Raw genomic sequence first — 144,179 nt, 5'->3', positions numbered from 1 at the left:
AGTTTACTGTGTATCTTTATGTACAACTAAATACCGATATATGCTAACTACAAAATCGATGACTTTAACTTGTTTACTATATTGACTATCAAAAGTTCTTTTCTATATCTAGTCTAAAGTTAGTTCAGTGTTTTATTTCATTATTTTTATTAGTTATAAAAACTTTTTACTAAAAAAATTTAAATGGCCTTTTTAAAAACATGAGTTTAATTGTGAAACTATAACTAAATCTAAAAACAAATATACAAACTTAAAGTTTAAGTAAATATTTTTATTTAAGAAATACATATGTTTATCAGACAATGGTATAAAGTTTGAAATTTAACTTTTGTGATAACTGTTCTTAAACTAAAATTTAGAAAATAAGTTTTTTTAGCTTAGAATTATTTTTTTACTAAGTCACTTGGAATCTGCGGTATACTTTACACTTTCTACAGCTAAACAGCCCTACCCAAGAGGTTATTGATTTAAATTTACTGTCACATAGCAATTATTAAAATATTATTATAAAACAAAAAAGTATTCAAGGATTATAATCAAAAACTATAGGTTGAGCAACAGCAATTTTCAAACCTAAAAGTCAAAAAATTAGTCAAAAAAAAAACTAAACTTTAAAAACAAAAAAAATTATTTAATTTTTTCAAGCAGCTTGTTTCTGACACAAAGTTTTATTAAGCGCTAAAAATCTTAAACCTAAAACTATTTAACTAAAAAAAAACTAATAAGCAAAACACTATAGCTTATCATATCATGTCAATAATCATGTTTAAAGCTATGGATTGTACCAATTCTATAAAGATATAATTTTATAAAAAGTTTTGCTTGCTTCTTAAATTGCGTTATCAGGTTTATTTATAAAATATAAAAATTTATTTTTGAAATACAATGGCTTAATAAAACTTGGCTTTTGATAACTCTATTAGATTTCAGTTTTACAAGGTTTAGTGGTAATTGATACTCATGTTTTAGATTGCTATAATTTTATCATTGTTAGCAAATGTTTAAAACCTAGAACCTTTTTAGATTTTGTAGATTAAGCAACAATACATGTCGTCTTTGAAAAAAGTTTATTAACTGCTAAGATTTAAAACTATTTTAATAACCTACAATTACTTAATTAATCAAAATTATTTAAAAGCTGTGTAGACTAAACCAATAGCTTAAAACAAGTGCTTATAGAAAATAACTTAAAGCTAATACTCATTAAAAGCTTATAAATACACAAACTGGTATTTTTACAAATTTATAAACTCAACTCAGTTTTTTTATTAGACTACAGACTTTTGAAAAAAAAAATTGAAAAAAAAAAATTATGATTTGTGTTAAGTCTAAGGTTTCTATGAACATTTACTTACTTTTTTGTTTAGATACTTACTACAATTTTACTCTGTTTTTTGTTTTCAGAAGATATTGGAAATATTTTTGAACCGTAGTTTTTAAAACTTTCTTCATAAACTTTTGATGAAACTTATGATGTGTTTTTAGTTTTCACTTGATAACATATATACAGTTTTAAACAGTATTTATGATAAATGATTATAGGTTTTACTACTTAAATAAATATTTCAAAATTTAATCTTAATTTTTAAAAGTGAATATGGTAAATTAAAAGTCTATTTATTTTACGTACGGTTTTTCATAAAACAATTATTTTGTTGAATGTCAATCACTTAGATAGTTTGTTTAAGATCTCCATAGCATTTTTCAAGTTATTTTGTAGTTACTGCAACTAGTACTTTATTGTCATAAAATTCATAGTTTTAAAATTAGTTACTAGAAAGTATACAATTAGTTTAAATTAATATGTGTTATCTAGTTTAGAAACATATTAAAACTTTTATAAAAGTAGTTGGATATGTTTTTTAGACCTTGTTTTTTACTATTATATAAATAACAAAGTTAACATTATTATGTGTTAACACTAAATGTATTAATCTTTGTTTTGTGTTACTTTAATTGGATTAAAAACAACAAAATTCCACACTTAAAGAAATAAAACAAAATGATTATAGTGCTCTAAGTGTTTAATAAAATTAAGGATAATAGTAAGCGTCTAAAAAGTACTAATACAAGTTTCATAAAAAATTTCATATTATATCTAAAATTTTGAGCCAAAAAGTAATCAACTAGCAAATAAACTTGCCAAATTACAGTACAATGTTATGGTGCTTATAAAAAATTACCTTTGAGTTTTTGGCTTGAAACTACTTTAAGGTTAGGAAATTTCACAAAAATATTCTGTAGAAAGTTTAAGATTATTTAAATTGATATGTCATTGAGCCAAACTTAATTTTTTCTAAATCAACTTGAAATTAGGGAATTTGATACTTTTACTCTAAACTTCAACACAAGATAACTTAGAATAAAAAAACAGTTATATTTTTTTTTTAGACAAGTATATGTTTGAAAGCTTTATAGAAAACTTGAAAGTTAGTTTATTTTTTTATATGGTTTCACTATTTTTTTATAAAACTGTAAACTATCATAGTTGTTAGATTACTCTTGTTTTCAACGATTATTAGTTACCGTTGTGTTTGTTGTTGATATCAAATGTGCATTAGTAAATTCACAATAGCCAAAACAAATGTAGATTAGATTTAAAAATTAGACAATGAAAATTTTCATATGTTGTAAATTACCGTAAGTTCTTAACAATTTAATCCAAAGCTATTATAAACAAGATGATTGAGATATGATATAATTCAATTAGTTTAAAAATCGTTTATAAAGCTAATAAAATATTTAAAATATAAAACAAAGACAAACCACTCAACCGCAATGATAGAAACGTGGTCTACAAAAACATATGTTTTTGTAATTAGAAATACGTTGGTAGAACGGGTAACAATTTCAATAAAAACATACTAAATATTTTATTCAGTATTGATGATGTCCAATAATTAAAATGCGGTACAAAACTATTTAAAGTAGTTAGTAAACATTTTGATGATAGCTTTGATTGCTTTCAAAATTACAACTTGATTTAAATAAAATTAATATCAAAATGACAGAATGATTTGTTTTTAAGGACTTCGAAGCAATTCAATTTTTTAGATTGAAATATGCAGTATAAAAAAATTTGTTCGAACAATTTGCTTTTTACGTAGTGTTTTTAAATTGATTAACTTTTATTATTACATTTGTGTTACATAATAATACATAAATTAGCCTTGTAGTTTTTTCCGCTAAATTTATTTAGATATTTTGTTGTAAATCTAAATACAATTAAGTTATATTACTGCAATTATTGTTCACAATTTAAACATTTATGAGCTTGAACGGAAAGTACTTATATTTTTTGTAAAGTTTATAAATCTTTAGATAGTTATCAAATTTGTAGTATTAAACACCGTAATAAGAATAATTAGATAAGTTTATCTTTATTTACGTTTTATGTTTATATAAATTAAGTTATGCATTATTGAATATTTTACTCCAATAATAAATACTTTTTAAAGCATAAGTATAGATATAAGTTTATTTAACAATAATTGAGAAAAAAAATTTATGGATCTTTTAAATAGCAATTAAGACCAGCTTAAATAAAATCACAAAAGTATAATACGTCTACTTAATTTTACAACCACATAGAAATTTCATAACTATTTTTTCAAAGCTTTGACACATTAAATATTAGTTTTAGAATTTTACCTAGAACAAAACTCTTTTACGTGCATTACCTATGTAATATTTAATTATCGTTTTTGTTTTAAATAATTTATACAAATGCTTTTTTTGCAAGATATATGCATCTTTAAATCTAACATTTTTAAATTTTTCAACAAATTCTTTTATATCCTTTTGTTTTCATACAGTATAGAATTTAGCTTTCATGATTGAATTAAAAATGTATAGATTTTTTATTTGATGACTTAAACTACGCCTCTAGTGTGTTTAACGTAAATACAACATATGCTTAAATACTATGAAGGTTTTATATTTTAAAAGAAACTAATATTATCTTAGGTCAATTAACTCTTTCGGTTTTTCTATTTTACTTCGGTCCCTAAACCATAAAATACTTTAGTCTAGATTTCGAGTAGATATTTAAATATAATTTTTTTTATATAGCCTTAATGTCCATTTTGTAAAAATATTGACCAGTTTACACATATTGGACCAGCAACTTTGAAAAAGAAAAAAATATTTTTTTTTTATCGGTAATTGAAAATTCAAGGATTTAGCACATTTGCTTTAGACAGAATTTAAAATTTTTTTTAATAAAGTTATGCCAGTTGGCGCAAGGCGATTTAAGGATGTTTGGCATATACCAAGTTTTGATTTTTTTAAGAAAAGAAAATCATCCATAAAAGACTTTTTTAAATAAATGTACTTTTTCATAGATTAAAAGCAGCTTTTCAAAGGTTTACTTAATGCTTTTAAATAATAGTTTAATCAAACGTTTGAGATTGTTTTCTACAAAAATATCCGTATATACATTGTTTGTTGAACAATAAAAGTGCGCTCAAAAAGTTTGGTTTTAGGACCTGGTGCACTAAAAAACGACAGAATGATTAAGTAATTTTCCGGAAAATTTATGCTTATATATTATACAAAATGACAGATTATTTAGACTTAAAAAAGTTTAGATTATTTAATCTTGAAAATCAGTTTAGCCGGCATATTATTCAAAAGTGTTCTAAAGAAGAGTTGATATAATTCCTTAAACGAATATTTCCAAAAACTGAGTTTTCTGGAAACGTTTTTTGTAGTACAAAATTTCATGCTCAAATAACTTTGCGACAATTTTAACATCCAAACCTGACAACTACGCTCTACTTAAATTTCATTTAGTTTCTAATGATTAAGTTCAATAAAAAATCATAGTTTTATTAATAAACTTAATATATTTAACCGTTAATGCATAACTATTTACTAAAAGTTATAAAAGTATTTATTTATTTAAATAGACTAATCTAATCAGATTAAGCTTTGAATTTATTTATGTTTATTTAACCAAAGTGTTTTTTTTAATTAACTTAGCAGTTATTCAATATATAAACATTTTGTGCTTAATTTTTTTATTAATTTTAGTTTTTTTTTTATTGATGATTCAGTCTGTTTTGATTAATCAAAACACCTACAGTTTTTAATTTCACTCAAGATTTATTTTTAGTTGTACCAAAACTTTTTTTTTATTTATCAATTTACTAAAAATTAACTGAATGTATATAAATTTAAGAGTGTAATGACATCTTAACTATTTTAAGCAATTAAAACGAAAAAGGTTGCAATATGATTAAGTTAACTGTTTAGCTAAAAACGCTTCTAGCGCTTGAATTTGAAATTAGCGGAACCAGATTGATACAAAACATTTTATATTATAAAATTGTAAAATACTTAAATAAGCCACTGCCTCAGAGCAATTTCGCTAACGCCTAATATTTTAATTCGGTCGCAAACACCGAAAACATTGCATACAAATTATAATTAAAGTTGTATAGTTTTAAAAAACAGTAGGAAAAGTAAATTATTAGTTGTAGCTATAAACGATACATTAAACCAAGTTTTTAATCTCAAGTAAATAGTTTTTTTAGTTAGTAATTTACTTTAAAAACAAACCTTATATGTTATCCAATAAAAAAATTCTATAAGATATTATTTAGTTTTTATATACTATAACCATTATAAATGTAGCCAATATTTTCATTATTAGTTGTTGTGACTTTTTTAGTAACTAAGCTAAACTAGTTAGTTGATTTTATTGTATTATGGTGATTAATTTTTTTTGCCTTCTAACAAAACATTTCTGAAAAATTATTTTGATAAGCAAAAGTTTATCGTCTCTATAAGTAGGTAATATTTTTATTATAAGAAGTTAATAATTGTAAAATCATATGGACCTTCTATTTTGCTAAAATCTTAAATGAAATTCTTCTTTCTTATTTTTTTTATTCGCCTACAACTAAATGAGCATTTTTATTTTTATGAATTTAGCAAACGTATTTTTTCTTTTATTTTATCAATGTCAGATTGTGTTTTCTTAATTTTCAAACTAATGTTATAATTTTTTTTTTCTTTTGGATAATTGATAATTCCAAATATAAAAATGGTAAAACTAAATGGTTTTTTACAAGAAAAAAGTTATAAATATAAAAATAAAGCAATGAAACATTGAAAAATTAATAAAATTTATTTTAAGTTAAGTATTCAGGTGTATCTGTTAAGAATTAGAAAAATATCAAACTAATCAACCTTCAATTATTTTTGTAAGAAAACAAAAGAAATAACATAATTACTATATAAAACAAAAGCTGGTTGTATTATTTTATATTTACAACTAATAGTTGTATGTTTTCTGTTGGTGCTTAAAACAGTAAAAGTTTAATTATAAGCTAATTTTGATAAAACTTATTTGGTGTTTACCAGCAAGTTTAACCTAACGTTAATATCACCAAAGCTTTAATATTATGAGTTTTTTATATTTAAAAAAACTATCATTAAGTCAGATAAATAAACCTCACGGCTTTTTTGGTTTGCTTCGGTCCCCAATACCAAAATTTTTTTATTTTAACAAAACTCTTGAGTAGAGTATTGTAGTAATAAAAGTTATGTCACTTTAATTTCTATTTTTAAAAATTCAACCAGTTAAAACCCAGTGGTTGAGAAACTTTACAAAATTTTAAAAAAATGAACTTTTATTTGATAGTTGATGACCATAAAGCCAATTTTTTTAGCATTTTTATGGCTTGAAATTTTATAAGATAGTTTAAAAGTTTGTATCCAAAAAAATTTTATGCAATTTAGCGTAAGGCGATTTGAAGGAATTTCACATCGATCATATTTTAATTATTTTATAAATAAAAAGTTAATCGTAAAGGAAAAAACCTTAAAAGACTACTTTTAAGTAAAAGCGTTTTCTTCATAACCTAAAAGAACATTTGAAAGTTTTCTTAATACTTGTAATTTTAACTTCGTTAAACTTTTCTGGGTGTTCTCCTCAGTTCTTTTAAAAAGAATTTCAATGTAAACATAGTATACGTTACAAGTTTAAGGTATTATTTTGCAGATATTTTGTGCATATATAAAAGTATATCTGAAAAAATAATCAACTTAATTAAAGTTAACCAGGTTTTTTAATCAATATTTAAAATATTTTAATAAATTTTTCAGGCAGTTCTAGCCGACATACTCGTTGTTAAAGTTTTTTTAAAAGGGTTGTCAGAATTTTGGAAATAAGTAGTTCTGAGTACTGAATAAAAAAATTTTTAACATAAAACGTCACGCTAGAGTAATTTTGTGACAACATCTAACAACTAATGTGATATCTAACAACTATGCTTTATATAAGGCTTATTTCAATGTTTTGTTGACTAAAGTCAGTACAAAAAGGTTAGATTTATTATAAAAACTCTATTTTCAACATACTATTAATCTTTGAAACTGTAACAATACAAAAGTTACTTTATTGATTAAGTTGCCTCATTTGTAAGTTTAAAGTAAACAATTTCACAGTAAGAAAGTATCATAAAGCAAAAAAATTTAAAAACATCTCTTATAAGCCTGATCTGTTTAAAAACAACATCTGTTTTAAAAGGAATCATTACAGTTAGACTTAATTGATATATTCTTTTCCTAAACTATTTTTTTTTAAATTATCGGTCAAGAATAGCCAATTTAAAATGTCGTCTTAATTTGTTATAAAATGCCTCTGATGTCAAAGTTGCATTTGCAAAAAAATACTATAAAACAAAATATTCTCTAGAATGTAAATTTTAACGCTGGTAAAAAAACGCCTTTGTACAGAAAAACGGTGGTCTCAAATTTGTATTCGGTTGCAACCTCCAAAAATGTTTCATACAAATTAAAACTAAGTTAATATTATTTTTAAACTGTGTTATAGAAGGTTTGACAGTTGTTAAAGTTCTTCTTAAAAAAAATCAATTTTTTTGCCTATAACTTAAATATTTACACAGTTTTAAACAAATTGTGTGCTCTAATATCCTTATATTGTTAAAAACTCTATTAATTTAATGCAAAAAATTAATTACTTTTGCTATAAAATATAAAACAATCATCTTCACTACAAATATTTGAAAGTTTGTTTTTTTTTGAAGTTGCCTATTATTAATTTTAGTACTAAAAATACGTATGCAAGACTCGTGCCTAACGATTTACCTTACAAAAAGCAACAATAATTGACAAAAAGCAACAATCTTTCTGACAAAGGCAAAGATGGACATGAACTACTTTCTACACTCTACAATTTTTTTATTTATACATAATATAACAAATATATACTTAAAAATTGTACTAAAGTAAGATTTTTATAGAAATAAGAAACTTGTAGAAAACTTTAGTGTAAACAGTGTGTAAAAGTGTATGTCCAAGTGCTAACTGGTTTAATACTCTTTTTAATTAATGCTACTGTTTTCTAAAAATAAAACAATTTCATTTTTTAGTCTAAACAGTAGAAAAATATTTTTGGAGTTTGCAATCGAGTAAAAATAAGAAATTTTTTATATTATTACCAGTTTTTTAAGAACTTGAAATTTATAAACTTTTAAGTTCTTACACTTTAAAGACTTTGTAAAGAATTTGAATTTTTGCGCACCGTTTTCAATTGGTCTTAGTAAAATTAAAAACTAAAATTAGTGCGTATAATTTCGAATTTTTAATAATTTTCCCAAAACGTTTGTAGTAAGTTTTAACTTTTTTTTATAAAGTACTGTTAATAATTTTTAAAACTAAATTTGAAAACGTAACATGCTTGTTAGTTTAAAACTAATATAAATTAAGTTAAAAAAGATCCTTTAGATAGTTTTCATACTTCAAACTATAAGATGTTGTGTTTACTGACTGTTAACTGGTTAAATTAAAAAAAAAAATTCTTAAGTATATTTTTTTAGTACCAAATGTAAGTTCAAAAATATCATGTAGTTAGTTGTTTCGGTGTTTGCAACCGAATTCAAAATGGCAAACGGAATGTACAATATGGTCATTGAACTTTCACCACTTGCTCTTAAATAGATTTATTGCGTTGCATCAAATTATTTTCGTATGACAACAATTTGTTCGCTAGAGGCGTTAAATCTTTTAGCTCTTATTAAACTAACTATAAAGGTGTTATGGGATTTAATAACTAATTAAGTAGCATCTAAAAGTAAAAGTAACTTTTGCTAGTATTCTTATTATGCTATAATTTTAGTAATATGTTGATACCAAAGTAGATTTTTTCTTTATTATTTTATAAATTTTGTAAATTTTTTGACCAGTTTACACATATCGGACCAGCAACTTTGAAAATAAAGTAAAAATGTGTTTTTAATCGGTAATCGGAAATTCAAGGTTTAAGCACATTTGCTTTAGACAGAACTTTAAATTTACTTAACAAAAGTTATGCCAGTTGGTGCGAGGTGATTTGAAGATGTTTTTTAAAGATCTAGGTTTGATTTGTCTAATAAAAGAAAATCGTCCATAAAGGACTTTATAAGTAAAAGTACTTTTTCATAAATTAAGAACAGTTTTTCAAAGTTTTGCTTAATGCTTTTAAATAATAATTTAATCAAACGTTTGAGATTGTTTTCTACAAAAATTTCTTTATACACATTGTTGGTTGAACGATAAAAAATGCGCTAAAAGAGTTTAATATTAGGACCTGGTGCACCAAAAACCTACGGACTGGTTAAGTAATTTTTTTGTTAACTTATTCATATATATTATAATATATATTATGCAAAATGACAGAGTAGTTAGACTTAAAAAGGTTATAAAAAGTTTTATTAATAATCTTGAATATCAGTTTTAGCCGACATATTATTCAAAAGTGTTCTAAAGAAGAGTTGCAATTATTCCTTATGCGAATATTTCTAAAAACTGAGTAAACTTTTGTTGCAGCAAAAATTTTATGCTTGAATAACTTTGCGACAATTTTTTGATACAAACCTGACAACTACGCTCAACTTAGATTTCATTTAATTTCCAGTGATCAACTTTAATTTTAAAAGTATAGTTTTATTAAAAAACTTAAATTGTTTAACCGATAATGCATAACTGGGAACGGGTCACTTTTGCACGAGCATCACTTTTGCACGAAGACACTTTTGCACGAGGGGACACTTTTGCACGAAGGGTCACTTTTGCACGAGGGGAAACTTTTGCACGGCGACTCTTTTGCACGAGCGTCACTTTAGCACGAGGGGACACTTTTGCACGGCGTCACTTTTGCACGCAGGGTCAGTTTTGCACCAGGAGACACTTTTGCACGGTGACTCTTTTGCACGAGCGTCACTTTTGCACGAGGCGACACTTTTACACGGCTACACTTTTGCACAGAGGGTCACTTTTGCACGAGGGGACACTTTTGCACGGCGACTCTTTTGCACGGAGGGTCACTTTTGCACGAGGTGACACTTTTGCACAAGGAGACACTTTTGCACGGCGACATTTTTTTTAAATGAAAGTTTTTAGTTTTTAACGTAAATAATATTTGCTTTTAAACGCAAGTTTTTTTGAATAAATGAAATGTGGTAGTTTCTTACTGAAATTTTAATGTAAAGTTTTTTTTTAAAGTTTGACGTAGAACAATATAATAACGTACCACAATTCATTAACTTATATTAATTAGCTTAATTTAAATAAACTAGTTGAATACATATTTTTAATTCTAAATAAAAACTATTTTGAATCCATAAATGAAAATAATCTGAACTTTGTCACTTTTTAAACAGAAAGATAAACTTAATTTAGTAAGGCTTTAAAACAAGAATTTTGAGTATTATTTTTACTTATTTTCTCTTGATGTTATAATTAGCATTATATAGCTGTTGAAAAACTATTTTAAATTTGTTTTTATTTCAAACAATTATTAAATTTAAAAAAAGATTTAGTTAGTTTATGAAGTTTAAAGGTATTTCAGATTTTACCTGATTTTTATTATTATTTTTTAATTTAGCGTAAGAATAAAAAAAGCAATAAAATATCGCATTTTTCATGATTTAAACTTAGATTTTTTCATTACAATAATGTTGCATGATCATGATACTCCAATGAGAGAGTAATATTTGGATGTTTGAACTTATGTTTATTAAAAGTATCAAGAGATGCTTACACAAGCATTCCATGATCAAGAAATAAGCCGATGAGAGTTTAACGTAAATATCCTTGGAGCGTTAGGTTATTATTTTTGTTGTTAGTCAATGCATTTAAATACATGATGTTAATCGTTCCACATCAAAGCGTAAATAAATATAAGTTTGTGGTTAAAATTTTGCTTTTTATGTTAACCTATAATTTTAATATAAAATAATGTTTTTATATTTGTTATAATAAATAAACTATATGTGCTGATTTATTTTTTCTTTATGTGTCTTCCAGTTTAAGTGGTCTAGGTTTTAATGCGTAGTTTCATCATATGAACAATAAACTTGTAACCCTATAGTAAAATATATAGAAAGGCATAGTTGTTGATTAATATATTAAAGTTCAAAATAAACTACAACAACTTACTTACACTTAAAATATTTTTATCCTAGTTTATAAATAAATTAACTTTATTGTCCCTGGTATGAATCTTTTAAAAATAATTTTATTTCATCTTTTGGTTAGTTTGTTTCTAACATTAACTTTTACTGTTTAAGATTTTAGACCTTTCATTTTTTGCCTTTAATATAGGTATGTTAAAAAACTTTAGTTTTCAGTTTTTTTTTTTATGTTACAGACTTGGTATTAGCTAAAAAATTTAAATCGGCCTGCAAGCAAAATTTATTTTCCGTGCGAAAAAGTCATCGTGCAAAAATGTCGCTGTGCAAAAGATATCATCGTAAAAATGTGACTTTGTGCAACAATGCTGCCGTAAAATATTGTCATCCTGAAAAAATATCGCCGTGCAAAACTGTCCCCTCGTGCAAAAGTGTCGCCGTGCAAAAATGTCCCCTCGTGCAAAAGTGTCCCCTCATGCAAAAGTGACGCTCGTGCAAAAGTGACACCCACCCTGCTTAACTAGTTAATAAAAATTATAAAAGTATATACTTATTTAAATAGACTAATCTAATCAGATTAAGTTTAGATTTTATTTTTATTTAGATAATGTCAGTGACTATTTTTTTAACTCAAAAATTTATTTAGCAATTATTAAATATATAAAAACTTTTTGCTTAAATTTTTTACTAATTTTAATTTTTTTTATTTGGGTGATGATTTAGTCTATTTTGATTAATCAAAACAACTACAGATCTTAATTTCACTCAAGATTTGTTTATAGTTGTACGAAAACTTTTCTTTTATTTATAAATTTACTAAAAATTAACTGAATGTATATAAAGTTAAGAATCTAATGTTATTTTAACTCTTAACTCTTTAAAAGATTAAAACTAAAAATGTTGCAATATAGTTAAGTTAACTGTTTAGCTAAAAACGCCTCTAGCGCTTGAATTTAAAATTAACTGAATCATTTTTATACAAAACATTTTATATTATAAAACTGTAAAATATTCTAATAACCAACTTCGTTTTTGGAACTTCGTTGACAAAAAATATTTTAATTCGGTCGCAAACACCGAAAACATTTCATAAATATTTTAATTAAAATTGAATAGTTTTGATAAACTAATATAAAACATGAATTATCAGTTGTAGCTACAAAACGATGCATTAAATTAAGTTTTTTATTTAAAAACAAAGTTAAACTATAACGAAAAGAAAGTCTTCACATTTTAGTTTTGCTTAATAGTATTTTTTAGTTGTAGCTTTCATGGCTCAAAAAATTTTGTTATAAATTTAAAATGTTTGTTTTATATATTTTTTCAAAGATAATACAGTAGACTACCGCTTAAGTACGCAAATTGAACCCAACTAAAAAGTGCGTACTTAGCACGGGTAGTGCGTACTTTTTGACGACATAGTATAATATAAATTTAGTTGTTTGTTTTCTTTCTTACAGCTAGCCACCAAGTAATTGAGCCAAATAAACAAGTCTTTATATTTAAAATATTATTTAATACAAAGTTCTAATTTGTAAAATTTTTAAAAGGTTTTAAAATGATAAATTTTTTATATAAAAAGTTTCTACATAATTACGTAATACATACATTTAATATAGAAAGTCAATGTCAGTCAATGATATAAAAAAGAATATTAAGCCATAGTTTTCTAATTTTGTTTTGTTAGAGGGAAAGTACCAAACTACATTGTGTTTACCAAACGTTTTCAAAACATCAATGTTTGTACATTTATATTAAATTATGACTTAACTATGTTGTATTTGTAGGTTTTTTTAACTTTGTCAATCATCTAGATTTATTTATTTTATAGTATTAAAGCTCAAATATCATTATACTTTTCACTTTTCTGCAACCACTACATAAGTATTTAGTTTAGTAACATTTAATAACAGGACTGACACAATCTCAGGCCACTAACTCAGCAGGTTGGCGATTCTACCGGGAAACATAAAATAATCTGGAAAAACTTGATGATTGAAAATTTAGGCAAAAAAACTGGAATTTCTTAGAAGTTTTAATATAACATCCTTTATTTTGATAAATAAATTGTACATATAACGGCACAATTAAAAATGTAGATTGAATTGTATTTTTAAAACTTTTATTTTTCTAGTTTCGTTAACATAGTTAATATAATTTGCTCTAAATGTTTACTAGTTCAATATCAAGCAACTCACAATTACACTAAATCTTTTAAATGATATATGTATTTGTCCAGAAGATAGATTTTTCAAAACTAGTTCTTTAATTTGATTTTTAAATTAAAAAACTTTTAAATTAAAAATCTAAAATGATATTAAATACTTTTTAGATATTTTTAAGAGCATTGAGCAAGTGCGTACTAAGGCGGGGTGCGTACCAAAAAAAAAGTGCGTACTTAAGCGGTAGTCTACTGTAATAGTTAACAGCTTCAATTGAATTATTTTTAAGGTCTTTTTAATTATTTAAGCAATTAATAAAAAATTTAATACATTAAAACTATTATCAAAAAATATAATAGGAGTTCAATTAGAATTTAACTTTTATTATGACAAAATACTTTCAGTTGTTGATTTAAATGAATTACTATGTTAATTTAAAAGCTAAAAACAAAATAATAAAAAAATTTAGCCTTTTTTTTAGAGCTCTCAATTTTTTCAAAAATTTAAGCAAACAAATAAATTAATTGGACTCGGTTTATAGTAAAATACTTGAAAATTATTTAAAAACTAAAATGTATAAATCACTGTATGAAAATTATAAATTTATAGTTGATTTTGCTCAAAAAAATATAATACATAAGTTAAGTATTGAGATTTAAAATTTTTAACTTTTAGTATATTTTGTTATTATGAACTGAATCAAAAGAGGAAGTTTTGAGTTTTTTATTTTAACTTTTCTAGTAAGATTTTTTTTACAAGTTCAAATTTTAAAAGAGAAAATGTTTATGAAACATTCACCTCATTTTAAATTTTCTAAGAGTTCTTATATTCATTGAAAAACAGTGTTCTATTAAGTTTAATAAATTAAAAATGTGTTTTTAAATAAATTGTTCTCGTATAACTTTAAAAAAATTTAAAGTAAAACTAACTTAAAAAAACTCATTTTGTTAAAGGTATATTGAAAAAGTTAGTATAACTACAGTACTTTTTAACCAAAAAAGTTTACTAACTACCACAATTTTCCATACAATGATTGCTTATTATTAAACACAATTGCACTAAAAAAGTCTGAACACGGTTTTTTTAGTTTAAAAGTAAAAAGTTTCATAAAAAAACTGTTTTATATCTTTTTCAAATTTACTCTTAAAAAAACCTCCTTAACCTCAAAATTTAATCCTTTTTTAACCTCAAAGCATTTTAATTTTAAACAAATGCAAATATTTTGAGCGCTTTAATTTTTGTAGTTTAATGAACAGTATGTTAAGGTTGTTATAAAATGGCTAAATTTGAGATTTCGGCTGGAAAAGTTTTATGGCTAAAAATTTTACAAAAGTATTACATTGAAAATCTAATATTATTTCCACTAAATACCATTTTGCCAAACTTGATTTTCTGTAAAATAACTCGAAATGACATAATTTGTAAGTTTTATTTAAATTTTAAACACAACATAACACAAAATAATTAATTACGGGTATCATATAGACAAGTCTATATCTAAAGTCTTTTTAGAAAACTTAAAAGTCTATTTTTAGTTCATACCTTTATTGATTTTTATAAAAGTGTAAATCATTATGATTTTTAGATTATTAGTTGTTTGCCAACATATGTTGATTATTTTTGTGTTTATTATTTATATCAAATATATAATAGTAAATCTACAATAGCCAAAATAAAATATTGATCCAATTAGAATAAAAAAATTTCTATATATTTTAAGTTACCGTAAAGTCTTAATAATTTAATCGAAAACTATCATAAAAAAGGAAATCAGGATATGATATAGTTAAGTTAGTTTAAAAATAGTTCATAAAGCCAACAAAATATTCAAAATATAAAACAAAGACAAACCACTCATCCACAATAACAGAAGTGTAATTAGAAATACGTTGGTAGAACAAGTAAAAATCTTACAACTAGATCAATTATTACAAATCTAGTAATTTATTCAGCAAAATGATAGTGTCCAATAATTAAAACACGGTTAGGAGAGAGTGCAAAATGATAACTAAAGTAATTCAATAGTTGGTAGATATTTTGATTGGTTTTTAATTTTAAATTTGATTTAATTAAAATTAATTCCAAAAGGACAAAATGATTTGTATTTAAAAAAATTAAACTTTATTTATTGTAGATTGAAACCTGCAGGATAAATAAAATTATTTATTTAAACAATTTGCTGTTTTAATTTAGTCTTGTAGTTTGTTCTTTTAGATATTTTTTTAATCCAAACACAACTGAATTCTATTTCTGCAAGTTTTATTCACATTTCAAACACTGATGAGCTTGAACGAAAAATACTTATGTTTATTTTGTTTAGTGAATAAACATTCATATAATTATCAAAGTTATAATACAAAATACCATTATTAGACTAATTAAATAAGTTTATCTCAGTTTACCTTTAATTTTTCTAAATATTAAGTTATACTTTATTGAATTTTTTGTCTAATGACAAGTATTTATTAAAATACAAGTTTAAATTTGAGTTTGTTTAAATTGTAAAAAAAATAGACCTCTGTCATATCTAACGCAAATGAACACAATGCATTAATACTACGAAATACCTTTTATTTCCAAACAAACTAATACTAATTCTGATCAATTAATTTTTTATGCTTTTCTACTTTACTTCGGTCTCAAACACCGAAAAATATTAACGAGCGTTACTTTGGCTCAGAGTTTTCATTATAATGGAAATAGAAATATTATTCTTACCAAATTACAATTAAAATTATAAAAGTATAACCTTTTCATATAACCTTGATGTCCATTTTGTAAAAACTTCAACTAGTTTACACACATTGGACCATTAACATTGAAAAAAAATATTTATTAATCGTTAACTGGGTATTCAAGATTTTAGCAAATTTGCTTCAGAAAAAGCATTTCAAATTTACTTTACAACAAAATTTATGCCAGTTGGCCCGAGGGGTTTTTGAAAGAGTTTTGCATAGTCCAATTTTTGGTTTTGTAATAAAATAAAAACAACTAATAAGGACTTTTTATAAGTAAAACCATGTTTTCATAGATTAAAAATTCCATTTTAAAGTTTTGCCTAATACTTTTAATTAATAACTTATACAAACGTTTTAGACTGTTTTCTACAAAAATAATCTTTGTAAACATTGTTTATTGGACGATAAAAAGGTGCCCAAAAAGTTTGGTCTAAGGACCTGGTTTATGAAAAATACCTTTTGGTTATCGAAAAGTACACCACTAGTTTCAAACTTTTTTCGTCGTTAATCTAGACTACATCGAATATTTAGAAATTTTTCGGAAAAATTATGCATATAAAAGATTATGTACTTTTTAAAACCACAGATTTATTAGACTTAAATAAAGTTTAAAATATTTTTTAATGATAATCTTGAAAATATTTCGTTTTTAATCAGCTTTAGCTGACGTATTATTCAAAAATACTCTAAAAAAGAGTTGCAATGATTATTTAAACAAATATTTCCGAATAGTGAATTAAAGTCTTTTGCAGAATAAAATTTCATGCTCAAATAGTTTTGTGACTATTTCTCATAGAAACCTGACAACTAAGACCGATGTAGACTTAACTTTAATAGTTTTATTCACTTAGATTTAATATAAAAAGTAAGACTTATAAAAAACTTAAACTTAAGTGTATTTTAAACATTCAATTTGTAACAACACAAAACTATACACTTTTGCACTAAGACACTTTTGCCTGAGGAGATATTTTGCATGGAGACATTATTACATGGGTTGATTTACTTTTTTTGTATAGTTTTTTCATTAGTTTTTTTTTGTTTTTATTTTCTTAAATTATCAATTTTTTTTTATTATCACTGTTACCCCTAACCCTTACCCTTGGTCGGTAACTTATTTTTTTATTCGTTATTAATCATTATTATTATTTTATTTATTTTATTTTATTTATTGATTTGTTTTTATTACTTATTTTTGATAATTATTTTATTAGCTATTTTTTAATTTTTATTATTATTGTTACCCCTAACCCTTACCAACGGTTAGTAATTTTTTTTTTATTAATTTATATTTTGGTCTTTTGTTTTTATGTTTTCTTTATATTTCTTTTTGCTTTTTTTTTCTTAATTCTCGTGCAAAAATGTAACTCGTGCAATTTTGTCTTCGTGCAAGTTTCGGCTGTTCCCAATTTTAGCATATAGGAGAACTAAATGTTATACAAAAGTTAGATTAACTCACTTTCATCAAACACGACTTTTATTCAGCTCAAGAGAAAGTGAACTACTGAACATTGTTCCTAATTACAAAAAAATAAATACGATCCCACAGCGTAAACACAAATTGTACAAGGAAGCGCCGATTCGCTTGAATAAGTTGCGGCTGCCAACTTACCACACCTGAGTTAGCAAAAGTTAATAAAGGAAAGGAACCACAGCTAAAAAAAAAACCTTAGCACTCTTTACTTTGTACAACTTGCAGAAACTCACAACCATACTCGGCCTCTAAACACAACCATTTTTAGAGTTTTAAACTCTGCGTAGGTGCGACAGCGTTCGCAATCGGCACACTATTCATAATTTTATCAGACCTCACTGAAAGAGGTGTTGTAGTTTTCGGCGATTCTAATGATTGCACTAGCCTCATTATTTTTGTTACCTATAATAACAGTTGATTTGAAAAGTATCTAAAATTCATAAGTTTTAAGTAAGTTAATTAAATAAAAAAATCTGTGTTTTTTTACATATTAGTACTTATTTAACACTATTTAGTGTATTTTTTTCAGTTTCTTAACTAATTTAACTATTATAAAGCACATAATTGTTTTTGACTTGTAAAAAACTTCTTTGAGTTTGTGTTTAAAAGAGTAGAAGTGTTTTAAAGTTTTGTTTGATGTAACTACATTAATTAATATTTTATCTTGAATGAATTTACTTTATTTGCAGTAATGTATTTTATTTAAACACACAAAAAATTACAAATAAAACTAAAATCGCGCCGAACTACAATCTTTATTAAAAAACCTAAATAAAAACATTTTGAAAAAATCTTCAACTTAATTTGTTTGATGTTTTTCGATGTGCTAATTGGTTAGAAATTCTGTAAAATACAAAAATAATTTGTGAAGGTCTTTCAAACTTTAATGTTTTGTTTTGAACAATTAAATACTATTTTCGGCGTTTGCAACCGAGTAAAATTAAGATATATGTAATTTCTAATTATCTATTTTAATAGCTTTACTTTTTTTAAAAATACAATGTCACGCATCAAAAATGAATTTGTAAAATTAAAACTTAAACACTAGAGGCGTTATACAAATTGCTCAAAGGTGGCGTTTTGAGCGAGTCTATTCAAAAGTATATTTGGTTTTACTTTTTGTCGGTTGATTTGATTTTGGAATTATATTATACATTCAAGCTTACAGAGATTAAAATAACTATTAGTAAACAAAACAAATATGGGTTAATTTAAAATAAAAATTAAATTAATTCCTCACTATAGTTAAGTTGTTGATATCTTAGACCTTGGTCCTTAGACCGAAATTTTTGAGCGCTTTTTTATAGTTCAAAACACATTCTTAAATATTTAACTAATATAGAATATAGAGATAATGTGCCTGTGTTTTTATTTTTTAAATGCGTTTAATTTAAGCATCGTATCAATCTAAAAAATTTAATAAAATTAGTAATTGCTTGAATACCAGTAACTTCAGTAGACTTATAATAAACGCTCTTTGTGTTTAAGTAACTAGAACTAAAACAAGGCAAAAACCTGGTTTAATTAATTTTTTTGAATATATTTTGCATAACTTTTAAGAACTAATTATCTGTTATCACTTAAATATAATTAACTTATACTTTTAAATAATACTTTAAAACTACTTGTTTATAAATTTAATATTAAACTATGGAGTGTTTAGTAGAGTAGTTTGTTATTAGCAGTAAATTAAATTAGCTTATATTACATACATTTTAAATAACAGCAAATATAGAACAAGACATTTAGAAAAATAACTATCCAGAATCTTGTACTTTATTTGGTAGCAGATTAAAAAAAAGTGATGTAAACCGTTGTTTGATTACAGCCAAAAAATTAGAAAAGCTTACTGTAATTTTATTTTTGTAATGTTGAGTGCGGAAAAACTTTACTTATTGTTTTCACCTGCAACTAACTAATAGTAAGTAGAAATTGCAGTATCATTTTTAACTAAATTTTTAATGGTTATTAACAATTTAAGATTTTAAAAAATGCTTAAAAGGCCACAAATTACAAAATTAACAAAACTTCAAAAAAAGCGGTAGTGGGCGTAATTAATTAGACAATAATAGTAAAACAAAAATTGATGCTTTTTTAACAGCAATTTAAAACACTACCACAAGTTACTATATTTTAAAACATATTCCAACCGTATTTAAAACGACATTTATAATTTCGTAAAAAAAAAGTGTTTTCAAGTATTAGTTAGTCCTGCAACTGTACTAATTAAAGGATATGTGGTCCTATAAACACTTTAAGAAAATTTGAATTGTACTATCAATGTGTAATGTGTTACTATCAAAATTTTTTTTAATATGTTATACTTTGTTTAGTAGAATAATATTTAAAACATATCTCGTTTAGTTAGTTATTAACTTTGAATTTTTAACTAAAACTGAGTTTATACTTTAACAGTTTCTAAATTTAATTATCTTAATTTTAAAACTCAATTAAATAATTTATTTAAAAACTAAAAATTTAATCGATAGTAAGTAAATAGTTTATCATGCAAAGCATATATTTATTACAAAATAATTCTAACAAGACTACGTTCTGGTTTAATTTTACTCTGTTAATTATAGTGACTAGTTAACTTAACTCTATTAAGTTTACTTATATTAAAGCATTTTTCACTTATTTTAATACGTCGTGCTCAAGTTTAAAGCTATGCTTAACTGTTAATTTTTTTAAATAAAATTTAAGCACAGTAATGCTTAAATCTATGATAATTAATGACAATAACAAAACTTTTTAAATTTACTTAGGAGCTACTGGTTAAGATAAGCTACTTCAATACATCATTTTAATTTGTTATAAAACGCCCCTGGTTCCAAAGTCGCGATTACAATAGCATACTTAGTCGCAAAATATTTTCTATTATGTAAGTTTTGACGCTGATAAATGAACGCCTTTGTACAGGAAAACGTTGTTCTCCCAGTTTGTATCAACCAACGGTTGAAGTGATTTTGGATTTTATTATACATTCAAGCTTACTGAGAATCAAATCACTATTAGTGAATAAAACAAATATATTTTAAAGAAATTTTTAAAAATAATGAGTATTTCTGCACAATAGTTAAGTTGTTGACATGTAAATTGTATAACTAATATATAGGACTAATTTAGACTATAGCTATAATGTATTTGTTTTTAAATCTTAAAAATGTGTTTCATTTAAACACAGTATTAAAATATGAGCCGAAAATGTACTAAAATTTGCTTTAATACCAATAACTCACGTAGAGTTTTAGTAAATAATCTCTGCTTTTCAGTTACGAGAACTAAAATCTGATAGAAGTTTTTTTTTTTTGAACATATTTTGAACTACTTTCAATAACTAATTACTTGTTATCAGTTAGATATAAACAACTGACACTTATAAGTAGTAATTTATAACTGCTTATTTATATATATAATATTAAGCTATAGCGTGTTTATTAGAGTCGGTTGTTTTTACCAGTTCATTAAATTAGCCTATATTACATAGAGTTTATAAAAAAACTAAACCTATCAAAAGACTTTAAAAGATATTTTATCCAAAAGGTTATACATCATTTAGTTTTAGATTTTAAAAATAAGTGATATCAACCGTTATTTGATTACAGCCAAACATTTTAAATGTTTTTCTCTTGTGTAGTTTTATTCATGTAACGTAGTTTAGTGCAAAAACATTACGTATTGTTTTCACTTGCAACTAACTAGTAAGTAGAAAATTGATTTTTTTTGATCTAATTTTTAATGGCTATTAACAATTTAGATTCTTTAAAAATGCTTAAAAGGCCACACTTTAAAAAAAGTGGTAGTGGGTCTAATTAATTAGACAATTATATTAAAACAAAATAAATATTTTATAAATGCAGTTTGAAAAACTATCACATGTTACTATATTTAAAACATTTTCCAGCCGTATCTAAAACGACATTTATAATTTTGTAAAAAAAAAGTGTTTTTAGTTATTAATTTGTCCTACCACTGTACTAACTTTTGACATATGGTCCTATAAACACTTTAAGAAAAATTTAAATTGTACAAATTTTAACAATCACGCACCCTTTCTAATTGGTCTTAGTAAAGTTAAGAGCTAAAATGAGTTTTTATAACCTCAACGTATTTATTTTTAGTCTTTAACTTTCAGAGTAAGCTTTAACTTAAAAACTTTACTTTAGTTTCCAAACTAGTGTCAATAGTTGTTTGGCACGATTTAGAAAACATAACATGTTTGTTTGTTTGGTAATGCTAAAATTAAGAAAAAAAAAAACTAAAGAAAGCTTCTGTGAATAGTATTCATTCTTCAAAATACTAGGGGTTTTGTTTTCTTATTCAATAACTAATTGATGTTTTTGTAAACTGAAACATATTTTAAATATTAATAGTTCTTGATAAGTAAAATATATTCGGGAAAAAAATTATTGTTTTCGGTGTTTCCAACCGAATTCAAAAATGCAATTTTTCTAACTAAAATTTTATCTAACTAAAAATTTCTTAAGAGCTATTAAAAATGTTCAAAGCGTTGCATCAAACTATTTTTGTTTGTGTTATTTTTTACCGCTAGTGGTATTCAAGTTTGTAGCTCAATTTTCAAATAACGTACAAACTTTTAATGGTATTCAATAATGTGGCGATAAAAAGCAAAGTTGATTTAAAGGTTTTTTTTCCTACTTTTAATACTTTTGTAGATATTGTTTCTGTTTTCGTTATCATTATTGATTTTATGGTAAAATTTCTTTTATTTTTTAATTTACTAAAAGCTTATTGAATATGAGTAAATTTAAGAATGTAGCGATACTGACACTCTACTTTAAGTGATGGTAATTAATACCAACTTTTTTAACGATTGAATTGACATTTTTACCAAAAACGCCTTTAGTGTGAAAACTAGATATTCACTAAAACACTTTTATACAAAACATTCTATATAGTAAAAATTGTCAAAATTCAAACGATTTATAAACTAAGATTTAGTATTACAACTTTTTTTTTAATTCGGTTGCTAACACCGAAAATACTTCACACTCATCAAAATAAGTTATAACTAAAGTTAAACTAATTTAAACCGAAATTGAAATATTAAAAATATTAGTGTTAATTATATAGTTATACAATAAACTGACATAAAATCAAACACAGCTATCAATTTCATTTCTACTTTTGAAAAACTTTCAAAAGATATTTTATGTTTAAGATGTTAAACAAAATTTTAAATAATCTAAAAATAATCTACGTATTTTTAAAATTACAATAACATTCCTCTTAATTTCGCACTTTATAAGTTAGCAATTAAGTCATGAAAACACTTGTTTAATTTTTTTTTTCGATAAGTCAATTACTTTTATTAACTTTAGGAGTTATATAGGTTACAATTTGTGATAAATCTAAAATATTTGTTTTTAAATGTATTTTAAAAAGTAAAAATACTTATTAGCTTCAATAGATCTTTGTTTTTATCAAATAAATAAATAAAATAATACATTGAAACTATTTTCAATAAATATAATTTGTGGTTTAAAATATTATTTTGTAAAATAAACTCAAAATAAACTTATAAGTTTTGTTTGCGTAATATTAAACTCTTTGTTTGATTTAATCCTTATTTAGTTACAACTAGTAGTCATACATTTTCTTTTGTTGATTAAAACAGTAGAAATTAGATAATAAGTTATTTTAGACCATTATAAAATACTTTCTGTTTTAAAACCGAATTCAAACATTGCTTCTGCAGTTATAAGTTTTTTTGCTAAATATTTTCAGTTTACATAATTTAAAACATTTATTAGTTAAGTGTTTTCATTAACTTACAGAATTAACGTTAGAGGCGCTCAATAGTTTAAAGTGTTTAGACAACTTATTTAAATTTACTTTAAAATAAAACATATATTTTATCTTTATACGTATAACCTAAGGCGTAAGCAATAAAGGTATATTTCAATTAGTCATTAGTTTTATTATTTATTTTATCGAAAAGGTTATGAATCATTTAGTTTTAGAATAAAAACTAAGTGATATAAACCGTTGTTTTATTACAGCTTAAATTTTCAAATGTCTTAAGGGTAATTTTCTTTATGTAACGTAGTTTAGTGCAAAAACATTACGTATTATTTTCACTTGCAACTAATTAGTAATTAGAAAATTGAATTATCTTTTTTTGATAAAACTTTCAATGGTTATTAACAACTTAAATTCTTAAAAAAATGCTTAAAAGGCCACAACTTAAAAAATTAACCAAGCTTTAAAAAAAAGGGGTAGTGTAGTGGGCCTAAGTAATTAGACAATTGTAGTAAAAAATAAATAAATGTTTTTTAAAAAGCAATTTAAAAAACTACAACAAGTTACTATATTTTAAAACATATTTCAACTGTATCTAAAACGATATTTAAAATTAAAAAAAAGTGTTTTTAATTCTAAAACTGTACTAATTTTTGACATGTGGTCCTATAAAAACATTAAGAAAATTTGAATTGTACAAATTTAAACAGTCACGCACCCTTTCTAATTGGTCTTAGTAAAGTTAAGAGCTAAAATGAGTACTTACCTTTAGTCTTTAACTTTCAGAGTAAGCTTTAACTTAATAATTTTTCTTTAGCTTCTAAACTATTGTTAATAGTTGTTTGCTACGGTTTAGAAAACATAAGATGTTTGTTTGTTTGGTAATGCTAAAATTTAGAAAAAAATTAGAGAAAGCTCCTGTGGATAGTATTCATTCTTCAAAGTACTAGGGGTTTTGTTTTCTTATTTAATAACTAATTGACGTTTTTGTAAACTAAAACATATTTTTGACCTTAACAATTCTTGATAAGTAAAATATATTCGGAAAAAAAAAAATTTATTGTTTTCGGTGTTTGCAACCGAATTCAAAAATGCAATCATTGCATGAGTTTCTAACTAAAAGTTTCATAAGAGCTGTTACAATTATTTAAAGCGTTGCATCAAACTATTTTTGTTTGTTGTTATTTTTTACCGCTAGAGGCATTCAAGTTTGTAGCTCTATTTTCAAATAACGTACAAACTTTTAATGGTATTCAATAACGTGGCGATAAAAAGCACAGTTAATTTAAAGGTGTTTTTTTTTCCCTACTTTTAATACTTTTGTTGTTATTGTTTCTGTTTTCGTTATCATTTTTAACTTTATGGTAAAATTTCCTTTATTTTTAATTTACTAAAAGCTTATTGAAAATAAGTAAACTTAAGAACGTAGTGATACTAACACTCAACTTTAAGTGACTGTAACTATTACCAACTTTTTTTTAAAATTAAATTAACTTTTTTACTAAAAACGCCTCTAGTGTGAAAACTAGTTCACTAAAACACTTTTATACAAAACATTCTATATAGTAAAAATTGTCAAAATTCAAACGATTTATAAACTAAGATTTAGTATTACATCTTTTATTTTTTTGGTTGCTAACACCGAGAATACTTCATAATTTTGAATAAAAATAATTTAGGCGATAGATTATCCTTTAAGGATAACACCTAAAATTATTTTTTGATTTTTGAGAATATTAATATAAAAAACTAAGTGATTTTTTTTAATTGCCCCGCGGGCCGCAATTTTTCGACCCCTGGCCTAAAACTAAGTAAAATTTTTCATACTTTTAAAGTTGTTCAAAGTATTTTACTATTAAACTGTTGTTCAATTGGTTTTACATAACCTTTTTAATATTTTTAATTTAAACTAATTAATAATTATCAAAAACAGTAAAGATTATGCTTATGGTAACAATTATTATTTATAATACATTCTTAATTTAGGATATTTATCAAAAACAAGTTAATGCAAAAACAAATAAATAAAACACTCTCTCAAGTTTTCTGTGATATTTTATACGTATTACACTACTTTTCGTCAGAACTTAACAGTAGAACAATTCTAAAACTATAAATAAGTTTTTAAACAAAAACACAAAAAGTTAAAACTAACAAAGTAATAAGCACAATAAATAATCAGTGTAAAGTAATAAATAATTAAACTCAAATACTACTAACGGATAAAAAAAATAGATAATTTAACTAAATAAAGACACTTTATAATCAAATTCCTTCTATTTACACAGTTCTGGTTTCTCCAAAAATATAGAGATAGCTTCCAACTTCACGAGATCAAACACACTATTGCAATGATGGATTATTCTAAATCTGTATATGTCATATTTCCTAGCACAATCTCTATTATTTATTAGATGTTCTGCAACTGAAGATCTTTTTGCTGCGTTTTTTGTTGCTATTGTCTTTCTTTCAGGTTCTTGTTCGATGAATTTCAATACACAAGCAGGTAGATGTTCTTTTATCCTGGTTTTTAAGTGCCTAGAGGTCTGCCCGATATAGCTCTTTTCGCAAGAGCAATTAAACTTGTATACTACACAACTTTTGTCTTGGTCTGGTATCGGGTCCTTCAACTGCACTTTTAATAAAGATTTTGAAAGAAATATAACTCTTGGAAGCACTTGATTGTAAGATGTTTTTGTTAAGTCTTTTAGTTTGCTCTCGAATACTCGTGGTTTTTCTCCAATATAAGGTAGTTTTAATATTGCTGGGAACTTCTCCGGTCCAAATAGTCTAGGTTGATTTATGTTATTGTGGTGTGATTTTATCACCTTCTTAATCAAATCAGGTGGGTAACCATTTTTTATTAAAAATTCTTTTATTCTCTCAACCTCTAAATAAATTAATTCTTTCGAACAGATTCTGTATGCTCTATAACAGGTTTGTTGAACTTTTTATTGTAATTTATATGTTTAAGTATATACAATCAAATGTTTTTAAAAGTGTAAATAAGAAAATTAATAGTGTTTATTTAGTAAAATAAAAAGTAATATTCAAACATTGAAGATATACTTAAAAACGTATCATATTCTTAATCTAAATAGTTAATTGAAAAATAATATTCTCTCAAAAAGTTAGTTTATGCAATGTAGGCATAAAATACAGTTTTTGAAAGTTTTAACTTTTGTACAGTCTTATTTTTTATATACACCTAAGTGTCAACAAGTATTTTACTTGTTATAAAAGTTATAGACTTCGGACACAGTTATTGTAGAAACTGCATGTTATTTGTTATAGAACTGAACATAATTTATATGCACAATAAATACCTTTTGTTGTGAATTTAGATGTACGTCATTTAGACGGGTAAAAAAAATAATTATTTTGTCTTTTTTTAAATTATAAAGCTTGTAGTTTAACAGTTTTATTTCCTAAATAAACAAAAATCCTTTGTTATGTATTAAACAACTGAAACCTTTTTATAACTATTTTTATCCACATTTATAAATATATAAATGTATATCATACAAAAGTATAGAAGTACAATTTTAAAACCTGACTTATTATTTCATTTTGTTCAAAAGGTTTCATGATGAACTTTATATTTAAATCGATAAAAAAATATTAAGTTTTATACTAAATCGTTAATAATAAAATGTTTTTGATATGCTAAAAAAATGTACAAAAAAATTTAAAATAAAATAAATATTTTAGCATGATGAAGGTAAACAAAAGTCATTTAAAGTATGCTAATTAGTAAAAACTTGTTTACTTTTAAAACAACTTACAGCTAAAACCAAGTTTTAATAACAATACTTTGTATGTTTAGATATTAATTTACGTTGTCGATTGATAATTTTTGAAAACTTTTCAATTTATAACATAAAATGCATCAAAGTGTTAGAGATCTTTTAATTTTGAGCGCTAGAAGACTTTTATACTTTTTATTTTCATAATTTGTTTAATGTTTAAAGAAAAAAATATATGAATTTTTTACAATAACAAGTTTTTAAATTACTTGAAATTATTCAAATAAATGAGAATTCCAAGCTTGAAATAACAATAAAGATATTTTTCATTAAGCAATTATAAGACACCTCCAGTGTTTAAGTTACAAATACACACACATGGTATAATATGTCGGAAATTATATATTGTTAAGTTTTCAATAAGAATTAATCAATATTGAAGAATCTTTCACTGTTCCAAGTTTAAATTTAGTTAAAGGCGCCAAAATATTTTTCACCACTTATTAGCAACATTAAACTAGTTTTATCGACTAGTTTAAAATTTGATTAGTAAAGTTTATTAACATTTCATGAAAATTTTGGAGCAAAAAGTGTTACGATGCACAAAAACATTATTAGCTCTCAGTATGAGTATTTTATCATTAATTTATCTGTTATTTTTAACGTTAAAAATGTATTAATTTTCTTAATCGAAATAGTTAGTTTATAAGATAAATATTCTGACAAAAAATTAGCTTATGCGACGAAGACATACAGTACAATTTTTAAAAGTTTTAATTTTTGTACAGTCTTAGTTTTTGTTTAACACTTTAGTGTTAACAATTATATCTTTTGTTATAAACACTTTTACAGACTTTGGACATAGTTATTGCAAAAAGTGCATGATATTACTTATAATATTGAATATATTTTATATGCACATTAAATACACTTTGTTGTGAAGTTATTTCTTACTTCTTTTAGATGATTGAAGCAGTTATAACTTTTTACTTTTATGTTTAGAATAATAAAGCTTGTAGTTGAACAACTTTCGTTTTCTAAAAAAAAAGTCTTTGGTATATATTAAGCAACTTAAAACTCTTTACTACTATTTCTATCGACATTTATAAATATACTAACTGTATATCATACACAAACAAACAGTTTAAAAAAAGGTTTTAATTTTCTAATTTTCTAAAAACACTTTCGAAGGAGACTTTATTTTCAATATTGATATAAAGTATATAGTATATCATACTAAACTGTTAGTTAATAAAATGTTCCTTAAAAATTATGCAAATAAGTTTAAAATAAACAAAACACTTCAACATGGGAAAAATAAAAAACAAATATTTTAAAATATGCTAACTAGTAAATACTTGTTGATTTTAAAAACAGGTTAAAACTAAAACTAAGTTATAACGAAAACACGCTGTATGTTTTGAAGTAAACTTAGTAAATTTTCAATGAGATAATCAAAAATATTGTTTAAAACCAAATTCAAATTTATTATTTCTACTCGAGCAATTTAATTAATATCAATATTAAAATGAAGTAGTGTGGAAGTTTAATAGAGATACATTTAATAATAACTACTATAATTAATTTTTCCAAGGCAGGAAATATTAGATTAGAATAAAGTTTTATAATTCAAAAATAAATAATAATTTATTAGAGTTAAATATATAATTAGGCTATTTTTTTAATTAACAAGTTTTGCATTTACACACAATTATATACGTATATGAAAACTCTTAGCTTAAATTAACATTAAAAAAATAGTTTAGCTAACCAATTATAAGACACCTCTTGTCTTAAAGTCAAAAATAAACACAAATGCTTTAATACCTAGCATATTATATATTGCTGATCTTTAGATATGAATTAATCAGCATTGAAATACCTTTCACTGTACCAATTTTAAATTCGGTTAAAATCACTGAAGTATATTTTACTAATAAATAATAACATTAAACTAAATTTATCTACTTGTCTAAAATCTGATGAGTAAAGTTTATTAACATTTCATTAGAGTTTCTGAGCTAAAATCATCCCATGCACAAAAATATTGTTAGCTCTCAGTATGAATAGTTTTAACATCTATTAATTTAATTTTTAAGCATTGAACACAACAAAGCAAAAGTTTATTAAGTTTGTTTGTTGGTATTGTAATAAAGTCAAAATTTTACGTTATAATTTAAATAACTCTTATATATTTCAATGTTCTATATCAATTTAAGCGTTTATTATTGATTATTAGATACTGGAGATATACTTAAAAATGTATCATTTCGATTAATCAAAACAGTTAACTTAAAAATAAACAAAATGAAAAAAATTAGCTTATGCAATAATGGTACAATACAATTTTAATTATTTTTGAAGAGCCCTAGTTTTTTAGTTACATATAAGTTTCTTAACAAGTGATTCACTTGTTATAAAAGTAGTAAATGTTAGACACAGTTATAGCAGGACCTGCTTGTTATTAGTAATAAAATTGAAGGTTTTTTATATGCACAGTGAATACACTTTGTTGTGAAATTATCTCTTACGTCACTTAGATGATTAAAGATTTTGTGCTTTTATATTTAAAATTATAAAACTAGTAGTTTTTCGTTTCCTAAAAAATTTATCTGGTATATATTAATCAACTATGAACTTATTAATACTATTTCTATCGACATTTATAAATATATTAGTTGTGTATCATAAAAAAATATAGAAAATCACTTTAAAAAAATACTTTCTGTTTTTTTCCTATTCATACGTTTTCGAAATAGTCTCCATTTAACGATTAGTCTATAAAAAATATTTTAAAATTCATGCTAAACTGTTAGTTAATATAATGCGTTTCATGTACTATAAAGTATACAAGTAAGTTGATAATAAAAAACAAAATTAGCATGATAAAAAAATTAAACAAATTTTTTCAATGTGCTAATTAGTTAATAGTTATTTACTTTAAAATAAGTTAAAGCGAAAACCAACTTTAAATGAAAACACATAATAGGTTTTAAAGTACAGTTTATCAAATTTTAATTATTTTTATCAAAAATTATTTTTAAAACCCAATTAAAAGCTGTTATTTTTACTTAATTAATATAGTTGATGATCATTGTTCAAACGAAGTATTATGAAAGTTTAAAAGACAATATACATTTAACAATAAGTATTATAACTAGTACTTACAGGGCAGAAATTATTTATTTATAGAAAATAATAAATTTGAAAATTTGATCACTTATTTTTCCATTACATTTAAACTTTAACTTTGTTAGCGTTTGTGTGAATATTAAACATGAACTTCAAAATAATTATTCCATAACGATAAACTTAAACATCTGAGTTCTGTTGAATTTTTTTGTTTTTAATAAGTTAATGCTAATTATATCAATATGTTTTACATTTTTTGATTTTAAATTGATACCAAACAGAATAGTATTTAAGGATAAGTATTTTACTACAAGATTTTAATGTTATTAAATGTGTAGTTTATTTTTTTTTTTGTAAAATAAACTTGTTAAACTATTTAAAACAGAAAGTAGTATATTAGTTGTACAAACCTTAAAACATATTCACTTTCTGTAAAAATGTTCTTCTTCAAAAGTTATTATGATGTTTGATGTTAAACAAAGATGAACTAAAATTGAATAACATACTTATTACTTTTGTATAACTTGTTTTCTGATGATTTTTTAAAAGGTCGATTAATATATAATGTATAGTTGAAGTAAAACATGTTTTCAATAACATGCAAGGGTTAAAGTACAATTACTAACTGTATATGTAGTTATTAATTATAAGCTTGTAAACAAAATTTAAAACCATATGAACTATTGAACAAAAGTTTACATTTAACTTAATCAAAAAAATGTGGTACTCTATAAAAACCAGTTGTTATTTAGAGTGTAATAATTAAAAAAAAACTTATGAATTGTTTAAAATATTTTCGCTTAAATCATACAATGCACAAAAATATTAATAAATTTTGTTAGGAATAGTCTTGACATTTATTTAACTTTTTTTTAACAAAGCACAAGTTGTTTAAATATTTTTGTTGATGTTGTACTTAAGTTAAAGTTTTACTTTATATTTATAACAGCTTTATACATTTTATTGTTTGTATACTAAATAAAACTTTTATAATTGTTTTAGATAATACAGCAATAATTAAAAAATTATATATTTTTATGAATAAAAACAATTTATTTAAAATTAAGCATTCTGTTAAAGAAGTAGCTTATGGTATGATGACATACAATATAATTTCATATATTTTTAATTTTTACACAGCTGTAGTTTTTAGTTATATAATTTTGTTTTTAACAAGCTTTCCGCTTGTTTTTAAAGTTATAAACGCAATTAATGCTAAAAATATATCTAATTAATTCTAAACTTAATGTAAATTTATACAAACGCACTGTATATACACTTTGTTGTGAAATTATGTTTACGTCATTTAGTTTGTTTAAAACATTTATTGCTTTTGAACTTGATGTTTTAAATTATAAAATTTATAGCTTAACAGTTTTCGTTCGCATAATAATTTTCCATTTTATTTTAATATTTTTGATTATTTAATACCATTCTATTTTTCATTTAGATGTCAGTCTAGTCTAGTCTAATAGAGTATTTTTTTCATTAAAAACCTAGTTGAAGAATTTTATTTTAAAATAATCAGATTAATATTAGTTTACACCGTTTTGAACAACTAAAATAATTTAATTTAGTCTTGTGTTCTTTATTGTACATCAAAATAAGAGAAAAGTACGAAAACAGTTAAATTTAATTATATGAAGTTTCTAAAATAATTTGTTATTTATAAACAAATTAAACAAATTAATGTTGATGGTGTTTAAAAGATTGTTTCAAAAATTCAAATTAAACGCTTGCGAGATTTTATTGTTTTGTTTATTTTTATTTTAGCTCAAGATATATTTTGGTTAAAAAATTTCCTCAACAGTTTCAAACTGACATGAAAAACTAACTTAATGATTGGTAAAAAGTACTTCGGTTTTTACAACCGAATTTAAAGTAGAAAAAAATGGAGAAGTTTATTTCAAAAATGAATTTTACTTAAAGCTATACAATTAATAAATTTTGATATTTTAAATTGTTTTGTTTTTGTTAAAGATATGAACGCTAGAGAAACTTCCAGCTTATGGAAAGCCTTTAATTTTTAGCTCAATTACTTAAACTCATAAACATTGTTATTTTCTAATATTTCAATTTTCTAATATTTCAATAATAAATATAGAAACTACACAAGAATATACAAAGAAAAAAAGATGCTCTAAGTTTAAAGTAACAATAATTTTTTTTTTTGTTTGTATGAGACATTACAATTGTTTAAGTTACAAATACACACAAATGCTTTGATATATCGAACATTATATATTGTTGAGCTTTTAGTTAAGTAATAAACACTATTGAAAAATCATTCATTGTGTTAAGTTTAAATTCAGTTTTAAAGTATCGAAATATTTTTTACCAGCCAATAATACCATCAAACTAGACTTATCTTTTGGTTTAAAACCTATTGAGAAAGGTTTTAAACCTTTATTAAGTAATTCTGAGTTAAATATCATACAATGCACAAAAGTATTAATAACTTTGCATATGTATAATCTTGACATTAGTTTTACACTTGATTATGATACTGAACAAAACATGAAATTCATTAAAATTTTTGTTGGTGTTGTAGATAAATTAGAATTTTACGTTATAATTAAAACAGCTTTTAAACATTTTAGTGTTTGTATACTAAATAAATCTTCTATAAATGATTTCGTATAATAGAGCTATACTTTTAAAATGCATTATTTTTGTAAATAAAAACAATTTGTTTAAAAATTAAGCATTCTGTTTAAGTAGTTGCTTATGCAATGATGACATGCAATTTAATTTTATATACTTTTAATTTTTGTTAGTCTTAGTTTTTAATTACATAATTTATTTTTTTAGCAAGTATTCCACTTGTTTTCAAAGTTTCGATCAAAGTTACTGTTAAAATTATTATTAATTAGTTATCTATGTTATTATTAATTTATACAAATGCACTGTAAGTACACTTTGTTGTTAAATCATTTTTACGTCATTTAGTTTGTTTAAAGTAGTTATGGTTGTTGAACTTTTATGATTAAAATTATAAAGCTTGTAGTTTGAAAATTTTCATTAGCATAATAATAATTTTCATTAACCTTTTATGGATTTAGTTACGTGTTACTCTTTTATTTCTAATTTAAACTTTTAAAACTTTGATTGTGTGTAGTAAAACTTATTAAGTCATAATTAGAAAGCAAACATTTGTTTGTTTCTTATTATGTGTTACTTCTACTTTATACAAACCTTTTCGAAAGAGACTTTATGTCCTTTCAATTAGTAAAAATATATTTTAAATTCTTTTATAAGTTAATAGTTTTTAAATGTTTTTAAATTTCATAAACGAAAGAATTATATTTTATAACAAGAAAAATCTATAGTGTGGCTTAAGTAAACAAAAGTTAGTCAAAAAAAAACTAATTAGTATCATAAGCTTGTTTATTATTCAAAAATTTTGTTATTGTACAATACCTTAGTTTTTTATTACATAAAAAAGTTGCTGTTGATACAAATACTTTTGAAGTAAAATATTTTTTCTATAAAATAAATTTGAATTTAACAACAGTTTTAACTTAACTATGACTTCAGTAAAGTTTATTCGCTTATTATACATAAGACTGGTAGTTTTGCAAGGTTTTTAATTACTGAGGTTTTACTTAATACTGAAATAAAAAAAAGTATATTTGATAAAACAATATTTTTAAGCAAATACTTAATATCAAATTAAATAATCACGCTGTACAATTAGTATTTTTATAAAATACCACACATTTTCTTATGATCAACTTTTGAGTAAAGTTTAACTAAACAAGGCAACGTTAAAACATGTTTACAAAGTTAAACTAAAAATTTATTCAACTATTGTACTTTAACCCCTATATTTTTTTTAAAACATGTTTTGGCTTAGTAATATAATATATACTATTCGATCTTTGAAACCTTCGTCGGTAAATAATTTGTAATTTAATACTAAGTATAAGTTGTGCTATTAATCAATAATTTTCTTTATGCATAAAATACTTCTTAAAGTAAAATAGTTCTATGAAAAGTAGTTTTTATTGGTTTGTTAATGTAAATATCTAACTATTGTCTAAATTATTTATTGTTTTAAGTATACTTTGCAAAAAAATTATATAGTGAAAAAATTCAAAAAACAGTTTAAAATATAAAAATCAATATATTTACAATATATAAATAGACTCAAATCGTTTTTTCTGTTACAGCTGATCAATACAAAAAAGTATTTAATGATAAACATCAAGTTAAAAAAGTCAAATAATTGTATAAATAAAGCTAGTAGTTTTAATATAGTTTAAAAATCGTTGGTGATCAATAAAAGATGTTTTAATATTTGTTTTTGCATCAAGTACTATTGTAAACAGTGTTAAAACTCAACAAGTGTTTTTTAAACAGTTATAAAAACAACCATTAATTTTTAACTATATACATTTTTCTTGTTAACACCTTGTGAGAAAACTTTTAAAATGAACATAGCCAGTGATTTTAAGCCACAGTTTCATTCATAATAACTGTTTAATTTTCTACACCAGATTTTTAGCTATTTAGTTACAATTTTTTTCGCTGTTATAATGGATTAAACAGTTTTAATTATATTTGTTTGATCGTTTCTCCACTCTAGTAAATCTAATTAACATAAAAATTTAATCACAATAAAAGTGTTTTAGGTGTCTGATTCAAATTTCGAATAAAAAATAATTGAGGTTATTTAACTTGTATGACTAATATTAAGAGTTAATTGTACTACATCAGGCTTATTTTGGTTGTATTTATTTACAGATTGAACGGTGTTTTATCTGCTTTTATAATATAATCAAATAAATACAGGTTTATGCAGCTTTTAAAAACTAAAATAATCCTATTAGAGATTTTTGTTTTTAATTGTACATCAAAATAAGGAAAAGTATGACATCAGGTAACTTTAATTAAGTGAAATTCCTAAATTTATTTTCATACTAATATAAAAATTGATAAATTATGGCTTGATGGTATTCAAAATTGTTAAATTTTTTGAAGTTTAACCTTTGCGATTTTATTGTCTTTTATGATTTTTAGATAAATTCAAGACATCTTTAAGTTAACAATCACTCATCAGTTTTAGACTTGCATGAAAATCTAATTTACTAATAATGATTGGTAAAAAACACTTCGGTTTTACAACCGAATTTAAAGTTGAAATGAACGGAATTAACTATTTTCAAATTAAATTCTTTTAAAAGCTCTACAATTTATAAAGTTTGATGTATTAAAGTGCTCAATTTTTATTGAAGATATTAAAGCTAGAGGTATTTTTAAATCCTTGAGCACATTTTATTTTTAGCTTAATTAGTTAAAATCATGAATTTTATTTTTTCTTTACAATAAAAAACTTAAAAACTACACAAAAATGTATAACAAAAAAAGAGCTCTAGGTTTTAACTAACAATAAAATATTTTTAGTTTGTAATAAGACACATTTAGTCTTCAAATTACAAACACTTTTGTGCATTACACCCTTTAGTTTTGAACCTTTTAATGACTGTTAATCAATATTAAAAAATATTTGTTTGAACGAAGTTTATGTTCGGGTGCAAATACTGAAATATTATACAAAAATCAAAAACAACTTTCTAATGCTGTGCCACTTTAAAATATAATATTTCAATATGGTTTTGATGATAACTAGTGAATTGGTTAAGCGAATTTTTAAATAGTAGGACACAAAGTGTACTCATTAACAACACATTGTCAGATCCTCTGAAAATTCACAGTGGAGTACCTCTAGGTGGAGTCAATGGTCTTCTTCTTTTTTTAATTCACATCAACGATATTGCTTTTAATACTCACATTCAAAGCGAAATAAGTCTATTTGCAGATGACGCAAAAGTATTTAGCAAGTTAGAAACTTCTTTACAAATATCATTAGATAATATTCACGAATGGCTAAAAACATAAAAACTTGATTTAAATCCAAAAAAATGACAAGTTCTAACCATCAATAAAAATAAACCCTTCACCTTCTAATCAATAAAACTAAAATACAAGCTGTAATTTTTTTTTAAGACTTAAGAATGCATGTATCTGAATATCTAAAATGGAACAAACATGTAAATTATTTATATAAAATTGCTCAAAATTCATCTTAACAAATACTTTAAAGTTTTAAGATCAGTTCTGCTAGTATTCTTACTAAATTATTTAAAATCTATGTTCGTCCTAAACTCGAATACAATACCCCAATATGGTCCCCCTATTTAATAAAAAAGACATTATTAGGATTAAATCTGCGCAGAGAAATTTTACTTGTTTTGTTTGTAATAGATGCAACATTTCAAATACCTCGTTAATTTAGATTGGTAAAACTCAGATTGGAGTCTCTAGAGTATAGAAGATGGCAGTTTGACTTGATAACACTTTTAAAATTGTTAATGGTAAATATAAAAAAAATTCAACCAGTTTTTTTTCTTTCTGAGACCAATTATAATTTGAGAGGAAATGATAAAAAAATAAAATACAAATATAATTTTAATAAAAGTCAGTTGCAAAAATCTGTTTTCTGCAGAACAATAAATATGTGGAATAGGTTACCGCAGGATGTGTTATCGTGTTGGAGGGTGGAACTTTTACGATTAAAACTACAAAAAATATGTTTAAATAATATAAACACAAGTAAAATACAGTGATTAACGATTAAAAATTCATTTTAAAGTATAAGTGTCACTGAGAATAATTTTTCTCCCCTACGCCTTTCGCTTGGTTTTAAAGTTATAAGACATGCATTCTGTTCCAAATGTATATTATCATTACAAAACCTGATGATAATTTATATGAACTGTAAATACACTTTGTTGTGAATTTACTTTTTTACGTCACTGATACCCTTTAGATAACTTGTGCTTTTTTATTGTATGGTATATATTATAAAGCTTTTAAAATAATGATTATTCGTTCGCTTATATAATTTTTCTTATTTGTTAACTAAGCAATTTACTTTAAATATACATTCAAAAAATATCATTAAATATAATAAAAGTATGAAAGCACAGTTAAAAATATTTAAAAATTCTTTCCTATATTTTTATTTGTTATTACTATTTTGTACAAACTTTCTCGACATAGAATTTGTGACCCACTATTTTTTTTGAATAAATATTAAAATACATAAAAAATAAGAAGTTTATGAAGTGTATTAAAGTTATTAAGACGATTACAAATAGTATTTGTACAACAACAATGTTTTTTGCGTGGTATAATTGAACAAAAGTTAAGTAAAAACATACTAATTAGAATCATAAGCCTGTTTGTTATTTAAATATAATGTTGTTGGACAAAACCTTAGTCTTTTAAAACATATAAAAGTTTCTGTTTACATTAATACTCTAAACGTAAGTTTCATGTTTTTGTAGAAAATAACAGTGAACTTTATAAATTAAAAAACTTTCAACTCAACTATGACTTTGATGAAGTTCATTTGCTTATTATACATAAGGCTGATAGTTCTTGAAAGGTTTTAATTTCAAAGTTGTTGATACTGAAATAAAACAAAAACGTATTTAATTTCAACTACATATTTTAAGTAAATACTAACTTCAAATTAAATAATTACACTCTACAAACATTATTTTTATAAAATACTACACATTTTTATTAATTTAACATTTGACTAAATTTTAATGAAGCAAGGCAAAGTTGTATGATTTGAAAGTATGTTTGCAAAGTTAAAGTATGTATTAAGCATTTGTACTTTAACCTTGATATAATAAAACAATTGTAACTCTTAAAAACATGTTTTACTTAATAGTCCAAGATTATACACTTATAGACCTTTATTATTAATTTTTATTAAACAGTTATAAAAAACCTCCAGTTTTTAAGTTACACATACACACAAATACTTTGTTATTTTGCACTTTATATAATGAAGAACCAATATCAATAATAAAAATATATCTTACTGCCAAATTTAAATTGGGATTAAAGCACCGAAGTATTTTATATAAATCAATAATAACTTTAAACTCTATTTTTTTCTGGTTTTAAATATGATGAGTGAAGTTATTAACCTTTCAAAATGATCTACAAATTGTACAATTCACATAAACATTTATAGATCTCTGTATGACTAATTTTAAATTTAATTTGACTCTTTTTTTTAATATAGAACACCATAAGGCAACTGTTTGTTTAATTTTTTTGTTTATATTGTAGTTAAAATATTTTTTTATTTATTTTTAAACAACTTTTATACGTTTTAATGTTTGGTTATTTAATTAAACTTTTATTATTGATTTTAGACACTAGAGATATACTTAAAATGTACCATTTTTCCTTACCGAAATAATTAATATAAAAATAAACATTCTGTTAAGAGTTATATATATAAGTATAGAGCTTATGCAGTTATGGCATACGATACAACATTATAGAATTATAAATATTTAGAGCTAAAATGTTTTTAGTTAAAATTAATCATTTTACAAGTGTTTTACTTGTTTTAAAAATTGTGGAGAGCTGTGTTAGTCTTGCACAAGTTGTGTGTTATTGATAAAAAATTGAAACTTACTTATTAGCACAGTAAATACAATTAATTGTGGGATTACTTTTTACGTGACTTGGAATTTTAACAATTATGTTTAAAATTATAAAGCTTATAGTTTAATAATTTTCTTTTTCAAAAGTTAAAAAAAATTATTTGTTTTTTAATTTTCAATTGTTTAAACAACTTTTATCACTGATTTTAGATAAATTTGTGTAAAAAGGTAAAAAGCAATTATAAGGAAAGCAAAATTGTTAATACGTTTATTTTAAATGAAAAGTTTCAAAATAGAGTTTGTTTAATTTTCAAGTAAGATAGATACTAATATTTACTAAATTATTAGTTAATAAAATGCGCTAATTATACTATGAAGAATAAAAACAAATTTTAAATATTACAACATCTTAAGCATAACTTAACCAGAAATATACTTATTAGTAGAAACTTGTATACTTTGAAATTAAGTCAAAGTTAAAAATATGTTTTAATGAAACCACATTATATGTTTCCAGGTATAGTTTATCAATTTTCTACTATTTCGTCAAAAATTAAGTTAAATACCTGGTTTAAAATAATTTATTACTTAAGCAATATAGTTAAAATTGTTGTTTAAACGAAGTAAAATGAAAGTTAAACATAAATAAACTCAATTGTATCTATTATAAAAAAATTTACAGAGCAAAAAGTATCAATTTAAGATAAAAAACTAAAACTCAAAAATTTAAACATACACTTGAACTTTAAGTTAAGCAGTGTTTGGGTGAATTTTAAATACTTATTTCAAAATAATGATTATATAACGATAATCTTAAACATCCGAAAATCATTGAATTGTTTTGTCTTTAGTATTTAAATGATTATTTAATCATTACTTGTCGCAATATTTTAGATTTAAAGAATAACTTTTGATAAAAAAATCATTTACTTTAAGGTTTTAATATGCCAAATATGTAGTTAGTTTTTTAAACAAATACTTTTTTTCTAAAGTAGATTTAAAAATATATTTTTAAACAATTTTTTAGTTATACAAACCTAAAAAACATGTTTACTCTCTATAAGAAGTTACTCATTTAAAAATTATTATGATGTTTGATAGCAAACAAAGGTAGGTAAAAATTATATAATATACTTATAACTAAAGTAGAACTTGTTTACTAATGGTTTTTTAAAGGTCGAATAATATATAATGTATAATTAAAATAATTTTGTTTTCAATAGCATACAAGGGTTAAAGTACAATTGTTAAATAAATTGTTAGTTTGAAGTTTGTAACCATAATTTAAATTTGTATAAACTATTTAACAAAAGTTTACATGGAAGTTGATCAAATAATGTTGAATTTTATTTGAAAATAGTTGTTATTTGTAGCGTAACAACTTGAATTAATTTCTTAAATATTTTTGCCTCGATTTAGTATTAATTTGTACTTTTAAAGTTATAAGTTTATAATAATTACTATTAAAGTAAAAGTACTTTTTTTGAAATTACAGTAAAAATAAAAGTCAATAATTTTTTGCACTTTTATGTTTTATTTTACAATATACGATTAAAGTGTTTTGCAGTGCAAGTAAAAAGAATTAAATATTTATTTATTGTTTACAAATATCAAAACTAAATAAATAGTTATAACTCTAAGCAAACGAAACTGTTTAATCTACCATCTTCATAATTTTAAACATAGTGACGCGAAAATATAATTGCTTAAAAAAAATTGTCGATGACCTATCAAATAACTTTATATTAAACGCCATAATAAAAGCATATTAATTATCACTTAATTTATAAACACCTGTATAAAATAACTAAAAAACAAATGTTTTTAAAAACAAGTGATATACATTTTAAAAACTTTAATCAAAACTTAAAGTTTACTAAAAACTTCTCTGCAATACCTTTAAATAGACCTGATTATATTCTTATGTCATTACTGCATGTTTTACTTTTTTGGTGGTATTGTTTTTATTTATGAATAAATTGGTAAAGTGTTTTTGAAAGCTTTGGTCTAATATTTTAATTCAATTTCAAAATTTTTATTTAATGCGAAAACATTAATTTTGTAAAAAAAGACTGTTTTAAATATAAGGTATAAGCTTTTAGTTAACAACAAATTTAAGATAAAAAAAAGTATATAACTGATATCTGATAGTATTAAAATCTAAATGAAAAATATAATTACTGTTAAAATGTTCTATACGGAGACATATACGTTTTTTTGATAACTGTATGATTTATAAAATAGGAATTATTAACTAAATTTTTCTTGGCATGTTATAAACTAGTAGAGAAATATAATTTAAAGATGTCCTCGATTGACATGTAACACTTCGGTTTAAAACCGAGTTCAAAGTTGACACAAAAGCGATTTTGTACGTCTTTGACTCAATATTAGTTGAATACAATTGTCTACAATTTATAAAGTTTCATGTATTAAAGTGTTTGTGGATATTTTTAACTTGAGCGCTAGAGGTGCATTAACGTTATCTAAAAAACATTGCTTCAGTTACTAATTAAAGCTTAGAGGTCTTATTTAGTTAAATAAGTGTGTATAAATTTAAAAACTACCTTTTAAACATAAAAAAATTTAACTTGTTAAACATACCGAGTGGAGTATTCAATAAAAGGAAATATTTTGATACTAAGGGAGCGAAAGCAAAAAAAAAAACAAAGATTTTTCTAAACGTTATAAATTCATATACAACCAACTGATACTAGTAATAATTTTGTTTTATATTTCACGTTTACTGAAAAATCTGATTTTTGAATTTTTGTACAAAAAAAGATTTATTTATACAAAGATCACAAACTAGTTTGAGTACTGCTAAATGTTCACTGGCCTCGGTCGCTCTACGTGGTAATTTTAAATGTTGTTGTAATTACAGCTTAATAAGTGCGATATATTTTAGTATTTATATTTATGTTTTATATTTATATTGTATTAAAATACGTTATCGTAGCATAAATATATTTGTTTAAATTTTGTTTAACTTCAATAATTTTAAAGCTTGTTGAAAATAATTTTTACTATCTAAACAACGGGTATGTGACAAATTTGCACGAGGAGACTAAGTTGCACGAAGACACTTTTACAGGAAGATACTTTTACACAAGCAGACAATTTTGCACGGAAATATTTTTGCACGGGTTGAATTTTTTATTTAGTTTTATTTTTAAATGTTTTTTTTTTTAATTTAATTTTTTGTTTAATTTTACTTTATTAATTTTTTTTAATTTACTATTACTGTTACCCTTTACCCTTACCCTCGGTTGGTAACTAGTTTTTTTTTTTTTATTATATTAATAAATTTTTTTAAAATATTTGTTTTTTTTACTATCACCTTACCCCTAACCCTTACCTGTGATTGGTAGCTTTTTTTTTAATAGTTAAAGATAAACTTAGTTTTACGATGAACAAAAAATATTTTAAATTTCATAATAAATTGTAAGTTGATATAATGGGTTTAAAATACTATAAAGAATACAAGTAACTTTAAAACAGAATCAAAATATTTCAGCATGATAAAAGTAAACAAAAATTATCTTAAAAATATGCTATTTAGCAAATACTTGTTTACTTTGAAAATAAGTTACAGCTAAAACCAAGTTTCAATGAATTATATGGATTAAAGTATAATTTATCAATTTTCAACTAGTTAATCAAAAATATAGTTTAAAACCCAATTCAAATTAATTATTATTATATAGTTAATATAGTTATTTAAAGGAAGTAGTATGAAAGTTTAATAGAAATAAACTTAACAATAACTATCATAACAAATTTATGTTTATAATAAAATGTGATATTTTAAAGAAGTGAAACTTTAGTTTTTTATTACAACTAAAAATGTAAATTAAGCGTTAGCGTGAACTTTAAAATAATGATTTTATAACGATAATCTTAAACATCCGAATATTGTTAAATTATATAGTCTTTAGTAGTTTAATGCTTATCATATCATTATTTGTCGCGTTAATAGATGTAAACCAAATAGCTTTTAATAAAAAAATATTTACTATAACATTTCAATTTTATTTTAAATTTAATGACTTTCGAAACAAAACATTTTTTATTAAAGTAAACTTTAAAAAACATACTTTTAAACAAAAACAGTATGTTAGTAATATAAACCCAAAAAACCTGTTCACTTTCTGTAAAAATTTTCTTTTTTAAAAGTTATCATAATTTTTGATAATAAAAAAAGACGGATTGAAATTGTATAAAACAATGATTACTAAAGTATAACTTTTTGACTGATGGCTTTTTAAAAGGTCGAATAACTTTTGGTGTATGATTAAAGTAAAATATATTTTCAAAAGCATACAAGGGTTAAAGTACAACTGTTAGATATATTGTAAGCTTTAAGTTTGTAAACATAAATTAAAACCATACGACTTATTGAACAAAGTTTTACACAGGTAATCAAACATGTGGTACTTTAAAAAAAAACTTGTTATTTATAGTGTAATATTTTAATTAGTTTTTTATTAAGTATAACATTTTTTAAGTTACAATAAAAGTAAAAGTAATTAGTTTTTTGTGTGTTTATGTTTTTTTCAATATACAAGTAAACATTTTTTGCATTTGAAATAAAAATAAAAAATACATACTTATTTGTTAAAAACATAAAAAATAAAAAAAATGCCATTATTTTAAGCAAACTGAAATGTGTAAACTATAAGCTTATTAAACTTGTTTATAATTGGTGCGAAAAATAGAATTTGCTCTAAACAGTGGCGTTGACCTATCAAATGATTTCTGTATGATTAAGTAATAAGTCACCTCCAGTGTTCAAGTTACAAATACACACAAATACATTGTTACATTACATTTTATAAAATAACTAGTTTTAATTTGAATTGTAGCAAGTCGATTTGTCTTTTACGTTTTTAAGTTTAAATTCGGTTAAAAACACCGAAGTTTACTTTGCTAATCAATTACAACATTTAACTAGATCTATCGACTCGTTTAAAACCTGATGATTAAGTTTATTAACATTTTGTAAGAATTTTAGAGCTAAAAATCACACAGTTCAAAAAAATTTCATTAGCTCTCAGTATGAAAAGTTTTAACATATATTTATTTTTTTATTTTTAAACATTAAAGACCACAAAGCAATCATTCATTTAATTTAAAAGTTGGTATTAAAGCTAAGTTAATATTTCACGTTATAATTGAATAAATTTTTACACATTTTAATATTTGTATATTAAATTAACCTTATGTCATCAATTTTAGAAACTAGTGCTATACTTAAAAAACCTTTATTTTTCTTGAATAGCTTGAAAAAGTTTTATAAAATTTTTCAATAAAATAAATTACTTGATAAATAAACATTGTGGTAAAAATTACCTCACACAATGAGAGCATACCATACAAATTTATATATTTTAAATTTTGTATTGCCTTAATTTTTTAGATACAAGTGAAACATAATTTGTTTCTACATGTGTTTCACTAGTTTTATAAGTTGTGATCATTGCTACTGTATAAACTACCTGTTACTAACAAGAAAACTGATGATAATTTATATGCTTTGTAAATGCACTTTGTTTTAAAATTATTTTATTACCTCACTCAGATGGTTGAATCAATTATAGTTTTTGTGCTTTTATCCTTAGAATTATATAGTTTGTAGTTTAACAATTTAAATCAACATTTTTTTTTCTAAACTAATGAAACGGTTTTATTGCTCTTTTAATCGACATTTATTAAAATGTTTACATTTATCTTGTAAAAAGGGTAGAGAGCTACTAAATAACAAAAACTATCATTTTTTTTATTCAAATTATTTGTTTACATAGAGTTAGTTCACTTGATAAAAAGAGATAATAATCAATACTAAACCATTAGTCAGTAAAAAATGTATAATATATTTATAAGTACACAAGCAAGATAAGGTATTACGAAATACTTTAGCATGACAAAAGTAAAAAAAACGACTTAGATTTGCTAATTAGTAAACTTTGTTTGCTTTTGAAACAAGTTAAAGCTAAAACCAAGTTTTAACGCCAACAAATTGTATGTCTTGAAGTAACTTTTATCAATTTTTAACTAGTAATAGATAATGGTATAATTCTTAAGGTTGGATAATTGTTCAAACGATTTAGTTACGAAATTTTGCTAATAATATGTTTAATAATAATTACTATAACTAATTCTTTGAAGGCGATGTCTATCAAAAAAAAAATTTAAAAAAGTAAAACTTTTTTTCTTTTTTTAAATTTAAATATTTAAGTATAAAGTTTTGTTTTTAAATTACAAAAATGATTACCAAAAAATGATTAAATAAAGATAATCTTAAACATCAAAATGGTTTGAGTTGTATTGTCTTTAGTAGTGTCTTTTTTGCTTCTTTTATCTTTATTCGTCTCATGAATTGGTGTAAACTGAATTTCTTTCAATAAAAAATAGTTTACTACAAAAGTTTAATATTGTTAAATGTTATACAAACTTTTAACCAAACACTTTTTTTATAAAGTAAACTTTGAAAAGTAATTTTTTAAACAAAAACCTTTTGTATATTTGTATATTACCTATACAAACCCAAAACACTTGTTCACTTTCTGTTAAACGTTTCTTCTTTAAAAGTTATTATGATGTTTTACAAAATAAAAAAGATGGATTTAAATTGCAAAATATACTTATTACTAAAATATAACTTCTTCACTAATGGTTTTTGAAAAGGCCGTATAATTTATAACGTATGATTAAAGTAAAACATGTTTTCAATAGCATACAAGGGTTAAAGTACACTTGTTAAATAGATTGGTAGCTTTTAGTTTGTAAACATAATTTAAAGTCATAAAAATTACTGAACAAAATTTTAAAAAAAGTTAATCAAAACATTTGGTACTTATTTCGAAAAAGTTCTTATCTAAAGTGTGTTAATTTAAACTATTTTTTTAGCAGTTTAGCTCAAATCAAGTCTTTTCTTTGTCTCGATTTAGTATTAAGTTATACTTTTAAAGCTATAAGCTTTAAAAAATGCTATATTTTACAGTAAAATTAAAAGTAGTCATATTTTTTTTGAGTTTTAATGTTTTTCACAACATAAAACTAAACGTTTTTTGCAATCGAAATAAGTTATGTACTTAGTTGATACAAATATAAAACGCAAACAAAATGTTATTATTTTAAGCAAATGAAAACTATTTAACTACAAGCTTCATAGTTATAAGCATATTGACGCGAAAAAAGAGAATAGGATTCAAATGATGTCGGTTACCTATTAAAAATTTGTCATTAAAATTAATAATCAAAGCATACAAATAATCACTGAATTTACAAGAACCTTCATGAAATAACTGCAATTTGATATGCTTCGAAATTTGAAAAACAAATGATATACTTGATATTAAGTTTAATTAAAACGCAAAGTTTTAACTTTCTGCAAAAATTTAAAACTTCTTTTATATATGATTTTACTCTTTATTCTACATGTTTTGTTTTTTGTGGTTTTGTTATTTTCTAATAAATCATTTGACAATGAATTTCTAAAATTTAGTTTTAATATTAAAAACATTTAAAAGACTTAACCTAGTGCGGAAATATTAAAAATGAAAAAATAAGTTTTATTTATAACATAAAAAATTTAAGTTCACAACAAAACTAACAGAAATTTAAATGAAATACAGTTTGACGTCTGATGATGTTAAAAAATAAATTGAAAATATAATTACTTTTAAATGTTTTCGGAGACTTTATTTTGTCCACTTTATGATTTATATAGTAGAAACTTGTAACTAAACTTAACAATTTTTTTAGCGATTGTAAACTAGTGGATAAATCTCAATTGATGTTTTTCTCGATTGATATGTAATACTCTGGTTTAAAACCGAATTCAAAGTTGACACCTACGCGGTAATATTGGTATTAGATTCACTACTGATTTAAGCTCTACAATTTATAGAATTTTATGTATTAAAATGTTTGTGGTTATTTTTAACTTGAGCGCTAGAGGGGCATTTACGTTATCTAAATAAAATTGCTTCAGTTACTAATTTAAGCTGAGAGGTTTTATTTACTTAACTAAGTGTGTATAAGTTTGAAAAATACTTTTCAAACATAAACATTTTTTTAATATATTATACAAATCAAGCTAAAAACGGAGTAATAACTTAAAGAAAACATTTTGATTTTAAGGGAGCGAAAGCAAAAAAAACAAGATGACTTTTGTTTAGCATTACAAATTCAAATAGAATTATAAACAAAGATAACAGAATAGTTTGTGTAATCTTAAATTTTTATTAATCTCCGTCGCTTGTTGTGGTATTTTGAAATTTATTTTTAATATTAACTATTGTAACATACGTATACTTGTTTATTTTTAATTCACTTTAAGTATTTAAAATTTATTAAAGCTTTTTTAAAATGTTGTTAATTGTCTACATAACCAAAGCAAACGTATACATATTAAAGCTTACATTAAAACGTGTTGATGATTTAAACTAAATAAAAAAGAGGACTAGATAAAACGAAAGTCATCATACTTACAACAAGACCTTTAAATATTTCAATTAGAAATTTAGAATGTTTTAATCTTAAACAAAGTTTGATCTATCTGCATCTTAAACTTTAAGCACCTGCTAAAAACAGTTTATTTAAATAATAGTGAAAACTATTGCATGTACATTATCAAAAAATAAAACAAGTTAAGATTGTTTCCAAACTAAGAAATACCTACAAAATACAAAGTTTTTATCATACACTAAACGTTTTGTCTGTTTATTTGTAATAAGTAAAAACAGATAGCCTGAGTAAACTCTAAACAAGTTAAAAGTGTTAAAAACTTATTGAAATATTTTGATTAGCCAATGCATATTAAAATATACACTTTTGTTAGCCGTATATGTAAAATGTAGTTGCAAATGTTTTAAGAATGTAAAAAACTAGCTAAATTAGTTATTAATGTTTAAAAAAAATGAAAAGAGCATAACAGACATAATAACCATTACAGTGTGGACAAAAATCATGAAACTGTTTTTACTCGAGTAAAACTTGAACAAATTTTTCAAGGAAAATTCGTTTTTTCTAACCGAGCCAAAATTGCTCTTAAAAAAAGTTTTAAACGAAAGCTCATTATTTTTTACAAAACTAAAATCTTCTTTCTCCCACGGTCTTTCATTCCACCTGTTCCAAATGTTAAAAAATATTTTTTTCTAATAAATATTTTATTATTATTGGATATTACTTCACCTACCTTTAAACGTTCGACAACTCAAAACAAAATACTAATTTCTTTAATAATATTGGATATTAATTATTCCACTCGTTAAGGTTCACGACAATTTTTACTAATAATTGATTTATTAATTATTATTGGATATTAGTTAATCTACCTGTAAACATTCACAACAATTTCAGCTGATTCGGCTTCCGGGTTTTCCCTTTTGTACATTTCAACGAAATCAGCCAATGAAACGCCTTCGTTACCTGGACCGTAATATGGTGGCGTGATGTAAGAAAACCTGAGAGTTAATTTTCAATTATTTTAAACATAATTATTAAATGCAAGCGTTTGCGTTCACAATAAAAATCTAAATAGTTTATTTTCTACGTTATTTTACTAATATTATCTTTTTGAGCCAACTTTAAAATTGTGATCTTTTACAAGAACTCTTAACTATCTCAATAATATATACTTTTTTAATTTAGGTAACTTTTTATGATAACCGTACGGTATATAATGAAGCAGTTTAAGTATGAAACATTCAGTTCTTCATAGACTTCTTGCTGAACAAATCAAACAAAATTTCAGAAGTTATACAAACGTTCAAACGCTGAAATATCGAGCAAACAATTATCAAAATGAAGCTAAAAAGTATGGAGCTAACAATTACCAATGTAGAGCTAAAATCAATATGGAGCTGAAATAAATATGGAGCTCACCTGAAGTTTCTCTCATCTGCGTAATACTGCTGACAGGTCGCGATATTTAGTTCCGGGTAATTCCCTAAAATGTGAGGGGCATTGATAAGCATTTGGATGCCCTTGGGAACGAAACTTTTGCAGAACTCGTCAATTGACCTGTTATTTGGTTAAAAGTTTTATAAGTAAGAGTTGTAAAGGTTGTACGAAAAAAAAAATAAATAAAAAACTTATATGAACAAATTTAAGACTTTTTATTTAAACTTTCAACAAACAGTATCAATTTTTAGAAGTGCTAAACATGTAGAATTATTTAAAAAATAATAACTAATTAATTTTAACAATAAATGAGATTTAACTAACCTTTCCTCTTTCTCTGCGGCGTTTTTTTGAAAAAGGTTCGGAGTAAACGGTGGGTCAGGGTCCTGGTAAGTCCCTAAAGCGGGATTGGGGGTGTACAATCGAATGTGGCACTGAACCCAAAAGTCATCATTTTTCATTTTGGTTTATTAAAGCTTATTAAACAAACAAGTTAATATATGAATTTTATACTAAATGAGTTTTTTGCAAGTTATAAATTTAAACAGTTTTTTTGAGCATTCCTTTAAAATTTAACTAATTTCCTTTTCAAAACGAAATAAATACTCACAAAAATAAATTAATCAAATAAGATACGAGTAAACTAAAAAAACAATCACCATAAAACTAATCAAATTAATCATAAAACTAAAATAGTTATATGATATATTTGATGATATTAACTTCTAATAAATATAATTTATACTGAATGAGTTTGTTTGAAGTTATAAATGAACATTCGTTTTTGAATAATATATCACAGAACTAGCAATTAGTATTAGTATAGTAAAGCATTAGAAACAGTAAAATGCACATAAGTTAGTATTACATTCTATATTTATTCATAGTAATCAACATCAAATTAATATAAATACTTAAAATAAAATAAAAACCTTTATTTACAGTAAAATTATTTTAAAAACCAAATAATTTCTAACTTTTTTATTAATGTGTAATGAAATTTGCAGCATATTAAACTTATATCAAAACTCAACACTAAAACTAAACCATATAAATTAAACAAAAGCCTTTTAAAATATACTATACAATAAGATTCTAAACTACAGCTTTTTATTTAGTACCCTATTTTTACTTATGAGTAATTTTTTTTGAAGTTTGTTCAGAACGACAAAACTGTATAATTTAGAAAACTTTTCACATAATTAAATTTCTAAAAACCAATTGTACTTTGACCCTATTGTGTTATGAAAACATATTTTACTTAAATTATACAATTCATGTTATAAAATATTTAAAAACATTTTTAGTAAAAAGTTTTCTGGTTTATTAACATGTATAAGTTATACTAATTGTTACTGTTTGTTTTTTTTATACAATGACCACAAAAACTTATTCATTTAAATCTTTAAACGAAAACTGTTCACATAAATAAGCTAATGATTTTCAGCTATAGGTAATGACCAAAAACTGTTATAAAGTTTAACAAGTTTATTTTTCAGTTCCATTATAGTTATTTTTTCTTACTTTTTATTCAGTTAAGCACAATTAATTTAATTTGACACCTTTTTACTTATGTATTTTACTTGGATAACGATTTCTAAAACTTTTTTTATAAAGCCCCTTTGAACAAACTAAAAGTCCTTCTACAGAGTTTCTATAAATTTTAAAATTAAATACGCTTAAAAGCTTTTATTTTGCTTTTCTCCGTCGATTTGAAAATATCTATTGTAAGTTTCAAATAATGGACTTATGGCCCCCTCTTTGGCCCCCTTTGCAGCTCATGGCCCCCTAAGTTTTTGAAATGGCTCGATTTTGGAAACCCTGATTTAGATGTGTACGATGGTGCAATAAACCGCTTAGACATTGTAATATTCAAGTATGCAATTCTTTTTACCGAAAGTATGTTGATTTTGATAAAGATAAAAGCTGAATATTTAGTTCCTTCATACACAAAAACTACTTGTGTTTTAACACAGTTCTGAAGATACTACAGAACTAATTTTTAAAACATTTATACAAAATGCATTAAAATATGATCAATATTAGTTTATTTAGTAAATTATAGAAAAATACTTTGGTAAAATGTGATTAGTTCTAGCAGCAAAAAAAAGTTTTGTAAACTTGGTTTAAAAAAATTAAGCGTATAATTAATGAAAACTTAATAACGTAATTCAAATTAAAAGCAATTGTGCAAGTATACACTTTACACATGCAAATATTAACCTAAAACAAGAATGTAATCCTATGATGATAAAAATATAATGGTAATAGAAAACTTTTAACTTGTATGACGACTTGGAAATGTTTAGAAATTATCTTATTTAGTTTTTTAACAGTGCAGGGTTGCCACTGGTTTTTGGAAAAATTTTTCCAGGTTTTCAAAATTTCTTCCAGGCTTTTAAAAGTACACATTTTTGGGTCAATTTTTAGTTTAAATTTAAAGTAAAATAATATGTTAAATAGTATAATAACATTGAAATGATACTGTAAAGCCATTTTAAACGTGTTATTTAATTTTAAACAAATTGATAGTGTCAAAAAAATTTACCTTTATGATAATTTTTTTGTGTCAAATTGGAAATTTACTACTTAAAATGCAAGTTTTGTTTAAAATTCCAGGTTTTTCCAGATAAAGTGGCAACCCTGACAGTTTTTATTTAATATCAGAAAATCAGTGAAATAATATAGTAACTAAAAATAATTTAAATGAAAATTGTCAAAAATATTTTTCGAACACAGTATTTACTCTAAAATGGAGTTTTAGTTGGGTAGTATATTTACTTTATACAGTTTTTAAAAGTACTTGAGCACTTAAGCTGTAGCCAGAAACATTTGCTTATTCTTCTATTATAAAGATAATTTTCTTGTACAGTTGCTTAACAGTACGGCAAGTAAATGTTTACAATACTTAATACAATAGAGAAAATGATAAAAGTTAAAAATTTTGATAATTATGAGATATATATATAAATTAGTGTGAATTTTCAAGTTTTTGAAACTGTCAGAAGTAAAGTTAAAACTTTTGACTGTTATAATAAATTGTTTGAAACAATTTTTTTTTTTAATTTACGCAGAATTTATAAAAAGATTTATTTTTTAAAATACTGTTCAACAAAACTGGTTTATTGTTTTAACGGTATTTAGGTAAACTCGAATATATTATTTTATTAGTTAAATTATCATAGTTTAGTACCTGAATTTATCTTTTATTACTGATGCCAACCATACGTACATAAAGGCACCTACAGCAATGCTTTGTAATCTACAGCACCTTAACTTTAATGGGATGTTAATACAACAGTGGTCGGCACGGTTTTAGGGTTTTTTCTTTTAGGGTGCACGAGACTTTTGGGGTGCATGAAACTTTTTTTTGGGGTACATGAATTTATTTTTCGTGCAGAAACTATAAATTTTTTTTTTTAATCTTTCTACATAAAAGACATATTCAACCTTGATATCTCATTTTGTTGTTAATAAAACGACCATTTTTGTACTCTCTTAGTTCTATTCTGTTACATTATGTAAAAATTCTTCCACCCTTAGCCGCCCAAAGAAAAACCGAAGTGAGCAAATCCATTCAATAAATTCATTTAAGTTTACCATTCAATAAAAAGTACTAAGACTACTGATTGTTAACTGGGGTAGTGGCAATGTATTAAATAAATCTAGTTAGTATTTTAGACCTGGGTGATACAAGTAAAATATTGCTGTAAAAATTAGACCATCAATATTAAAAGTTTATTAGCCTGGGTAGGTTAAAGTGGTAAATTTAAATTTAGCATGTAAACATTAACTAGGTAACCGAATTATTAGTAAAAAAAAAAAACGATTAAAAGTGTTTACATATTCTTAAACACTAGCGGCGCTAAAGAATGCAAATTGGGATGCACAGATTTTTAATTTTGTGATTTAGGGTTCACGGATTCGAAGTAGCGTGCCGACCACTGTAATACAATATACAGTTTACTGCTGATATATAGTTTATAAAGACGCAGTAGTGTTAAAAACTCTATAGATTTAGCAGTTTTGAGTAGGTCAACTGTAAAATTATTATTTCAACTTGTGTCACATACATGAAAGCACTAAATAGTTACTTTTAATTTTAATATAAACTGAGAAACTGTTTACCTGCTGAATATCCGCTGATTTATTAAAAAAATCTAATTTTAAAATGTAAAATTTATTTAATGTGCTCAAAATTTGTAGATTGATGAAATTAGAAAAAATACTTTTTTTTAAAAGGTTATAAATAAATTAAACTTAATATTGTATACTAATATATTACAATTTTTATATTTTTTAATTTTACAACTAAAATATTTTTGTTGACATAAAAAAACATAACAAAACAATGAAAAAGCTTGTATTTATTTTAAACTGCGTTTGAAATAATTAGACAAAAACATTTTTTACAATGAACTTTGAACTTAACGAAACATTTTCAATTGGCTACATAAATTATTTTATAAAATTAAACAAAATTAAACAGTTTAGTTAAGTTTGCTATTTAGTAGTTGCATTAAAAAAAATACTTTCAAAAGATAAAAAGTAACCAAATAACCACTAGATTTATGAATAACACTTTTTAAAAAATTAAAACTAGTTTGAAAGCTTTTTGAAAAACAACTAAATGATCAGTGGTCTGTATTTTATAAATGAGTACGTTTAACAATCTAAATGCGTTCTAATACTGCTTTTTTTAACTTTTTTTGAACATATAAATTAAACTATTTTAAAAACGCGTTGTAAAAAGTTTTACTCTCAAGTTTATACTTGTGAAATTAAAACAAAAATAAAACATTACCTAAAAGTTAGGTAGAAAAAATATCAAGCGGTAAAGATCGTTTGAAAACGACAAAAGTTGTGAACAAAAATTTTATATATTCAAACAATTCACCTAAGACAACAAACATAAAAAAACTCTTAAAAGTTCAATTATAGACTTTTGAAGAGAAGCTAAAAGTGTTTAAAATAAATTTGAGAATTTGCTAGGTTCACGTAGTTCAGCAGTACTAACAATGACAGGTAGTTCAAAGTTTAAATTATATTTAGTTTGAAAATTTAATATGTATTCTAGTAGTGCTATGCAATCTAACATAAAACTTTAAACTTTTGATGGTAGCAAAAATAGTTGAAATCACACTGATAATAATATTTCTTACATGTTCAGCTGTTTACTTTTAAAGCAGCGACAGATGAAAGTATTAAAAACAAATTTAACTGTTTTCTGATGTGTAGCAACTTTTAAAATGAAAGGTAGTTCAAAGTTCAAATTTAACTCAAATAACAAACTTTACACTTATTCTAATTGAAAATGTAATCTAACATAGAAATGGTAGCAATAAAAGTTGAAATTATTTTAATATAAATTAAATTTTTTAATACTTTCTGTAATCACTTTTTTCTTCTTTTTTATTTTTTCTACTTTCGTGCTTCTTACCGCTGTGGCTGTCAGATGAACTCCTGTGATTAATAATTAAGTGTTACAATAATAAAAACAACTTTAAAAATAACGTTTTATCACATTTTTAGCATACAGTACTTTATTCATAAACACGAATGAGTTTAAAAAATAAAAAGATGTATGCCTAAATATGTTAAAAGCTTCCAAAAACTTTAAAGCTAGTTAGTACTTTTATAACACATTAAAAAAAAGTTTAAATCTGAAAATCAATTTTTAATGTAATTTCAAAACATTTTTTTTACTGCTTAAAAACAATGCATTGTTGTCTTAAAAACAAGTTTTAGCAAAATAAAAATTACTTTACCCACCTTGAAGAGTGGCTCTTGTGAGATTTTTTACTTTTGTGCGATTTGTGGTGCTTCTTGTTTTTCTTTTTAATATTTTGCTCGTCATTTGCCGAACAACTGCGCTTTCTGTTAATTTAAACAAATAAAGTTTTAAAAATATTGATTTGTTTTGTAAAAATAAAATAATAACATGAATTAAAAAATTCTTAACAATTAAAATGAGATAAGCTCTTATAGCATTTAAAGTTATAAACTAACAGTATATAGCTGCATATATATAAGCATTATAAATTTGTGATTATGCGTTTGATGTTTAAAATTATTTAAACTACAAAAATTTACAAAAGTGTTTTAGTACAGAAAAATTTATATAAACAAGAGTTCAATGAGAAATGTTCAAAAATGCCAACAGATTAACCCTAAACAAACTTCATAAATACAAATCATAAACGTTTCAATAAGTACTTAATAAACATTAAACCTTTCATTACTATCTTCAAAATCTTTGGTACTTGTAGTTGAGTCTGGTACTGTTTGTATCTGCGATTCCATTTTCCTTTCTTGCTCCTAAAAATAGTTAAGTTTTATGAAAATAAAAAAATATGTAAGAAATGTTTTATTCCAACTTTAAGTGAACTAAAAACTTAATTTATCCTTACTTGTAAGTGAACAATTTTATTTTAAAACGCACACATAACGTTTGAAAATTTTAATTGAAATTAACAAACTAGTAAACTGAATTTTAAGACTAAAAAGTTATTTAAAAAAAAATAAAAACTTTTTTTTCAATTTCTTGCAGTCTCATCTTGGCGTCGTCTAGTTCCGCTTGTAACTTGTTTATTCTCGCCTGTTTAAAAATCAAATCATAAACTAATAAATCAATAACATAAACAGCATCTATAACATAAACAGCATCTGTAACATAATTTGTAATATGATGTTTATATTTGATTTCAAATTCAGTTTTTTTTTTTTAACGAATCCAAAGTCATTAAAATTAACATCTAGAAATACTTTTTAAGTGGTTTGTACAATTAAATATTTATTTATTAAAATGACAGTTTATTCTTGCCTGTTTAAAATCAAATTTCATGTTTGTACAAGTTTAACTGAATAAATAAAATTAAAAGCTAGTATATAACAGTATGACATTAATATTAAAATAGATAGCACATTTAAAGCGAATAAAAATGTTAACTTTAGTGGCTGACAGACAGCCATGATAGTTCCGACATTATGTTTAAGATAAAGTAATAAAGTTACATATAAATTGGTTGACATTATTGTTATGAAATGAGTGTGGGAAGACTTTTTCCCTCAAAATTGAATCAGTAGATGTCCTGGTGTAATAGACTAGTTTTTTAACGTTTATATAACTGATTGTGAAGCAAGTGTTTGTGGTAAAAGTTGTTGTTGAAAAAAGTAGAAGAGTTATAAAAATTTAATAAAAAAAAAATAATAAATTAAATATTAAAAAAAAATAAAAATAATAATTTCAGGTTTTGCCACAAATCGAAGAATAATTATGAAGGTCATCGATTGCTTCACATCAAAAAACTTTGGAGTTGACAAATACTTAGCTCATAAACATCAAATAAGAAAAACATACATTTACTAACACTTGCGGACACTTTTTGTAAGATTTGCTAATCATTGAACATATAACAAATCAAATAAGTTTATTCTAATCTTAGTAATCCATTAGCTTAATTTTTCTAAAAATTAAAAACAAGTCTAAACTGATTAAAAAAAAGAAAAATAAACTTGCCTATCTAATCGTTAGTACATTCTAGCAAAGTTTGCTAGCAAAATGACTGTTTTGTTTTACTTGAGTAATTTTTAACTGCGCAGACTGAATTAAGTTTGAATTTAATTCATTACATTCAAGGCATTGTGATGATATTTTTAATCTTTAAAACTGTAGTGTATCATACAATTATATTAAAAAAAGTCATTTTGGTTTTCTGAAGGTAAATGTGAATTTTCACATAAAAAATTAATTTTGTGCACACCATCAAGGAAAACACCAGTTTTCTCTTATGGCAGGTATTTGCTTATGTATAAGTAACTAATTGTTAAGCAAGTTTTTGTGGTAAACATTTTTTTGCAAAAGTAAACGAGTTTCAAGCAATTTAGTAGACAATACAAGTTATTAAAATAAAGTTTAAAATCTTGATTTTTTTTCTTGGATTTAAACGAAAAAATTTCTGTTTTTTAAGTAAAACTTCACAAAACGACTAAACAGTTTCGAAAAACGAAATGGCAGAAGAACGAAACTAAAACTGCATGTATATTTCAATAAAGTTTAAAAGTAAAACGTTATTTTATTTGTGAAAAATGAATAAAGTGCGAATTAAATTTAAAAATATTTGAAATGTTAGTGATGACATTTATACTTACATTAAGTAAACTGAGGCAATTGTGTAAACACCCATTTTAGCTTCATCATTGGCGTAACCTTAACAGCACACCAAATGTTGATGCACTGTATTTGGTGATTTGGTATAATTTCTGACATATGCAATGTCAGAAATTGAACAATGAATACCATTTTTTAGAAGGAGATTTTTATCTCTTTAAATCACTCATTGTGTACACACTCTGTGTTGCTGTGTAAACTGCTTATCAATATATTTCTGATTGCGAAGCAAGCGTTTGTGGTAGTTTTTGTTGTTGCAAAAGTTGATAAATTTCAAGGAATACATTGAACATTCGAAGTTGAGAACAGAATAGAAGTTACTTTTAAAAATGTTCATTCAAAATAAATAAATTATTATGATTTTTAACCGTGAGAATTTCATTAAAATTAAAGCAAAATAATTATATAAAACAACTTTTTTTTTAATATGTTATATTTCTACTAAAAATAAGTATTACCAAGTCACAAGTATATATAACAAAAAAAAAATTCACAACCATATTAGAAACTATTGAAAATCGCTGTCTTAACTGTAAAAAAATATTTTGTATTGGTAAAATAAAAAGATTGTTGTAGGTTCATATTTTTATATAAGTTATTAAAAGAAAAGAAACACATTTTGGTCACAAAAAAATAAGCTGCAATATTAAAAACACAACTTTAGCAATGCAACACTTAACAAAAGCCTTTAAACACACTACAACAATACCTATTGTTTGAATAAAAAAATAGTAATAAATTTTAACTATTGTAATTGTAACTTGATTCAAATATTTATAAACAAGTAAGATGGAAACTAATTGTATAGTCAAACATATTCGATATAATAAATACTGTACTAAAAATAAAATAATAACTAATAAAAAACTTTATTACTTTTATAAATTTTTGTTCGATTTGCTTATAATTCAAAATAAAAGGAATCAACTTTATCTCATTATTAGTTTTCAGTTACTTTTGGTTAACATGAATATTTTTCAGTTAAAAACAAACGTAAAATAATATAGTAGAAGAACAAAATAAAAATCGCATGTATATTTCTATAAAGTTTGCTGGCAAGGTGATTAAATTTTTTACAAGTGTGCACACTTGATACAGTGTGCACAATTGAAAAATAATAACTATGTAATTGTATTGTCAAATATAATCTATATAATAAATATTGTACTGAAAATAAAAAAAATAACTAATAAAAATTTTTAATACTACTATGAGTTTTTTGTAAGATTTCCTTATAACAGGGTTGCCACTCGTTTTTTCAAAATAGTTTCCAGGTTTTCCATATTTCTTCCAGGTTTTACAAGTACACATTTTTAAGTCTATTTTTAGTTTTAAGTTAATTTTTATACAAGAAACTGTGTTAAATAGTATAAAAACATTGAAAAGATACTATAAAGTTACTTTAAATGTGTTTTTTTTTTTAATTTTTGATGATGACAAAAAAATCTTATTTATATGATAGATTTTTTGTGTCAAATCAAAAATAATTAAAATTCCAGGTTTTTCCAGGTTTTTTCAAAATTTCTCAAATTCCAGGCTTTTCCAGGTTAATTTTGCCTAAATTGTCGAATTCCAGTTTATACCAGGTTTCCAGGTAAAATGGCAACCCTGTTATATATCAAAATAAATAAAAATCTATTTTACTTCACTATTACTTTTTATTAACCTTTTAACCATTTTTTTAAACTAAAAACAAGCGTTAAACAATATAGTAGAAGAACTAAATAAAAATCGCATGCATATTTTAATAAAGATTGCTTGCAAGGTGATTAAACTTTTCGAATATTTTTTCAAGTGTGCACACTGTAGCAAGTTTGAATCTATTAAAAAGTATCTCAAACTTGAGTAACAATATTTTTGATTGCATGAAATAATTAATTAATATTTTAATATATCAATTTATTTTAATTTATTCAATTTGTGCCTTGTATAAATTTTATGTTTATGTTTATTTAAACACTTCAACTTGTTATTTTTCCTTTTTATGTTAGTGTCTTTCATTTTAAGTGGCTTAGATTTTAAACCCTTCGTTTGACAATAAACTTTATTTATAATAATAAAATAACTCAAGATAAAACGAAATTGTATAAGTGTGCACACAGTATCAAAAGTGAAATTCATTTAAAGTATCTTAAATGTTGGTGATAATATTTTTATTTGCATAAAATAGCTCAAGATAAAAAGAACTTATAAAGAAACATTAAAATTGTTTGTAGTTGCAGGTATTTAGCAATATTTGATCAAAATTACAGGTAGTTTTCAAAACTTCTTCAGTTTCAGAACTTTTTGGTTCTCATTTAAAATCAGTTTTATTTTATTTTTTAATTAGCTACAGTAGGTCCAACTTTTCAATTTGAAAACAAGCGTAAAATTATTGCAAAACAACATAATAAAACAATTTATAAAACATTTGTATATACCAGTCAAGTTTACTAGCGATAGGGTGTAAATCTCATTTGTTTACTTGAAAGTTTTCAATTTTCGCTCACTGCACCAAGTGTGAATCTTTTCTTTTAAATTCAAAGTGCCGGTAATAACAACTTTATTTGCTTAAAATAAACTCAAAATAACAAAATAATTACAAATTTAGAAACATTCATTTGGGTTCCATAATAAACGTAACTTTTTGTATTTTACATTGACGTGAAATCAGAAGATATTCTTCACTTAAAAAAAATTATTTTGGGGAAGGATTTTCCGTTTACTTATAAACTTGCTGATGAATTATAATACTTCATTTGTTTATGTTCATATAAACAATTACGAAAAGGCGTTTGTGGTAAAACTTTTTGTAAGAAAAGTAGAAGAATATCAAGAACTCAACATTTAAAAACAAACTTTTACAAGTTTCATATTGCAAGAAATGTTCAAAATTTAACGTTCAGCCACCAATTAAAAATAATTACGAAGGTTTAAATATATAGTATAAATTAAAAATAGTTTTCACAATAGGTTTTAATTATTTTTTGATATGCTTTATAAAGCAGTGGTAAACTCGATGACATTGCTGATTAAAAAAATCATACTTTGTATTTGTAGGTATAATTTAATTGTAGAATCATATTTTAACATTGGCATATACAAAATTTAAACACTATAAATTAATAAAGTACATAAACAAGTGGCGAGGCAGGCTAGTACACATTCTAAATAAAAGCAATCAACTCTACTTTATTTTTACAATTCAATTAGATTCGGTTGACTTGACTATTGGAAGGTCAAAATAAGCATAAAACAATGATGAGAAAACATAACTATTGTACATAAAACGTGTGTATTTCAAAAAAAACTACAAACAAAAAGCTTTTTTTTACTGTGCATACTGGGTAAGTGTGAATTACAATTTAAAACGTCATTTATGATAGTTTTGTTTGTGTAAATTAAGCTTTCGTGGGCAAAACAACTACAAAAAAGTTACTTGTCCCGAATTATTTTCCGCACCGTCAATAGACACATTAAAAACTTGTTGATACATTTTGATAAACAATGAACATTTCGATCGTTAATATCTCGATTTTAAACTTTTATGTGGGGAAAATTTTCCCTTAAAAATGAAGTGTCAAGAATTGCAGGATTAGTTCATTATTAAATTCTTGTGTTTATATAATTAATTGTGAGACGAGTGTTTGTGTGCAAAACTAAACAAGTTAAAAGCAGTTTGTTGGTCAATTCAGGTTTAGAGAAAATTTGAAATTTATCTTAATTTTTTTTTATTCATAAAAGTTTACTATGTGTTCTTAAGCGGAAGAATTTATGTAAATAGTTTCAAGAAAACTTGGAAAAAATACATAGTATAAAACTTTGACTTGTTTTTAAATTTTTCAAACGTTTATCTAATACAATATAATACATCTTTTTTTAAGTAAAACTTTACAATGGGTTCCAACAAAAAATTAAACATATTCAATAAAATTTAAAAAAAGGTTGTTTATACTTAAATAAATTGACTATTTTTAGTATTGCCTACTCCATAAATTTAAGTAAATTTCTAAAAAATGTTTTCCAAGTTATTTGTATATCTAAATATCATATTTTAACATTGACAAAAATAAAGTAATGATAATTACATAATTTAAAACTAAGAAAAGACGTACTAAACAATATTAACAACATTTATTAACAATTTTAATGAATTTTTGCAAGAGTAGCAAAGTTTTTTTTTATTGTTTTTCAAATGTGGAGTGGACGCTGGGGTATGTGTGAATTTAAAATCACAAGATATTGATGAAAATAATTGTAATTGTGTTAAACTAAAACAAATAATACAATTACCGCATTAAGGAAAATTTATTGTATTTATATCATTCACAATACTTACGATAGTTGCTTGAATCAATGAAACGGTGTGGGGAATATTTTCCCTCTAAATTAATTAATTGGGTCATACGCCGCCTTGTTAGTTTTCAAATATGCTCATGTTAAAATAAATAATTTTGAAGCAAGTGTTTGTGGTAAAGTTTGTTGCAAAAGTAGATAAGTTACGAGCATTTTATTTAAAATTTCAGGTTGGAAAAATTAAGACTCACAATGAAATTTTTCGTTGACTAGAATAATAATATTTTATTATATTTCTTTTTTATAGCAGCTTCATGAAAAGTTGAATTGAAAAAAAAATATAAAACTTCAATGACGGTCAAAAACTATTGTACAATATCAAAACTATTTTATTAAGTTCAAATCTTGACAAATACGTAGAATACTGAACATCAAAACTTTAATTTTTTTAACATTTTTTTTTTAAGTTTCATGACTTTAAAAAAAAATTGTTTTACTTATTTCTACAACTTGAAGGACATCGGTGTGAAATTTTTCAACTTAAAATAAAATTTGTAAAAAAAATCAACAACTTTAAATAATTTTAGAATGATGTACAGCTTTTATAATGGACAAATTAACAAAAGACTCAAGCTGAACAACTATGTAAGCTAGTTTTTAATATACTAAAAACAATGCGGATAACATAAATTGTCTTAATAACTAATTACAACTTAAAGTTGGGTTAAAACTTTTTTTTTTTACAAGTACTGACTCACCAGAATCTTTTCCGAAAACACTCCTGAAGTTTTGTAAGTTATTTTTGATTTTAAACTCAAAAAACAAAAACTAAAATAAAAAATAAATCAGTTAAAATATTTAAGACTTTCATATGAGTTGCAACTCATTTAAAATAAAAATAATTAACTATTTAGTTAGCCTCATTGGCTTAAACTTCTAAATTTTAAAACAAACGTGAAAAAATGTTATCAAAACAAAATTTATCATCATATGTATACTCAAATAGAGTATGCTAACAAAAGCTTGATATTTTTTAACAGTCCACAATATAACAAGCTTTATTTTATTTTAAAAATTCCCATCATATCATTAATAATAACTTTATTTACGTTAAACAAACTAAATTGTGAAAAATATTTATTTCAGTTTTATACTTCACATTAGTGTCTATACACGGCAAAGATATTTTTATCTCATTATAACGCAACAATTTTTACAAATATAGTAGTCACTTAATTAATAATTTGGCATGGAGAATATATTCCCTCTAAATTAAATGATAACTGGTTTCACCTTGACTTAATTGGACAATTGTTTATGTTTATATAAGTAATTATGAAACAAGGGTTTGTGGCAGACTTGCTGACTTATAAAACTTAATTTTATTTATTAGTTCTATAGTTTGAAGGACATTAGTTATAAATATTTCAACTTGAAAATAAAATTGTAAAAAAACTCATCAATTTTTACTAAATTTAGAAACATTGCACAGCTTTTTATAGGACAAATCAAAAAAAAAAAGCGTCAAACTGAATCATTGTGAAAGCTAATTTTTATATACTAAAAACAATGCTGATAACATTAATTATCCTAATAGTTAACGCCAATTTAAAGCAGATTTTTAACTTGTTTTTATCACAATCGCGAACTCTTTTATATTTTTTTCCTACAACACTTCTGACAACTTTTGTTAAGTTATTTGTGATTTGAAAATCATGTTTTTTGAAAGGAAATCATTAAAACTTTTAAGACAAGAAACAAATGCTTAAGTTATTAACAACAATTGAAAGTTATTTATTATTTTGAGATGTTAATATGATTTGAAGCTATATAGATTGAAAAGAAATCAAGTTTCAGTCTTTAGTTAACTTTAGTTTGCTTAATGTTTTTTCATTTTATAACAAACAAGAACAGGTGGTTAAAAAGGTGGCACGAAATCAGCATATGTATATTACAATAAAGTTTGCTAGCAGAACTTGATAATTTTTTAACAGTTCACACTTCAAAAAGCTTTATTTAGTTTTAGAAATACCGACTATATCAGTGATAATAATATTATTAATGTAAAACAAACTCAAGAGAAGACTTTTTTTTTTAGAAAAAAATTTCGTTGAAGTTTTGTAATTCACATTATTTCTGTACACTTCAAAAATATTTTTATCTCACCATAAAGCACACTTTTATAAAAACAACAGACACGTAATTACAGGGTTGCCACTCGTTTTTTCAAAAAATTTTCCAGGTTTTTTAAAGTACACATTTTTGGGTCTATTTTAAGCATAAAGTTAAGTTATGTTCAAGGTTTTTCCAGGTTTCCAGGTAAAGTGGCAACCCTGTGATTAATAATATGGTATAGGGAAGATTTTCCCTCAAAATTAAGCTTTCATGTACTGTAAGTTTACTGTCTATTTGTTTATAGTTTATATAACTAATTATGAAGCAAGGGTTTGTGGTGAACTTTGTCGTTACGAAAGTAAACAAGTTACAAGGTTTATTGAATATTTTAAGAATTAAACAAAGCTAAAAGTAATACATAGTTTTTTGTTAAACAAAAAAAAGTTTAACTCTTTTTTACAAGAAATTTCTTTGGATTTCCAGGCTTAGCCAACCTGATATTAGTCTTCCAAATTAAATTCATATCAAAATTTAAATTATCATTTTCTACAAAAACTTTAAAATAAACGTTTAAAGTTTTTAATGAGCAGTGACTACTCAAGCATTCTGCTGTTTAAAATCTTATTTTAAAGCTATTATTGACGTGAAAATAATACAAAATTCTTATATTAAATGTCGTAAACACTAAAATTATAAGCAGCAAACTAACAAAAAGATTAACTTAACATAATTAACAAAGACTTTTTGTAAGGTTAGTACGCATTTGTTATAAAATTAACCAGGAGTACTTATTCTTGATAGTTAATAAGCTTTGGTTGATATAAATTTTTCAACAGTTTTAAAATCAAACATAAACTTACAGCAAGTTAACAAAAATAAATATCACATCGCATGTATGTTCAAATTCATTTACTAACGAGTAGGTTTTAATTTTTTTTTATTTATTGTTATTCAATTGGGGTAAAATTTAATTCGAAAACATCTTTGATGTTGGTGAAAAAACTTTATCGGCATTAAAATAAACTCAAAATACTATAGAGGATTATGAAACACTTCTGTTAACATCGTGCGTTCTAATTCATGTGAATTTCTTAATCACTAAAAAGTATTTGTGCACAATCAACGAACTTAAGAACTGTGTGGGGAAATGTTTCCCTCAAAAATTCCATACTAACAGACATAGGTCCCTGCAATTACTAATTGCTTAAGGATATATAAACTCCTATGAAGCAAGTGTTTATGGGAATCTTTTTGTAACAATAGTAAACGAGTTTCAATTTATTTATTAAACAATTTAATTTAAGAACTAAAAGTGGTTGAAACATTTTTTGTCTATTATTTATACGGATTTGATTGCAAAATTTTATTGTATTTCAAATGTGGAACATCTCTTTAAAAGGTAGCAAACTAGTTTTACTAAAACCAAACATTGATTAGTCACAAGCACAAAAATGTTTAAGAATAAAAAATTATGCTTATTTGTTTTGTTCCATAATTTAAAATCAATTTTATGTATTATTTTTACATTTTGAAGGTTTTATATGTAAAACGCGAAACAATAACTTTTTTAACCAGGCAGCCTTTAAAATATGTTCTAAAAAATTACAAAACGTTTAGTTAAGTTAAAACAAGTGTTTTACAGTGAACAAACCAAAAGATCTGTTGTTATGCTAATTTTCAATACTTAAAAAAAAACTGTCTAAAATTCCAGGTTAGGCCAAACTGATATTACTTTTCAATGTGCAAATATTAACGAAGTTTGAATTTAATACTAAAATATAAATTTTTTTTTTTTTCAAGAAAATTTTATGTGCTTTAATAAGCAATGATTCCTCAATGACTATGCTGATTAAGATCATATTCCAAAGTTATCATTAATGTATATATCATTTAAAATTCATATTTCAACGCTAACAAACAACAAGTTAAAAAATATTAACTTAACTTACTTCTTAACAAAGACTTTTTGTAAAAATTGCTACTTAATTAAAAGAAAAATTACTAACAGTATCTTTTTTTTAATATTAGATTTTTTTTCAACTTAAAAACAAACATATACTGATGACAACTTTAAAAATTAAATAGTTTACAAAGACTTTTTGTAAGAGTTGGTAGTCATTTAAAATAAAACCAATCAGTAGTAACTATTTTTATTATTCAACGAGTTTTGACTGTTATTTTTTAATTCAAAAACTAACATAAACTGATGACAACTTTAAAAATAAAATTATATATCGCGTCGCTTGTATACTCAAATTCATTCTCTAACGAATAGGATTTAAAACTTATTCTATTATTGTTTTTAACTGCGCATACTGAAGAAAAATTTAGTTCAAAAATATATGTGATGTTGGTGACAATCACTTTACTACCACAAAACAAACTCGAACTAGCAATGGACTATTACAAAACACTCATTTGATAACAGTGCTTTAAATAACAAGATTTCTTTGAGCACCAAAAATAAATATTGATGCACGCTTGCTATATTTTTGCACATTCAATATAACTAGTGTGCAAACTGATGTAAATATTTGACTTGGGAAATATTTCCCTTTAAAATTAAAAACCAGACAAATATACCAGTTCAAAAAATTATCTATTTTTGTTTATGTATAATATAACCTATTGTGAATCAAGTGTTTGTGGTACACTTTTTTTGCAAAAGTAAACGAGTTTCAAGCAACATAGTGTAAAATACAAATTGTTATAATAAAGTTTAAAATCTTAATTTTTTTCTTGGATTTAAACGAAAAAAATTTCAGCTGTTCAAGTCAAACTTTACAAAACGTTTCATTAAAACCTAGAAAATTTCGAAAAACAAAACGGCGGAAGAACGAAACTAAAGCTGCATGTATATTTCAATAAAGTTTATAAGTAAAACATCTTTTTATTTCAAAAGTAAAAACTTAATCAGGTGTGTACTTAATTAAAATATATCTGAAATGTTAGTGATGATATTTATATTTGCATTCAGTAAACTCAGGCAGTTGTGTAAATGAATGGTTGTATCAATGGCTTAATCTTACCAGCACACCAAATAATGATGCACTATGTATTTGGAATAAGTAATATCAAAAATTGATCACTGAATACCAATTTTTTACGAGGAGATTTTTATCTCTTAAAATTACTTTCTAGTTCCTGATATTGTAGGAAATCTAATGGTGTGTTATCTATCAATATATAACTGATTGTGAAGCAAGTTTGTGGTAGCTTTTGTTGATGCATAAGTTTGAACATTTGAAGTTGAGAATAGAGTTAAAATTACAAAAAAAAAATCATTCAAATTAAATATATCATTATGATTTTCAAATCATAACAATTTCATTAAAATTAAAACAAAATAATTATATAAAACAACCTTTTTAAATGTTATATTTTTACTAAATATAAGTACTATTCAGTCACAAGTATATGTAAGAAAAATATAAATTTTACAACCAAATTCGAAACTTTTTACTAAATGATAAAAAAATTTGTATTTGTTGGTAAAATAAAACGATTGTTGTATGTTCATATTTTTATGTAAGTTATTAAAAGAAAAGAAACACATTTTAATCACAAAAAATAATCTGCAATTTTAAACACACAACTTTAGCAACTAAATTTTTAAGGAAAGCCTTTAAACACACTACAACAAAATACCTATTGTTTAAATAAAAAAATTAATAATTACTGTAACAACTTGTAACTGTAATGTGATTCAACTATTTATAAACAAGTGTAATGAAAACTAATTGTATATTCAATGTAGCAACTAAACACTTAAGGAAAGCCTTTAAAATAATAAATACTGTACTGAAAATAAAATAATAACTAATAAAATTTTTTATTACTTTTATGAATTTTTGTTAGATTACCTAATAATTCAAAATAAAAGGAATCAATTCTATTTCATTAGTAAGTTTTTAGTCAACATGAATATTTTTCAGTTAAAAACAAACGTAAAATAATACAGTAGAAGAACGAAATAAAAATTGCATGTGTGTTTCAATAAAGTTTGCTTGCAAGGTGATTAAACTTTCCGAATATTCTTTTCAAGTGTGCACACTGTGGCAAGTGTGAAATTCATTTAAAGTATCTGAAATGTTCGTGATAACATTTTTTATTTGCATAAATAAATTGTTTAAATAATCATTCTGGTTTTACCATTAATTTATGAGATATAAACATAAACATATATTTATGAGCACACCAAATATATATTAATCCAATCTACATTTTGAATTAGTAGCATTATTACATTTTATTATTATAAATGACTAAGTTGTGTTAAGGGGATTTTCCTTTCTTGAAATTTTACACTACAACCACAATGTTTCATTCACTGTTGGAAACTGCTGATAAATATATAATACTAATTGTGAAACAAGTGTTTGTGGGAAAACTTGTTGTTGCGAAAGTAGACAGATTTCAAGCAGTATATTGATCATTTGAAGTTGAGAATGTTAAAATTTTGAGTTTTCTTTATAACTTTTGTGATTGTAATTAATAAAAAAATACTTCTTAAGCTAAACGAATTCGTAAAAGATTCTAAGAATAAACCTCAATAAAAATATTTGTTACTAAAAATTAAAGATAACATAAAGGTTTGACCATGCCACGTTAAAAATTGTTTGAAGTTCCAGGTATTTTTCAAAATTTCTCTAGTTCCAGAATTTTTTGATTTTCATTTAAAATCAGTTTTATTTTATTTTTCAATTACCTACAGTAGTTCCAAATTTTTTTAATTTGAAACCAAGCATAAAATTATTGCAAAAGAGCATAATAAAACTATTTATAAAACATTTGTATATACCAGTCAAGTTTACTAGCGATAGGGTGTAAATCTCATTTGTTTATTTGAAAGTTTTCAATTTTCGCACACTGTACCAAGTGTGAATCTTTTTTTTTGAATTTAAAGTGCTGGTAATAATAACTTTATTTGCTTAAAATGAACTCAAAATAACAAAATAATTACAAATTTAGAAACATTCATTTGAGTTCCATAATAAACGTAACTTTTTGTATTTTAATGTGCACAATTGACGTGAATTCAGAAGATATTCTTCAGATTAAAAAAAAAGACAATTTTATGGGGAAGGATTTTCCCTCTAAATTTATATCATACTATGATTTTAATTATATTTATACACTTGTTTATGTCTATATAAATAATTGTGAAGCAAGTGTTTGTGGTAAAACTTTTTGTAACAAAAGTAGACGAAATTGAAGCCTTATATAGAGCTCAGTAATTAAAAAATATATATGCCTTACATTAAAAAAAATGTTCAAATCTAAGGCTTAGTCACCAATAAACAAGTAATTATCAAGGTTGAAATATGTATAATTTAAAATAATTTTTACCAAAGTTTTAAATTAGCTTTTGATATGCTTTATAAAGCAGAGGTAACTCGATGGCATTGCTGATTAAAAAATGATAATTTATATTTATGGGTGCTAATATCATGTAAAATCATATTTTAACATTGGGAAAAACAAAACTATACACGATAAGTTAATAAAGCACATTGTAATCAGAATATACATAAACGTTTTGTTATATTTGTTACCCATTTCGAAAAGAAGTTAAAAAAAAACAAATGATAGTTTTAAAAAACTACGAACTTTTATTGCACATTATAAAGTTTAGAAAGTTAATTGAGGACGTAAACCTGAAAACATTTTAAACCTATGTAATATGCAATAAAGATTTGTAGATTTTTAAAAACTATCATTTGATTTTTTCTAGTTATTGATGCCGTAGAAAAATCACAAACAAAAAAACTTAACTGTGTCCTGGACCGATTTAAGCAATTTTATATAAATTTTGTCAAACTAAAAGAAATTAATTTTATTCAATGTTCAGTATTGATTTGTTTAGGGTTGGTCTAAATTTTGCAAATTAAATTTTAAAACAAGTGGCAAAGCAAGCTAGTTCACATTTAAAACAAAAGTAATCGATTCTACTTAATTATCACAATTCAACCAGCTTTGGTTGACTTGACTAGTGGTTATAAAAAAATAGGCATAACATAATGATAACAACAAGATAAAATTATTTTACATATAACATTAATATTTCAAAAAAAAAAAAGATTTTTGTTATACGGGCACATTGTGGTTACTGTTAGTTCAATTCAAAACGTCATTCGCGATAGGTTTATTTGTGTGAATTAAGCTTTAGTGAACTAAACAGTTACAAAAAATTGAAAACTTTTATCCTGGTTTTGTACCAAAACACCAAAATGCAATCTTTATGTCACACAACGAACATGACAAGTGCCGAGCTGATTTTTAAATTTCCAAATGGGGAACGTTATCCCTCGAAATCAGTACTCTTTTTTCCAACAACATATTACTATGATAATACTTATTTATTATATAACTCATTGTGAAGCAAGCATTTGTGGGAAATTCGTAGTTGCAAAAGTAAACGAGTTACAAGCAATTTAGATAACAAAACTGAATTAAAAACTATATATTTAAAACTTTATTTATTTAAGGTAAAAATGTTTACTAAATGTTTTTAAGCGGGACAATTTTATAAATGATTTCAGAAATATTTTGAAAAAACAAAATAATTAAAATCAAAGCATAATTTAAAATTTTGAGTTTTTTTAAATGTTCAGTTGATTTAAAAATAACAACTCGCAATTTTTAAGTCTACTTCACAATTTTTTCTAAAATAGAAAGAACATATTAGATAAAATTCAAAAATAAAGTTGTGTAATTAAAATAATTTTACTAAGTTTAAGTATTGCCCACTACACAACATAAATTAAATTTCTGATAAACACTTTGCAAGTTATTTGTATAGCTAAGTATCAATTTTTAACAGTGACAAAAATTAGGGAAGGAAAATTTTAACTTTTTAGCTGAGAAACACGTACTAAATAAAGTTAACTATAAAATAATAAAAACATTTATAATAACATTCAAGAACTTTTATAAGAGTAGCTACTCTTTCAAATAAAAACTAATCAGTTTTATTTTACTTTTGTTATCCAACTAGCATTAGTTTGTCTGAATTTTTCGAAGATTTGCAAAAAGAGGCAACAACAAAACAAAATATTTCCTCACGTCATATGTTTGTTCCCATCAAGAGTGCTAGCAAAATAATTTAAATTAGTTTTTTTTTATACAATTTTTCAGCTGTTGAGTGGACGCTTGAAATTGTGTAAATTTAAAATCACAAGGTGTTGACGAAAATAATTGTAATTATGTTAAACTAAAACCAATTATACAATTAAGAAAATTAAAAACATTTATTCTGGTAATATCATTCCCAACATTACGATGAATGCTTGAATCAATGAAACGGTGTGGGGAATATTTTCCCTCTAAATTACAAAACTATATCTTATGCTGTCTTATTATTTTATTAAATGCTCATGGTTATATAAATAATTTTGAAGCAAGTGTTTGTGGTAAAGTTTGTTGCAAAAGTAGATAAGTTACGAGCATTTAATAAAAAACTCAAGTTGGGAAAAATTAAGACTCACAATGAATTTTTTCGTTGCCTAGAATAATAATATTTTATTATATTTCTTTTTTATAGCAGCTTCATGAAAAGTTGAATTTAAAAAAAAATTCAATGACGGTCAAAAACTATTGTGTAACATCAAAATTATTTTATTAAGTTGAAATGTTGATAAATACATAAAATACTGAACATCAAAACGTTTAATTTTTTAACAATTTTTTTTTAAGTTACATGACTTAAAAAAATTGTTTTATTTATTTCTACAACTTGAAGGACATCAGTGTGAAATTTTTCAACTTAAAATAAAATTAAAAAAAAAAAACTAAACAACTTTTAATAATTTTATAATGATGTACAGTTTTTATAACGGACAAATTAACAAAAGATTCAAGCTGAACAATTATGTAAACTAGTTTTTAATATACTAAAAACAATGCGGATAACATATATTATCTTAATAACTAATTACAACTTAAAGTTGGATTTAAACTTTTTTTCTTAACAAGTACTGACTCACCAGAAACTTTTTCGAAAACACTCCTGAAGTTTTGTAAGTTATTTGTGATTTAAAACTCAAAAAACTAAAACTAAAATAAAAAATATATCAGTTTAAATATTTAAGATTTTTAAGTTGCAACTCATTTAAAATAAAAATAATTAACTATTTAGTTAGCTTTATCAGCTTAAACTTTAAAAATTTTAAACCAAACGTGAAAAAATGTTATCAAAACAAAATTTATCATCATATGAAGTATGCTAACAAAAGCTTGATATTTTTTAACAGTCCACAATATAACAAGCTTTATTTTATTTTAAAAATTCCCATCATATCATTAATAATAACTTTATTTACGTTAAACAAACTAAATTGTGAAAAATATTTATTTCAGTTTTATACTTCACATTAGTGTCTATACACGGCAAAGATATTTTTATCTCATTATAACGCAACAATTTTTACAAATATAGTAGTTACTTAATGAATAATTTGGCATGGAGAATATATTCCCTCTAAATTAAATGATAACTGGTTTCACCTTGACTTAATTGGACAATTGTTTATGTTTATATAAGTAATTATGAAACAAGGGTTTGTGGCAGACTTGCTGACTTATAAAACTTAATTTTATTTATTAGTTCTATAGTTTGAAGGACATTAGTTATAAATATTTCAACTTGAAAATAAAATTGTAAAAAAACTCATCAATTTTTACTAAATTTAGAAACATTGCACAGCCATTTATAGGACAAATCAAAAAAAAAAAGCGTCAAACTGAATCATTGTGAAAGCTAATTTTTATATACTAAAAACAATGCTGATAACATTAATTATCCTAATAGTTAACGCCAATTTAAAGCAGATTTTTAACTTGTTTTTATCACAATCGCGAACTCTTTTATATTTTTTTCCTACAACACTTCTGACAACTTTTGTTAAGTTATTTGTGATTTGAAAATCATGTTTTTTGAAAGAAAATCATTAAAACTTTTAAGACAAGAAACAAATGCTTAAGTTATTAACAACAATTGAAAGTTATTTATTATTTTGAGATGTTAATATGATTTGAAGCTATATAGATTGAAAAGAAATCAAGTTTCAGTCTTTAGTTAACTTTAGTTTGCTTAATGTTTTTTCATTTTATAACAAACACAAACAGGTGGCTAAAAAGGTGGCACGAAATCAGCATATGTATATTACAATAAAGTTTGCTAGCAGAACTTGATATTTTTTAACAGTTCACACTTCAAAAAGCTTTATTTAGTTTTAGAAATACCGACTATATCAGTGATAATAATATTATTAATGTAAAACAAACTCAAGAGAAGACTTTTTTTTTTAGAAAAAAATTTCGTTGAAGTTTTGTAATTCACATTATTTCTGTACACTTCAAAAATATTTTTATCTCACCATAAAGCACACTTTTATAAAAACAACAGACACGTAATTACAGGGTTGCCACTCGTTTTTTCAAAAAATTTTCCAGGTTTTTTAAAGTACACATTTTTGGGTCTATTTTAAGCATAAAGTTAAGTTATGTTCAAGGTTTTTCCAGGTTTCCAGGTAAAGTGGCAACCCTGTGATTAATAATATGGTATAGGGAAGATTTTCCCTCAAAATTAAGCTTTCATGTACTGTAAGTTTACTGTCTATTTGTTTATAGTTTATATAACTAATTATGAAGCAAGGGTTTGTGGTGAACTTTGTCGTTACGAAAGTAAACAAGTTACAAGGTTTATTGAATATTTTAAGAATTAAACAAAGCTAAAAGTAATACATAGAGTTTTTTGTTAAACAAAAAAAAGTTTAACTCTTTTTTACAAGAAATTTCTTTGGATTTCCAGGCTTAGCCAACCTGATATTAGTCTTCCAAATTAAATTCATATCAAAATTTAAATTATCATTTTCTACAAAAACTTTAAAATAAACGTTTAAAGTTTTTAATGAGCAGTGACTACTCAAGCATTCTGCTGTTTAAAATCTTATTTTAAAGCTATTATTGACGTGAAAATAATACAAAATTCTTATATTAAATGTCGTAAACACTAAAATTATAAGCAGCAAACTAACAAAAAGATTAACTTAACATAATTAACAAAGACTTTTTGTAAGGTTAGTACGCATTTGTTATAAAATTAACCAGGAGTACTTATTCTTGATAGTTAATAAGCTTTGGTTGATATAAATTTTTCAACAGTTTTAAAATCAAACATAAACTTACAGGAAGTTAACAAAAATAAATATCACATCGCATGTATGTTCAAATTCATTTAACTAACGAGTAGGTTTTAAATTTTTTTTTTTATTTATTGTTAATCAATTGGGGTAAAATTTAATTCATCTTTGATGCTGGTGAAAAAACTTTATCGGTATTAAAATAAACTCAAAATACTATAGAGGATTATGAAACATTTCTGTTAACATGGTGTCTTCTGATTCATGTAAATTTCTTAAACACTAAAAATTATTTGTGCACAATCAACGAATTTAAGAACTGTATGGGGAAATGTTTCCCTCAAAAATTCTATCCTAACAAACTACATTAATTCTATCCTAATTGTTTTTGTATATATAACCTCCTATGAAGCAAGTGTTTGTGGGAATCTTTTTGTAACAATAGTAAATGAGTTTCAATTTATTTATTAAACAATTTAGTTTAAGAACAAATAGCGGTTGAAACATTTTTTGTCTATTATTTATACGGATTTGATTGTAAAACTTTATTGTATTTCAAATGTGGAACATCTCTTTAAAAGAAGCAAACTAGTTTTACTAAAACCAAACATTAATTAGTCACAAGCACAAAAATGTTTAAGAATAAAAAATTATGCTTATTTATTTTGTTCCATAGTTTAAAATCAATTTTATGTATTATATTTACATTTTGAAGGTTTTGTATGTAAAACGCGAAACAATAACTTTTTTAACCAGGCAGCCTTTAAAATATGTTCTAAAAAATTACAAAACGTTTACTTAAGTTAAAGTAGGTGTTTTATATTTATTCTTTCAAAAATTTATTTTGCAAACTAAGTTTTGGCCAAAGACCTCGTAAGTGTTTTATAGTGAACAAACCAAAAGAGCTGTTGTGGTTGCTAATTTTCAATACTTAAAAAAAAAACTGTCTAAAATTCCAGGTTAGGTCAAACTGATATCACTTTTCAATGTGCAAATATTAACGAAATTTGAATTTAATACTAAAATATGAAATTTTATTTTTTTTTAATTTTTCAAGAAAATTTTATGTGCTTTAATAAGCAATGATTACTCAATGACTATGCTGATTAAGATCATATTCCAAAGTTACCATTAATGTATATATCATTTAAAATTCATATTTCAACGCTAACAAACAACAAGTTAAAAAATATTAACTTAACTTACTTCTTAACAATGACTTTTTGTAAAAATTGCTACTTAATTAAAAGAAAAATTACTAACAGTATCTTTTTTTTTAATATTAGATTTTTTTTCAACTTAAAAACAAACATATACTGATGACAACTTTAAAAACTAAATAGTTTACAAAGACTTTTTGTAAGAGTTGGTAGTCATTTAAAATAAAACCAATCAGTAGTAACTATTTTTATTATTCAACAAGTTTTGACTGTTATTTTTTAATTCAAAAACAAACATAAACTGATGACAACTTTAAAAATAAAAATATATATCGCGTCGCTTGTATACTCAAATTCATTTACTAACGTCAACGAATAGGATTTAAAACTTATTCTATTATTGTTTTTAACTGCGCATACTGAAGAAAAATTTAATTCAAAAATATATGTGATGTTGGTTACAATCACTTTATTACCACAAAATAAACTCGAACTAGCAATAGACTATTACAAAACACTCATTTAATAACAGTGCTTTAAATAACAAGATTTCTTTGAGCACCAAAAATAAATATTGATGCACACTTGCAATATTTTTGCACATTCATTATATATATTCATTCATTATATAAGTTAAACATCTAGCAAAATTTATAACATCTTATGACAATAATCTTTTAAGTAGTTTTCTGACATGCTTTATCTTATAAATATTGACAAAATTAAGACTTTGCTGATTAAAATTATCTTTTAATGTTTTTTTTTTATCACCGTGAGAAAATGATGATAAAAATTAATTCTATCATATATTACAAAACATTTGCAAAAAAAAAAGGTCCAAACGTTATTCACATTTAGTTGAATTAAACAATTGATTTAACGCCCGGAACAACAATTTTTTTGACTGCATTTAAAAAATAATTGATATGTGTTTGAAAACATTATTTGGTTACCACTTTTTCTAAACATTAAACTACGTCATTTTACATTCATATTTGTTATTCACAACTAATTTTCGTTATTTTAGTTAGCAACAAAGTACTACTCGTGTTTTGTTATTTCGATTTGGTAACAATAATTAAAATAATAAATAAAATTAAAATTAAATAATTACCTGCGTTTCGCTACTCACGTCCTCATCTGATGATTCCAGCAATGAAAACTGAAAAAATTATCATCTTATTATAAAACAATAATTGTATTTGTTTACTTTTAAAAGTTATCTATTTTTGTATTAAAAAACGTACAATAAATCTTAATTAAAACTATAGTTAACTTGTGAAAACTGAATAAATAATTAGCATATATTATTGTTTACTTTTAAAAATTATTTATATTCGTATAAAAAACGTACAATAAATCTTAATCATAACAATGGTTTCTAATTTTTCAAATTATAAAACTTTCCAAAATTCAAAACAAAAAAATTTTAAATGTTTTTTTTAAATTTATATGAAAAAATGCAAAATATGTATACTAACTTTTCTGTTGTTTTGCATATCGTGTGAAGAAATTTCCTCTTCTGTTTATAAATATAAATTAAATTTTCTTCAGTTATTATGAAAAACTAAATTAAATTATATGTATTATAATATCAAGATTTAGGTTGTGTTAAAAAATTATAAAATTATAGCTTGTTTACATATGTTTTATTGCTAAGGTTTTTAAACATACTTTAATGACTAGAAAAAATTTAAAACATTTTAATTGTTTAATGCTAAAAGGGTTTAGCTGTAAAAAAAATTATTTTATCACTGCACTACTATTTATAATATAACTGTCAACAAAAAACGTTTATGTAAATACCTTATGTAATTAATAGGAATTTTTAATAGGAAAAGTAGTAAAATGTTTAAGAACATACATTATATTTTAAAGTTTTATTTAGTTTTTTTTTTTTTTGAAACACTATGAAATTCTATGTTGTAAAAATTTGGACAAACAAAAAGGTTTCAATTGTTTTACAAAGTAAATAATAAACTTGTTAATTTTAACTCTTTTCTAATTAAAAAAGTTAACCTTTTATAAATACCTCAAGGAGTTGTAAAGTAATCAGTATTTATTATTAACTTATAACAAATTTGTTTTACCACGAAATAGCATTGCAAAGAAATCAGCTTGAACATCACACAACCAACCATAACAAGTCTTACCAGCTTGCTAAAACAATTGATACAGGGTTGCCACTCGTTTTTTCAAAATTTTTTCCAGGTTTTCCGAATTTCTTCCAGGTTTTTAAAAGTACACATTATTGGGTCTATTTTTATTTTTAAGCTAATTTCTATATAAGAAACTGTGTTTAATAGTATAAAAACATTGAAAAGATAATAAAAAGTTACTTTAAATGTGTTTTTTAATCAAAAAATTTTTATATGATAGATTTTTTGTGTCAAATCGAAATTTTACTACTGAAAATGTTAAAATTATTTAAAATGCCAGGTTTTTCCAGGTTTTTTCATCAAAATTCCAGGTTATTCCAGGTTTTTTTCAAAACTTCTCAAATTCCAGGTTTTTCCAGGTTATTTTTGCCTAAATTGTCAAATTCCAGGTTTTTCCAGGTTTCCAGATAAAGTGGCAACCCTGTTGATAACAAGTATGAAACAAACTTAGCGTAATCAAGGATAGTATGTTTTTTGTATGGTTGCTTTTAATGTAACAACTGCAACTAATGTTTTTATTCACTTTTTCTTCTTCTGATAAACTACATAAACTTTATGTTTATAAAAACAAAGAAATTTAGCTACATCTTGTTACCAAAACATACCATTTATCAGTAAAAAATTTTTGCAAAGAGGCAAGCTTAAAAACATTAATGGTATGTTAAAGCACCTGAATCAAACCTGATTTATTTAACGAGTTGAGCAGAACATAAGACAGAATGGCGTATGTTTTTTCAACAAAAATACAAACAAGCGAAATCTAATTATTTACTAATATTATTATCCTAATTAAAAAAAAAAACTGATAATTTTAACCTGACGTATTGAAGGAGTTGAGCACTGGTTTTTTAACATTGTAAGAAAATTTATTGAAATTTTATTTAGGACATGTTATAAAACTTGTTAATAAACCGTTTTATTTTAAACTTGAATAAAAAACAAATAAATAAAAAGTTCAGCAAAATTAAGATTAGTCATTCTTACGTATGGTGGCTTTTAATATAATAGAAACAATTAATATTAATATTTATTCAACCTGACGTATTGAAGAAGTTGAGAACCGGAATCCTCCTCACAGAGTTGATCATGTCGAGCACTTTGTTGGCGGTCGAGTTGACGGTTGAGTAGTTGGACTGATCAATCGTGTACCTTGCTTCGTCAGTTTGTGGAAAGTCTTCGGTGCTGGTGAACGTGTCGTCCAGTTCAGGACTGTTAAATTTTTAAACGTTTTTAAAACTTTATTATGATAAAGTTACAGGCTCACAATCTAAAGTTCAGTTATGACAATAATTTTTAGGTAAATGACTTACCAAAAGCAAATAATTTTGATGTTTTTATGAAATTTTTGGGATTAATTACAACAGAAGATCTTAAAGACAAAAATACTACCACGTTTAAACTCTCGTCAAATAATTAATAATATTTGAAAAACAACAAAAACTGAAGATGTGAATACAAACATAGTCTCAACTTAGATAATATTTGTACAATGCTTATTCACTTATCCGGACTTCACTTACGCTCACTTATCCGGGCAGTTTCGGTCAAAAGAAAATTCAAAAAAAATTAAACACAGAAATTAATTCAAAAAGTTTCGCAACTTTTTAAATTCCACGAGTTTTCTGCTGAAAAACGTGGAAAAACTATAAAACAAACGTGTATTATTTCTAATTTTAGTAAAATTTCCATTAAAAAATAGTTTGTTAGGAGTGATATGTTTCTGTCAAATTGACTTTAAACTTAGTCAAAGTTTTTTTAATTAAAAAGTCTTTCATTTCATTTAAGAGATAGTTTACATTAATTATTTTTTGTTTTTAAAGATAAATTTAATTTATATTTTCACCTAAACTGAAACTAATATTTTTTCTTAAATTGATAGTTAGGGCAAGTGGAATTACAAATGATGAACTTTACTTGCTTGACCCATAAAAAATGTATATAGTTGCAGAGGGTTAGAAAGCCTGATGTTTTTCTACCGTAGAAAAAATAAATTAATTAACCTTAAGTATAGATTTTATTATTAATAATTTTATTATATATTACTTACAATTACTATGTATTTGTTTTTACCATAACATTTTACTATGCATTGCATTATATGCAGCAGTTATATTATTATAAGAAAAAAATGATTTTTTGTAGTTATCCGGATTTTTAGTTATCCGGACACCTTTACATAAAAATCTTGCCCAACGTGTCCGGATAAGTGAATAAGCACTGTATAAAGAAAAACCAAAATGTATAAAATTTTTCTGGATAAATGTATATTTTTTATACAATTTAATAAAGCTAACACGTTAGATCCATGCCTAATAATCGACCCAATCATCATATAGTATTATCTATTCATCGTAAAGATACATTATTAAAAAATCAAACTAACACTTCAAACTCGTGTCTTATGATCAGCCCTATCAACATTTTATATTAATTCACTATCAACAATCAAACTAACACTTCAAATTCGTGCCTTATGATCAGCCCTATCAACATGGAGTGCTGCCTCGCTTCCCCCATCCCGACGTTCACCTCCCCACCCGTCAGCTCCACCAGTTCCTCGTACACCTCCCTGCCCTGGATCAGCGGCAACACGTACATGTCCTTGATGTTGCTCCCCTCCAACCCGCTAACCACTCCGAACCTGGTGGATTGTTTTTTTATCAATGAATGTATTTATTATTGCTGCTTTCTGGTTGATAATTTTGGTGAAATTATGCACAATATATGTTGATGGATGTTTTTGATATTGATTCTTATCCAATTAAGAATTTTTTTCTGTAAAAAGGCACTGCCACATCTTGTTAAAGATAAAATCACACTAAATGTAGCTGTTCAATCAAGCGTGTGTTTTTGTTTTGTTTTACGAGATTCAAAAGCTAAAACCTCAACATTTTTTTTTAAAGTTTGAAGAAAATTCTAGAACGATTTAAGAACAAATAATTTTGGAAATATTGGTATTAATAGCAGTTGAAAAGCTTTCAGACAAAATATAAAAACTTTAGGTTGAATTAATCATAAAAATTAAAAAAATTGAAAATAAAAAGAAGCAACAAACCTCTTACTCTTAGAAAGTATTAAATAATATCGACATATGTTTCACTTTTTCAAAGTAAATAAAAAACAATTAAACAGATAGCAAACCTTTTTCTCTTCTGAAAATACTGTATCATGTCGATGTAAGCTTCACTGTCCCGATCCGATCCGCAGTGAAACCTGACAACTGAAACTTTTTTATCCGGTCTCCTTGTTTTCACTTCTTTTACGTATCTCCAAACCTGGTAGTTGGATGTTGTATACAGAAGGTATAACATATAGATAAACAGAAAAGGTAGTTGGAAGTAGTAAGTTAAATGTGTGAGTACATATTACTCCGCTTCAGGTTTAATATTTCACAACCGAACCGTCTTCAGAAACGCTTAATTAGGTATAATCGACCTTAACAATTTCTTGAGAATCTCCAACTACAAATATCTTCAAAAATTTAGTAATGCATACATTCAAAGCGAAAATAAAACTAAATATATACATACAAATATAATAAATATAAACCTGTTCCTGCTTAATTCTTCCTCCCAACCTTACATCTGTCGGAAGATGTTCCTTCAGAAGACGACAGTCTCCGCACACCTGTCATTGGAAAAAATATTAAAATTAACCTTGTTTAACAGAGTTTAATTTTTGTTACAATATTAATTTAGCTTAATCATGTTATAATGTAATGTTTGTGTCATTGAATCACGTGGATAAAACCTTGAAACTTTCAAAAACTTTCTTAATGAATAGCAACATTGGAAACCAGTTGACAACTTGCTAGTTGTGGCAATATATATTTTGTTTTAATGATTCTCACTAACAGGGTGCATGTTTGCAGTGAAGGGGTTCAAATCCACCATTCCTATTATTCCCTCCCAAAGCGGTTCCACTTCGGGGGCTTTTTCTTCTTCTTCAGGTTCTTCAATTCGTTCGACTCGAGGGGATTTCACTTCGTCTACATTTGTTTGTTCTTCTGTTATCTTGTTCAGGCTATTTTGGTTTGCTTCTTTTTCCTCAGTTTCTTCTTTCTCTTTCGTATCATTGACCTCTTCAACTTCAACCGACCTGTATATTTTACATAAAAAATCTTAAATGACATTGTTTATAGTTGATCGAATATTGACAAATCAGACTGAGTACATGAAACTGTTTAGTAAAAAAGTTACATATTGAACAACATGTTAATCTAAAAAATAAAATATAAATAAAAGGCTAAAGTTATTAATTATATAGTTATAACTATCGTGATAAGTTGAAACCTTTTTGTTTCTTAAAACTTTGAAAGGAACTCCAACAACTTAACACAAATAACTACATTGCATACTATTAACTTAAATGAATAATAATTAATTATAACAACATTAAACATACTTGTTTTCATTTTCATTATCTTGAACACTAGTCGATTGTGAGTTATAACTTTCATTTAAATTATCTTCAGCTAAATCTTCATTTGTTGACATGCTTACATCATTACTGTTTATTCAAATTATAATAAACTAATAAAATTTTTGTAATAAAACTACTTACTTGCTGATATCATTGATGTCTATGAAAATATAATTAAAAAAATTAATAACGTTTTATATTTTATAACTTGTGTTTTCATTTAAATTATGTTTTTGTATATATATATATATATAATTTATCTTAAAGTGTTGAATATAAGTTTATTTTCTTTTTCTCTTTTTGTGTGTCCTGTTTAAGTGGCTCAGGTTTTGATGCCTGAGTTCAACATTGCACAATAAACAATATAATAATAATAATATTGAATTAAACTCACTTTGTGATGGAATTATCGGTGATTCCGAGTTGCTCGTTGAAGCTGACATTTTCTTTTTGGTGGCCTTTAAAAAAACAATTAATCAAAATCGACAACAAACCTATAGGTTCGTATATTAGTTTTACCAAGAGTGCAAACCAAACAATATTTAAATACACATAATAAACGATGCGATTTGAACCGTACATGTTATTTTTATGTTATGAAGTTATATTTTTTTTAAATGGAATAATTGAAATAAAGTAATCACTTTTAACTAACCAGTACAAATTCTGCAGTTAGAATCATAATCATGAGTATTATGTTCAGATGTTGTATTTTCGCCAAATTCTTCCAAATCCTCAACTGAATCTTTACTCGGTTTACGCTGTTAAAAAAAATGTTTATTTCTTGAAGTTCGTCTAAAATATAAAGTTTTAAAACAACAAAAATTACTTGGTTATAAATCTCCTGCTAACTAAAAAACAATAGTTTAACGGTAATTCTAAAAAATACACGTCAAAAGCTTTTAATCTGTCATGTTATCAAAACCATCTCCTTGTTTAATAGAACAATTATCAATCGTTAAAGATAAAAGCAACTAAATTAAGTTGTTGATGATTGATGCTTTCCAGAAAATAAAATAAATATTTACTGTTAAATTGAAAGTTTTGCTGACTAGACTGAAGCAGGGTTTGTGCGCGATTTTTTTTCATTTAGCCTGACTGAGACCAATTTAGCCTGACATTTTTTTAAAGTAAGGAAAATCCCCTTTAAAAGTCATTTTAGGTATTAGGGGGTCTTGACTCTTGATTGGTACTATTATAGTCTCCAACTTCAATCAGCTTTATCTCAAAAATATTTTGAGCCTTAAAAATCTGGAAAAAACAACTCATAGCTTAGTTACAACTCAATAAATAAGACTAAATTGTGAAAATGTGATTTTACCCCTATGCCCTTAACATAACAAATTCAGTGATAAGTTTTAAAATAAGTGTTATATCTAACATATTACTAGTGTAAAAATTCAATATTTTTACTAAACGCAATTGTTCAATTAAACTATGAACTAAGTATAAACATTATAACCAGAAGATTTATAATAAAACAACGTGTATTGTCGTGTTTTATTAAAATTTAAAATGAAACGCTTACACGAGTATTAAAAAAAGTAAAAAATGTTAATTATAGTATTTTGACTAAAACTTAAAATTGATACATAATTATAAATACTAAACTCTAAATAAATACAGTGATTATTGATGGCATATCAGATTTAAAAAGCTTACACTCAAATAAAAAACCTTTAATATTTTGTAATTGTAAAGAAAAATGAATTGTACTTAAAATTTGTACTCTCACAAAACTTAGTACTTATATCTTAAAGCTAAGTTTTAGTGTTGTATATATCTCTAATAACTTTAAACAAACAGTAAAATATATGAATAAACTGCTAAGAGTTTTAATCTAAAAAGTATTTGGTATAAAGCCTTTAAATTAGAAATTAAAACAGTTCAACCAACTAAGCTCTGAAAAACGTAGCTGATGTAAACAAATTTAAACAAACAGCTAATTTGTTACATTAAACTGTGATGTTCACACTGTTTTTTTTTATGAATTTTCATAATTATGACGTATATAATCTACTCGAAACAAAATAACGAAGATTCTTTAATTTTTTTTAGAGTTCAACGAAAGGTTTTAAGCATTTATTTTTACAAATACTGACTGATTTCGTCTTTAATAACTAAATCTTTATTTATGAATAAATTCACATCCCAATTTGATTTTAAAAAGATTTCTCAATTGTTTTTAATCAAAAATTTTCAAGCATTTGAACTGATAAAAACTGAGATTCTCAAATTTTTAAACAAAAAAACTGATTTAGCCTGACGTTTTTCAACTTTTTTCAAACAAAAACTGATTTAGCCTGACTCAGCCTGATTTAGCCTGACACGCACGAACCCTGCTGAAGTAAGAACTTTAAATTATTTTTAACAGCAAAATTACCTGTTGGTACTTACACTTACTTCTCTTGCCTATTTCAATCAGTTTTGAAAAATTTTTAATAAATGAATCAAACTTGGTCTATATAGCTTATATCAGTGGCCATATTGGCTTTTATTACTAAATGAACAACATTTAAAGCTTAAATTAAAATATTTTTTCACCACTTACTTTATTTTTAGAACTAACAATTTAAACAAACCTGATTGTTACTGTTACTGATATTGGCCGCCATGTCTGAAAGGTCCTCGTTTATCGCAATGACTCCCTTGTGAGTTATCTTTGCCATCGGCCTCAATACCACCTTCTCCGCTTCTTGTTTCTGATAGAATTAGTCGTGATAATAATGTCTTTTCATTGGTGTTTATTTAGTCTTTATAAATAACTTGGATGTAAATGTTTGTCAAGATCTTTTTTGTTAGCTTTAAGTGTCAATAAAACTAATGGCTATTTTTTATGCAAAGCTATGAGTATCACAATAAGTAAATAAACAACATAACAAAATTTAAAAGACTCTTAATCATTGTCTATCTAAGTTTTTTTTCAAATATAATAAAAACAATCATACTTGTATCAGATCCAACCCATCACTGACACTTTTCTGCCTCCAATTGCTCAACTCCTCCGAAGCCATCTGCTCTGACGTCATACTTACGAAATTGTGACACGTCACTGTGCCGAGGATGACCTTTCTCCACAAGTTCACGTTCTTGTCATCCTAGTTTGATAATTGAAAATTTACTTAAGCTAAAAAAATAAAAAGTTTAATAATTTTAGTTTTACTTTAGCCGTACACTTAGTAAATACTTTGTATTAGCTCGGATGAACTATGTATTACCATGTAGAAATTAAAAGTAAATTAAAAATAAATAGTTTAACAATTTTAATTTTAATTTAGCTATGCAGTTAGTAAATACTTTGTATTAGCTCGGATGAAATATGTATTACCATTTCGAAATTAAAAGTAAATTAATTAATATAAATAGTTTAATAATTTTAATTAGAATTTAGCTATGCAGTTAGTAAGTACTTTGTATTAGCACGGATGATATATATATATATATATATATATATTAGCATGTAGAAATTAAAAGTTAAATAACTTATTCAATACTTTAATATTATCATACTATATAACTATGTTACAATGTTAACTACGGTATATCTTACTTTCAAATTGGACAGAATGCTTCTAAATCAATTTAAACAGATCAATTTCATCATTAGTGAGTTTATTAAACATCAATATACAACTTTATAACAACTTTAATACAAAAATCTCACTTTCAAATTGAACAAAATGCTTCTAAATCAATTTAAACAGATCAATTTCATCATTAGTGAGTTTAATAAACATCAATATACAACTGTTATAACAACTTCAATACAAAAATCTCACTTTCAAATTGAACAAAATGCTTCTGAATCAATTTAAACAGGTTAATTTCATCATTAGTGAAATTATTAAGCATCAATACACAACTGTTATAACAACTTCAATACAAAAATCTCACTTTCAAATTGAACAAAATGCTTCTGAATCTGCTCTTGTACTTGCTGTCGACATTGGAGAACTTGTTGAACAAAGCGTCTTCTATCTTGTTGGCGAGCCTCTCAATCGACTGCATCGCCATCCTCAGTCCCTCGCTGGGATCAGTGTCTTTTGATCGCTTGAACAGTATTTGCTGGAAATTATATTAGAACTTTTTTATCAGTTAAGTTAATAAAATTTATTTTTTAAGTAAATTAACATTGTGTCTATGAAAATAAAGTTGATTAGTTTTACAAACTTAAATATTTTTTATTGTGTTTTTTTTTTAACAACAATAAATAAATAACAAGTTCAACAACATACTTTTGTGCATTTTAAAACATTCCAGACTCAAAATGTAAAATTTTCAACATGAAAACTTAAAACAAAGCTATGCAAAACTTAATTTAATTATTGCGTGAAACAAATGCAAAAGTAACATAAGTTAATTTAGTATTAGTTTTAAACATAAAAAACATAAAAAAAATGTTGAAAAAAACTTCACTAATACTGTGTGTGGTTTTCAAACTAGTATTAAACATAAATCAACTTTGTATTAGCAAAAATATTAAAAAATTATTCAAACCTTGATGCTTTCTCTCACATTCGACCGGTCCTTCTCACCTTTGGTCAGCGGGACTTGCGGTTGCTGGGGTGGCGGTTGTTGGGGTTGCTGGGGCCTCGCTTCAACTTGCGCGGGTTCAGGGTTGCTGTTGGTGCTGCTGTTGCTCAGCAACCTCTCGCGCTGCTCCTTGGCAACCGGGGTGTAGCCGGTCGCCGCGATCTGAACTTTCTGAGCTTTTTCCCGCGCTTTTTGAAAAATTAATTATTTAGCAAATTTTTTTATTATTATTTATGTTTATCATTTTAAAACTTATAAATAGCATAAATGACAATATTGGTATGAGCGCACAAAGTATGAGTCGATTGGAGAGAACAAAAATACGAAGTCAATTTAATTTGCAAAAGATCATCATACAATATCTAAATTAACTTTTTTCTTTAGTTTTTCCGCGCTCTAACTGATTAACAACAATCACACATAGTTTGTCTTTAAATTCAAATCGAACGTAAAACTAAAATACAAACAATCAAAACAACCTTTTTGTTTCTTCAGTTTTTCAGCTCTCTTTTTAGCCATCAGCATCTTCTGGTCGGTTCCGAGCAGAAGTTCCTCGAACGTTGATTTCACCTTCTTGCTTGCCGGGGGGTTGCCCGGTGAGAGTGATCTTTTCGCCTGGTAAAATGAAATTAAGTAAGTACAGTGTTTATTCACTTATCCGGACTTCACTTATCCGGACGCTCACTTATCCGGACAGTTTTATCCAGTAAAATGAAATTAAGTGAGTACAGTGCTTATTCACTTATCCGGACGCTCACTTATCCGGACAGTTTTATCCGGTAAAATGAAATTAAGTAAGTACAGTGTTTATTCACTTATCCGGACGCTCACTTATCCGGACAGTTTTATCCGGTAAAATGAAATTAAGTAAGTACAGTGCTTATTCACTTATCCGGACAGTTTTATCCGGTAAAATGAAATTAAGTAAGTACAGTGCTTATTCACTTATCCGGACAGTTTTATCCGGTAAAATGAAATTAAGTAAGTATTAGGTAAAATTGAAACATAAAAGTCATCACCTAGTTAACAAAATACTTTATAAAATTCAAAGAAATTGTCTAGGGGGTTTCAGGTGGTGGGTTACCAGGACTTAGTGGTCTCTTCGGTAAAAAAGATTAAAATTCAGTATTTATACTAAACTTTGAAAAGTAAAAGTTTTTATTTGTTGTCATTGACCAAACGTTTGAAAAAAACGATAAGAGCATCAGGAAGACTTGTTCGTTGCGCTGCGAAAAATATCTTTTAGCCCGGTAGATAGACAGAAATGAAATAAATTTTGTTTTATAAGTATCACACTTCAAATGCTGTCATTAACAAAATAGATGTGCTAAAATATATCAAAAGTATTTTTGTTAGCTATAAAAACATATTTTAAAACATAATGCGCAAAATACGGACCCATATTCTTACCTGTGACTTTGAACAGGAGAATAAAAAAACAACGCATAAAGATTTTGTATTAATTATTAATAAGCTAAACTAAACAGTTAAAAAACACAAAACTAAAAACTATGGACGTTATCAGCAAAAAATGATTAAAATATAACAAATATGGAAATGTTAACCGAAATTACGGATGGAAAATAGTATTTAAATTATAAAGATCTTAGAAAGAATTAAAGATCATTTAGCTAAAGTCTAACAGTTGTTTATAACCTAGGTTTGAACTAGGTTTGCAAATTTAGTAACCCATTAGTAACAATTTGACATGAAACTATTTACTTGTGGTTGTTGAATAAATTTATAAAAACCTTTGTAAGCGAGCGTTTGTGATTTTTTCAACGTTGTTCAAGTTGGGCGGTTTCGTGATTTGTGATTTTTGTTCCATAAAAATACAACTTTTAAGTCCAGAGTATATATCAAAATACTAAAAAACTGTACGGTTGAAATGTAAACTGTAAATTATTTCAGCGATTAACCAAGAATGATAAATATCTACTCTTGACTAAAACGATCTAAATCAAATAGTAGTTTAAAATAAATGTCGATTTTAAATAAACATGGCCTTAATAGAAAAAAATTATAAAAATATATGAAAACCTTTACAGCGGTTTCACACAGTCTCAATCCCTTGCCAGTCGGTTTCGGTTGAGTGACTTTCAAGTTGAGTTTGCTTTTCTCACTTGTTTTTGTATTTTCTGATTTCTTCATCTTTTTAACTTGAGGTTTTTGGGAGGCTTGATGCTTTGAAATCTGTAAAAAAAAAATTTGCAGGTATAAAGTAAGAAGTACAATGCTAAATTTTACTCATAACATACTGTTGAAAAATGATTTAACTGCTTTAACCTTGAGAAAAATCCTAATAAAGAGCATGCATGTTTTTAAGTAACTTTCTCTTGAAAAAATAAAGTAAGTACAACCAACAACTAAACAGTATTACAAAAGTAAACAATTAAAAACAATCATTAACACCTAAATAAAAATAAAGATACTAAAAAATCAGCTGAGACTATACTCCGTACATAAATATTTACAATCCAAACCTTTCTGTTAACAATGGGTTGAGGGTTGTACGTGGGAAACCTGGCGGCGTCTTCCGCGCTCAAATGAGGCGTGTAAGGTTCGACTATTTTGGCTTTTTTCGCTTTTGGTGTTTCAAGAGCAGGGCTGCAGAGTGGAATTTCGTAAGTTTTCTGAGAATTTTCACTTAAGAGCTTCTTTGTTTTCGACTGTTTGTAAATTTAATGCTTTAGAAACACATTAACGAAAACGTTACACTTGAAAAGCGACCTAACAATCTTGAACATTTAAATGTAATATTTTTTGAAGTGAAAAATTTTACAACGTCATTATTAGTTTATTTTACAAAAACACATAATAAATTCATAATAATTTTAATAAAACCCACTTACCAGCTTCGGCGTTTCGGGAGCAGGGCTGCAGGGTGGAATTTCACGAGTTTTGTGAGAATTTTCACTCGAGACCTTTTTTGTTTTCATCTAATTGATGGATTAAATGTTTATAGATATTAAAATGATTACTTATTTTTGAAAGCAATTAATATTCTTTGATGTTTAAACTTTAGATTTTCTTTTTTTTTTTTTGGAAAAAATATAAAACTTTAGAACCATTTTATTTTCATTTTTTTTAACACACATAGTAATAGAGGTGTTCACTTACGAAGTTAGGCTTTTCAACTCGGACAACTTTTTCTTTTCTTATTTCTTTTGCATTTTCTTGGGCTGAGCTGTACAAAAAATTTAATTTTATGACTAACCGAAACAAAAACTTTAAAATTTTTATTTATAAACGATTCAGTGATTCTAAGTTTATTTATTAAGATTCTAAAACCAGAGTTTCGCAGTGGCATTACTACCAGTGCTCTTTAGTCAAGATAAACTTGCAAAATCACTACACAAGCCTGTATTCATTTTGAAATTAAAAAACTAATTGGGCGTGTTAACTGTTTTCAAAGTTAACTTAATCAGTTTGCTTTTGGTTAATTAGGTAAAAGTAAAAAAAAATAGTAGATTACACAAACAAAATTGCATGGAAAAATTTAGTGTGTGAAAGCTTCAACGGAAAATATATTATAAATATCAAAAAGAAAGTTTGGTACAAATAAATAAAAATAAGTACAACAGACGTTATAAATTATATATAGATACTTTGCTTATGTTTTTACTTTTTATCTAAATATTATTAAATTTTTAGTAATAAATAAAATGCTATACCAACACTTTTTTTATCAGAAAAAGTTGTAAATTGAAAATATATTCTTTATCTTAAAACTATTTTCTTGACTGATATGCTGGGACAGAAATGTTTATAAGTTTACATAACTTAAAATTAAAACATTGACATAATAAAGTTATTAAACAAAAAAATAATAATACTATTAAAAGCGAAACTAAGTTATAAAAACTAAAGTAAATCTTTATGCTTATTTAATGATATAAAAATATTAGAAAATAAATTTTATGCAACACAATGTCAACAGACTAAGTAACAAAAAAATTGTTTAAATTGAATGCTTTTTCAACTGTATAAACTAATATTTTATTTAAATAATCAATTTCTGACTCTTAATAAGTTTTAAATCTATCAATTAAATACTCAACATTCTTTTTAAATCTTAAGTAATTAACTCATAAAAATAAACTTATTTGGTATAAATAATTTTGCTAGGTTTAACACTTTTCAAAAAACAACTGTACAGAAATTGAATACATCTACTCAAAAAACCTTCAAAATTAAAACTAACAAGTTGAGAATTTTTCGCACTTGCTGCTTGTACACTTCATTCATTATTCTCGGATCGGAGTATTTCGGTTTGATAATTGGCGATGTCGGATTGGAATGTTCCTGAAACCATTAATTTATTATTTTGGTTTGTCTTTATAAAAGCTAGTTTTGGTGAACTGAATGTAATATTTGTTTGAAGTCATTTTAATACACAACATATTTAAAAGGTAGCACTGCTTTTATTGGTTTGTTTGTGATTGTGACATTTGAAAACAGCTTGTGAAATTCATAAAGTTAGCAATGTACATATTTTTAACACAATCAGACTTTTGAAAATTTTTAAAATTCTGAAAAATGGAAAAGATGAAAAAGAATTTAATGAGTAAAAATTATTTCGATTCGAATTAACTAATAATTTAATTTAATTTAGTATTTCTCAAATGGAGAAGGTTAACGATAGAAATAAATCAGGGTCGATACCTTTTTAATTACTTTACTTGATTATAGCCATCAAAGTTCAAACACATTACTACTGTTTTTTTTTTCTTTTATACGTTCAAAACTACAGAACTTTCAATGTTAAGCTATAACTAAAATTTAAACAGTTTTTATGCAAAAATCGTTCAAAATGTTTACTAACAAAATTCAGCAGAGAAAATTTAATTTAACTCTCACCTAATTTTTAAACAAAATAATAATAATCTAATACATTTAATAGAAATAACTATTTTTTAAAACAACCACATGTTATTTAATTACTGCATCTATTAAGTATGAGGCGTTACGATATTTTAAATAAGCAGTTTAATATACTTTTATATATTTTTTTATTAATATATCTTTAACTTATAATTATTTATTTACAACACTGTGTAAAAATATAGAAATCTATTTACTGTACAATACTCTAGCTTATTTGTTTTTTAATCAGTACTTATTTGAAAAATTTACGAAATTCGCTTAAAAATATTCTTTAAATGAGCTTCATTCGTTTGAAAACATTACTTTTGCTTGATACTATGCAAACCAAAGCTTTTTATCACACATTACATGCAGGACTTTCAGTCATCGATGCATTATCGATTTAGGATTGTATGTGGGGGCTGTCAATAGCAGCACTAAATTGAGTAAAATTATTATTTAACTTCTGTAAAAATAACTTCTGCGACACAAAAGTATGAGAGCACTTTGTAATTTAAAAATTGTTTTAATTCTCAAAAGTATTCCTCTATAAAAATAATTAAAGTCAAAGCTTATTTTGGAAAAGTTAGTAATACTTTTTTTGGAAAACCAATAATCATAAAGAATTAGTTCTAAAACTTAAAGGATATGTAAGACTTTTAAATTAAATTCAAAAAAAATGTGGCAAACAATAGAAGCTCTAGATTGAATAAAATTTAATTTAAGTTCTGTAAAAATATTTTCAAAGAACTATGACACATTTTTTTTTAATTTTTAAACCATTTTAACTCTCGAAGGTATTTATTTCTACTTTGTATGTTTGGAGTTGAATCTAAAAGCTTGTTTTGGAAAGTAACTGACTTTTGAAAAACTAGTTTACATTTTTAACTACACATATAATTTTGTTAAAAACTACTTTTCTTCAAAACATCAATAATGTTAAAGAAGCTGTTTTGTAACTTCAGGGATATGCAAGTTTTTTTCATGAAACTCATAAACAATGTGGTTAACTTGACTTACATAAACTAATTGAGATATGAATTAGAGTATACAGAATTGTTTAAATAAATTAAAGTCAATTTAAAAGTGTTTAAGCAATATTGACTAAAAACTTTCAACGTTAAAAAAGTTTAAATACATGTTTAATTATCATTAGTTTTAATAAATGTTTATATGTTGACAAAAAAACAGCCATTATTTTTTAACTTAAAACTTTTTAAATGACTCTTTTCATAAGGGTTGCCACTGGTTTTTGGCAAGTTTTCTGAATTTCTTCAAGACTTTAAAAGTACAAGTTATCGGATCTATTTTTAGTTTAAAACTACGCTTAAAGTAAAATAAAATGTATCAAATAGTAAAGCAACATTGAGAAGATACTGTAAAGCTACTGTAAATATGTTTTAAAATAAAAATTTTAACGATGACAAAACTTTTAAATCTATATGACAGATTTTTCGTGTCAAATCAAAACTTTTCTACTTAACATGTAAAAATTTTTTAAAGTTCCTGGTTTTTTTTTTTAATTATTCAAATTCCACATTTTTTAACCAAGATTGTCAAATTCCAGAACTTTCCAGGACTCCAGGTTTTGTGGCAATCCTGCAAGTAAAATATTTTATTACGAAATGTAAAAAAATTTTACTAATAATTAAGTTGTAAGTTAAGGTTTCATTACTGTTCTTTTCTTACACAAGATTGCCACTGGTTTATGAGAAAATTCTTTCGGATTTTGTGAATTTCTTGCAGGTTTTTAAAACTACATGTTTTAGGGTCTATTTCCAGTTTTTAAGTTTAAGGTAAAAAACTGTGTTAAATAGTATAAAAACATTGAAAATATATCTTAAAGCTTCTTTAAATGTGTTTTTTAAGAAAAAAAATTCGATGAAGACAAAATCTTTTATCTCTACAATAGATTTTTTTGTCAAATCGAAAAATGTAAAAGTTGTATAAAATGCCAGGTTTTTCCAGGTTCTTTAGTGATTTTGTTTATCACAATTCCAGGTTTTTTTTTCAAAATTTCTCAAATCCAGTATTTTTTTACCCTTAATTGTCAAATTCCAGGTTTTTCGAGGGTTCTAGGTTTTTTGAAACCTGTTTACAATATTGCAAAACATTTTTTTTTTCATTTCATGAGATCATACTTTTTATATTATAGTTTATGAGTTATCCAGAGCAATAAGCTTGGAAATGTTTCACAGGTCAGTATTTAAGAGAAATTTCAAAAACATTTCACAGGTCAGTCTTTTATGAGAAACTTTGATAACTTTTCACAGGTAGGTATTGTAACTTTGAAAATAAATCACAGGTCAGCATTTAAATATTCATAATGGCTTGTGGTCTTATAAAAATTAGATGAGACACATAATTTTTTTGTTGCACAAAACTAATAAAAACATATTATTTTTTTTATTAAAAACTATTTGAAACTTTAAATTATCAAACTACAGTAAAACAAAATAACATTTTCCCCTTAAACATTCTACTCGAAAATTTAGCATGCAGTCGTTGCAATTTATATAAATAAAGAACTATTCCATTATAATAAAAAAAACAACCTTTTCCTGTTACTAAAACTGCTTGACAAAGTTTAGTGTGCAGCCTTTGTTATTTTTACAACTAAATAGTTATTTTATTCTAATAAAATAAATATCATTTTCCCTGCTATTATTCTGATTGACTAAGTAAAGTGTGCAATCGTTATCACTTATATAAATAAACAAGTACTTTGTTACAAATATTAAAATAACCTGTTCCCTGTTGTTATTCTGCTTGACAAAGTTCAGTATGCAATCCTTATCACGTATATAAATAAACAATTATTATATTACAAATATCAAAATAACCTTTACCCTTGAAATATTCTAATAGACTAAGTTTAGTATGCAGCCATTACTATACTTATAATTTAATAAATATTTTATCGTAATAAAATAACCAACCTTTTCCTTGTTGTTGTTCTGCTTGACAAAGTTCAGTATGCAGTCCTTGCTGCAGTAGATCCTGTCCGCTTCTGCGTCCCTGTCACAGCCGCCTATCGAGCACTTTCGCTTCACAACGGGAGTCACCCTGATCGATATCGGTTCCCTTCTTCCTGAAACGCAATCAAGTTTTATGACTGTTGAGGTACAGCTTTTGAAGTTACTTTTGTTCTAAGTCAGGGGTCGGCAGGTCGAAAAGGAACGTTTTTTTATGTGCTTTAAAAAACATATTTAAAGACAATTTTTTTGAACAAAAAAAAATTAGGCGATAGAATATCCTTTAATTATAACACTAAAATTTTAATTTTGTATTTTCGAAAATATTAGTATATTAAACTAGTTTAATAAAAATTTTAATGTGGCCCACGGGCCGCAGTTTGCCGACCCCTGTTTTAAGTATTCTTCAGATAAATCTATAACAGGGTTTACCAAGTTCTTTCTCATAATCACCCATTTAGGTATGATTAAAAAAATATTGCCCCAACCCCTTTTTTTTTCTAGATATTGTCTTTTTACTAGTTAATTACAATTTTTTCGCCCTCTTACTATTGATTGCCCCTGATTATCAAGAACTACTTAAAGGGATTGACATCACAAACTTTGGGAAACCCTGATGCTAAAATGTTAGAAATAGCTAACATCGATTTTTCGTGAAACTCATTATTTCCCTTACTTTAATCATCATTAAAATAAAACAATATGTAAAATCTTTAGCTGTTTGGATTTACTTTTTTTTTGTTTGTTAAGGCCATAGGGGGGTAGAAGCCATTTTTTGACCAAAAATAACATACAGACTTATATTATAGTAAATTTCATAATCTTTCAGATGCTTTTTTTAGATTTTAAAAATATTAAGTAACTTTTTTTTTTATGACCGGTTATATAAAGGGTTGTCTTTATAAAGGGTATATAGAGGGTAACTTTAAAGCCGTTTTTCTCGAGTTTTTAAAAACGGACTTTAAAATCTATCTTCTCCTTCATTTTTCAAGCAATCTTCTTCAAATTTTCAGGAAATGTTCCTTACATTATGAGAAAAAAACGTTATTTGTGAATTTTAATAACTTAAAAAAAAAAATTTTATGACAAAATAAAAAAAAAGTGATTTTTTATCAAAAAAAAATTTTTTTTTCAAAAAAAAGGTATTTTTACTTAAAATTTTTTAAAGTCACAAATAACGTTTTTTTGTTATTGTATAAAGAATAGACTGTGAAAGTTTGAAGAAGATTGCTTAAAAAATGAAGGAGGAGATAGATTTTGAATGCATTAGTCTTTTTTCGCCGTTTTAGTTTTTCCTTCCCCATAAGGAACCTGTTATGCGGCCCGACTTTGGCCGGCCATATCTCAAAAACTAATTCGAATTTTTAAAAACGGTAAAAAGCAACTTTAAGCTTAGTAAAAACTCTATAAAATAAGATCAACTTGTAAAAAACATGGCCTACCCCCCCCTATGGCCTTAACTGATTAACAATTTCAAAAACAATAGTTTGGTTTAATACTTAACATTATCAGCTAATTCATATTTAATGCAAAAACAAATAAATAAAACACTCTCTTTTCGTGAAGTTGGAGGCTATCTCTATATTTTTGGAGAAACCAGAACTGTGTAAACAGAAGGAATTTGATTATAAAGTGTCTTTATTTAGTTAAATTATCTATTTTTTATCCGTTAGTAGTATTTGAGTTTAATTATTTATTACTTTACACTGATTATTTATTGTGCTTATTACTTTGTTAGTTTAAACTTTTTGTGTTTTTGTTTAAAAACTTATTCATAGTTTTAGAATTGTTCTACTGTTAAGTTCTGACGAAAAGTAGTGTAATACGTATAAACTATCACAGAAAACTTGAGAGAGTGTTTTATTTATTTGTTTTTGCATTAAATAGTTTGGTTGACGATAAATTGTATAGCTAAGAGAATATTTTTGTTGGTACAGCTTTTTTGAACGCTTGAATATTTTAAAATAAATAAAACTATTCTGCATTATGTATTGAGTTGGGAGCGTTAATATTGTATTTAATTATATAAAACAAAAATATTTTAGTGTTTTTTAGTATTATTAGATTTCATTTATTTAATAACATTAAAATCTTTTAAAACGTGCAATAAAAATATATTGAAATTTAAACCAGATATAAATAAACTTTTTTTTTTCTTTGTTGTATTTAGATTGTGTATATAACTATGTATAGATAAAATTTAAACTTTATAGCTTTGTAAAATACAAACAAAAAACAAATAAATTTATTCAAATACAAAAACACTAAGTTAGTGATTTATTAAAATCTAACTTTTAAAACATAAATTAGAGCAGTTTAAGTTAAAGCTATAATAAAAACTATTCTCTAGTTTCAATTTAAAAAGTGAAATTAAATATTTTTAGACTCTTTGTCTTTTATAGTATGTTTATACATCATAAAAGAAATTATACAATCAATGCTTGTTATATTTCAAAAGTAGTAAACATACAAATTGTTTTTGTTGTAAAGGAGAAACTACCTAAACATTTTAAATTACTCTTTTTTCTAATAATTTTATAATTAATTATAATTTCAAAACTTACCAAAATAAACAAAAAATCTTTTATAGCTGATATTTAACATTTAAATTCCGCCATAATTTAAAATAACAGCAAGATTAAAAATCATAAATATTACTTAGTATACAAAGAAACTCACCTTTTAAATTTATTGTAATTTCCTCTGAACCCCTAGGTGATTTATTTTTGGCGGGAAACAAAGCTTTTTTGGCGGCCTTCTTTTCATTTGAGATTTTTCTTGCGTTGTTGCCAATTTTATTTGAAGATCCGAGCGGTGATACTTGCTTGACATTCTTTGCTGAAGTAGTCGCATGCTTTTTGTTTTTAAGAGGAAGACTTTCTTTGCTAGATTTTCTAGAGAAAGAACCTTTTGATGAAGCGTTGGTCTTTTCACTTTTCAAAACCTTTTTTATGCAGTTTAAAGGCAGGTCATCTTCTGAGTCTGTGTCAAATTCGCTTTGAAAATATTTCACCTCGCTTTGTTCTACCTTCACATCATTAATTTCAACTTCAGACACAGTAAATGTTTCTCTTGAGATCTTTTTGGATTGCTCTTCTGTTGGTTTGCTCTTCTTTGCCTTGACTTTTGAATAACTTTTCACAGCTTTTGGAGACTTCAGTATGACGGATGTGGGTTTGGGTGACAAGATTTCTACGACCTCTCTTTCTTCACGCTTCACTTTGGGAGTTTTTAGAGAGTTTTCAACTACTGAAGTACAGTGAACTGATTTAGTTTCTACAACTTCTCTTTCTTCACGCTTTACTTTGAGATCAGTTATACCAACTTTTGAAGAATCTTCAGTTGTCGGAGTACATTTATTTGACTGAATTTCTAAAGCAACTTTCTCTTCTAGCTTTACTTCATGATCATTTTCAACAGTTGCTTGAGAATTTTCAGCTGTTGAAAAATAGTGATCTGACTTGGCTTCTACAGCTTCAATTTCTTTCGCGTCTACTTTACAATCATTTTCAACCACTTTCAAAGAACTTGCTTTTGCTATAGTAAATTTATCCGAATCAATTTCCGCTGTTTCAACTTCTTTTGCCTTTACTTTTTTATCTTCTTCATCAACAACTATAGATGATTCTTCTTCCACTAAACTAGTTTCAGACTTTTCTGTTTTTACCTCTTCAATTTCTTTATTTTTAACTTTTTCTTCGCTTTCAACATTTTCAAGAGATTTTTCATTTATCAAAGCAGACTCAGGCGGTTCAACTTTTACTTGTTCAACCACTTCTGTCTCCATATCTTGATATTTTTCAAATGTTTCTTGAGATTTTGCTAAACTTGAAATAGAGCCCGCTGAATCCACTTCATGAATTACGTTGGCATCATATTTTTGATCTTTTTCAAGGTTTTCTTGAGGCTTTTTAATAACTGAAGCAGAGTCTGTAGAGTCTGGTGACAAAATTTCCACTTTTTCACTCATCTTTGTCTCAACAACCATTGAAGTAGAGTCTGCTTGTTCTACTCCCACATATTCAGTTACTACAGGTTGTGTATTTCCTATTAATTCGTCCTTTGCGTGTGCTTCTTGATCACTTCTGAGACTTTTTGAACTACTTGCAGCCGCTGACGTGGAGTCAGCTTGCTCAAGTTCTGCAGCATCCACTACTTTTTTTTCAGCTGCTTGATCTACTTGAGCTACTTTAGCTTTTTCTATTTTTAAAATAGAATCATCATGCTCAAGTTCAACAGCTTCTATTGCTTCCGTTTCAACGCCTTGATCTCTCTCAGAGACTTTTGGAGCATTGGCTGAAGAAGAATCTGCTGACCTGATTTCCACTAGTGCACTTTCATTTGCCTTTGCTTTTTGATTGTTATCAATGCTTTCCAAAGATTTTGAAGTTGGCGAGGTAGAGTCTGCTTGCTTAATTTCCACACCCTCAATTAGCTTTGTTTCAATTCCTCTGTCCTCATTTATTGCTTTAGGAGGTTTTACAAATGTTGCATTAGTATCAGCCAACTTGACTTCTATTTTTTCTATTACTTTTGTCTCAACTTGTTGATTTTTTTCAGTGAATTTTGCAGGTTTTTCATTGGTCGATGCAGAAGCAGCAGACTTAATTTCCACCGGTTTACTTTCTTCAGTTTCTACTGTTTGATCATTTTTAGCACTTTTCAAATCATTAGCAGTTGTTACAGAAGGGCTAGCCTGCTCAACTTTCACAGCATTGATTGCTTCTTTTTTAACCATTTGGTCTTTTCTAAGTACTTTTGAGGGTTTTACAACGTCTGAAGCAGTTTCACAAGATTTATCCTGAACTGTCTCTGTTATTATTTTTTTATTGTTTTCATGACTTTCTGGAGACTTTGCAACCTTATTGGCATCGGCTGGTATGTTTTCCTCAGCTACTTTTGTCTGGGATTTTTCACTCTCTTTAACAACTCTTGGAGACTTTAAGATGACTGAGCTGGATTGAGGTGACTTGATTTCCACAGTTTGGATTTCAACTGCCTTACTTTCAGGAATTTTAGTCTCAATTGCATTAATTTTAGATATTTCAATCCCAACTGCTTTATTTTCAGGAATTTTAGTCTCAGTTTCTTTACTTTCAGGAATTTTAGTCTCAGTTGCTTTATTTTGAGGAATTTTAGTTTCAGCTGTTTTATTTTGAGGAATTTTAGTTTCAGTTGCTTTATTACTATTTGCCACATTTTCTTTTTTAGCCGCAGCCTGACATTTACTTACAGCTACTTCAGCCTTATTTGCTGTTACTTCTTTCTTTTTGAGGTTGATAAGAGGAACATCGTCGTCGCTGAAAAAATCTCCATAAACTTCTTTTTTGTTGTTGCTGTCAACCTCTGTTTTGATAGTTTTGTGAAATTCTTTTTTAACTTCTTTTGTACCACCTTTTTTCACCAGTTTTTGATTCGTTTTATTAGCTTCCTTTTTAGTAGTTTTGTTCACTACTTTTTTATTATCATTTTTAGTTTCTTTTCTGTTATCTTTACCAACTACTTTTTGCCTCTTGGGTTGTAGTTTTGTTGGTTTTTTTTGAGTGTCTCTTTTGCCAACAACTTTTTCAGCTTGAACTATTTTGGGTTTCTTGTTTGAACTACTACTTGCACTTCTAACTGTGGACTTGGTCTTCTTCTGGGGTGGTGGTCTGGTTGAAGTCCTGCCTTTCCTGTCTGGGGTGGTGACGTAATTTCTGTATAAAAATCATATTCTTTGCAATTGTATAAAAAAATCAAGTTGTTGAACTAATGTAAGTACTTAAGTTTTTACAAGTACCACAAGTATTTAAACTTATCTAAGCGACCATATTTCTATCTACTGTTAAAAATTTAAACTTTTAGAAACTGTAAGCTTAAACTTTGGTGCCTCAAAACATGGTATAATAAATTTATATGATGTACAAAATCTTGTACATATGATAAAAATGCGTTTGACAAGTTAAACAGGAGCTTGTCAGTTTAACTATATAGCTTGTCATATTATAAACTAGTTTTACTTGCACTGTAAACCTTATTTATTATGACTATAAAAGTTTTGATTTTTTTTTCAAGTTTAATATGCAAACAATACTTAATTTTCAAAAACAAAGCAGAACTTAGCCTTTAGTTTCACTTTAAATATCAACAAAAATATTCATAACTACAAAATTAAATGTAAAATCAGTTAAAAAAGAGTAGTATATTTGAATAAAATACATACTTTTTGTAGACATTAGTTGATTCACTGCTGGTAATTTTACCATTTGCCAGTTCTTTGTATTTGGATACTTTTTGCTCTGTATCACTCTCTTTGGGCGCTATCAAATTAGTTTGTACATTGATTACAAACTGTTTTATACAATTATTACAAAACACTCTACAGTAAATTTAAAATAAATTACCAAGTATGAACTGTGTGTAATGTGTATTTTATTTGAAAATCACCAAAACTTTAAACTTTTCATTAAATTTAGTTGTAAGTAAAAGTTGTCACACAACTAAAGCTTTAGTTTAAGAGTGTAATAGCATTCATTTAAAAAATTTTATTTGTAACATTTTACTGGTCAATAAAAAAAAAATCAAACTACAAAAGATTAGTTAAAATAAATGTAAGTAGCTAATTGTTATATAACTTTTAAAATACTAAAATTATACTTCTCTGAATTGCATAGCAACTATTTTTATAACATTAGGTCTTGTTAGTTAAAAATCTTGGTGATCTTTTATTGCACACTGTTAATTTGTAAACAAAAACTTTCTTGAAATTTAAGTTACATCAATCACAATTTCACTAAAAAAACATAATATTAAAAACCTTATGCTATTAAAAAATATAGATTGTTTAGGTTATTTAAATAAAGCTGTCTTAATCAGACAACAACTTTTTTGAAATCTGAACCTTGCCTATTAAACATAGTTGTGACCCCCTATTGCATAAATAATAATGCATATTGCAAGGTAATTAAAGTTAAAACAATCAAAATTAATTCAAAAAAAAAATATCATATTTACTGTATGTTTCGGGGTTGGATGGGTCAAATACTAGCTTTGGAACACCTGCATTGGATCTTCTACTTCTTTTCATTTCTGTTTCAAATGGCATTATATTGAGAAATTGCGCATTAGTTTGTTTTGTAATGCTATGTTTAGCAATAAAGTTCAGATTCAATGATATTTTTTTTATTTAAATTGTAAAAAAATATAATTAAAATTAACTATTTTAGTGTTAATGGTGTTTGTGTACCAATCTTTGTTATTGTTGTTTGGTAAAAATTTTAATAAACAGTGTTAACTTAAAAATCAAGCATTGATTAAGGCCATAGGGGGGGTCCAACAATTTTTTTACAAAAATTATTTTGGCTTTTATATGAAAGCTTTAAGTACAAACTACAAGCCAGTTTTTAAGGAATTCAAAAATGTCATTTAACTATTAAGATATTTAATTTTTTGCAAAAAATTTCCAATAGAAATCTAAGGATTGCAAATTTTTTGAAGTCAATTTTCTTGGAAATTTAATTTACTAAAAATCTATCTCCTCTTTCATTTATCAAGCAATCTTCTTCAAATTTTCAGGAAACGTTCCTTATAATAAAAGAAATAAATGTTATTCTAGAATTTTAGTTATTTAAAAAAATAAAAACTTTATGACAAAAATTATAAAAAAAGTGTTTTTTTTTTCAAAAAAATTATATTTTTAGAAAAAAAAAATTTGATTCCAAAGTAAAGTTTTCTTGTTATTGTATAAAGATTAGACTGTGAAAGTTTGAAGAAGATTGCTTGGAAAATGTAGGAGGAGATAGATTTTAAATGAAATAGTCTTTTTTGCTGTTTTAGTTATCCCTTCCCATAGGGAACCTATTATGCGGCCCGACTTTGACTGGTCATATCTCAAAAAATAATTAAAATTCTTTAAAACGATAAAAAGCATCTTGAAGCTTAAAAAAACTATATAAAATCAGATCAACTTGTAAAAAACATGGTTTACCCCCCTATGACCTAATGATAGACTAAGCAATAAAAGTCAAATTGTAACAAATTTAATAAAAACACTTCATGTAATATTAGTTTTGTTCGTATAGTCCTGTAATTAATAGACTTATGACTTGTAATTATGCAAAATACATTGTTTGTTACATCACAGTTCATCTAAATTATTTATTTTATTCTAAATAATGAAATAAATTTATTTCAGTTAGGATACTTTTGTAAAAAGGTAATTTAAGAAAAATAATATTTAATGATATGATAATGTCAAATCTTTATAAAGTCAAAAATGTGGCAATGTCTGGTGTTTTTGTTAGGTGGTACGAAAAGTTTGCAACTATTAAAATTAAAATTTAATTCAATATTTTTTTAAATTAACATGGTAAAATAATAACACTAGGATTACAACAACTTGTTTGTGAACAAAAGGTTGATTTAAAAATAATGATTTTAACAGTTTTACAACTTTATAATAAGTTTTTTGATCTTTTAAAATGGATAATCTGCTCCAATGCTCCACCCTACACAACTTCCGCTGTTTAGATTTTCTTATTTTTAGTAATTTAATAAGAGCTTATTCTCAACCAAACAAATGTTCATCTCTAAATCTTAGCCAAAGTAAATGCATTTTTAGTAACACCATTTACTCATTTATTTAAACCAAGGTTTCCCAAAGTGGGCCATGACAGATATTCTGGGTCTATGAGCAGCAAGGGGGCCAAAGGGGAGCATGAGCAGTAAAGGAGCCACAGGGGGGCCATGAAGTCATAATTTAAAACTACACTAGATATTTTGCAATTGATTATGAGTAGCAAAAAATAAAAAGGTCTTAGAAGTTTTTTATGGTAGTTTTTTGAGTAATCTTGTTGGAGGGGGCCATAGCTTTTTTAATTTCTTTAAATGGGGCCATTTCAAAAAACAGTTGGGAAACCTGGATTTAAACTTTTCTGAAGTTCACTATTTTTTAGTTAAGTCAAGTACTAGGTAACACTTAAATATAGTAAACCAAATTACATAATTCCAATTATTATGGATGTGTCTTTTCAGTAAAAAGAGTTTGGACTAAATTATTAAAAACTTTTATATATTCAATCCAACTTTATTCAAAATACAGCTATTTAAAATCTTAAACTTTCTTTTTAAACTAATTGTTAGGATAAACAAAAAATACATGAAAAAAAGAAATAACTGCTTAAATTAGCTATTATTCTAAAACTTTGTACTCTTAATCTTACTTTATTGATTAACAAAATTTAGTTTTGGAATTTAGAAGACAAAAAATACTTAAAAACAGCAATTAATAACTTAATCAAAAATCAATTTAAAATTTTGGCATTGTGATACAAATGCTTTCAGGAAAAACACTACTGAAAAAGTTACTCAAACAAGAATAATGTTGTAAGTAAGCTACATTTATCTCATCAATACATCAGTACTAAGTTACATAGCCAACACTTTAAGTTTTGAGCTATAATTTTAAAATATTATTCTTCAAATCAATAGTTTGTGACATAAAATGTTTTTTAGTGTAATTTTAGTTTAATACATTAACAACTTAGTTTAAATCTTTTTTTCCATGCTTGATGTTTGCTTCTTTAATTTTGTAAAATTCTACTTTTTATTAAGTTAGTTCCTTATAAAATATAGAATAATTATTAAATTTGAATAAAATAAGTAGATACCCCTAAAAGTAGTCAATTTTATGATATACGCATATTTTTAATTATAAGTTTTTATTTTAATGAAAACTTTATAAAAAACAATCTTTGTACATTGTATCAAAAATATATTTTACAGTTAGTAGTACATTATTTACTTAATAATTTCTTTTTTTGTTGTGTAGTTGTTATGTAGTACAAGTTTATTACTTAACTCAGACCTATCAATAAATGATAACAAACATTTTAAACTACATCAGTAGCCAATTTTCAATAAACATTAAAAAGCAGGTAAAGTTGTAAATAATTTTTCTACTGTACACAGGGTGCCACTCGTTTTTTTTTTTCCAGGTTTTCTAAGTTTCTTCCAGGTTTTTAAAAGTTAACATTTTTGGGTCTATTTTTAGTTTTAAGTTAGTTTCTATAAAAGTAACTGTGTTAAATAGTACAAAATTATTTAAAAGATGCTGAAAAGTTACTTTAAATGCGTTTTCTAATAAAAAAAGTTTTTGATGATGACAAAAAAATCTTATTTATATGATAGATTTTGTGTGTCAAATTTAAATTTTAGTACTGAAAATGTTAAAATTATTAAAAACTCCAGGTTTTTCCAGGTTTTTTATTAATTTCTCAAATTCCAGGTTTTTTCAGGTTATTTTTGCCTAAATTGTCAAATTCCAGGTTTTTCAAGGTTTCCAGGTAAAGTGGCAACCCTGTGTACAACATAAGCAAAACCTTGTAAAATATTCAAACTAGTTTGTTAATTAAATTATTAACAAATACATGTTCAGATACTATTTATAATTCAAATATCTTAAACTAATCACAACCAGTGTATTTTTGTTAGCTTGTAAACTTAACATTACAGTGTATTTATGAAAACAAAAAGTAAAAAACACAAAATATTTTATTAAATTTAAATATCACTAGCTAATATTTCATTTTAAACAAATGTATAAAAAATAATTAATTAGATATTGATTTCACAATTCACAGATACAACTTACGTTTATTGCAATTGTAAAATTTTTAATTTCAATTTTTTACTTTATTTTGTAATTATTAACATTTCTAAGCTATATGAAATAAAAGTTTCTTACTTTTTTTTCCAATTGAAAAAATTTACATTAACAGTAAAATACTAATATGTAATAATCTGTAAAAATAAATATATTAGTGGCTATAACTGTATAAATTTCAAAGTTAAATTAAGTTCATATACTAATAAATCAATTAAAGTTAATCAACTTATAAATAACATAAATATTTGCAAAATTATGTAGAAAAAAAACTGAAACTTTTAGTTTAAATTGTTAAAAAAGGTAATCTTTTAGCAAATAGTTAAAAACACATTCTTAATTACTTGTTACTACTTTAGCTGTCAGAAAAGGTAATTAGCTTTCTATAATCTAATTACTTAATTATTATCCCAAATGACTGTTTATGGTATAGTTGCTTTTTAACTTTTGAAAAATTTTAAAGAAAAAAAATATTGACAACAAGCATAAGTAAATTAAACAAAAATTTAAAGCAAACAAAAATGTGAAAACTTAGCTATAATTACATACAATAGTTTTTAACTGACAAAATAAGTTTGGTAGAAAATTAATTAATCAACTTAGTCAAAGCCAAAATTTTTATATATGCTGGATTCAGCTTAATATAGCGGCAAGTTAAGATGGAAAGTTCTAACTTTTGAAAATTTTCTTTATTATTAAAAAATAGTAATGATATAGTTTATTAATTAATACAAGTTATTAAAATTATGTAATTATTTGTTTCTTAAAAAAAACTCCCCACAATATTAAAAATTAATTCAGAAAAAAATTCTAATTACAACCAAAAATTAAGTTTAAAATATTTAAAATTTAGTGAAAAAACATAAATATTTTATAACTTTTTAGATTCCTAAAATATATTAAACTGTATCAAATTAATAAAAAATCAATTAAACTATTAACTAACACAAAACAACCTAAATTTACTAAGATAAAGACTATAATAAATATAATATTACAGCTAGGTATAAATTTATATTATAATATTATAACGAAGTTTTTTTCCTATGACAAAGTCTAAATTAAATTCATAATAAGTTTGTTGTACATAATAAGTTTAAAGAAACCAGAAGGAGCTACTGTTTAGTGTTGCCAGTTTTTTTATCAATAACACCCTTAATATAGCTGCGATATTCCGAACTGTTCCCATCAAGCCTTGCTCTGTTGAAACCAAACTTTTGTGAGATGGCTTTTTCAGCATTCATGAGAAGGTGAACGCCGCAGTCATGAGAATTTGTCTGGACTTTTGCATCCGCTTCGCAATAAACACAGCCTTTAAACACAGTAGAAGACAAAATTTTGCTCACAAGCTTTGCAGTTGGTTGATTTGATTTTGAGCATGAAGAGTCATAGTGGCTTAGTTTTCTGGCTGATTTGTCACACACCAACAAACTCCAGTGGGTACCACCCACTTCATTTTCGCTGTTGTCGTTTATTGGGAACAGAAACACATCTTTGTTGTCATCTTCAAAATGAGGTTGGAAGATGTCTGCAGCAAAGCTGGGGTTCTGTTTGATGAGTTGAACAACTGAAGGGTCAAAAAAGTGTATGTGTTCAGAGTGTTGCTTGTAAGTTTCTTGCTGGTAATACTCGAACATGAAGCTGATTATTGCGTCATTCAGCCAGTTTCTTCCTTGTAAAGTCTCCAAGTCAGATTTTCTCAGGCAAACGTTGTGATAGCTCAGCACAATGGGGTCCATTTTAAACAAACAAAGGAAAACTACAAAGCTTTTGTAAGTTATGAAAAAGTGTTATTTTTGAAAATATATAAAATAATAAAATCACAACTTTTTTTTGTCACAACTAAGGTATTGTATGTAAACATATTTTCAAAAAGTTAATTAAAGGTGATATGAATAAAAGCTATTTAAATTTTAATTAGTGTACTATTGACTTTAAAGATTCAACTTTTATTACTTGTTTTGAGTTGGTTTTATATACTTTTACTGGATGCCATAGTTGTGAGACTTAATTATATTTATTTCATTGATCAAGTGTATATTAAACAATATTTTGTATTTATTATGTATTTAATCTCTTTTTTGCTTTGTGCTGGGTTGCAAAATTTTTTTGTAAAATTTCTTCCAGGTTTTCTGAACTTCTTACAGGTTTTTAAATGTACACATTTTTGGGATTATTTTTAGTTTAAAGCTAAGGTTTAAGGTTAAAAACTGTGCTAAGTTGTATACAGGGTTGCCAAACACTTTTAGCAAGTTTTCTCCAAGTGTTTTTTAATTTTCTCAAAGTTTTTTATGGTACATTTATATGTTTTATAACTATAAGTTCAGTAATTTTGCAAAAAAATAAGGTTCTTAGCTATAGACAACTTTTTTGACATCATAAATACTTTGATAAATTTATAATCATAAAATGGTACAGTAACTATATTTGAAGTAACTTTACCTTACCATATTTGTGTTCTTTATTTGAATTTATTAGAACAGTACTTATAATGTTTTTCAAAAGTAGTGTAAATGCTTTAAAGGGAATTTGAAAAAAATTAATAAATATTTTTTTTGAGAAAACTCATTATTCTTTTTATGTTGAAAAGGATTTTTGTACTAGTTATTGCAAAGGCAGGTAAAGTTAAAATTGTTTAATTTGTTAGCTTAACATAAAAAATGGTTAAAAAGTATATACTAAACTCAATATGACATTAAGATCAAAAAATATACCAAATAGTAGTGAAGCAAATAGCCTTCTTTCTATTTAAAATGTAGTGAGGAGGAATTTCTGTTTTTGAACATAAAATTTATATAAACAATTACTATAGGTAACTATTTCTAAGTTATTTATGGAAAATATGCATAGTACTTTAAAATATGAAAATTGCGTACTTTATACTTTAAAGTTGACAATCAAAGTTCTCAACTTAAACAAAATAAAAGGAGATTGATTAATAATAAATTTTTAATTTTATTAAGAAAACAATGTTTCACTCGTTTGAAAATGAGATCTTTAGTTGTTTAAAATCTTATTCAAATAGAAATATGAAAATTAATGGAATTAAGATCTCAGGAATACTTAATGACTGTACTCTAATTACTAAAATCTTTCTAAAAAAGTTCACATAAGCTTTTGTTCATATAATTTTTAACTTTGCAAAGAGTAGTGAATAAAGTTATTGTTGTTATTTACCATAAAAAAATGTAAACAATTAATTAGAAATCTAAAATATGTTCTGATGTTTCATTATCTTATGCAAATATAACAAAAACTGATATTATAGTTTGTTGAGTGTTGCATTTTACTATCCAGTGTTTAAATTCCCGTTCTAGTTCAGTTTTAGATTCCAGAATTTCAATTCTAACAAATAGTTTTAACTCTTCTAAACATTGAAAACAAATTAATGTATATATAAGAAAAAGTTCATAGTTACCTTAACTAAAAGTTTTGTTTTCATATTCATAGCAGCTATTAGAACATCATTTTGTAATAAACCTTTGAAACTGCTTTATCAATAACTTGAATGTTAGCTAACATTTTTTTTAATTAATTAAATATTTTAAAAGTGAAATTCAAGTAGCATTTAGTTTAATTCTAGTATTTTATAAATATCAAAATACTATAGACATTCAACATTTAAAAATAGTTCACACTTTGTTGTTCAGCAGTAGATTTTAGCTGTCATCGGTTTAATTGTTACTACATTGATTTTGGTACGTTTTTGTATGGGACACGTTCGAGTCCACCTGCGTTTAAAATCAACCCAGTCGAATTAGAAAACCGTTTACCCATCGAGGGTAAGGGTTATAGGTAACAGTCATATGGAAAAATAAACATTAACTAAATAAATAAAAAATAAAAAAGTATATAAGATAAATTGATTTAAAAAGTATTAAAAAAAATCGGGTGAATTTTGAACGCGAGTGGATTTTGATAGTAAATCTTTTATATGTTTAAAAGTTTTAAGGTTATTCATCGAATTTCCTTAAACAAAAGTTTTTTATAGGTTACAAAAATACTTTTTATTTTGATAAATATAGTTTTTTTGCGTTCAAACTAATTCAAACTAACAACAATTTTTTAATTAGTTTTAGGAAATGTAGAATAAAAATGTATTTTTTAATTTTCGAGTAAAAATAAGAAAAAAAATGATAATATTACGGCTATTAAATTTATTGTTCACATATTAAGCATAATGGTCACTGAGACCGTCACTCAATTTACTGGGTCAGCAAAAATAAAATATGATTTTGTTGTTATATTTAATTTTAACTACTAAATCTTTATTTTTTGCTGAATGTTTAAAATGTTTGAGTGGATTAGAAATAAGGGTTTAAATGAGTAGATAAAAAATAAAATATCAAAAACATAAGTCTATTTTAGTTTTTTTTTCCTATATAAACAACAATCAATGTTTTTCAATAAAAGTTTTAATTTATTTTCACTGCAACTCATTAGAAACTTACTGTAGACATTTAAAGTAAAACAACAGTTTTTTAACTAAAAATGATAAACTTTAGAAAACTACTTAAGTGATTAACTAGATAGCTGTAATAAACCAATCAACAGAAATCTTTTTTATTTTTCTAGATTAATGTATAGTAAACATTTTAAGTTACTAAACAAAATGATTAAATCAAACAAGGACACTGTTAAGTAAATAAACTAACTATAAATAAACTAACCAAAGAAACTTAAGGAAAACTAGAGTCAAACTTTTTCAGCTTACATAGTTCAGGTTTATTTAAAAATATTAATATTAATTCTAGTAAGATAAACAATAAGTCTTATGAAAAATTAACAAAAGCTTAATAATAAAAAATTGCTGATTCAGCAAATATGCAAATCGGACTAAACTTTAGCTTTAATTTCCTAATATCACTATTATTACAAACTATTTTGACGATTTTTTACGGTAAAAGCTAACTTTGTTATTAAAATGTACAAACAATCTTGTTTGTGCTCTTTCCTAACTACAGTTGCCGAATTAATATGAAAACTCGCAGAAAATTTATGACAAGATTTAATCTAATGAGTGTGACAATTAAATCTATAGCGAATTAGCTTTAGTTCAGTATTCAGAATTTTGTCATTTTAAAAACTCTTGAAAGCTAACTATTACTTTAACCAATATAAGATTTTAAGCTAGTCTTAAAACTACAGTAAACTTTGAAAAAATATTACTTTGCATCTGTGCTACAGTCTATTATAGTTAGAGAGCTTAGTTTGTTTTGAAACATTAAATCTTAGTAGTAAACTTTAAAAAAAATTATTTAATTGGTGAATTATTATTAGAAACTTATAGTTAAGGGGCGTCGCTTAGGGTAAAAAAATCTAAATAAAAGCAATTCTTTAACTTATTCTAATATTAAAAATATTAAAATCAAAAAAGTTTGACTTAGTTTTCGTTTAAAACTGATTTAATTCAACTGTAGTATTTTTGTTTTACTAAATAAGCTTTTCAAAGTATCTAATAAGTTGGTTTTTCAAACATAAGCTAATATTTTGCACCCCCGAACCAAATACCACGCGTCACCACCGAGTATCTTAATTTTTATTGTTTTTAATACGTTTAATTATTGTCACAATTTGTTAAAACATATTTATTTTTAATAGTTATAAATATATTTTTATCAATAATATGCAAACTGAAAACTGCATTGAGTCTTGAACCAGTAGTTTTAATCAAAACTACAATTTTTGCGATCGGTGTTATGCAGTGTAAATTAAAGTGATTATTTTTTATAAGACATTTTTTTTGATAGTGTTGGATTTCAAAAAAAAAAAAAATAGACTAACGCAAATTTTTTGTTTAAAATGAATAAAGTGGGTTGCTTTGTATCTAACAAGCTTTAAAGATTAGAAAAATTAAAAAAACATAAACATAAGCAACTAGAATTGTTTCATTTTGCGTAAAGATACATTTCTGATAATTGTTTTCCTATTAAAAATTTTTATACGCTACCTTTTTTTCTAAACATTAAAAACGTAAATTTTACGCAAAATTAAGATTCAAGTATTTTTACTCTAATTGCGACACAATCCGTGTTTACCTCCACACTTTATTAAAATACAATCACGTAAGTAAAATAGTTCATAACTGAATGAAATTCCCTCATAAACAGACGTAATTTTTAGTGAAATACTTCAATTTGTGTTTTTTGTAATAATTTTTTCAAAAATTTAGTGACTATGAAATATCTTTCCATCAAAACTAACAACTAGCTCAAAAATATTCATCTTATTTAAATAGGGTATCTAAAAAAGAAAATTATTTTAAATTATAGTAAAAACTGAGCTCATTTGATTACTAAATGAAAAAGTGTTTTTTAACTTGAAAAAGAAAAACGAAAGTAGTTTAAACAAAGTCAGTTCGTTAAATGGTTCAAAACTTTATAGTTAAAAAAATGTTGCTAAAGGTTGTTGAGAATTATCAACAAAAAGTTTCAAAATTTTTTTAAATTATAGAAGTTTTTACAAAAAATATTTACAGTTTGTTGTTTTTACGTATGTGAAGCAAAACGTTTCTGCAAAATAAAAATAAAAGGCAATAAGATAGTTGTAAAAACTATAACTTTAAATACATAAAATTACTTATTCAATAAAGCATATTTTTTTATTAAAAAAGTTAAAGATTGGTACATAAAAGAAATATAACTTTTTTTATATTATTTCTTATTATTAAAAAAAAGTTAAAGATTGGTGCATTGCTTGTAAGTCTTGTCACTCTTCTGCATTCCAGTGACTGATCTTATCCAATCAGCGTAGTTGTTCACCATGACGTAAACACCGGGTTTATGCTTGAGTGCGCACCCGTCACCAAAGGATACAACTCCGTAGGTTATCCACTGACAAGAACTACATCTCTGGCACATCAGTGGTCCTCCGCTATCACCCTAGGTAATTGAAAAAAGTATAATAAACGGATTGAGAATTGAAAGTGTTTAAACTAAAAACAACTTTTTTTGTTTTTAAATTTTTGTTTTATGAAACATTTTCTTTTACTAGAATTTTCTTAAAAACCTAATAAAAAATTCTAAAACATTTCTTACTAATAATATACATTTCTTAGCACAAGGTATATAGTTTTTAAAATTTCATGTATTTTAAATAAAGTTTATAACTATAAACTAGCCTATCACTATTGAAAAAAACTTATTTAACAAAAATATCATATCCGTTTGTAAAATATAATAATTTATCAATTTCTATTCACCAGGTTTTCCCGTGAAAGTTTACACAACTTAAAGCTTAATCAAGTAGCTTAGATTTTATTTTATTGAGTTATATCAAATGAAACCAACTTGACAAGCTGGCATTATATAAAAAAGTCTTATCATAGCATTTGAAATAAAAACTTTGTACTTTTTATCAACAAATTTTATATCACGTCTATTTGTTTAGTTTAGAGCTCATTTTACGCTTAAATATTTTTTTAGTAATACTCTTATAAAATGAACTTCTTAAGATAAAGTATTATTTAAATATCTCCTTATAGCATTAAAGAACCTTATTATTTTTTCAACAAATTTGTTATCACGTGATACCAACCTGACACGTGTCAATTCCTCCCTTAACTTTTCCCGCGCATTTCATCATATTTTTGTAGAATCTTCTGCCGTAAGCTTTCTCGCATAATTTATCCGGTAGGAGGCGTATTTCTACTTCGTCCATTATATTCTCGTTTTTTCTTGTGACCTTTTTATCTGTTTGATAAAAAATAACGATCTATCAACTAAAAACTAATTATGTTTTCCTTTATAATTATATACTTCTAATCTCTTAAAACGAAATTAAATTAACAATGATTTATTTTCAGAATGGATCGTTTAGAGCTAGTATTCCTTTTTTTGAATGAGAAATTGGACAGCTTAGAATAATTTGAACGTAAAATAAAATTGGTTAAAAAAAACCATAGAAAAAAGCTGTAAAACTCTACTTCAATAGGAATTGAAAATGTTTTGAAAAAACGAATGATCTTTGAATCTGTTGTTTTTGTTTTTAAAGAGTTGAGACGGCTTTTTTCTTTAGGTTTTTCCAACCAAGTTTATTGTGTGTTTATATTTTCAAAAAATTTAGCTTCTTTTATATGTTACAACAGATTATTATAAATGTTTGTGAACTACTTTTTTTCCTTCGTAATAAAAGTATACACAAACCTTTTGTTTAAACTATTTAAAAGCTAAAACAATTAAAATAAACAAACAAACCTCCCCATCCAGCAGCAACACAATTTGCGTCATCAGGAAGAATTTCTCCTTCAGGAAGACAAATCGGTTGAACGTAGTCCGTAAATCGAGGTGCTTTCGTCAACTGTTGAGTAAATAAAACTTTTAACTTTATGTGATCCATTTTAATACTAAAGAATAATTTTAAAGAAAATAGGAATGATGAAAAAAATGAAAAATTTGTTACAAATTTTGAACAGTTCATAGCTCGCATATATGTTGTAAGATTTTATCGAACGAAGTTTCATTTGACGTGCTTTGTAAAAATGAGGTCTTAAGTTAGGTCATAATGGTTTTTTTAACTTTATCTAACCAAATAAGTCATATCAGACTTTATTTTTTTGCGGATTAGTTTTGATTGTAAAACCTTTAGAAGAGGTTACAAATGCTTTTACTAATAAGATAGTTAAAATTGTTGTACTACGAACGTATTACTGTTATGCTCCAATTCATTTTTAAGGTTAGTAGTTTTAGATTGATATGAATAGAAAAACTTTTTTTTACAACTAACCCTCAACAGCGCGATATCGTTCTTTGGAAATTTGTAATCTTTGTACACAAGTTGCTTGACTCCGCTCGTTTGAAGATTTCTGTTTGTGCTCGGAGTATCATCGAGATCTATTGTTCCGAATACCAACTCAACAGATGAAAGGTCTTGTGTTCGGCTAAAAAAATTCAAGTTGCTGTTTTGTACAACGATATGAGTTGTTTTTGTTTAATAAATAGCTCTAAAGAATAACTTTTTTGTATTTGTTAGTTTGTACACGCTTAGCTGTACTATAACCATCAAAAAAATATATTTAAAAAACCTTAAAAGTTCAATGTTTAACAAAAGAGCTATTTAAAGACTATTAATTAGCTTAAGAAAATAATTTTCAGTTGTTTTTTACAATAAACAAGTACAATAAAAGACATCATGTGTAGCATATCAGTGTACCTAAATTTAGTAATTGAAGCTAATCATACATACGTTGTTAGTTCAGCTAATAATTTGGTACAAAAATAGTTTTTCATGTATTTAAAAAACATTGAAACAAAACAAATACCCTCCATCATATACGAAACAGTGGGCAGCAGTTAAAACCCAATTGGAGTTGATAAGAACTCCTCCGCAGTGTTGCTTACCATCTACTTTTATTCCTACCTTTTAATTTATAATTGTTTATTTATCTAGTTTATTAAAGCATAATTAAAATAAACAAACACGATTGTTTACCATCTACTTTTATTCCTACCTTTTAATTAAGTTTTATTATTAATGTAGTTTTTTAAAGCATAATTAAAATAAACAAACACGATTGTTTGCCATCTACCTTTATTCCTACCTTTTAATTAAGTTTGATTATTTATCTAGTTTATTAAAACATAATTAAAATTAACAAACACGATTGTTTACCTTCTACTTTTATTCCTACCTTTTAATTATACATGATTAAAAATCTAGTTTATTAAAGCATAATTAAAATAAACAAACACGATTGTTTACCGTCTACTTTTGTTCCTACCCTTTATTTTATACTCATGTTTTGTTGAAAATTAAAAACTAGCTTATCATGTGTGTTAATTTTATAAACAAATGTTTACCATCTACTTTAATTCCTACCTATTAATTAAATTTAAATTATGTTTTATTGAAAATTAAAAACTAGTTTATTATGTATATTTTGTATAATAACAACTGTTTATCATCTACTTTCATTCCCACTTTTCATTTTTATTTATTTAACAAATTTTATAATCGGTAAAATTATTAATAGCATGATGATCAAAATAATATATGTTATGACAAAAACCGACTTTATAAATTTTTTAGCATAAAATATAGACTTGCTTGAAAGTACTAGTTTCAAAAAATACTTTTCTGATTCTGTTTTAAACAGTCTTTTATAACAAGCAAGTAAACAACTTTTAATAAAAAAAGTAGTTTTCTGTAAAAAACAAATGATTTTCCCCTTAAATTCAGTCATATGTAACTAACACAAAAAAACCTTAATCACTCAAATAGTCACAGAACATAAGTTTTCTCCTAAGTAGCAACTCACCATCCAAGGGAAGCGTTTAGCCTTGCTACTTTTTCCGCCAACAATCCTACCAATCAGGTTTCCCACTCCTGTTTGTAGTGAGGAGGCGCCGCAAACTTGCTGTGACGTCATAATAGGTGTTACGTCACAACAGGAATGGCTGCGGAGTCCGTATCTTTTGTGGAAGGGCGCCGTGCAAGTTTCTGTGAGAATTTAAAACTTGTTAAGAATTTATGAAGTGCTGGTAATTGACGACAGGTTTTACAAGTTCTGTAAAAATTTTAAGAAGTTGAAAAAACATTTCAACTTTTACTGGTTATGTTTTATGCAATGAACTTTAGAGTGTAAAACATTAGTGAAACTTGTACGTATTGTAAGTATTTTGTTTCTAAAATTTAAATATATAAAAGCGTATAGTTTTAATACCATATTGTTTTCCCTGGGGCATGTTTGAAATTTAAGAAATAATTTTATTAAATTTTTCTGGCTTCTATTTTAAATGCTACTTATAAACTTAATACAAGCATATTCAAAAAACCGCCTTATATTTTCAATATTAGTATGAAGATTATAAAACAACTATTAAAAAACTGGCTTGAATTAAAAAAAAAAACCTTTAAAAGTTAGCTCAAATACACTTTATCACAAGTTACTTTGATGAATTAAATTCGTATCCAATGTAATATTTTTTGCAACAATTTGTCTGAAATAAATTATAGAAATGGTATATAACACAAAGTTTTGAAAAATTAATACGCATTTTGCCCTAATCTAAAGAATTTAAAATTTATGTTAATTAGCTTTAATACTAAAAAAGTATTTTTTTAGTCATTAATAAAATTTTGCAGCTTAAGCTTAATAAGAATGTTGTTCTACAGCTAAAGTAATCAATCAAAAATTTGCCGCTTAATTTATGCACCTACGTAAATTTATATTTGTTTACCAAATATTGCGGTTTCTGATGGAACTTGTATATAATTTTAGACTGTATCATTAATTTAAGAAAAGTTCTTCATAATTTTGTTGTAGAAAATAAGTAAAAGTTGTAGATGTCACTAGTGTTTAAGTGTTTTTCTACAAATTTAATCACAACAAGACCTTTCTTAGTTAATTAATTTAAACAACTGATACATTTAAACCTCTATGACAATATTCCAGTTTGTTAGCATGATTAACATAACTTAAGTAGCCATGAAAGTTAACAAAATAATTGTTAACGATTTTTGTTTAATAACGTGCATTTTTTAAACCTTGAGGACAATCTTTAAGTTTGCAGTCTCTGAAATCCGAAGCTGATTTTGTCGGAGTTCTGACTTGAGTTCCCCATCCGCATGTTCTAGAACATTCACCCCAACCATTTGAGCTTGCTGTTTTAAATTTTATGTAAACAACTGATAACTGGTGTGGTTACAATGATTAAAAACAAAAAAAAAAACATTATAAAGTTGCACAAATTTTATTCAACAAAATATTAGCAAAAAAGCTGTAATACTATATTTGATTGTGTTCGCGACTTTATTTAAAAATTTTATTATTTATTTTGTAAAAACGAAGGTATCAGTTTTTACTTGTATATAATAAAACATAGTGTAAACGAAAAAACAACTTTTTTGCGAAAAATGTTTTATGAATTAAAAAAAACTAAACAGTCATCATAATCTCCATCTTCACTATTCCCATCATAATAATCATCTTGATCTTCTTCAGAGTCATCTCCACCGTAATAAGAGTCATCGTATGCGGATCCCTCGTAATAATCTCCGTAGTAATCAGGGTGCTGATCTCCGTAAGAGTCGGAGAAGAAGAAGAGAGTGTTGTAAAAGCGCTTGCCGTCTGTGAAAAACTACAAATCTAGTTTCTTAAATCAGTGTTGTTCTTGATTCAGGTTTAAACTAAATGTAACAACGTCTTAATGAGGTGGTTTTGCGTATATTATTTCAATTTAGTAAAAAAAGAATTTTTATTTACGTAAGGCACAATAATTAAAAAAAGCAAACATTTATTTACTAAATATATAAGAAGTCTGACTAAAAAGTAATAAAAAAATGTTTTTTGAACAATCATACATATATCGGCAGAAAAAAACATGTTTTCTTAGGTTTAAGCTTAATATATTCATGTAAACTTAGAAAGTTGAAAATGTTAATTGTTCGGTGAGTATTCCTTTTAAACTTAAAAAACATAGAAACTTAAAACTAATATAAAAAGAAAACAAAAACTTACTAGGTTTTACGGAGCTTACAAAAGTTATAGAAATGAAAATTAAAAAAGCTTTGCTTAAAAACAACATCGTAAGTTTCTCTGCAAACCATAATAAAAATTTTTAGTTTTAGAAAGTTTTAGGTACATAAATAAGCTTTTAAGTTTATATTAGAAGGGTTTAAAATTGAAAACAACTGACTTTAAAGAACAAAAACTTATAGTTACTAAAAGTGTTATAGAACTGCTAAGTCACAAATACAAGATCATTTAACTCTGATAGTTTTTAATGTATCAAACTAATATTTAAAACTTATTTTTATACCACTTTGTTTAAACATATTATTTTCATGCAGAGCAAAACTGTAAAAACTTATTGTTCAAGTTTTCTAGCAATTCTCAAACAAAAAACTCAAAATGAACATTTTCAAGAAATAATTTTCTGTAAAGAAAACTGTTGCTAGTTTCATTAAAAAATAGCTGTGTTAGAAAATTGCGTGGTATAAGATGTTTTATAATTTGATAATAATCAATAGACGATTAGTTTACCAAAACATGGCCCTAAGCAAAAAGCTGCTAAAATATAAAACTTATTGCAGAAAGTTTTATGGAATTTCTGCAATAAAACGCTCGTTATACAAAACTAATCACACATTTTTGCTAAACTTCATTTAAGATTTAAAGTTAAACTGATTTCTACGAACAAAACAACCAATAATATTGAAAGAATATCTTAATTGAATAAAGTTTTTTCTGTAAAAAATATAGAAGTTTTGAAAATGTTTTGAAAAAAAACCGCTTTTTTGTAAAGCATATCGAAATTTATGCTTAAAGTTTTAAGTAAATGCCTAATTGTTTGTTTCTAGAAACAAAGTTAATGAAAATATTTTTAGCCTAGTTTTTTTTGAATAAAGTTTTTTTATAAAAAATACAGCACTAAAACGTACAGGAAGCTATTTTGTTCGTAAACTTATAAATTCAATAGGAAAACTTCGAATATATAATAAATATTGAGCTAAGTCGCTAATATGCTAATGTGTATAATGTAAGCTTGCAAATATTCATTAAAACTTTTTAGTAAAAACTACTTCTTATAACAGACTGAACAAACGTTTATTAAACATCAGTATTTAGTCACGATCAAACTAGGAACATGTTTGTAATTTCGTCGGTTTTTCTCACTGATATGCATTATATGCTTTTATGAAAACAATGCGTCTAAGGTAGTTTGTTTCTAATTAGTGGGAAAAATACTTTGTTATAGACACTGATAAACTAAGTATAATGCAGCGGTGTAGTTTGATAGAACTACTTAAGTAAAAATCAACAGTGTAAAAAAAAACTTAATGTCATTCAATCTCCCCTTCAAAGTTATACGGTAAAAACGAAAAAGTAAAAAAAAACGATGGAAACTTTACTTGCTGCGACCAGTATCGCGGAGCTGGAAATTTCGGAGCAATTTAAAGTGAGAAAAAAGTGATGTTACAAAAGTGAAGCGAAAAAAAGTGTATTAAATAGTAAAAAAACAAAAACTTGTCTAAAACACGGAAAATACCAATGTTTTAGTAATCTAATAAAGCATTACATTAGAACGTCCGATTACATAAAAGCTCTGTTGATAAGTTTTAGAGTACATCACATATATTTTTCAAGAAGAAGTGCCGAAAATTACAAGTCTGTTTCAAGTTTGTTTTTCACGCAAGTTATTGAATTTAATCCATACTTTAAAAACTAAAACCACGACTAACAAGAATGAAACTCTAAAATTCATGGTAGTTTTAACTTTCATTTGCGTAGACAAGAAATTACTAATTTACATTTAATATTAAATTTAAAACTTTTCAGTAAGTAAGTTACTTTCACTACAAAAGCAAGTGTTTAAATATACCCGTTGCAAGTTGAATAAATGACGTGGTTTACTATCTCTTACCTTTACCCTACTTAAAATAAAACTTTGCAAAAAGCTTTCAAAATTTTGTCTTTTTGTATAAAGTATTTACAAAATCTTTGAAGGCTACTAAAAAAGTAAAGTTTATACTAAAGGTTCGCCGAATATATTTAAACTAAGCAATCAATGATTTACCAAACCTAAAGTTTTAAAAGTATTTTAACTGAAATTTATTATGCTTGTAATATTGACAATATTAAAAACACTTCATTAACACTTTTAGTTGTTATAAATCTAAACTAACCCTGAATTATATTCTACTTTTTACTTTTTAGTAGTTTTTCACAAAACAATGAATTTAAAACTCACTCAAAAACAATCTTAATTCAAAACACAGATTTTATGTTTTATAGATAAATAGTTATAACTAATGATTTAATAACAAAATATTATAAGCTATATTTTTAAAAGTAAATTTTCTTTTGTCAACTTCAACATACAAAAAACAATATTTTAACTGCTACTTGTTTTGTTTGTATTAGTTAAAAAAGCTAATACCCACAATTTTTTTAATACTTTTGTACGTAGTAGTTAAAGTTTTTATTTTGCTCTTCTTTATACTTCGCACAAATTGCAAATGGCTAAAAAATAATTATCTGCTACCTAATAAACAAATTTTTTAACTTAAATATAATATTTTACTATGGAAATTAAAATTCTCAAAGCTTACTTAGATAATACTTATAAATTATTAAATTGATAAAATAAAATAAAAGTTGATAGTTAATTTACATAACATAAAGTTAGTAATTAGTTCTAAAACATTCAGTACTTCGAAACTTAGTACACTTGGTTTTATAGTACTAAACAAGTGCAGCAGCAATTTGATATATTCTGACAATTAAGTAAGAACTACGGGCTGGAAAAATGTTGCCCTTAAAAGCGAGAATTTGCGGTTCGCGAGGTACTTTTCAGCTAAAAGTATATATAGCTCTAGTAATTTATAATTGTCAAATGAAAACCTTAACTGTAATTTCTTAACGAAAATACTAATCTTTAATTGTTGAAAAAATACGCTTTTACTTGAAAAGTAATTGGAAGCCGCAAATTATTAATTTGGGGGTCGTATTTGGCCAGCGAGCCGCAGTTTTTCGACTTCTAGCTGACTAGAACTATAATTATAATTATGTTAGTGTTGAAGTATTTTGATGATTTTTTTTGATGTTCCGTAAAACAGAAAGCATAAAAATAGATTTACAAAAATTTTATCCAATATTAATTGTTTATTAGTAAAAGTAAAAAACAAAAGATCAGTTTCAATTTTAAAGCAAACACAAACTAGAAGTTTACCTCAACATTAAACCGACCACAGTAGACTACCGCTTAAGTATGCAAATTTAACCCGACCAAAAAGTGCGTACATAGCACGGGTAGTGCGTACTTTTTGACGACATTGTATAGTATGAAATTTAGTTATTTGTTTTTTTTCTTACAACAAGCCACTAAATAATTAAGCCAAATAAACAAGTCTTTTTATTATAAAAAACAATTAATAAATAATCACTAGAATTGCTTTTGAAAAATATTTGTGAGATACTTTATACATCAGGCGTTTCATTCTTAGAATTTCGACAAAAAATATCTGCAATAAGTTTAGTATTTTAGCAATTTTTTGCCTGGGGTCGTGTTATGTTCTAAATTGGATGGCAAATTATCATATTATAAACCTGTATCACGCGACAACTGTACAGAAGTATTTCATAATATTAGCGACAACAGCTTGGAAGTAAATTCTATTTAAGAAAATAATATTAATAAAAACGTTGATGTTGAGCTTTTCTTACAGTCGCTTGTATACTACAATATTAAAGCGATGTTTTTATAGTTTTACTTTGCATAAGAAATATATTTACAGTGTAATTCAAAGAAAAAAAAGCTTAAATTGTTGATTTTAAAGTACTTAAAAAAAAAAGTTACTTGTCTTAAAGCAGTATTGTAGTATTTTTAATTATTGTAAGGGGTTATCATTTTAGTAACTTTGATAACAAGTTCAAAAAGATTCTGGTATTAACTAAAACAAATATAACTTTAACAACTTTTTAATCTTTGCAGAAAAACTTGCGATGTTATTTTTAAACAAAACACTTTCAATTTTGGTTACACTAACATTTGTTAGCTTCGTAAAAACTGGTACGTTTTTAATCATTGTTATGTAAGTTTTAATGTTTTTGTATTTTTAAGCTAAAAGTATTGGCTATTACAATTTAAGATAAGTAGTTTAGGTTTTTAAAACTTAAAGTAAAAATTGTTATTTATACTTTATTTAAAAAAAGTTGTGCTTAATTTTCTATCTGACTTTTTTTTACTCTAATATGGGCTATACATTTAATACTTTTATTCTAAATTAACTACGTTTATAAGTAAGTTATGTTTTTAAAACTTAGACTTGAATTGTTTTCGAACTTACAACAGTTGAGAGCTAAAGGTTTATAAAACTAAAGTAAAAACACTTTCAATTACAACTAGTATACATTTTTTTTTACCAAAAAACTTAAACACAAATCAACCAAGTATTTATTTCAACTCAGATGACGGAAAAAGGTTCTTCAACCCGTTTTTCTACGGAAACTTGAACTTTGGGTACAACAATGAGGAACCGTACCCAGATTATTTCGGAGAATCAACACCCACCGATGAACCGTACCCTGATTACTACGATGCGACAACTCAGTCGTACTACGGGCCGGATGGTGATGCCACAACTGAAGAAAGTTATCCTGATTATGGAGATACCACAGAAGAATACCCTGATTATGGTGAAGATGATAATGATAATTATGGGGGTGACAATTCAAATTATGGGGGCGACAATTCAAATAATGGAGACGACAGTTACACGGATGGAAATGACAATACAGATGACAATAATAACAATGGAGGTGATAATTCAGACTGTTTTGTTTTATTTTGATTTGAATTAAACTTTTGTTTTTTCTTAAACTTTTCGGTACGATGAAAAGCTGTTTTCTTAATAAAAAATAAATTGCTGTTTTAGAAGTTGATTAAAAACTAAATTCAAAATAGCAAAAATTTATTAGTTTTTTTTCAATAATATACTAACTACTATCTTGGTTGAATTTTAAGTATCTATTATAGTTTTCAACTAAGCAGTACGAGCTTCTACTTTAAGTAGAACTTTTTCAGAAAAGCATGTCCCTTTTTAGTAAGCAACTAAGTATTTAAACAGCTTGCAGTTGCTTGAGTCATTATTTTCCATAAATTTTTAAACTGTTTAACGCTTCTAAAAACTAACACAAAGTAGTTTATCTAAAAAAAGCTGCTATTTTACTCTTTTTTTTTCAGCAAGCGGTAACTGGGGAGAATGTTCTAGAACTTGCGGATGGGGAACCCAAGTCAGGACTCCGACGAAATCAGCATCAGATTTCAGAGACTGCAAACTTAAAGATTGTCCTCAACGTAAGAAAATATATACATATATTTAAAACCAATATAATATAGAGACTTTGTAATTAGTTTATGTACAACTACATGTTTAAAATCTAATTATAATTCATATCACTTAAAGAAAAAATTAATACAAAAAATAACTTTTCATTCCATTTAATCTGTGTAACTGTTAGTGATTAAAAATATTTAAGTTAATAGAAATTTTTTGGCAAGAAAATGTAATCGTTTAAAACCATTGGATGCACTTTTTAACCTAAGCCATACATCTTGCTTTTTAGCAAATAACAAAACTGTGTATACGACCATTTTGTTTTAGTCCTTAAATTTGTAACTAAATAATTTTACGCATATGTTATTTATTGTTATAACTAACTTAATTTGAAATCATCTCGTTTAAATTTTAAAAAATGTATAGGTAAAGTTTGTTTATTTTTATCACTTATTTAATTTTCACAACTTGGTTTTTTAAACTTGTTTAATATAAATATGTGTTTAGAAGTTTACAAACTTGTTTCTATACAAAAACTATTTTCTTTTAAAGGTAACACTGATAAGTCGTAGTAAAAACCGCTTATAAATGTATTATTTTTAAGCAAGTCGAATTACTAATATTTTAATCTTTTGTTTTTTTATTTTAAACTTTATCGATTTTGCAAGTGAGAATGCTTTGTAAAACACTTAATTGAACGATATTATTATTCTGACCTACATTAAAAAGAATTAGTACAGGCATTGACGTTTTAAACCAAAATTCACAAGACACCGCTTTGTTTAGTAAGCAAATAAAAACTTTCCGTAAAATTAAACGTAAAAATTGAGGTTAACCACGCAAGTTGTTAAACAACATTCGTTCAAAGTTTAAGCGGTAAATTTTAAACCGTGTATAGCTTTAATTTTTTTCATTAATAAGAGTGTACATATAAGTTGAAAAATATACAAATATTTTAATATGTTTACCTAAGTTTTTGCACTAGTCTGACCTTGTGTTTAAGTTTCAATTAACAAATGAAGATGTATGCCTAAAATTTTTGGGGTTTATCTTTTTTTTCTTAAAAACAGTTTTATTAGAACAGTGTTATAGTTTTTATTTTTAAAATACGTTTTATATAACAACCTTGTGTTGCGTTTTTGTGTGACAATTTTACAGATAAACCACTAATTACAGGCCAACAGGTTGTAACGTGCCTAGGAGAAGTAATACAATATTTTAATTTATGCAGAATTATCTTCGAATATTGAAAAATAATACTTGTAATTTCCACAAATTTCTCGCTTTAAATATGTCGCATTACAACTTTTTTAGCATTTAATCGCGCATAAAACCTATATTGGAAGAATTATCTTGGAACTTTTTGAAATAAAATATTTGCTATGCGTACAAATAAAGCTTATCGCGCTTACGTATAGATCTAATCGCAAAATAGTTTATAAAGTTGTTTCTGCGAAGCAAAGATTAACTTCTCACGCATTTGCGTTCTTTATGGTTCGAACACTCATTATACTACAAGTTTAAATAAAAAACTCTATACTTTTCTTTTATAAATAAATTCTTACTTACAATAAAATTGTTTCAGTTATAACACACAATATAATAAATTTCTGTTCAAAAGATCCTCTAACATAAATCATTTTTATTTCCCCAAGCCTTGCTCAAAAGGTAAATCTGACGAAAGTTAATTATTTACAAATAGAACAAAATAACTGTTTTGAACTTATAACTGTAATTTTTTGTGTTTCTTGCATGTAGACGCAATGTAAAACTAAAACACAAACAAGTATTTACTAGAGTCTTTCTTATTAAACATAGTTCAACTTAAGTTCTTTTTATTCATACAAAACTTGTGCTAGTTTGCCTAATTTTAGATAAAAATGAATTAAAAGTTCGTTGAATACATTTTTTAGCATCATATTTTTTTAAACTATATAACTTTATCTACAAAAAACGATATTTGTAATAAAAAGCATTTGTATTTGTTTGTAAAATTTTAAGTTTTTAGATTACTAAAAAAAACATTTGGTCCGTTGTAAATAAAAATTTATTACGTGTAAAAAATATACCGTGTTTTAGTACTGATTAAAGTAGTGAAGCTATTTTTTTATTGATTATATAATTTAATAATTTATCTAAAAAAATAATTAAAATTTTTCTTGTAATTATTATATGTAACAAATATAAAATTTTTATAAGCAATAAGTAAAAAACAATCAAACACTAAACCATTTTAACATACAAAAGTTGCCAAAAAAACTATTGCTTTCCCTAACTAAAGAGTTACAGCAAACTTGAATATAAGTAATTTACTTTATTTAAGCCACCTTTGAGTTATTCGAAAATAAAACTGAAAAAACTACTTGTCAACTTGATCACGGGTAATATTTTCTTATTTCTAGTACTTTCACAGAAACTTGCAGGGCGCCCTTTTTCAAAAGATACGGGCTCCGCAGCCATTCCTGTTGTGACGTCACACCACTGATGACCGGCCAACAGGTTTGCGGTGCCTCCTCTCTCCAGACCGGAGTCGGAAACCTGATTGGTAGGATTGTTGGCGGGAAAAACAGCTTGGCAAAACGTTTCCCCTGGATGGTAAGTTGGTTTTCTAATGGAAATTTTGAGTGATTGTTTATTGGTAACAAAAAATTATTTATGTTATTGATAAGTTAATATTGAATAATTATTAAAAGTTGTACTTCACTATCCGAAATATTTTAACTTAATCATAAAAGTCAAGTCTATGAAAAGAATATTTTATTGATAACTTAGTTTAAATAATGCTAATATAACTGTTATTCAAAATCAAAACACCTCTACTTACCAACATACTTTACCCATAATCAGTACATAGTTTCAAAACATTATTCAAAAAAAAGTATACAATTAAAAGGTAGGAATAAAGGTAGATGGTAAGCAACACTGCGGAGGAGTTCTTATCAACTCCAATTGGGTTTTAACTGCTGCCCACTGTTTTGTATATGATGGAGGGTATTTGTCTTGTTTCAATGTTTATTTAGTTAATGAAAAACTATATTTGTACCAAGTTATTAGCTGAACTAACAACGTATGTATAATTAGCTTTAATTTATAAATTTAAATACATTAATGTGCTACACATGATGTCTTTTAATGTAAAAAAAGTTTTTATTGTAATTTTTTATTGTAAAAAACAACTGAAAATTACTTTCTTAAGCTATTTAAGCTTATTAATCTTTAAATAGCTCTTTTGTTAAACATGATTTTTTTAATGGTTTTTTAAAGATATTTTTTTGATGATTATAGTACAGCTAAGCGTGTACAAACTAACAAATACAAAAAATTTATTCTTTAAAGCTATTTATTAAACAAAAACAACTCATATCGTTGTATAAAACACCGACTTGTACTTTCTACAGCCGAACACAAGATCTATCATCTGTAGAGTTGGTATTCGGAACAATAGATCTCGATGATACTCCGAGCACAAACAGAAATCTTCAAATAAGCGGAGTCAAGCAACTTGTTTACAAAGATTACAAATTTCCAAAGAACGACATCGCTCTGTTGAGGGTGGGTAGTGAAAAACATTTCTATAAATTTTAACCCGTTGGTTTCAAAAACTGGTAGCGTATAATGGTAGTTCATTTATATTACATAAATAAGCAACTTTATATAAATTTTTAACCTAGCTAAAATATGTTTTAATTTTAGTATCTTAGTTATTAGTCCTACATAAAGTTTAAAAACTCATGAATCCGTTTAAGATATTATATGCAAGAAAACATCAAATGCGTAAAGCTTTCTTAAATGAAAATTTGAATAACCTCTGCGCTTTATGGATATTTTTAACTATGGTACAAGTTTTTTCTTTACATAAAAATTATAGTTCCGTTGAAAAAGTTTCAAACAGTACTTTACTGAGCTACGTAAAATAAAAATAAAACTAATTTACCAGTTGACGAAACCACCTCGATTTACGGACTACGTTCAACCCATTTGTCTTCCTGAAGGAGAAATTCTTCCTGATGACGCAAATTGTGTCGCTGCTGGATGGGGAGGTTTGTTTGTTTATTTTATTTGTTTTAGTTTTTAAATAGTTTAAACAAAAACTGCGGTTTGTGTATACTTTTATTACGAATGGAAAAAGTAGTTCAGAAACATTTATTAAAATAAAAAAAAACACTATAAAGATATATATAAGGCAAATATTTCTGAAATAAAAACTATGCAATAAGTTTGTTAGAAAAACCCACAGAAAAACGCCGTCTTAAAACGTTGTCTTAAAACAAAAACAACAGATCTTTCGTTTACTCAAAACATTTCTCAAAACGTTTATTTTATTTAAACAATTTTCAAGGTTTTATTGTGATAACTTTATAAAATGTTTTCAACAACTTCATGTTGTTAAAGACAGGTAACTGGTTCGACAATTTTTGATTTTACTACAAGTTGTAGTGCGAACTCCACGGCCTGCGGTTTGTATTTCAGGTAGAAAAAAAATCGTAAAGCAAAGTAAATATTAACCAAGAGATCTATAAACAATTTCTTACTTGACTTGTGAGTCTTAAAAACAGATTACCAATAACACAAATTAATCTAAACATCAGTTTGAATTTCGTTTTTCAAACACACAAAAACATAAACATGAAAGAGAATATAATTAAGAGTTAAATAATTATTGAACTTTTAAACATACAAGAAATATTTAAGTAAGAATGATAATAAAATTAAAAATTACCGATTGTAGAAACAAATACAACAAAGTTTTTAAGTAGATTTTAATAAAAAGTTTTTCTCAAACAGACAAGAGAGACGCAAGTAAAAACGAGAATATAATGGATGAAGTAGAAATACGCCTCCTACCGGATAAATTATGCGAGAAAGCTTACGGCGGGAGATTCTACAAAAATATGATGAAATGCGCGGGAAAAGTTAAGGGAGGAATTGACACTTGTCAGGTTGGTTTTATAAAAACATTAAAACAAATAATTAAAAATTGCGCATGGTGGCATTAACAAACACTTTTCTATTAAAATCTTGCTGATTTCACGTTATTAAAATTTAATTGAATTTTTTATAAATATTTTTTTTCTGTAAGAAGACAATAAAGTAGCACTTTTTTATATTGTAAGCTTGTCAAGTTGATTTAATTAATTAAAATTTTATTAAAACAAAAATAAAGCTATTTAAATAAGCCATAAATGCGTAAATATTTTAAAGGAAAGCTGACAGATAAAATTTTGTAAATTTGTTGAATTGCTTTACCTTATATATAAAATAAACTAACTTTTTTGTAAATACTAATAATAGTTATAAACCAAGTTATCGTGAGAACAATGCTATTAAGCGCAAGGTTGATAAACAGACTTACAAGTAAACATATACTAGCACTTTACAGAATAAAACTGATATCTCAAGTGATAAGACGCTTTCTAGTGAAAGTTCACAAGATTTTGAAATTGTTTTGCCAATTTAATTAAGAAAACTCTGTAAAACTTTTTTTTTGCTACTGAAGTAAAACAAACTTGAAACCTACATAATTCGTCGAATACTACGTACATGAAAATTGATTTTTTAAAATTAAATACTTAATATTTCACAGGGTGACAGCGGAGGACCACTGATGTGCCAGAGATGTAGTTCTTGTCAGTGGATGACCTACGGAGTTGTATCTTTCGGTGACGGGTGCGCACTCAAGCATAAACCTGGTGTTTACGTCATGGTGAACAATTACGCTGATTGGATAAGATCAGTCACTGGGATGCAGAAGAGCGACAAGACATACAAGCAATGCACCAATCTTTAATTTGTTTTTAATGACATTGAAAGCTTAAAAAAAAAAAGTTTAACCAAAACAACTATTTTTAAAATTTGCACGAATAAACTAAATAGAACTTACTGATAACAGCTACTTATTAAAACTTTTTACTATATTTTTTATGGAATAAGCACAAACACAACCTTAGAGTTACTTTGCACATGTGCATTAACAGAAACTAATATTCTTTTCCAAAAATAATGATTCTTAAGCTTGTGGAAACTTTGTACTATATTATTACATTAGTCGTTTTTGTAATAATTTTTTGCCAATAAAGAAAACTTTGATCGTTTTAAGAATAGATTTTGTTCAAACTATTTTCCTTCTGGTATACTAAAGTTAAATCTATTTACAAATTTATCGAGAATAACAGATAGTATTTTTGTTAACATTGAATAATTACAGTTATAAGTTGAATGTTTAATTTTGCTTTTTAAATCTTTCTTAAAAGTTTTTATTAAGTTGAAATTTGATATATAAAAAAGGTAAGTACTTTATTACCATCAAACTATTTTATTCATATAATTTAACTAACATAAACCTTAAAACTTGTACTTAAAAGCTCAATAAGCTGTACTGGTGTATTGAATCTTGATTCTTAATTTTGTTAAATTTTTAGTACAAAAGCAAGATGTAAGTTTTACAATGAGGCAATAAGTACTGTTTGTTATCAAACACCTCTTAATAATCGAGCTAAACACCATAACTGAAAACAAAAAAATTATTAATAAATCATAAAATTTAAAATAACGGAAAACTTTTAGTACTACTTACAAAAGACAGCCAGCTGTAAAATTATTTTTTTGTGGTTTTGGTATTTAGTTTTTAAACTTTATTTTTGGATTTTTAAAATATTTTCATACATTTGTAACAACTAGCGTTGAATTAATTTGCAACGCAGTGAACTATAGATAGTTTTGTTCATAATAATTAAGTCTTTGATAAAGACTAAAGTTTGTGTACGCACAAAATTGTAAGTACCATTAAGTATTTGATCAGCTGGTTTAGAAAAAATAAAGTGTACAGTAAAATGTTTGTATAATTAAGTTACGTAACTTCAAGCAACTAAGTAGCTTATCTGATAAAAATATTCAACAAATTTCTCAAATATATATTCGATTTCCCATACTTGCTTTACTTCAAAAAATAATCAACAACCATGAAGGTTTTAGTTTACATTTAATAAATAAAACTTCTGAGTTTTTTAAATGTTTAGTAGTTTTCTACTGAAAAAAAATAAAGCCTAAGATAGATATAAAGCAATATTCCTTATTTGCGTTACAGATTTATACACATTGAGTATAAAGTATAAACATCTACTTTAATATACTATTCTTAAGAGTACTTTTATTTTCTAACTTGTACTTGATTAAGTACACCGTGTTTAGTTTTATATTTGTTTGTTTCATTTAATTGAAATAATTAACCAACTTTATAAAAACTTAACCGAGCTTAAAAAATTACAAAAATATGCAATCTTTTAAATAGTACGAGCGGATAATAACTCCTTTTATTGAGCTACTTAGTTACCTTTTATGGAGTTTAATAGTTTTCTTATCAATGCATCATACTCTAACCTAACTGCTCTTATATTGATCAGACCATGTTTTCGTCACAGTGGCATTTAACTAATTAATAATGTTAGTTAATTCAATAATTAATGAGAAAAGTATTATTCAATATACATCACTTAAGATTTGTTAAATTAGATTAACTGAAGAAAACTGATTTTAATTATTCCATATTTATTTCTACAGGTTTAGAAATAAAATTTTGTAACTTATAAAGAAACCTCAGCACGTCAAAACAAAAAAAAAATACCAGTTTAAGATGGTAAATATAACTAAACAGGTAATAACTTATAAAGTCAAACTGCTGCGTTAAAGTAAATTTTAAGCACATAAGCCAGCTGAGATAATCAAAACACTTAATACAGTTTTCAACGGTTTTAAGAAAATGTAAAACATAAGGGATCTAAAAATTCTTAGGGGACATAAGCAAAGGGCTCAAACACAAGCTGTATTCATTAAACTTTGAGAGGTTACCAAAAACCATCGGTCTCACTCGCTGGGTCGGTTTCAAATTTTTCATTGTAGGGAGTTTCCTTTTTTAGAAATGCTGGTACAGCTTGTTGGTGCCAAACATGGAAAGTTTACCAAAAACTTTTCTGGTCATCACCGGACTGTCAGGACTGCTGGGGGTTGAAAATTTGCCCTCAAATGAAAAAGTTTCCACCTCGCTCCTGTCTGTTCTTCCGTTGGGGGTTATTTTGGGACATGACGGGGATTCCTTGGGGATTTTAGGGGTTTGTTGTTTGACATCGAGTTGGCTTCGAGTAATCATTTTGCGATAAACAAGAGCTGCAAAAGATAAACTTATTTGGTAAGGGTAATAAAATATATTTGAACGATTTTCAATACTATTTGTATGATACTACAGCTTAGAATTGATAGCTTTTGTCATTTATAAACTACTAAGCTGTAAGATATTATGAACTTTGTTTGTCAAAGATTAATTACGCCAGGTTAGCAGAAAACTCAAGAAAATAGTTCAAAAAATGTTGAAGCTAAACAAGAGCTCATTATAACTTTTATTTATACAAAATGTCTTTGTTTCTTATGTAAAATTTAGCTAGAAAACTCTAAGAAAGAATAAAAAAAGTTAACATGCACAGATATATTGTTTTTATATTAATAGCTGTATATCATTTCTTAGGTTTTTAAAGGTAAACATTTATATTTTTAGGCTTATACAGGTTATTTTGATATTCATCAAATTAGTAAGTAATATTAACAATCTGTTATAGTTAAACATAAACTAATTTTCTAAATAGCTACTTTAACTGTTGTTAATTTTTGTAGCAATCTTAACTTGTAAACCCATAAGCTATAATATAAAAAACGATATTTTTATAACAATTAGGTAGCATTAACTAGCTGAATATGTATTTGGTATTAAAGGACTTGTTAATTTATATTGATTTGCTTTTAGACTTTAATTTGTTAATAATTTTACCCAACAATGAAATAAAACATGCTTATGTTTTCAATTTTACCAGGCACTTTTATTGATCAAACAACCTTGATAAATTATTTTATCAGTCATAACTTATTTGTTTAAAAAAAAAAAAGTTTTACTTTAAAACTTTGCAGGATGTAAATAATGTATATATTATTTAAAAAAATATTGGAAACGATTTTAAAACGAAGCTCGAAAACTTGGTAAAAGTACCTGGGTGTATAAAATAACAGCAGTAAAATAAAGTTTTCAAGTGTTCAATAGGAACTTTAAATAACTAAAATATTAATCTATATCTTTTTTAATTTTTTTGTATAAAAACGACACCAACTAAATAATTATCCATTATAATTTTTTAACTAAAATTATTGAGTTAAACTTTTTATTTAAAAACTGCATGACCTGTTTTAAAACTTATATAAAGTTTAAAAGTGTTAAAATAAGCAATATTTTTAATTGATCAGGGTATGTTTAAAGTTTTTATTTGTATAAAATTACTTGAGTTTTTATTTACAGTCTCAAATAAACAATTTTTATAATTGTTTAAATTCCTTTCAATTCTTTGGAGCTCTAGGATTAGTGTTAAAAAAATTAGTGGCAAGGTTAAAGTTTTCACAGAGCAAAGACAATGTGGAACAAATTGCCACAGTAGTTTCGTGTGGGAGGTTGGAACATTTTGCTTACTATAACTTTACTAAAATTAAGAAGATTTAATGTTAAAGCTATAAATATCAGTAAAATTAAATAATGTTCCATAAATAAAAAAAGTTATAATATTATATCTCATCTAGATTAAATACTGATTCTTTTATTTATAATGTTAGTTATTTTTATTTCCCTACGTCTCTTCCCCCCAACTGACTATTAATTTATTTTTATTTATTTTTTACAAATGTGTTAGGTCTTATTAACAATGCTTTTCGAAAACCATCCATTTAGTTTTACTTTCTTATAAATCTGTCTTGACTACTTCTTTTTTGTCTGTACTAAGTTATTGCCTTTTATAGTAAACTTATAAGTTTAAACTTATTATTTAATTCTTTACAAATTCAACTTTGTTTAGTTTTTTGTTCATGGTTATTTTTTGTCATAAATTGTTTAATATAGTTTTTTTCTTGTGTGTCCTGTTTAAATGGCTCAGGTTTCGATGCCTGAGTCCAACATTGCACAATAAACAATATAACAACAAAATAAAAACGTAACATTCTAAGGTTTTTTTTGCTTTGACATACAAATTACTTATAAAATGGTTGTAATTTAAGGCTTTTCTTATTTAAAAAGTATGTGTTTTAATTGTTATGTTCTATTATTAAAAGAGTTAAAAAATTAATTTGAAAAAAAAACTTCTTTAACTAACCAATCAACTACTGAATATTTATTTTTATAATAGGTAAAAAAAGAAAAATTCATAATAGTACTTTAAGTTAGTTGTAATATTTTAAAAATATTTCTTTTAGGAAATCATATTAGTCAGAAATGCAACTTATTTTTAATCATTTGATTGTATTGTTCCGAAGCATTGAAAAACTATCGTTTTATTTATCTAACACATTCAAAGTTTCTCAATTAGGTTTAAGCAATTAGCGCTTTTAAAATATAACTTAGATTTAATTAAACTAAAAAATAAAGTTGTATTTTTTTAGTTTCGTTTGAAAATTATTTGTGTTTACTTTGAATTTTTTTAAGTAAGCTACTAACTTAAGCTAAAATTTAACTTTATTTTTTTATTATAAATTTTAACATTTTTCCAAACTAATACTAAGTTTCGGTGTTTATTAAACCTAAAGTAAATATAAAATTGAGTTTCTTTAACAAATTAGTAAAGATTATTTATGGATTCTACGATTAAAGTACAAACAGTGTTGACTTATAAACAAACTATCGTAAAAGTAAAAATCTTTTTCATTGTCAAGTAGCTAGAAAAATATGTAAATGTAAATATATACAAATTATTTTTTTTTCTGAACAACCTTGGTGATACTACGTAATTTCTAAAAGTCACAAGTCATATAAAAACATTTTTATACTTAAATTCAACAATTAAAAATGAAGAAAACTTAGTAAAAAAACATTAACAAAAGTATTATCTAGAAAAAATTAAAAACAAATAGTACTGCATTGGTTTTAGTTTATTTTGTAGCAAGCATTTTTTTAGTATCAATAAAATTTAAATTCAACAAATAAGTTCAAATATAAAAGAATGTTAGTGACAAATCTAATACTTTTCTAATATACAGTACTTATACTAAAATTACTAATAAGTATTCTTATGTATTATAGGCAGTTTAGTATGTCTAAAAACTATTTGTTCAAAAAAATAATTCAGTACATAAAATCATGTTTAAAACTCTAAAATAAAAATCATAGTTAATGTTATATTCTCCAAAAATTTTATCGGAGACTATTAAAAATAAAGAAAATAAGATTATTTGTGTAAAGTTTGGTGAAATGCACAATAAGTAATAAAAAATTAAAGTAAGATTTTTTTTTCAAAAATAATTATCATGTTACATTTGCATTTATTTAACAACTAGTATTTTCTTTCCATAAAAACTAACTATATGAAAAGTATAAAAATTAATTTTGGATATTTCTGTTGAAGAAAAACGATAAACCAGTATCTCAAAGAAATAAAACAAGTTAGTTCAAAATAAAATGTCTAGTTAGTTCAAAGTAAAATAAAGTACTCTACTTAAGTTTAGTTGAAGGTTTTTCGAAACACAGATTAAACTTAAGTGTTTAAAAATCTTTTTCACCTTAGGAAAGCTTAAATAGCTTCACTCAAAAACTTTTAACCTTTTTTATACAGAAAGTACATACTCTTTCTTCTAATAAAATGCTCTTATATGTATACCACAATTTAAGTTTCGAATTCAACTAAAGTCATACAACTTCAACTATCTCAGTGTCATCGGAATTCTTCGGACAAAAATGGTCGTTTTGCTTTTTGAAGTTTTGTGATTTCTCATAGTAGGGACTTTTTACTTGCCCCATGAAAGTCACCGTCAAGGCGACGCAGGTGAGTATGTGCAGTAATGCGTTGTGATTGAAGTCACGTGGCAATGGGCACCGGTTTATGACGTCATAGTAGTTGTCCGAGCACCCATTCTTTCCGAGAACGAAGTTTATGCCCCCTGCATAATTTTTATTAGATTATACTTTGAAGTTTAACAAAAACTTAAAAACTTTTTTAAGGGATCACAATACACTTGCTTACAGTAATAGTACTTACACATTAAAATACAATAAAACATGGTAATAAAGAAAAAACATAACAACATATTTAACAATCTAGTGCAGCGATTCTTAAACTGTTTTTCATTTTTTACCCCTTTTTGGAAGATTATACCAAATTTACCCCCAATTTACAAAATAATTTTCAATTTTGAGGAAAAAAAACTAGATTTTTTGAACTTTAAGCTTATTAAACATAAAAAACCATAAAAATTTAAGAGTTTATTTAATTTTAAAAAAATTACAGTTTAACGCTAACTAATTAATTAAAACTACCAATACTATTAAAAAACATTAATTTATATAAAATGTAATAAAGAAAATTTACTATCTAAAATTCTTAAAAAAGGGAATTCACCCAAACGGTAATTTTACCCCAGTTTAAGAACCGCTGATCTATTGTGTCTAGAAATTTTTAATCGATTATATTACACTAGTTTTAAAACATACTTGGTGTACAAGCATATGTAAAAGCATAAAAAAGTTTTTTCTTAATAAGCATACCAAAATATATAGACTGCAAACAATTTTTTTTTGATGAAATGCAGTATTTCTCTAAAACTAGACTGACATATGGAATTTGATTTCGAATGATTAATTGCTCTGCAAGATAAAAGCAAGTGCGTAAAAAGTAAAATGTTTTCCGATTAAAACTAAAAATTACAACTTTTTTTGTGAAACTGAAATTAAAGTGGTAATGTGCTTGGTTATATGTACAAAACGGACCCGGTATTAAACTGAAAACAACGCTTTGTTATATAATGCACAGTCCTAAGTTAGTCCTTAAACTAATTTCGTTATTTAACCAAATAAGTTTATTACATGTTCATTTAACTTATTTCTTGTTTAAACTGAAATCGAGTAAAACCGTTTCAAATCTTTCGTTTTTTTCGCTTATTTATAGCTTTCAGCATTTTTTCAATTAAACTCAGCAATGGCGACATATTGGTTACAATGAGAATGAACTAAGTACGTAATAAGTAATTTTTCTCACAATTATGCAAATAACACAGTCAAACTGCAGTAATAAACAAGTTAAACAAGTAGGTATAAAAAACAATATTTGAGATAATTAAGCTTGGTTTGACCACAGGCATCGCCAGTTTTGTGTTTTGAAAAACACAAGGTAGAAATTCAAATTTCATTGAAACGTTTTCACATAAAAAATCCGAGTTAAAAGTTTAATTATTTAAAACTTTTTATGTTTAAAATTGAATGTACATTACTTTACGAGCGTAAACTTGGCTTGAATGGCTTTTTTTGTAATTTTTTTACCTGACTTTAAAACCTATAATTTTCAATTTCTTTGATGCTAACTTAGAACTTTTTTTTCGTTCTAAATAACGTTTTTTTGCTTTGCGTTTCACAAAATTTCCATTGAATTGGGGTTTTACTTTTGTAGTGGGGCCCCTTTGAAACTTAACATTTTTAGCGTTTTTTTACTTAGTACCTATTTTCTCTAATTTTTTTTTTCTTAATTTTTATTTTCTAACATACTTATTAAACTGAATTCAAAAATGATATTTTTTTTTCAAATTTTTTTATAACATATCCCTAAATAAACTTTTCTGAAAAACTCGAAATTTGCGAAAATTTTCGTTTTTTTGGTGTATGGTTTTATAGCAAAAATATAATATTTTGATAGTAATTTTTTTATATTTAACTGACTTATATATTTAAGTTTTATGACGTTACTATATTTTTTTCCTAATTATTATTATTTTTTAAATATATGACCCGTACAAGTTTTACCTAAAACCTTAGTACTTTAGCAAGAAATCCCTAAAATTACGTAAACAAAGTGCTCAAGTGCTAAGAATTTGGGTAAAACTTGTGTGGGTCAGATATTCAAAAAATAATAATTAATTAGGAAAAAAAATATGATAACGTCATAAAACTTGAATATATAAGTCCGTAAATAATAAAATTTATTATTGAAATATTATATTTTTGCTATAAAACCATGCACCAAAAAAAACAAAAATCGTGCAAATTTGTAGTTTTTCTGAAAAATTTATTTACGCTTTGTTACAAAAAAAAAAAATTAAAAAAATAATAATAACGTCTTTAAACTCAGTTTAATCAGTATGTTTAAAAATAAGAATTAAAAGAAAAGAAATATTATTTTCAGAGAAAATAGGTGTTAAGTAAAAAAACGCAAAAAAACGATAAATTTATAAAAGGGCCCCACTACAAAAGCAAAACCCCAGTTCGATGGAAATTTTGTGAAAAGTAAAGCAAAAGGACGTTTTTTTTTTAAATTCTTGGTTAGCATTAAAGAAATTGAAAATAATAGTTTTTAAAGTTTGGTTAAAAAAAATTACAAAAAAAGCCATTCAAGCCAAGTTCACGCTTGTCATTACTTTGCTGTTTTTATAGGAGTTATTATAATATTTTCGATACATGTTTTAAAAATGATTTTTTTTACGTCAGAATAACTTTAAATATTTTTTCTACAGAAAAAAAGGTCAAGTATGTTTTAGTTTCCAGTAAACATAAAAAAGTCAAAAACCAACCGGAAATCAAAAATAACGCCGAACCGATGAAATGTAGAACGTGATTTATTTTGTATTTCAGCGGTTTTGTCACGTCATTCGGTTTGACGTCACAATCGTTTCTTTCACTTTGCTCGCAGCTTGAACTGTTTTCTATGATATCTGCATTTTTCAAATAGAATTTTTATGCAATTAGTTTGTTTGACGACGTGATATATGCTAAAAGGGGGTCATTGTTAAGAACATGTTTTAGGTTTCTTAATTACGTTAAAGTGTATAAAAAATTAAAATTAGTAACATTAAATATTCTGTTAATACTAATTAGAAAAATTCAATACTAATGATAGGTGCATACGTAAATTGGTTACGTACATAAAATTAAAAAAACTAAAATTGAAAAATATTATTTGGAACAATTAACTCACTTTCATCGATGTTTTGAATGTTTTTTGAGCATCCAAAGTATCTTTTAACGATGCAATATCCAATTATACTCAGCTGAACTGTAGTTGCTAAGTTGTTAAATTTAAATTTAATCTTTTATTTGTGTTTTGTGTATTTGAATTTACATGTTTTTGAACACAGATAAAACCACTAAATTTTCAAGTTAAACGTTTAAAACGTGCTGTCTTTTTTTGAAAATGAGTTTTAATTCTAATTATACTCAGCTGCACTGTAGTTGCTAAACTGTAAAATTTAAATTTATGTCTTTTATTTATAATTTGTCTGTTGATTATTGGAGCAATAATTTTATTGTTGAATATTCATTTTATTGAATACAGATGACACCACTAAAATTTTATTAAATTAAAAAATGTAAATTTGTTGTTTTTAATTTAAAATTGAATTATGCAGCAGTTTGTAAGACATTTATCTTAAAATTTTTTTTTTTGAATTGTGGTTTATGTAACAATTTCTATGTAGTTTTATGTAAAAAGTTATATAAAGCTTACAATTAAAATTTAAAGTTGTTGTTCTATATAATTTTGAAATATATGAAGTTTTTCTTTTAAAGTCTAATAGCATCTTTAAGCATTTTTACTCTTAGTATTTGCTTTTACAATTAATTAAAATAAAGCATCACGTTTACAAATACCAAAAACGTTAACTGTTTTTTTTTTCAATACATTTAAGTTTAACTCAGTTTATGAAATAATATTTAACATTTAATTAAGCTACTTAAATATGTACTTTAAATTTCATTATGCAAAAACATTATTGAATTTTTTTATACGTATCAAAGATAATCAAAAGCTGAAAAATATGTTCAATTTACTTTGAAAAACAGTTTATGATACTTAATTGTTTTTTTAAACTTCACCAAGCGTAAACTGTTTTTTAAATTGTACCTTCATAAACAACAATGAATGTGTTTTACATATTTTTTTTTCTTTTTACAGGTTAGAAAATCAAGTTCAGTTCAGTTAAACAAATATTTTATAAAACAAACTTAGCTTTACTTATTAAATTTCGTTACGCAAAAATATACAATTCTGTTCTTTAAACTTTATTAAGCATAAATACTTTTTGATTATTTAAAACTTTATACCTTAAACCAGTGCTTCTGAACCTTTTTTTAGTGGCGGAACCCTTTTCCAAAGTTCAAACTTTCCGCGGAACCCCTAATTTAATTTTACATAAAATGTTTAAAAAAAAATTATTTCCTGCAAAAAAACAAAAGGATTTCAGTGAAAAACAAATTTTCTAGCAAAACTATATCATTGTAAGAAATCATACCAATTGTAATGGTATTAAGTCGAGTCAAACTCAAAGTGCGCCAGAGGCAATAGGCATTTTATGATTCTATAATAAACGTACAAAAACAAACATGATTAATCGCAACGTCATAAAAATCTTTCCTTGCATAATAAAAACAAAATGAGAGCTACAAACAATAACGAAATGAACATGAACCTAATCGAATTCACAGATTACTGTAATAAACGGGTAAGATGCCTAACGAAAAATAAATAAAAAGTATTTAGTGCGAAACTTTAATTTGTCTCTTAGCAACAAGCATGTCAATGCGCGACTGGATTTTAGATAGACTGAGACGGAGACAGGCAGATAAGGTTGGAGTCAGCATACAGTTCCTTTGCTTCGTTTTAATGTTTGTTACATGCGAAAAGCCGGACTCGCAAAAATAAGTGGTGGTGATTGTTAAAAGAAATTTTACTGCACGCTTTGCTAAGACGGGGTACTCTAAAATTGCACAAATCCAAAAATCTAAAAGCTCCTTCCCTTTGAAACTCAATTTTAAATTGCTATCTTCAGATGGTTGCAGCAATTCGTTTTCTGTATCTGTAGGAAGATTCACTTCTTCTGAAGCAATATCACACATAAAAGAATTCAAAATCCATAAATTTTCGATGGGAACATCTTCAGGAAAATAATGTTGAAACTTTATAGACAAAAGATCAAGGTGGTTGTATATTTCGTCAGAGAAGTTGAATTCTATGCATTTAAGCAAATCATCATTTTATGTTTTTTATTTTAAAATCATCAATTTAAAAATAATATGATATTTTGAATATTAATTTTTTTTGTCATTTTCTTTAGGTGTTTTTTTATAAATGAACATCAAAAAATATCATTGAGTTACAATAATTAAACAGAAAAAGCATTTAATACTTAAACAACAAACTTTAAAACTTGGCTAACACATAGACATTTAAACATTTTCATCATGTAAGTTTAAAAAAATATTTCAAACTCAATTTCTGTTAAAAATTTAAAGATCTGGCCACAACTTTTAAAATTTAGAGTATCATTTTTATCATGTAAGTCTAAAAAAACAATTTCAAATTCAAATTCTGTTAAAATTTTATAGGCCTGGCAAGATCTTTTTTAAATTATAGTAGCATTTTTAAGTAAAAAATAAGCTTTTGTACATATTAAAGTTTAAATCAAGCCTATAGACATCTTTTTAAACATTTTACAGCATTTGAAACAACATAATATACCAGAAATAAGTTTCTGATAAAGATTTTTTATTTAGTTTTATTGTGTAAACATTTAGAATTTGTTTTGATTGCTCCTACATTGTTTTCTTTAGTAATAATACCAGTATTTTCATGACTTCACTAAAAATAGAAATTCAAAAAATTTGCAAAAATTTGCGCAACCAGGACACATATTATTAATGAATACCAATTAAAAGTCCTATCGCTAGATACACACTAAGCAGATCAATGAATGCTATAATAATATGTGTTTTCCATTTATGTCTTCCTTTTTTTGAAGTTTTATGATTTATGTTTTTTTTTTCAAAATTTCTTTTTTAAATTTCGAAAAGCTTCGCGGAACCCCTGAGAGGCTTCGCGGAACCCTAGGGTTCCGCGGAACCCCATTTCAGAAGCACTGCCTTAAACAACAATAAAAGTTAAACAAATAAAAATATTTAATTTAGTTAGGAAAACAATTTTTGATAATTAATTCTTCGCTCTTTAAAATTTATCGAGAATAATAAATTAAATTAAGTTCCAAAAAAAGTTGTACCTGCATAAACAACAATGAAGGTATTTGTCAAGCTCCAAGGATCAGTTTCATCTAGGAGCATGAGGTAACATTGAATGAAGAGAAACATGCAGAAAATTGTCAACAAAAAATAAAATAGTTGGACAAACATCTTGTTTATCTTATATCCTTCACTTGCAATCTGTTTATGTATTTATTTGTTAGCTACTTATTTTCAATTTATCTTAAGATAAGTTTATTAATGATTTATTATCAAGACAGTAATGTACAAAAAAAAAACTTTATTTAGTTTTAATTAATTTTTTCTAAACTAAAATAAACTTTAACTTTTTTTAAGGTGTTAGCTATATTAATTTTTTTAATTAGTAGTATTGATATACATAAAACTAACTATTTGTTGAGCCAGCATTAGTTGTCCGAAGCACAAAAATGCAGATAACGAACTTCCGATTCTCCACAAAACAACTAATTTCCATGCATCTCTGAACGTTTCATATGGTGATACCTTGATAAATTATTAGTAAGTTACTTAATATTTTTACTAAACATATGTTTAGAATAATTTCTTTATGGCTGTTAACTTCATTTCCATGCATCTCTGAGTGTTTTATATGGTGATACCTTGATATAAAAATTTTGATTAATTAAATGTTTTGATTAATTAATTTACATGCATCCATCAATGTTTATAATGGTGTTAATCAAAAAGTTATCAATGAGAAGTATGTTTAAAAATTTTTCATTAGTGTAAAGTCTCAATAATTTTATTATAATATAGTTATCATCACTTTAAACTGTATCCTGGTGTACGACTTGATAACCGAAAAGTTTTTTCGTACACCAGGTCCTTGGACCAAATAGTTGAGCGCTTATCAATTAAAAAGTTTTAAAACTAATAAGAGTAATGTTGTTGGCTTTAAAAAATATGATTATTTAAAAATATGTCGACTTTTTATTGTTTATCAACTTTAAAAAAATGCTGTTTATAAGATACATTTTAAAAATACTCTGAAAGCTTAATTTAAACTACTCGACTTCTTTTTAAAAAAGTTAATTAAATCAAGTTCAAGTTTAATTTCTAAAAAGCAAATTTTACATACAGCAATTTGAAAATGTATTACAAATACGTATGTATGTTGTTCATGATATTTGCGTAATTTTTCTTTGAATTTTGTATTTAAATTATTTCCACAATCGCTCAATAGTTCATAGAAATTTTATCTTAGCGTATATTTTCAAAACATGCATGCAAAATTTTACGAAATCACGAATTTCGTTGATAAAATTTTCATTTAAAGATTTATTTTTAGCCTCAATTAATAGCAAATATTAGCATGTATTGAAGTAACAAAGATATTTAAAACTGTAAACTGTTAAATAGTGCATTTACTTCTCAAAATTTTCTACGACAATTTTTTGTCATTGTAAACTTTTGTTTTAGTTAAAGTTTTTCAATATTTTTTTTATAATTTTCAATTAACATTACTTGTAAAACGAAAATGTCAAAAATTTCAGTTCGACATAAATTAGTATAATTTTAATTTTAATCATTAAAAATGTTTAGAAGTATAAATTTATTCAACATAATAAGACATATACTATTAAATTTGACTAGTTTAATTCAAAGTAGAGTGTTTATATTTTTGCTTTAAATCTATATAGAAACTGTTAAGCTAATTTACAAAAGAAAGTTTATAGCTAATTTAGATATTTTATAACTTTAAGTTTTTTTTGTAAATAACTTTAAAACAACGAAAAGTTATTCATCGCATGTTTTGGTAAGCTTTATTAACAAAAATAAATCAAATTGGTAACATATGTAATGAGCATAAACATAAACACCAATTATATGTTTTAAGTAAAAACCTTGATTAATTGTAGTAAATTTTATTTATTTTTACCAAAATTTGACATGTTTTTACTTAAAACAGTTTTATAGACTTAAAATATTTGTAGTCTTACAATTTTTATCTCAAATTTAATGAAAAGTTATCTGATTTATCACAATATGTACGTTTGTAGTTTAACTTGTTTTAACACGAGCTATTTATGTAGTTAATGTAATTAATGATGCAAACATAATTTAAGTATGTCTAAATAGAAGATGATTAATTTGTTTTCAATATTATTGTATCATTAATTTTGTTCAGGTCTAAATAAAAAAAAGTTACAATTTTTGAATACTTTAGTTTTAGTGTAAAATTAGTGGTAAAAAACACCCAAGCTACTAAAACAACTTATAGTTTTGAGATTTAAAATTTACTTACCATTTGTAATTTTGTTTTCAAATTTGAAAAATATATATTATCTACATATAAACAAAACATATAAAAACTTATTTTATATAGAAACTGATAAGTTATTAGTGTAGTATTTTAAGTGACAATTAAATAAACTATGCTTATTTTTAAAACTTAGTATACAACTCGTCAGCAAGTATTTTCTTTATCTTCTAATATATTTTTGCTATTTATGGTCAAAATTGTGCAATTAACATTTATATAAAAATAAAAATGATAAAAGTACAAACTTGATACAGCAACTGATGAGTGATTCCACCTGTGAGCGCTGAAATACTGACTGCTGATTGGATGATGATCACAGCTAAATTGTCACGTGTCACGCCACGTGACCTCAATATAAGCACTATTGAGTAGATTGCGCAGATCATACTTTCTACGTAATCAGTGACGTATGTTGAAACAGAATCGTCTATCCCCCGGTGGTACAACAATTTTCTCATCTTTATTTTTAATTTATATAAATTCTGTTTGTATAAAGTTTTAACAAAATTAGTTTAAGTTAATTGCAATTTTTTCTATTACAATCCTTTTGAAAGTTGAACGTTTTTATGAACTTTTTTATTTTTTTTTCTCTTGACTTTCTCATTATTAATTTTAGTTTGCTTAAATTTATAAATATTATGTTTGAATAGGTTTTGTCATTTTAAGGTATATAAAAAGTCATTTAACGTCAATCCTTTGAAAGAGTTTTTCACTTTAAATACTTAAAGTTTCTACAATCTTAATATTATCTGAACACAAGAACTTTCTTTGTTTTAATGAAAAGTTTAATTTAGATTTCACAATTACTTTTTGTTATAAAGATAATTAAAAAACTAATTACTTTAAAGTGATGCTTTTAAATATAAACTTTTTTAAGGTTTTTTTTATATTATAATTTTTACTTTAAGTTAGTTAATTATACTTTAAATTATTAAATTTATATTATAAAAAACGTTAAAATTCTACTTTATTCATAAGTTAACTATATTTAATACAAAACTAATAGGTTTTTGTCATTAAAATTCTTTTTAAAGTTATCTTTAGACGGTAACACATTACAAAAAGGTTTCACAAACTCATTTTCATAACCGACCATTTAGCAGAAATTAAAAAATAATCACCCTTTTACCTTCCGACTCCTTATTATTGTCCTGATATCGTCAACTAAAAAGAAACTTTGCTTGTAAAGCTCGTTTTTTAAATGCCCTAGATGTTATAATAGTTCTTTTGTAATTGTGTTTTTCAATTTGAATAGAAACGAACATTTAAGAGAACAATAATTAAGTAAGCATTAAACTATCAAAAAGCTTTTGGTCTTTAAAACGTCTCTTAACGAGAAATTAACAAGTAGCTTTCAAAACACTTTTATCTTTTTAACATTTTTTTCTTATAAAACGACTATTGTAAATACTTTGATGCAATTTTTTTGTTTTATTCTTCAAAGCATACATTAAATCTGCTAATTTTTTCAACTGAATATATTTTTAGTGTTTTAAAGCAAAAATTATTTTTAAAGCACATACGAAATAATCCGTTTATTTTTTTAGTTCTTCTTTTTAAAATCTAACTATTTTCACAATTCTCAACTCTAGTATTTTATACTACTATACAATTTTATTTTAATATGACAGCTTATTCATTAAGTAAAGAGAAACTCAACTGTACAAAACGTTCAATAGAAAATCATTAACCCCAAAGTATTTTTCAGAGTTTAACAAAAGTATCTTTTAAATGATCAAATTAAACAAACTTATAAACTTAGCTTCATAAAAAACTACTTACAACTTAAAGTTGTTTTGTTAGCTGTTGTTT

The 144,179-nt window shown here is 25.1% G+C and overlaps 4 protein-coding genes across 5 annotated transcripts; all 4 read right to left on the bottom strand.

Annotated features, from left to right (window-relative positions):
- Positions 1–53,548: 53,548 nt before the first annotated feature.
- Positions 53,549–104,419, bottom strand: LOC145843793 (uncharacterized). Of its 2 annotated transcripts, XM_082951021.1 has the most exons (29): positions 104,362–104,419; positions 100,632–100,706; positions 99,841–99,937; positions 96,318–99,334; positions 93,603–93,754; positions 90,002–90,102; positions 88,918–88,984; positions 88,650–88,736; positions 88,281–88,466; positions 87,838–87,990; positions 86,277–86,412; positions 85,762–85,985; positions 85,159–85,329; positions 84,213–84,362; positions 83,847–83,966; positions 81,920–82,025; positions 81,659–81,722; positions 81,247–81,351; positions 80,697–80,940; positions 80,392–80,469; positions 79,984–80,117; positions 79,298–79,483; positions 77,879–78,051; positions 76,165–76,205; positions 75,798–75,845; positions 55,351–55,419; positions 55,054–55,139; positions 54,594–54,698; positions 53,549–54,284 (listed from the first exon to the last, which is right to left on the bottom strand). In XM_082951021.1, the coding sequence occupies exons 2-29, from the start codon at positions 100,702–100,704 to the stop codon at positions 54,200–54,202; spliced, it is 6,258 nt and encodes a 2,085-aa protein (XP_082807147.1). In that variant the 5' UTR covers positions 100,705–100,706; positions 104,362–104,419; the 3' UTR covers positions 53,549–54,199. The 2 variants fall into 2 exon arrangements, with proteins under 2 accessions (XP_082807147.1, XP_082807148.1); XM_082951022.1 differs by lacking the exons at positions 53,549–54,284; positions 54,594–54,698; positions 55,054–55,139; positions 55,351–55,419 and adding an exon at positions 67,366–67,465.
- Positions 104,420–105,185: 766 nt separating this feature from the next.
- On the bottom strand, positions 105,186–106,035 carry LOC145844210 (sentrin-specific protease 8-like). Its single transcript, XM_082951582.1, has one exon. It carries the CDS (start codon positions 106,017–106,019, stop codon positions 105,396–105,398), a length of 624 nt encoding a protein of 207 aa, XP_082807708.1. The 5' UTR covers positions 106,020–106,035; the 3' UTR covers positions 105,186–105,395.
- Positions 106,036–110,693: 4,658 nt separating this feature from the next.
- LOC145844358 (serine protease 30-like) lies at positions 110,694–116,810 on the bottom strand. Its single transcript, XM_082951753.1, has 9 exons — positions 116,738–116,810; positions 116,162–116,347; positions 115,765–115,881; positions 114,536–114,717; positions 113,540–113,637; positions 113,005–113,158; positions 112,476–112,578; positions 111,817–111,971; positions 110,694–111,161 (listed from the first exon to the last, which is right to left on the bottom strand). The coding sequence occupies exons 1-9, from the start codon at positions 116,802–116,804 to the stop codon at positions 110,958–110,960; spliced, it is 1,266 nt and encodes a 421-aa protein (XP_082807879.1). The 5' UTR covers positions 116,805–116,810; the 3' UTR covers positions 110,694–110,957.
- A 16,871-nt stretch (positions 116,811–133,681) lies between these two features.
- Positions 133,682–142,825, bottom strand: LOC145845214 (uncharacterized). The gene is made up of 6 exons (XM_082952638.1): positions 142,613–142,825; positions 140,474–140,587; positions 140,104–140,263; positions 137,031–137,117; positions 136,627–136,767; positions 133,682–134,010 (listed from the first exon to the last, which is right to left on the bottom strand). Exons 1-6 carry the CDS (start codon positions 142,823–142,825, stop codon positions 133,760–133,762), a joined length of 966 nt encoding a protein of 321 aa, XP_082808764.1. The 3' UTR covers positions 133,682–133,759.
- Between the last annotated feature and the right edge of the window lie 1,354 nt (positions 142,826–144,179).

The sequence above is a fragment of the Thalia democratica genome, chromosome 9 (assembly GCF_965202585.1).
Source record: "Thalia democratica chromosome 9, ktThaDemo2.hap1.1, whole genome shotgun sequence".
NCBI classification, from domain to species: Eukaryota; Metazoa; Chordata; class Thaliacea; order Salpida; family Salpidae; genus Thalia; species Thalia democratica.
Note: the sequence above shows the minus strand (reverse complement) of the source record. Positions and strands in the feature narration are given on the sequence as shown.

Excerpts from the sequence above, each read along its gene's own strand:
- LOC145843793 (XM_082951021.1), bottom strand. The coding sequence starts at position 100,704 with ATGAAAAGAAGTAGAAGATCCAATGCAGGTGTTCCAAAGCTAGTATTT. Across the intron at positions 88,985-90,001 it reads GTGCGAAAAATTCTCAACTT|CTCAGCCCAAGAAAATGCAA; the intron begins GTTAGTTTTAAT and ends TTTTTTGTACAG. Across the intron at positions 80,941-81,246 it reads GATAATGAAAATGAAAACAA|GTCGGTTGAAGTTGAAGAGG; the intron begins GTATGTTTAATG and ends TAAAATATACAG.
- LOC145844210 (XM_082951582.1), bottom strand. The coding sequence starts at position 106,019 with ATGGACCCCATTGTGCTGAGCTATCACAACGTTTGCCTGAGAAAATCT.
- LOC145844358 (XM_082951753.1), bottom strand. The coding sequence starts at position 116,804 with ATGTTGTTTTTAAGCAAAGCTTTTTTAATTTTCATTTCTATAACTTTT. Across the intron at positions 115,882-116,161 it reads AGATGGAGATTATGATGACT|CAAGCTCAAATGGTTGGGGT; the intron begins GTTTAGTTTTTT and ends AATTTAAAACAG. Across the intron at positions 113,159-113,539 it reads TGTTTCGTATATGATGGAGG|CCGAACACAAGACCTTTCAT; the intron begins GTATTTGTTTTG and ends GAATTTTTTTAG.
- LOC145845214 (XM_082952638.1), bottom strand. The coding sequence starts at position 142,825 with ATGAGAAAATTGTTGTACCACCGGGGGATAGACGATTCTGTTTCAACA. Across the intron at positions 137,118-140,103 it reads CTTCATTGTTGTTTATGCAG|CAACTACAGTTCAGCTGAGT; the intron begins GTACAACTTTTT and ends TTAACAACTTAG. Across the intron at positions 134,011-136,626 it reads GGCGTTATTTTTGATTTCCG|GGGGCATAAACTTCGTTCTC; the intron begins GTTGGTTTTTGA and ends AAAATTATGCAG.